At 55.0% G+C, this 140,342-nt stretch overlaps 3 protein-coding genes across 4 annotated transcripts; 1 reads left to right on the forward strand and 2 right to left on the reverse strand.

The window, feature by feature from the left end:
• The first annotated feature begins 8,077 nt into the window (after positions 1-8,077).
• ABCG1 (ATP binding cassette subfamily G member 1) lies at positions 8,078-63,143 on the forward strand. Of its 2 annotated transcripts, none has more exons than XM_055313436.1 (15): positions 8,078-8,291; positions 15,257-15,500; positions 44,281-44,398; positions 45,371-45,503; positions 48,139-48,189; positions 52,678-52,823; positions 53,100-53,223; positions 54,211-54,325; positions 56,927-57,111; positions 57,251-57,352; positions 58,274-58,442; positions 59,235-59,335; positions 59,432-59,590; positions 60,727-60,845; positions 62,235-63,143. In XM_055313436.1, exons 1-15 carry the CDS (start codon positions 8,250-8,252, stop codon positions 62,461-62,463), a joined length of 2,037 nt encoding a protein of 678 aa, XP_055169411.1. In that variant the 5' UTR covers positions 8,078-8,249; the 3' UTR covers positions 62,464-63,143. The 2 variants fall into 2 exon arrangements, with proteins under 2 accessions (XP_055169411.1, XP_055169412.1); XM_055313437.1 differs by having other exon boundaries at positions 56,927-57,075.
• A 17,477-nt stretch (positions 63,144-80,620) lies between these two features.
• On the reverse strand, positions 80,621-83,893 carry LOC129502244 (trefoil factor 3). The gene is made up of 3 exons (XM_055313789.1): positions 83,737-83,893; positions 82,241-82,387; positions 80,621-80,977 (listed from the first exon to the last, which is right to left on the reverse strand). Exons 1-3 carry the CDS (start codon positions 83,882-83,884, stop codon positions 80,964-80,966), a joined length of 309 nt encoding a protein of 102 aa, XP_055169764.1. The 5' UTR covers positions 83,885-83,893; the 3' UTR covers positions 80,621-80,963.
• Positions 83,894-108,008: 24,115 nt separating this feature from the next.
• Positions 108,009-128,287, reverse strand: TFF2 (trefoil factor 2). Its single transcript, XM_055313374.1, has 8 exons — positions 128,212-128,287; positions 125,585-125,737; positions 124,660-124,814; positions 124,320-124,364; positions 111,348-111,450; positions 110,507-110,656; positions 109,503-109,649; positions 108,009-108,100 (listed from the first exon to the last, which is right to left on the reverse strand). The coding sequence occupies exons 1-8, from the start codon at positions 128,285-128,287 to the stop codon at positions 108,009-108,011; spliced, it is 921 nt and encodes a 306-aa protein (XP_055169349.1).
• Positions 128,288-140,342: the final 12,055 nt, after the last annotated feature.

Raw genomic sequence — 140,342 nt, forward strand, 5'->3', positions numbered from 1 at the left:
CCCACACCTCCCTGGCTGAAGGAGGCAGGAGACCTCATTATTGCTCCTGACATGATCTCCACTGGCATGACTTGGGGGGAGTGTAGTGTCTTTGTTAACAGTGTGTGGTGGTAAAAGTCCTGAGTCTACTGGATCTCTTCTGCCTCCATCCCAGTGAGGAAAGGAGTGACTTCTCATTACTGCCTGGTTCCTGCCTCTGTATATGCCATTCTCTGACACCATTTTGACTCAGGATGGGGGCAGTTTGGATGCTTCATTAGAGCCTGAGGAGGGTGGAAACCTAGTTCCCAACTCATCTTTATTGGTGTAGGTGGGTGTGGGACCATAATTTATTATCTGGTACTAGACTGGAGTAGAGCGATCATCTAAAAATTTTCTATATTTCTAGGTTGCCCTTTTACTGTTCTTTTGGCTACAGTGAGTAGCCTTTCATCGGGGCTTGTTTTGTTTGTGCCCTTGAGCATTTCTAGGTTGTCGGTTTCTTCAAATGAAAGTCTGGGATATATGAGGCAGAAACAAAACTGAGGGATCTCACTACAGTGTTGTTCTTTGGGTCCCAAGGTTCCATCTTGGGCCATCTGCTTCATGCTCTGCACCTGTTTATGTGCTTTGTATAGTTCAGAGTTTTTAGTTGTGCCTATGTAAGGGGAATAGAGAAAAGTATATTTGCTCCATGTCCCCACTAGCCTGCCTGTGATTTTTAACAGATTGAATGTGAGCTTCTTCAGCTCTCTGTCCCTATTTGAAAGAGTCATGATGCTCAAGTGCAAGAAGTACTCAGCAGGAGTCCTGGGGCTTTTCAAACCTCATGCAACCTCAATCTCCTTATTTCCCAGTGGCAGGATCATTTACTGAGATAATTTCTGAGGCTAATTTCCTTGCTTTAGCTAATTTTCCCTTCCCTCCCTCAAAAAGTAGCCAAGTTTTTTTTTTTTTCTTTTAATTAAATTGTTTTTCTTTTGCCTTGGGGACTTTTGAGTTGCAGGGCCCTGCCCAGAAGTTTCCAGGCATGCAGAAGATAGTCACCCCCAACCAAATTTTTGCTTTCAAAAGCCCAAGTTCAAATAGGTGATTGCCCAGGTCTTCCTAGGAGGTAGCAGAAGGGGGTTGGGGACCTGGAGGAGAGAAATCCTGTTCTTCTGGAGGCAGGAAGAACATTTCAGGCCTGGGGAGGGGTGGGGTAGGGTCTCTAAATCACAGGAGAGCTCAGGTGTCCCTGGGAGGCAAAAGGCACTGAGCATACAGGACTTGAGCTGTTGTCTTTGGAGCTAAGAGGGTAGATCTGTGCCCAAGTTGACATGGCATGGAGGCATTGCCTTCTGGGGGCCAGAAGCAGATTATTTGACTGCTAAGGAAAGTAAAATGTGGCCTGCCCTGTACCTGGGGGTGGGGTGTCAGATTCATCTGTGCTCCAGTGATGGCATCTGCCCTCCTAGCCTGCAGGGGCATCTTGAGCATCCCATGGGATAATGCACGTTACAGTACTTTCCAAAACACTGGAGGCTGTTCAACGTAACTCATGATTTTTATCAAGCACCTACTCTGACTAGATGCTATGCCAAGAATGATGTTGACGACAAAGAGACTTTGGGATTTATGATCTCCTGGAGGAGAAAAGTCAAGTGCCCAAGTGAACAGGAACTAAGGCAATACAGGATTGTGAGGTTGACCTAGAAACTATTTGTAAGGATTTCCCCCATAAACTGGCTTACGGGCCCCCGGACTTTAAATAGCCTGTTTGTCTTAATCAGGACTTTTAGGCTGCAAGTGAACTGAAACCTACTTTATGCTGGTTCAGGGTCAGAGGGAGAGTCCTGGTTCTCATAAAGAGGATGACCAATATTTATGGATAAGACACACACTATGAGTCAGATGTGATTATCAAAAATTTGACTCATGTAACCCTCCCAACGATCCTGAGGTGAGCATGACTATCACTTTGTGGCTGCAGTCACAGGGGCATCCAGAGGCGTGAACGTGTGTTCTAGGTGCCCAGTGCCTCCCACCATGTCTTGCAGCCTCTGTGCCTCCTTGGTTTCCCTTCCCAGCTGGTCACTCCCTGCAGACAGAGAAGATGGCCACCGTAGGGGGCTGTCAACCCCCATAAAGCAAGAAACCCTCTCCTTCTCAGGGCCCTGGCAAGTCCCAGGGAGAACTCTTATGAACCCCCCCGCCCCCCGCCCCGGGCTGGTCAATCCTTTACAAAGCTAACACAGCGACCTTAGGGATGGAATGTTCTGACTGGTGCCAGGTGGGGGGTGCATTCTAGGATTGCTTACATGCAGTTAGGGTAGAGCAGGTCTGCAGAGGAAAAGTGGGTTGCACCCCACGGGCTACCAGATGTTTCCCAGCTGGGCCCTTGACTGGGGGCGGTGGGAGGCTTTTATTTCTGTGTGGGAGGAGGCCTCCAGCAATTGTCCGGTGTCTGTCTTGGAGACCTCTGTCCTGATCTTCAGCTTTGAAGGTCATTTCATTGCCAGATGTTACTCCCTCTTTCTTCATTTGTGGAAATTGTTTCCTAGAACTTTCCTGCCACTCTCTGTTCTGTGCTAATGGAAGAAAACAGGAATAGTCTGCAACGCTTACTTCTTCCTAACTTAGCTTATGGATTTTTGCTTGCATTTTTCTGTTCCCAAAAGCATCCCTCATTAACCTCATCTTTCCATCTTCCCACCTCCCAGGCGCTCTCCCTCTTCCTACCTCCACCCCACATGCACCTGGGGCCCATCCCCTGCCCCCATTTCCTGGGGAGGGGTGGTGAGGAGGGAGGAGCTCCCTTTGGAGCTGTGCCAGAGGGTGCAAGGTGGGGACATCTGGACATTGGAGCAGGACATGACAGGAGGCGGGAGGGAATCCAGCAAATCATGGAGGTGAAAATGATGTTTCTTTAAAATGAATGAGCCTGCCCTAAAGAGTCATCAGATAATAATGAGGAGCAGCAGGCCAGCTGAGGTTCTTATCTAGCCTGGGTGTGTTTTAACTCTAAAATGAAACAGGCAGTTCCCATTTGGTTCTTGGTCCGGCCTTAGGCAGCCACCCTCCCGGATGTGCTGTTTGCGTCTGCTGCCCCTTCCCGTCCCTGCCCACAAGGGCTGGGGCATGGTTTTCCTCTGCACTTGCTCCTACCTCCTAATAGTCTTTCTTTCTCCCTTCCCCTTCCCAGCCATCCTGCCTTCTCTCTCGCTCACCCAAATTCTTCTTTTTCTCTCTCTCTCTCATTCTTTCTGTCTCTTCCTTTTTTAAAGTGCAGGCATTGGCTTTTATGTAAACGGAGGTAGAAAAGGTCCAACACCCTAATTTCTCTGTTAACATGATAAGGAAAGGATCAGAGAAGCCAACAAGTCAGGGCGTGAGCAGAGGGAGGTTTCAATGCGGTGGGGGTACAACGGGGGTGGGATTCATCCCTGCTGACCCAGCTCCAGGAGGCCCCATCACATTTCCTGCCACAGTCTGCCAAGAGAAGGGATGAGCCCCCTTCCCCACTGGCTGTTGCAGCACCAGCCTTTTGCTTTTATTGGTTTGAAAACATTTACCTTCAGAGCCGGAGCTTTGGGTTGTAAAAAGCAATCACGCAACTGAGCAAACACCTCCCTACACCATGCCCTCCCAAATCGAGTTTCCTGGAGGCTTTGCAGCAAGACATCTCACAAAGCCTCGCACGTTGGCACGGTGCAGCCCTTGAAGAGGACCTGGGGATGGGGCAGGGAGACCACCTTCTTTAGTTTTTTGTTTTCCTCCGTGACATGGTGAGATGTCCAATGAGGGGATGTTCCCCTGGTGGGATATGGGCGGGGCCGGCACTTTCCTACCCTGGGGGTTCCTCTCCCACGCTGGAACTAGCCTGGAGGGTGGGCTCCAGAAGGGGCACGGCTCCCGGAGACCAGGAGGCCCATGTGTCCCCACTTTGCCTCTCCCCTAAACCACACAGTGGGAGCTCCTATAGCTTCAGGTAAGGAATGGCCCCAGAGTATGTTAAGCTCACAGAACAAGTTAAAAACATACCCAGGCTAGACAAGAACCTCAGCTGTCCCATCTCTCCTCATTACCGTCTGACGACTCTTTTTATTTTATTTTATTTTATTTTTTTATTTATGATAGTCACACACACACACAGAGAGAGAGGCAGAGACATAGGCAGAGGGAGAAGCAGGCTCCATGCACTGGGAGTCCAACGCAGGACTCGATCCCGGGTCTCCAGGATCGCACCCTGGGCCAAAGGCAGGTGCTAAACCGCTGTGCCACCCAGGGATCCCCCGTCTGATGACTCTTCAGGGCAGGATTTTCTCTGTTTTGTGCTCCATCACCCTCACCCCGTGTTCCAATGCAGAGATCAGCTCCTAGCAGAGCAGGCCATTTTTAAAAAATGATTTATTTATTTATATGAGAGAGAGAGATGGAGGAGGGAAAGGAGTCAGAATCCCAAGCAGACCCCCACTGAGGGCAGAGCCCAACTCCAGGCTCCAACCCGGGACCCTGAGACCCTGACCTGAGCCGAAAGCAAGACTCGGGTCCTCAACCAACGGACGGCAGGCGCCCCCGGAGCAGGCGATCTCTGAGTGTGTGCTGAGCGTGGGGCTAAAGTTGTAGGTCCTGGAAAATGAAGTTCAGGCAGGTGTAGCTCTGCGGTTGAGCAGCAGCAGGTCAGTCAATGGGGGCCACTTAGGTTGATTCAGAGCTGGGCACTGTGTAATCAAAGAAGGCTCAAGGTCATAATTGTTGAAAGCCGAATCACCAAAATATGAAGAAGACTGTATTAATAAAGAATATATTCATTGGATTTCTTCCTCGCCGGCTGGCAGCAGGGGGCTGAGAAGCCACAGGATGTCCCTGAAGGTTTCTCTTGGAGGGATCTTGTGTTTGGGAGCTGCAGGGGTGGGGCAATTCACCATGCCGAGCCAGGCTCACCCCCTTGCCACTGGCTCCCTGCAGGAGTTCACTCGCGTCAGTCCCCAGGCCCTCGGTGAGCCCATCTCAATGTCTGACCTACCCGCACCCCCCTTTTCACCCCCCTTCACTGGATGCCAAGAGCAGAACCTCTGCACCAGAGACCGAGTGCTCAGAGTGCCCCCGTCTCCCCACCATGTCCCAGCTCAGTAGCTGGATGTCTGGCAGAGATAAATTGAATGGTCCTTAAAAAGGAATTTGGGGGATAATGTGCAAAGCAGGTGACTGAAATGACAGAATTATGAGGAAAGTGAATTCAGTCCCTGGTGGTGGAGGCCACTCACCTGCTTGTCCCTAGGATACCCGGTAGCCAGTTCTGTGGCAGGGAAGCTTGTCCTTACCAGCAGTCTGAGTGGAGCCTGGGGACGCTGGATCCTCAGCAAGAGGAGGGAGTGTCTTGAATAGATGGTCAATGGTATGCCCCAAATTTCACAAGGGACACCGATTAAATGGAACCCATGCAGAGAAAGGTAAGCAGGAAGAAGGGGCATGGTCTAGGAAGCAAGTTTTGGGGATGGGCAGGGATGTCTGGCCCAGAGAAGCGAAGGCCTAGAGAGAAATATGGCACCTTGGTTGAATAACTCAAGACCTACTTGGGGAGGAGGGCTGCCTGCCTCTGTGGCTTGATGTCTTATGAGCAGAAATCCCTATTGGGTTTGGGATCTGTACTGGACAGTCCTGTGTGAGCCCTCTTGTATTTACCTGCTTGGCACACACACTTGTGTTCAGAGTGCCCCAAAACGGCCTCGTGAAGCACCCATGGCCCTATCTTTCTGCGTAGTTCCCCTGGGGCTGCTCTTCCCATTGGCCTATTTGGCCCCACTAATCAGTGTTTGGCACCTCCCACCCCACCCTCATCCCCACCCCTGGGGACAGTGACTAGCTGCCTGCTGATAAGATGCAAGCCTGGAGACAGTGGGGGGCCTTGCAGAGACAGCCTCACTGAGCAGAAGCCAGCAGATGGAAAACAGAGGCATGGAAAGAGCTAGAGACCAAAAGCCAAGGGTAGAGTATGGGTCCTTGGCCTTGACAGGCTTGAAACCAGCACACCCTGACCTCTTCTGCTACCTAAGACAATGCATCATTACCTTTAGCATAAGCCGGTCAGGGGTGGGTTTCTGTTACTTACAACCAAGAGTCCTGACACGAATATCATAGATCTGGCTTAGTCTACTGTTTATTCCTTAATCTGGCCCAAGAGCGACAATACCAGTAAGGATTGGGAATGGCTTGCTTGCTGGGTGCCACACATGGCAGAAAGTGCTTGACATGCACCATTTCCCACGTGGCTGAGAGTCTTATTAGCCACTGTACAGATGTGCACGCGAGGACTCTCTCAGCACCTGTAATGGAAAAGCCAGCAGCTCAAGCTGTGCCAACAAGGATCCACTCACCCACTGTCTTCCCTCTCTGGCTTCATACTCAGGCTCTACACACTGTCCCCTTGGCCGTCCCCAGAAGCCCAGCAACCATTGCCTTACATCTCTAGTTCCTGACCAACCATTGCTATAAATTACGTGATATAGAACAGGGAGTGGGTAGAGTAGGGAGGTTTCCAGGGGGGAAATTCTGCACACATCCCTACGACTGAGGAGAGTGGATAGTGGACAGAGAATGGAGGCCAGCACAACAGGACTATAATGTCACATTGCTTGCCCTGGCCACATAACTGGATAGTGTCCAGCCTGACATTCATGGAAAAACCCTCCGCTGCTGTGTTCCATGTCCTTCCATTCCTGCTTTATGTCCTGTCTGTCCCTGGAGCAGGTGGTGGGCTGCAGGGCCAGCCCTGTCTCTGCCTTTTGGTCTCATCTCTCCCCAAGAAGTTTGCGGATTTGAATTCTCTTCCCAGAACATTTGGAGTTTCTCGGCTTCTCTGTTCAGTACATTTACGGCACCACACAGCCTGATAGGCCGGGCGTGCAGAGTGACACCTGAAAATACAGTGGTCATATTTCCTTCCTCTTAGCAAAGATAGAATAAAGGTAATGCATTGAGCTTCATGCAAAACTATTCAGATAAAAGCCAGGTTGTCCTCCTTCTGAACTCTACATCCTACCCCCTTCCCCTCCTTTGACTTGGGAGGAGAATTTGGCTGTGGTTGTCAGACCTCTGCGTGTGAAGTCCACCTGCCTGCCTGAAACCTGTGCCTTCTTTCTAGGTGAGCAGAAAGACAGGGGCTTCGCTCATTTGAGGTGAGGCGGGAGGGGTGAGCCAGGTGTGCTGGAGGTGAGGAGAGACGCATTCCTACCTGCGTCCCAGCATGCAAACCGCTGAACAAAAAGCATTAGCCTCTGAGTTGGGAGTAAGGAAGTCTTGTCACCATGATTACTGGGAAACAGTCCCACTTCTATATAATAAGGGCATTAGCAGAAGCCAGGCCATCTGATATTCCAGTCTGGGGCCAAATGAGAGGGTGTCTGAAGGGTCAGTCTTTATGCAGTTACCTGAACACGGTGGTGGGCCGAGGACTGAGCCAGGCACCGGAAACGAGCCCTTTCTTTTTTTAATTGGGGTGGGACGGGGCCTTTTTGTCACCCAGCACGTAGTCCTGCAACTGGCCACAACAGTGGTGTAGGAATGAGTGTTTGCACGGTCTCAGTGTGTGTGTGTGGGGCGGTCACCCCAGGTACGGAGCTGGACTAGGGGGGTGTTGGAGAGCCCATGTCGTGTTGAGTCCTCACGCCCCTAGAAAGGTGCCCAATAAGGAGAAAAGAAAAGGCAAGTCGCTGTTCCCTTCCAGCCTCCCTGACCGCCCCCCTTGGCCCATGCACACAGCCGCGCTGGCTGGGAGGCTGCGGTCCCGGAGGGAGACCCCGCTGTCCGGCGGGCGCCCAGGGCCGCTGGCCGGTCCTGCTCGAACTTCTGGCCGCGGGGGCTCCGGGGCTGGGGCGGGGGGGGGCGGCACCTGCCAGGCCGCGGGCTCGGGAGGGAGGGAGGCCGGGGCTGCGGGACTCGCCCTTCGCGGGAGCAAAACAAGAGCACGCGCACCTGCCGGCCCCGCCCCGCCCCGCGCGCCGGCCAATCACGGGGCTGGGCGGGGACGGGGGCGTGGCCGTGGGCGTGGCCAGGGGCGGGGCGTGGCCGGAGCCCCAGCCGCAGCCGGAGCCGGAGCCGGAGCGGGAGCGGGAGCCCGAGCCCGAGCCCGAGCCCGAGCCCGAGCCCGAGCCCGAGCGCGGCGCAGCGACCCAGCCTGGAGCGAGCGCAGCCTCGTGCCCGCCGCCCGTGCCCGCCGCCGCCGCCGCCGCCGCCGCCGCCGCCGCCCGTGCCCGCCGTGCGCTGCCCGAGCCCGCCGCCCCCGGGGCATGGCCTGTCTGATGGCCGCTTTCTCGGTCGGCACCGCCTTGGTGAGTGAGCGCATCCTTCGCCCCCGGGGCTCGCTTCAGTTTTCCAGCGGAGCGAGAAGCGCACAAAGACCCGCACCCCCCACCCCCACCCCCGACAGCCGTCCCTGGGTCCCCGGGGAGAGGCCCGGCCCCCACTGCCCCCCCCGTCCCCGCCCCGGCCACCTGGCGCCCCGGGATGCTCCTTGCACCCGCCGGGGCCGCGGGGCCATCCGAGGGGCCAGCAGCCCCACGAGCACCCCTCCGGGCAGGGGCCTGGGGCCTGGGCTCCCGAGCGAGCGCACTGGGGGCGGTGGCAGCCTGGGCCCCAGGAAGGGGTGGGGGCGGGGTCCTCCCTCCCTGCCAGTGCGCGCACCGGGGCTCGGGGAGCCTGCACTTCTCGCGCCCCCTCCGGAGCGCCGGGCACGGTCTGGGGGAACAAAAGAGGGAGCTGCTCCCCGGGACCCGAGATGCGCTGATGCGCTCCCCGGACCTGCTCGGGAGGGGGCGGCGGATTCCCGGGAGGCAGCCGAGGGGCGAGCCCGGGCGCCTGCAGGCCACCTTCTCTGCACCCCGGCAGACACCAGGGTGGGGACAGGGACGCAGATTTCCCGTTCCCGAGGGCGCCAGCCCCGTAGGGGACCCCCGGGTGCCGCTAGAGTCAGTGCTAGACAGTGAATCAAGTGCTATTCCCAGGGGTGGTCCAAAGTCTCCTCTCGCTCTTTTGTAAGAGCTCCATAAACTCATATTAGGGGCGAGGGAAAAACCCCAAACAAACAACAAGCCAACCATGGACCAGTCCATCCGAGGGCCTTTCATTCTTATGCCTAGCACAGCGACATTGCAGTTAGGTACTTACAGGCTAGGTTTCAGGTCATCTAAAGTACAAATGGAAAGTGTTCCCTATTCCAACCCACCTCGCCCTCCCTATCCATCCCTCTCTATCCTCTGTCTGTGGATTTACTATCCTGCTAATTAGTCTCCATAGGCTGTAAGCCCACAGTGCACAGCACGCACAGGGGTTTCACCCCCACCCCCTCGCCTTATTTCATTTTTAGCATCCTGTGTTTGAAGTCAGCAGGGCTCAGCAGGATTTGACCGACAGTTACCTCTTGCCTTGAGCCCAAGGAAAAAAAAAAAAAAAAAAAAAGCAAAGCATAGCTGGCTGCGCATGCTCTGTCTCACGACTGCATCCTATGCCTCCAAACAGGTTACTGTAGAACACATACCGAGCGTCGCCAGCTCATTATATAATGATTTTGTGTAAACCGATAGAATGGGGCCGCAGACCTGTTTAGGAGGTTGGTGGAGCAGGGGCCGGTGGCAGGGGGCCTCGATGACCAGGTCCACTCTCCGCCGGTGCCCTGCCTTCATTACTTGGCTTCTCATGTAAGAGGGGAAATGGAAACAGAAAAGGCAGCCCCTCCTCGTGACATTTGCTTTGATCTGATTGAATGTTTGGGTAACACTTGGCAATTCTTCCTTTGACGTTTGTCCATCTCTTTGGGATTCCTAAATTATGCTGATAACGGAAAACTCAGGAGATTAGTATTGTTAGCTGTCGGTAAGGAATGCTTCAGATCTTTTAGATGCCAGGTGACTCCCCAAGTCCTTTCAAAGCTGCAAAAGGGGCTTGTACATGTGGGAAAATAACGAATCAGAATGTTTTAAAGTATAGATGTTTGTACGTCAGGATTTAAAAAAAATTTTAGGTCATAGTTTGATACAGACCCAGCACTCGTTAGCGTTCAGTACTCATGTGGAGACACCGATGGCTGGGCTTCTTTTTTTTTTTTTTTTTTCAGGGAACATTGTTTTGTTTGAAAAATCATGCTCCTCCCAGAAAATCTTGTACTTTTTTTTTTTTAATTTAAAAAATTCTACCCAAGTCGTAAACAAAGAGCCCTTGAGAGAGCCCCAGGATCCTGAGCTCTTTCCTCGCCCCCTGCTCTGGGGTCCCACCTGGGACTGACTGCCAGCTGTGAATCTGGAGAAGCTGACTTAGAGGATGGGCAATGCACCTGTCCCTGAGCAGGACTGGGAGGGGCAGGCACGAGGGCCCAATGGGATGGTGGTATTTGGGGGTGTTTGAAGTGGGGTGTGGTGATGGTGAGGTCAACAGTCTCAGTGACCACACAAGTGGCACCTGCCTTTTGCTTAGTTAGGGGTGTGACATTTGGATTGTTTTCCCCAGGGCAGTGACCTCGAGGACTCTTGGCTAGTGTTTTCCCCTTATCTGTCCAGGGTACCCGGGAGGGACCTGCCCTCCGATCAAAGGGTCCACTGGTCTAGGTGGGCACCAAGCCTGGCAGTGACACATGGGGGAGAGAATTGAGAGAGAAGTTTGTGCCAATGCCTGGTGCCTGCGCCTCCCTCTTCCTTTTCCTCCCTTCCCCATGGGCTGTGGGAAGACGTTTCTCTTTCCTCTCTCACTGTGTGTCCCTGGGTAAATAGCCTGAACCAACCTCACAGTGGCCTGGGGGACTGTTAGAGACCCTCCCCAGCTAAACCGGCATCTCTGTATGTTTGCATTTCAGTTGAAATCAGCACCCGAGAAAATATTCTCAGGTATGGCAGGTGGCAACAATCCAAACAGGGTCTCTTCGGCATTCAACACCCAAGAATGGACTTACTATTATTTATCATTTATTATGCAGCACAAATTGAGTGTAGATGGAGAGGTCAAAGACAATGCTTGGACAGGATAGAGTAGCATGCAACGAAAGGGAACAAATGGGGAGGGAAGATGTATTTGTTTCATTTTTAATGAGCTCAGGAGGCTAAGGACAGGCTAGCTGTAACCTACATTGCCGGCCGCTCTCATCTGAGGATGTTTCCAGAGAGCTGGTCTATTTCAGAATGACAGCCACTGCCTCCCATCATACAACGTTTCATGATTTTATTAATTGGGCAAGGTCATTGGATGCCCGTGGAAGAAAGGTGGGTGATGGCACGCACCGCTTGGGTGTCAAGTTTTTTTGTGGGGGCAGGATTATATGGTTTCCTCAGTTTCTTGTGGGTTTTCCTCCCATGGGCAGGGGCCGGGATGACCCAAGGTCACTTACAACCTGCCTCGAGAGAGCTAAGCAACGCTGGAGTGCTGTTAAGGACACCGGTTGGGACAACGGGGCGCAGAGCAGCCACACAGAGCTGCCTTGGCTTGGCTACTCATTAACGGCGGGTCTTGGGCAGGAGGCAGTCTCTGTGCCTTAGAGCCCAACTCTGGATGAGGGGGAGACGGTGATCCCCCCTTTCGTGCAGAGATAGTAAGAGGCATCCTGGCTGCAGCCTGGAGTTTATTGGGCACACGTAATCGCTGAATCAATAGCCTCTGTTGTTTATGACCACTTATCTGGCAGGCAGGAGGCAACATTTAATACTTCAGTCTGCCCCTCTCTCCTTCCCCTCTCTCTGTCCCAGATGAGTTTTGTCACCCAGCTTTGTCCCATTGGCCTGTCCACTTGCACAGCCACTGGCTGGGGAAGGCCACTGTCACCCTCCTATCTGCAGGTTGCTGAAGGAAATGGTTTTTGGTGACACTTTCTGGTCCGTTACCCCCATTTCAGATAAAGTGCAAAACCCTTCATGGGGTTTGCAAGCGCTTCACGCGCAGACCCCGTGTGCGTCTCCAGTTTCATCTGATCCTCCCTTCCTCGCCAGTCACCCCGGAATTGGAGCTCCAGCCTCTGAATTTGTCTCGGATCTCCAGATCTTCCTCTCCCTTGCAGGCCGCCTGCAGAGTGAGCCAGCACCCTCCTCCTCCCCCACCTGGCGAGTCTTAGTAGAGACTTGATTTCCTCAGAAAAACTTTGTGCTGAGTGCCCCCCGGCCCCCGCCTTGCACCGCACCCCAGGGTCCGTGTTGCTTTGGAGGTGCCTCTGATTGTCTGGAGAGGTGTCGGTCTAGCTCTTGCCTCGGGGCATTGTGACTGCCCGCATTCTTGCCTGGGGCCCAACCTTGACTGGGAGCTTGCTGAGGCCACAGGCCTGGCTGCCTGCCGAGCCCCGGGGCTTTGCTGGGGGCTCTCATTCCTGAATGAGTGAGCCAGTGAGCAGGAGAAGAGATAAGCTTGGAGTCGAGAGGGGAAGTCAGACCCGCGTCCTGACACGGGCTGGGCATCTGCGTCAGTCGGCCCGTGAGTGGAGTCCTGGCTGCTCGTCCCTTATATCCCTGTGGGTTTCATCAGAGGAGAGCCGCCACTGGTCCCTGGCCTTCCTCGGGGGTGACCCGTGTGGTGGGTGCCAGGGAGAGGGTGCGGTCTGGATGCGCCGTGGCAGCCCGGATGCCAGGCGGGAGAGGAGCTGCGGGATGCTCCTGCTCCCGGCTGAACACACGGTCCCTGGGGAGCCCCAGGGTTGGAGGCGAGTCTGCCCGCAGGATGTGGGTTTGGAACCCGACATTTAGCCTTCCCAGGGAAGTGGCAGCTGGAGGGAGAATGGGCTTTGGGGACCAGGCCCGGAGCTCGCTGTCTTCCCCACTAACCCCCCGCGCACCTACGGTGTCAAAGTCGGCTGAGAAAATGGAACAGCAGCAGGTATCCCAGCAGCTCAGGATGGGTGGGCAAAGGGGTGCCCCTTGGTGCTACCGCAGGTGCTGCAGTGGCACCGCACATGTTTTCCCAGCGGCCAAAGCCAAGAGTGCGCCGAGCTAGGGCAGGCTGTGCCATCGTTCCTTCGAGAGGCACCAGCCACGGAAGGCACTGGGCAAGCCCACGGCAGAGGCGGGGTCCCGCAGTCCCTCCGGGGATCCGGAGCGGCCCATTCTCACGTCAAGGCTCGGGGTCGTCCATGGCCAGACAGACACAAGCCTTCCCTGCCTCTGCATCGGGAATGTAGGAACCTACTTATGTTTGCATGTGAAATGTTTCACATGCTCGGTGCCAGCAGCAAACCAAGCTTAATTTTCTCAGTTTTACTTTGCACTTTAATTTTTATCCACAGAATGTCATAGTCAGTGAGCTCAGTTTTGATTTGGTTAAGCTTTTCAGAGGTAGGAGATGCCTGGGAGGACTGTGTGTGTTTGTCTTTTACTGAAGCAGCAAAGCAACATTTTCAAACATCAGGAGAACTAGAAATCCACATCTCTCCTTGCCTTGTGTATGCTTCAAATATTCAAAACCTTCAATATTTTATTTTATTTTTAAAAAGACTTTATTTATTCATGAGAGACACACACACACACACACACTGAGAGAGAGAGAGAGAGAGAGAGAGAGAGAGAGAGAGAGAGAGAGAGGCAGGGCCACATGCAGAGGGAGAAGCAGGCTCCATGCAGGGAGCCCGATGTGGGACTCGATCCCGGGTCTCCAGGATCAGGCCCTGGACTGAAGGTGGTGCTAAACCGCTGAGCCACCCGGGCTGCCAAGCCCTCCAAGATTTTAAAAAAATATTTATTATTGTGAGGTGGGGGGGCAGAGGCAGAGAGGGAGAGAGAGGGGGGCGGGAATCTCAAGCAGACTCCCCACCAACTGTGGGTCCAATGTGGGGCTCGATCCCACCACCCTGATATCATGATCTGAGCTGAAATCAAGAGTCTGTCACTCAAACAACGGAGCCACTCAGGTGCCCCAGTCCTCTGAGGTTTTTGAGCCTTTCAATACCTTGATGGAAAAAAAACCAGCTCTTCAGTGGTACAGTGACGGACCCCAGAGAGGGCACTCTAACGGGGGAAAAAGCCTTGTTTGGGCCACTAGAATTGCTAGGGTTTGTGGGTATATTTATGGATGATCCACTTTCTGGTTTTGTTTTGGGTTTTTGATTGGACATACTAGTGATCAAGAAGCTATCAACGCTAAAGGAACACCTAGCAAACCTATGGAAAAATAACAGCATGGTTGTTCCGCCTCAGAACAAATGATGACGTGGCAGTGTGTCTCTCCAGTCCCATGGCAGGGAGAAGGGCCTGCATCATCAGAGATGGTTATCGATGGGCTCTCGCAATCAGGCAGGCGGTCCTCCACTGTATGGAGGAGAGGTGCCAAAGGCCCACACTTTTGGCACCGTGGAATGTTCTCTTTGGATTCAAGAGACAGCCAGGAAAAGCACAGCATAAAATTTGTCCACCCCAGGATTCTTCTGCGTTTTAGAGGTACCTGAAGCACATCGATCGGTTCTGCATTGCCAAACCATTAGATATTCCTTTCTTTGCATAAATACTTTTGGTTCTTGGCGTATCTGTATAACAGTTCGGTGGACTCCCAGTGGAAGCTTCATAAGCCAGTGTAGCTACAAAATATCAGGTCCTCTTGGTGTTGCAGGGAGAGGAACACCTCTTCTCTTGAGGACTCAGTTTGGATCAGTTTGGCCCCTCACCTGGTTGTAGGGCTCGGAGCAAGCTCCCTAGACTGTCTGTGTCTCCATCTGTATCTTACAGAGAGAGAGAGAAAAAAAAATCAAACTTCCCAGCTTTCCGGGGCTATTATAAAGAGACAGTGAGAGAGAGAGAGAGAGAGTTGGAAGTGAATTGGAAAATTCACAAAGAGGACACAAGGCTGACTCCCACGAAACCCAGCAGTTCTAGTGGAGTCATGGCTCTTGGGAAATGTTTATGAGCTTCCACAGGAAGGCACTAAAACAGCTCATTTTTAAGTAAACCTCCTTCAATTATGCATTTCTTAGAGACCCCGTGCATCTTCACTGGGTCTTTTAATGAGTGTACTTGCTGTAAATAGGTCTTTTACAGTGGCCAGTGTTTGACTCTTTGAGTCAAGGGATTTGTTTTTCATAGTTTTGTGAGTCGATTTTGTGATTCCAAAGTGAGACTTTGGTAGAACAGTTTAATATCCTATCTTAAGCATATATATATATTTTTAATAGAAGAAGCAGGGAGATGGCTAGAGATGACAAATCCCTCCGGGTAAGCACCCCTCAGTAAGGCAACAAGTGTTGCCACGGATAATAGATGACCCGCAGCCCGACAGCCAGTCCCTGGTGCCCTTCCCTTCGCGGGGCTCCTAAGCTTTCTTGGTGCTTCCTCCCCGATTTTTCTAGAATGCCAGCAGCTATTCCACAGCGATGACGGAGCCCAAGTCCGTGTGTGTCTCCGTGGATGAGGTGGTCTCCAGCAACATGGAAGCTACTGAGACGGATCTGCTGAATGGACACCTGAAAAAGGTGGATAACAACCTCACAGAGGCCCAGCGCTTCTCGTCCCTGCCCCGCAGGGCGGCCGTGAACATTGAGTTCAAGGACCTCTCCTACTCAGTCCCCGAAGGACCCTGGTGGAGAAAGAAAGGTAGGGAGGGCTGCTGTGTGTGCTGGGGGTGGGCGGAGCCTGCGAGGGAGGCCACCTGTCCATGGGTCTATCGTCTGGGACCATCGGGGTCTGGAAGTGGGGAGACGGGGAGTTTCCTATTTCATCGTTGTGGTCAGCTGCTGCAACCAAGTTCTTTAAAGGCTTGATGCCCTGACTTCTCTTCACCTCTAATACAAACAGTCTGGATTAGAAGACTCTAGATTTATGGTGGCTCTTCAATTCTGATACGATCACAAAGGCCGGCCAGTGTCCTTGGGTGCTGGTTTCCTATGGGTGCTTGGCCTTCCTCGCTGGAGGCCCTTCACGAGAGCCTTTCGGGAGGGGACTATTTCTTACTGTTTGGGAGGCAAAAGGAAGGCAGGTGGCTCCCTTCCAAGTCTGAAGTGGTCCAAGGCAGCTGGTGGTGACCTAGAGTGGCCTCGTTGGCAACCAGTCATCTATATTATAGGGGTACGGGTGGGGCTATAAATAAACTGTTGTCAACTGAGCCACAGAAATAAAAATAGAAGAGAGAGAGGGGGACTCAGAGGCTCTGGAGTGTGCCACGGCTTGTTGCACGTTAAGGAGATTCGGTGACCAGTGAGGGATTTTGAGTTTTCTTAGTGACCTAGGTGCTCCGGTGCTAGCTCTAGATTTTCAACGTGTGTAGAGTTAATGCTTCCCTGGGTTGGTGTTTCTTTTTCCAGCCTGACCTATTTCTTCCCGTGGAACTTATTCCGCATGTCACTGTGCACCGTGGGCTCATCCCGCACCCCTCGTTCAGGCGGGTGGGGGGGCCAGTTGGGAGAGGACATGCCCCACGTCACCCAGGAACAAGAGCCCGTGGCTTCTAATGAGCCATTTACAATGACGTGGAAATCTGTGAGGAATCTGGAACAATGACAGGGACTCAGGTACCACTAGATTATTGTATTTTAGGACTCTCAACCGAAGTCCACAGTCAACCCTTCCTTCTTTTTGAGGAAGATCCACCAAGACTTTTCTGGCTTTCATTTTCCTGTCTTTCCTCGCTATTTCCTTGAAGCCAAACTGTTGAGATTGTTGGTGTGGACACTCTGGGCTTCCTTGTGACCACAGTGTTGGACCCTTGACTGACTGGCCCCTGGGACCCCAGACACCACGTTGGTCGCTGGATGACTTTGTATCTGTTTGTACAACTAGGAACCCATCCTGAGCCTTATCACTGGCCGACTGTACATTGCTATTTGATACTTAACATTATCAGAGTTTGCCAGCCAGTGTTGGAAAGAAAGTCTATGGCAGGCTCGCCGTTGGGTCCATTCCTGTGAGCCCATTGAGATTTCAACACAGGGTTACAACCTTTTCCTTCTTACTGGGGAAACAACAACAACTTTAGGGGAAAACTCGCCGACCCCCAGGAGGGTCTTGTTGTCTTGGCTTGATTGGTCTATAGAGACAAACTGTGGCAAACCTGTGAGTGGCAGAGGTCGATTTCGGTACGTCTGTTATGTGTGGCCGCGGAAACGTCATGATGCTTGGATGGGTGTCTTGTGAAGGTGGCTTGTGGTGCAGACCTGCAAACCTGTGCAAACGGTGGCAGAACCTTGGTTTGTCAGCCAACACAGCAAGTGTTCAACGTCTGCAAGTGAAGAACGGCATTTCCTGTTTAGGTAAGGGGCTCGTTAGTCCTGTATTCTCTACATGTTAGGACCGGTCACCCTAATTGTCCACGTTAGCCAGTGGTGATGGCTCCTTAATTAGTGAGGGAGGGGCCCCCACTGCCCATTCCCAGCGGCCTCCTCAGAAGCTCCGCCCAGGTGGCCTCCAGACAGACACTTGCCCTACAGTAACCTGTGTGGGCTCCGGAGGGGAGGGGCAGGAAGTGTGCCCCATGGGACCTGTGGGTGAGTCAGAGATGGTTAGGGCCAGGAGCGAAGATGGGCATGATCAGTCTGGTGTGTCCCAGTTGCTGGCTTCTCTCTGTCAGGCTTCCTCCCCCGCCCCCCTCGGAGGCACCTGTTTCCGCTCCCCCAGCCCAGCGCCCCGCTGTGCGCCCCATCATTTCCTTTGTTTTTGGCATACCTTACCACCCAGAATTTAGATGGCTTTCCAGTCCCCATAAATTTAGGGTGGGAAATACTTGTTGAACAGAAAGGAAACTGAGTGGTTAAGGGGCTTGCCCAGGAACCTGAGGCAGTTTCTCACTGTGTAGCCCACCCGGGTGCCCAGGGCCTTGCCTGGTGCAGGGCCTGAGGGGTGCCCCAGTGTAGCCATGTGGAAGCAGGGCTGCTCCTCCAGGCGTGCTGCCCACAGCGCCTCACTGCTGCGGCTTGGCGGGGTTGGCTGCCCCATTAGGCTGCAAGCTGCAGCCAGGGAAACCCAGAGCTTCCAGAACGAGGGAAGTGAGCACTCGCTGCGTCATCACCAACAGGCTTTTGAGCCCCAAGTGGGCTCAGAACTTGGGGACACTATCTCCCCAACTAAGAGACCCCCAGGACAAATCATAAAAGTAGGCATTAGGGGATCCCTGGGCAGCTCAGCGATTTAGTGCCTGCCTCTGGCCCGGGCGTGATCTTGGAGTCCCGGGATGAAGTCCCACACTGGGCTCCCTGCATGGAGCCTGCTTCTCCCTCTGCCTGTGTCTCTGCCTCTCTCTCTCTGTGTCTCTCATGAATAAACGGGTAAAATCTTAAAAAAAAAAAAAGTAGGCATTAGATCTGGAATCAGGCATCAAGGCTGCCCTAGGGCAGATCCCTGGGCTGGTACCCCTGAATCTGCCTGTACCTTTCCCACATCCTCATCGGCGAGCCCCCTCCTTCCTGGGGTCCCTCCCCTTTGCCCTCAGTGTGGGATCCTGCCTTTCCTGCTTTTGCCTCTGATGGCTGGCGATTGCCTCAGCCCCAAGCCATGAGTAAGCTAAGCTGAAAAGTCAACGTGGGGCTCTATCTCATGACCCTCAGATCACGACCTGAGCCAAAACCAAGTCAGACTCTTAAGCAACACCAGGCGCCCCTGCGGACTGTTGTTAATTGTTTAAAATTGAGCGCTCCGTGTTGAGCTGCCTGCAGCCATCACACTGGGCCGGGACGCCCCGTGTGCTGGGACACGACTCGACACGGAATGCCGTAGCAAAGCTTGGCGGTGGGATTAGACTATATTCTAAACTCCTACGTGACCGTTTTAAAGCAAGACAGCATCCTCATCCTTGGAAGAGAGGCGGCAGGTGAATCAGTGACATCGATCGTAAGCTGTCAGGCGCTGGTTCTTTAAAATCCTTGAGCGTGAGATTGCCAAGCGTCGAACACGGTGTTTAACAAACACCTCTACATTTTCAATTGTAGTAACGTTTTCACCATATGATTAATGATGTCTTTGGAGGAAAAACTAGATCATGTAATAGATTCCTAGTAGAGAACATAATTGTGAAAGGAAGTGTTCTCGGGAGAACAGAGTACACCCCAAGGATAATCTCGCCGGCTTCTGATGCAGTAATTACTCTCCCCCAAGGAATTCACTTGCGTAGCACCAGTTGGTGGGACAACTGATTTGGAGGAGCGTGGACGTTGGCACCCACCGTCACACACGCCACTGTGTCGGGGATGCGTCGGGACCGTGTGGTCCAGCGGTCCTCATTCACCCTCAGGCTGACTTACTTTGAAAGTGGCTTTGGTTCCCGTAAAGAAGTGTGGGGAGTATTTAGGACCCAATGGAGAACAGAATCCACATCATGAAATTTTTAGGTGAACAGGCCACCCGAGTTGGGGCGGGGGGGGGGTTGTGTGGGACATGGCATGTCACAGTTAATAGCACTTCCTGGCTCACACAGGTGCCTCTCATCAGGATGTGACCCGTCACAATGAACAAGAGGAGTACTTTGGGTACGGGGTAATGCTGCTCCCCAAGGACACCAGGGGAGTTTCCGTTTGTAGAAGGAAGGCAGTGTCCGGGGCCAATTCTCCCCTTTCTCCTCGTGGGCTACGGAGGTTCAGAGACAGGGCCGGGTCCAGGAGCACAGAAGATGGCAATGGAAAGCAGGTCTGTACGATTTGAGGCCGAGACCCAATGAGGCATATGGTGAACTCCTGGTCCCAAGGTGGCCTGATGTGCTGCATCCCGTTTGATGAAACCATGAGGCGCTGTCTTGCCCCCCCCTTTTTAAGATTTTATTTATTTATTCATGATAGTCAAAGAGAGAGAGGCAGAGACACAGGCAGAGGGAGGAGCAGGCTCCATGCGGGGAGCCCGACGTGGGACTCCATCCCGGGACCCCAGGACCACACCCTGGGCCGAGGGCAGTGCTAAACCGCTGGGCCACCCAGCCTGCCCTGCCTTGCCCCTTAACGCCAATATAGTTCCCTTTCCACTGATCAGTGGGGATGTCGGTCCCCTTTGCCATACATGAGGACCCATAAAGGATCTCCTAGGCCTTGGGAGAGGCTCCAGCTGTCCTGTCTCTTCACCAGGGAGGTGAGCTGATGTGTATGGCATGCTGTCACACAAACAGGTGACACGATTCTGAGAAATTAGATACACCTCCATGATTACCTGGTGACAAAGTGCAGGTTGAGAACGAAAGTAATCATATCTGCGGCTTTAGAGAGTTTTCTTGACCACTCTTCAGCCCGGCACTTGTCTCAGCATGGTGACCCCGATGGAATGGAATAGCATGGCCTCCTCTGAAACCCTCCCTCCCAGCCTCGGCCTTGCTAAACAGCAGGAAGGAATTAAAACTTTCTGGGCGGATCCACATCAGATTATCTGTCCTGGTTTGCACCTAAGCTTCAAAAATGCACTTCTCAAATTAAAGTTTGCTTTCTCTTAATTTCCAAAGCTACCTCCCAGGGCCTGCAACGACAGGCTGGCTGAAATGAGTGGAATGTGCCACGAATAAATCCCTTTCAGGAATTCCATTAAGGGAAGACTGGATTCCAACCAAGGACTGGCTGGCTCGCTGTAGCCCACAGGAGCAGGGATGGGGAGGCAAGGCCTCGAGAGGAGGACCGTGGGGATCCCACGGCAGCTGTGGGTTTGCAGGAGGGGTGGGCTGCTCAGGTGCAAAAGGGTTTATATTCCCCAGCATAAATGCATGACTTCTGTGCTTCTTGGGAACCATCAAGCGAGGGTGGATTTTCTTTTGGGTACGAAAGAAAATTGTTTTTGATACTCTGCCTTTGTTTTTGTTTTTAATTCATGAGAGACACAGAGAAAGAGAGGGACAGAGACACAGCAGAGGGAGAAGCAGGCTCCCTGTGGGGAGCCTGATGCGGGACTTGATCTCAGGACCCCGGGATCTTGACTTGAGCCAAAGGCAGACGCTCAACCGCTGAGCCACCAAGGTGCCCTAATACTCTGCCTTTTGTCTTTGAGGCCATAATAGTCCTCTAGTGCAATGTGGTGAACCGAAGCCTTGCTCACCAGGGCTCCTCGCTCGAGGCTGGGGCGTTTACAAAGGAAGCCCCATGGCCCTCTGTTGCCGAGGTGAGCCCAGACACCCGAGAGCTCCTCCCTTCCCCTCTGGGGCCAGTTCTTAGGTCCTCAGTACTCGCTGGCTCCCTGGGGCAGGCAGGCAGGCCACCCACTCAGGCCCTTTGGTGATGAGGTCTTCTGGAACAGTTTTGATCCTCTGTTTCATAGGCTTTGAAAGAGGCTTTGAAATCGTGTTGAGGATGGGCCGGCTCTCACGCAGAATCATGACAGATGACTGTGTAGTGACCATGCCCGAACCAGAGGGCTTGCCCGTTTACAAGGAGAACGTTTAACGTCCAGGCGTCTGGATGCTCCCCTTCTCCAGCCAACACATCCTCTCCCTTTGAGCACCCTGCAGGGAAGCCAAAGCATCCTCAGCTGGGACCTGGAATCAGGGGTGCACAATGCAAAGGGACTGATGACCCCTGCAGACAAGGCCAGCCAACACTGGCCTTGAGGCTTCCTTTTCTCCTTGAGGTTTCCATATCTGGCCACCCGGTCACCTTCCCTTGTGCAGGTTCTTTATTCGGGCACGCTAACCTTTTGTCATTTTCCCAGAGTCTGCTTGTTCTTGAGCCATCTGGTCTCTTCGATGAGACTTTGCCGGGCTGTGCTCTGCTCAGCGGGGCGCTGGTGTCCTTGTCTCACTTCCTGAAGACATTCTTGCCCCCCTTGTTTTCACCTGCCGAGTGGGTGCCCTCCTGCCTCCCTCTAACACCCCAAATACGCTCGTATCTTGAGAACTTCACATTCCTGAACTAACGTCCTCTGTTATAAACCAGAACCTGATCTGCCAGGGCAAAGAAATCACCCAAGGTGACATTGCGCTGAACACAAAACCATTTCTGTTGTTTATAAACTGGCAGAAAACAATGTTTAGTAACCATACACCTGCTCTTCTGAGTTCAGTTCTGGAATCAACAGATTTGCTTATTGAAGGAACAAAGGGAACCACGTGGTGAGAGTAAATCTGACCTGTCCCATCCGGGGCTTTGTAGAGTGGAGGTGCGTTCCCTATCAAATCCGTGCTGACGGGCTTCCAAAACCTCTGTAGGAAAGCTTACCTTCAGATGAAATATATCTAATACTGAGCATTTTGCTCACAGTATGAGAAAAGGCATCAAGAGGAGCCCTCCGAGTGGAGGGCGGAGGCTGACGGGCCTGCAGAGAGCCGGGCTGGCCCGGCCATTAGCTTCACTTCTCACTCTTCAGCTGTGTTGCCAGCCACCTGGTCCTCTGTGGGGCAAGTGGCGTTCCATGTCAAAATCAAGACACACCAGAGTGACTTCAGGACTTATTATGTCCAACTGAGACCTATATTTAGAGTCCGAATCTTGGAGGCCCAGAGGGGCCTCAAAACTCCTTTCGTCTGACCTCCCACTGGTGGAGCAACTCTTCTGGTTGCATCCCCACCACTGGGCGGCCAGCCTCCGTCTGAACACTTGCAGCATCCAGGGGCTGCCATCCCCCCCCCCCCCCGCCCCGGGGTGGCCGGGTCCTTGCTTGCACAACGTAATTCTTAGAAAAGGCATCTGTCTGCAATTGAGCTGGAACCCACATTTGCATTCATCTGTTGATCCAAGTTCTGCTTTTTGGAACTTTGCAGAACACGCACACTTTTGGTCTTGAAATGAGCTCACGATTTGGGAACAGAAAAGCCTAACCAAGCACAAAAAAAAAAATAACCAATGCATCAAGACCAAGGGTGACCTGAGAAGGCAGGAACTGAAGCATGTGGGCCCTGGAGGAAACGAGGCTCCCGTCTCGCTCTGGGTGTGGGCAGCAGGGCGGCGGCGCTGCGGGCAGGGCTGTGAGCAGAGCAGGAGCTCTTGCTCCTAAACTGATGAGTGGAGCCTCACAGACGAGGAGAATGTGAGGCCGTCTTTCTGTTTCTTTTATTGTCATAAGGCAAGCTGGTATGCTCCTACGAAAAGTCCCTCGCCTTCATAGCTCAGTAGCCTATGTTGAACTGAATCTTTTTTTTTTTTTTGAAACTGAATCTTTTTACCAGGAGTTTTACGGGATTTCTCAGTTTTTATTTCTGCCCTCCCACTTTTTTTTTGGGGGGGGGGGAGAAGTGTTTATTTTTTTATCTTTTTTAAATTTTTTTATTTTTATTTATTTATTTATTTATTTATTTATTTATTTATTTATTTATTTATTTTAATAAATTAATTTTTATTGGTGTTCAATTTACCAACATACAGAATAACACCCAGTGCTCATCCCGTCAAGTGTCCCCCTCAGTGCCCGTCACCCATTCACCCCCACCCCCCGCCCTCCTCCCCTTCCACCACCCCTAGTTCGTTTCCCAGAGTTAGGAGTCTTCATGTTCTGTGTCCCTTCCTGATATATAAAATAACTTCACTAAGCAAACGCTGTTGGCTTTAGCTCACAGCATCCTGAGGGGATCACGGCGGGGGGGGGGGGGGGCGTCACAGGGACCTATCAGTTGGGACATCTCACCCAGGAAGTAAAGGAGGTTTCCAGGGAGGCAGATGTTGGATTCCCGCTTAAACCTCAAGTCTTAACTACCTGCCTGTCAACACGCCCCGCTGAGAACTCACCTCCTTTTGTCATGTCCTAGGCCGTGTTAAGCATTCTTTGCCTGTGACATACACAACCCCAGGCCCTGGGGGCAGCTGAGGTGCCAGGGAAGGCCTTCCCGCCTCCCTGGGGAGGGGGCTCCCAGATTTCCTACATGGGCTAGGCTGGGAATGGGGCGGGGGCAATTTCTTTCTCTGTCCTGTGTAGGATCTCGGTGGGGCCCACCTGACTGAGGGTGTGCTGAGCACCTCTGCCTGCCCTCACTGTCCAGGATGGGGGTACTCAGGGCCCCTGCCCTCCACTGGCACTGAACGGACTCATTCTGGCCAATTTTCACCTGCACGTTCTCGGGGAAGCAAGGTTCTGGCCAAGGGCCTAGCAGAGGCTCTGCAGCCGGCTTTAAATACGGAATGAAAACCCGTCCCTCTCCCGGGCTGTGCTGGGCCTGCACCCCCCCCCGCCCCCGGGGGGCCAGGTCCCCTCCAGGAAGCCCGGAGGCACCTGCTCCCACCTGCAGATCTGGAAACGGGTTGGGTGGAGGCTGCCCCGAGGATTTTCGTGTTCCTCGGGAGCCCTAAATTCTGCACCGCCGCTAGAGCAGCGCGGCCCGGGTCCCTAACAGGCGCGGGCGCGCGCGGATGCGGGCTGGGCAGGTGCGCGCCGCCGCGCGTGCGCAGTGGCCGCCCCGCCGCCACCGACGCCGCCCGCGCCGGGGTTACTCGCGGTCAACGCTCGCGGGTAACCTCGGCGGCGCCGCGCGATTGGCTGCGCGCGGGGCGCTGTTGCCAAGCGCGGGCGGAGGGGGCGCGGGTGGGATGCTGCGGCCCTGGGGCGCCCGGGGCTCCCTGCACCCCACCCCGGCCCGGCGGCTGGTGCTCCCGGGACCCCGGGGCTGGCTCCCCCTGCACCCGGGCAGCGCGCGCTCCTGCCCGGGAGCCTGGTTTTACTCCGGAGCCAAAATGCACCAAAATGCACCTGGTGAATGCAGAGAATCTTTACCCGATGATTATGATTTTGGTGCCCGGCTAAGCATAACCGGGCGGCTTCTCCGGAGTGGGGACAGCACAGGGACCTTCAGGAAGGCCGTCCACAGGGAACCCGCGGGCGTCCCGCGTCCTGTCTGCGCCCTTGTGAGCTTTCATCAGCCTGGCCAGGGCTCACGAATTTTCCAGACTTCTATTTAAAGTGGAAGGTGGCGCCAGGAGGTCGTCCCCTTGGAGACAACAGACTTCTGAATCCCTATAAAAGGTTCTCGGGCTCCTTTTGTTTGAGGCTCACCTGCGGGGTGAAGTGCTCAGGGTGGGGCCCAGCAGGTTGGGCGAGGAAGCACCCAGCCCCAGCCCTGACACCCTGGCGCCCTCCCTACGTCAGTCAGCGTTTAAAAATGACCAGGGCGGCCTTTGGAATCCTGGAATTCCCCCTTAGGAATCCGAAGACGTGGGGATGCAGTAAGCCGGCGGGAATCCCGAGGGCCAGGCTGCCAGGCGGCTGCTGCCCTGCTGAGTCACTTCCATCCCCGGCGTGTCACTGAGGCAAGGAGAAAATAGCCCAAGTGGCCGTGTGTTTTCTGGGGCATCTAGTGCCTGCTTTTTGGTGACCCCACAAATGTGATGATAGACCTAACTTCCACAGGTGGCCCTGGGAACGCCCCGGTGGAACTGGGCGCCGGGCTTCACCCTCCCCGGGGACCGGGGCCTCCTCCAGACGTGTGCTGCTCTGGTTCCTTCGGGCTTCATTTCCGTGTGTTATGAACCACTAAACACCATCACTTGATGCTTTAGTCAACCTTTTGGGTTGGAGGCCAAGGATTCACGATTTTCTTCACAGTCTTGGGTTTTACCAGGTCGCTTGTTTGGTTTTGTGACACTGGCGTTGACATTTTTGTAAACTTGCATAGAGACCTCCAGAGTTGCCAAGTCTCCCAGGTTCTCTGAGCTGAAGGTGGAATACAGGAAGTAAGAGGCGGTGGTGGGGAAGTTTCATTACCCTAGTTTCCCCTCTTCTTGAGGATTTGCAAACAGAAGCAAGGTGCACATTCATGATTACTGGGACGTGCCGTTATTACGAACAGGAGCAACGCGTGTTGGGGACGTAAGATCACACCGTACACAAACGTCTGCTTGGAAGGTGGGGAGCCCACACATCAGAACCCCCATTGTCCTTGCAGAGGCAGTTTGCGGGTTTCCTCTTTCTGAGACCTGCATAGCGGACGGTCCAGAAAGTGGTTACGTCGTCAGTGGTGCCAGCAGTGAGCCGTCTAACCACGGGCGTCTGATCCTGCTTCCCTCAAGGTTTTGGGAATGCCCCATGTGCCCTGCGCGCATCCCAACTTTTCGGGCCTCTCATCTCTATCTGGCTCGGAGAGGAGGACGATCACCATCATCTTGTCTCTTTCTCTCTTCATGGGAATGTTCTGTGCTTCTCGATTTGGGTATTGGGTAGGCCCCGAAAGGGCTCTCCCTGGGCCCCCTCCTGCTTGTCTCCAGCCTCTTTCCTCTGAAGCCACAGGCACAGAACTGCTCACGGTGTTTGCGTGGTCTTTTCCTGCACCGTGCGCCCTGCCAGGACCCCAGGGCGTGAAGAGGCGTTCCTTCTTCACCCATCCTTACCTCTGCGGCTCGCGTCTCCATACCCATCTGCCCCCATGGTCTGGCACTCAGCGCATGACTTTGTGGTTTTCTTTTTCTCAGCTTCTGGACAGGAGCTATGTCGTTACCCCTTATCCCTGTGGTCCTGCCCGGGGCCTGGCACACTGGGCACCCACTGCCAATTGAATGAATGAAAGGGCAAAAAAAGCCCAGGTCACAGTAGAGGAGCGTGCGTTCACCCTGGAAGAGATCTCAGGAAGGCAGGAGCCTCGAGGAGATGGAAAACTTGGATCTTCCCTTGCCATGCGGAGCCCATGAGCCACCTCTGGCTGACCCACCCTGGAGGAGGGGCTGCCTGTCGTTTCCTTGGGTCAGCCCAGCCCCAGGCCTCACACAATAGCATCCCAGATGGGGAGTCTGGCAGGTGGTGGAGGACTCGGTGGTGGTAAGTCTGGATTCTGGGGTGGGAAGCCTGCCCTTGGACCCTGGCTCCACCCCTTATGAGCCTGTGGCTCTGGGCCTCAGTTTGCACATCTGCAGAATGGGCTGAGGGGCGTACCATCCTCAGGAGGTTGGAGTAGGGGGTGGCTGAGGCTCGCCCCACGCCAGGAGCGGCACCCAGTAGGGCAGAGTGCATTTCTTTTTTTTTTAATTTTTTTTATTTATTTATGATAGTCACACACACAGAGAGAGACACAGGCAGAGAGAGAAGCAGGCTCCATGCACCGGGAGCCCGACGTGGGATTCGATCCCGGGTCTCCAGGATCGCGCCCGGGGCCAAAGGCAGGCGCTAAACCGCTGCGCCACCCAGGGATCCCCCAGAGTGCATTTCATGCTGTGGGTCAGGCTTTGCCCGGGCGCTGGCTTTTGCGTTCTTGGCTTCCTGGAGGATGTTACTCAGACATGGGAACAGGGATACCAGCGTGTTGTCTTCCCAGCATCCACACGGGAAGCTCTCCTTACCGTTCTCTTGTGGCTTGGAGCGGCAAGGTCCCCTGGCCCGGCAGCAGAGAGTGCCCTCCCTTCCCCGGGGACCCACGATCTCGTGTCCCGACGCCCTGGACTCTGCCCTGTCTGTCCAAGGAAGACGGTTGACAAGCATCCCGGAGTTGTGCTCCCAGGGAATTTATACTGTTCCTTCTCTAAGGTGTCCCGGGCTTCCTGCTCATCGTTACTAGCAGGACTGACCCCACCATTTCAGGGATGTGGATAAATAGCTTGTTTAATTAAGCTTGTGCGCTTCCATGGATGAGATAGGCAGAGGTTCCACTATTTCTGGGGTTGGAGGGGGAGTCTTTCAAGAACTTTCAGCTCGCCGGCTGATGCGCATTGCCTCGCTGAGACTGTTGACATCAAAGCGTCTACACTGTAGTGACTGGATGGAAATTTCCACCGTAGGAACCATGTTCCCAGCAACATTACACTTCAGAATTTGGCTCAGGAGCGAGGTTCATGTGGGTTATCTTAGGAGAGTATGAGATGCTATCAGGCGCTGTGCGTGTTAGTCTGTGCCTAGGTTTTCATGGCTGCAAATTAAGGACGTCGTGCCCACTGCTTGCACACAGGCAGCTGTGGCGGGCCGGCGGCCTCTCAGGCTGGTGATGGGCCAGGGTCTCAGCGTGGCGGTTACATCACCAGCATGTGGATCTTGTTCTTGGATTTGTGGATATTAAATGTGAAATCCTGTCACGTTGGTTTTGTAAAAAAAAAAAAATATGCATATTCTTTCCTTTGAGTCATAAGGGAACGTGTAACAAGGCGAAGGTTAAGATGAATTGAATTATACATGGGGCTTAGTTAGAATCTTCTTTCATTCTCTTTCTCTTTCTTTTAATAAAAGGACTGCAGATCCAGCACCTTCTAGCCACACGCACTCTGTGGAGGAGGATGGGCTTGGGAATGCAGACTCCAGAATAAGCAAGTGTGTGTCTGAGGCCGGGCTCTGCTCCCTGCCGCCTGGGCAGCTGGGCGACTTACTTGGCTTCTCCGTAAAAGGCCGTCATTACCACCACCATCGTCATATCCATCTCATTGGATCCAATAACTTTATGTATAGGAAGCGCTGTGCCCAACAGGCAGTGTTTTTTTTTTTTTTTTTTAAGATTTTTTTTTATTGGGGGGGAGGGGTGAGAGAATCCCAAGCAGACTCCCCGCTGAGCACAGAGCCCCACACTGGGCTCGATCCCATGACCCTGAGATCGTGACCTGAGCTGAAACCGAGTCGGATGTGTGACTGGTTGAGTCCCCTCAGGTACCCCTGCAAACATGCAATGTTCAATAAATAGCTACGATCTTTACAAATTTTTTTTAAGATTTTATTTATTTATTCATAAGAGACACACACACACAGAGAGAGAGAGGCAGGGAGACAGGCAGAGGGAGAAGCAGGCTCCATGCAGGGAGCCCGATGTAGGACTCGATCCCGGGTCCCCAGGATCATGCCCTGGGCCAAAGGCAGCACTAAACCGCTGAGCCACCCGGGCTGCCCTACAAATGGTTTTTTATGTGATATAATAAAATAATCATAGTAGCCTAGAATCCGTAGGATGGATCAAAGCCATTTGGTTATCATTCTACAAGTAAGTTTGGGGTAAAATCTTAGGCTTTAAAATAAGAGCGGGAGAACTGGTTCGTGGTCACGGTACATGACATGTCACACCCGCGAGCTCGGGAGAGGGGAGGGGAGCCGCGGGAGACAGCGGGGTCACAGGGTGTAGGTCTTGTCTCAGAGGGAGGCTGGGAGCGCTGTGTACCCCCCTTGGGCGGTGAGGCAGCCGGTGTGGGTACAACAGGAGGGTGGTGGCAGGATCTGCCTTGCCATGTCCCCAATACCACGTGGGGCACCGAGTCCACGTTCTCTCAATGCTCTGGCGGGGACCACTGAGACCCCGGCATCAAGGCCAGCCTGACTGACCCCCATGCTCCTCCTCTTCACCCTTCATCACGTGAAGCAGATCCTGCGACCGCCCAGGCCCACGGCCATGGCCATGTTTCGCCAGCTCTCTACATCCAAATGTTCACCTCCCCCACACCTGTGCCCTAAAGCCCTGTTTTCAGGGTGCAACCTGGACATTCTTCGTTCTCACCTCAGTGAGCTTGTTTGTTACCCGAAGAGGGAGGACGTGTCGGGCCTGTGTTTCTGGTGGGGCTTTGAAAATCTGTAGGGCTTCCGTCACGGTGCCCTGTTTCTTAGGAAATCCCGCTGCATTAAGAATGCCCCGTGGTGCTCGGTTACGGGTTTCCCTGGCTCACCTGTGGTTGGAAGCCCAGAAGGATGAGATGAATTTCTAAGAAACACGGGGCCAGTGTGGAGGCAGACGCGGGTGCATTTCCTTTTAAGCAAAATGATCAAAGCGTGTGCTGGTCTTACTACTCTATTTTGACTTTCTGGGTTTCCATTAGGGCATGTTGGCTTTTTAAAAGCTGCAGTGCAAGAGGCAGGGTGTGTGGTGGGTAAGAGCATGGATGTCTGCCTCCCAGGACCGGGCGGGGGAACTAAGGATGCACATAAACGGGGTGTGGGGGGTGCTGTGAGAACACCGACCTTTCGGGGCTTCTTCCTTTTCTCCAGCTCTTTTTTTCTTTTCCTTTTTGGCCATTAAAATCTTTATTTTTCTTTTTATAAAGAATGCCCCCATCTGGGGTTTCTCTAGCTCTTTTGTTATCCACACGGCCCACAGCACAGAGCTGACGGACGGGGCAGCCTGTGTTTGTTCACGTCTCCAGGAGCTGATGTGACGTGAGGCCGTCAGAGCAGGGGCCCTAAACCTGAGTGAGCACCAGAGTGTCCCCAGGCTCAGGGAACGCAGGTGGCCCATCCCCATCCGGAGAGAATGATGCAATGTGGTGGCAGGCAAGAACTGACATGTCCCGTGAATGTGGGTGATGCCGATAACTGCTGACCCAGGGACCTCACTTTGAGAACCGTTGAATTAAAACACAGAGGAGCCGTTTGCCGCTGGAGAACCACACTGACCTGTGAGGCGGGCACAGGGAATGGCCTTGGCCACACTAAGGCCCAAGGAGGTGGGGGAGGCCGAGGGGGCCAGGCTCAGGGGCTGTCAGGACCTCAGCAGCTCCAGAGCACCCGCTCGGCCTCCCTGGGGACCTAGGAGGGTGGGAGGTGTGCAGGTGTAGGCACCCAGGCTTCTGGGCCCCATGTGGCCTGAGGGAGCCTGTCCGTCCCCTCCCTTCCACTGGGGAGTAAAACTCGCCGTCCTCCCAGACATCTCTGCAGGCACAGCAGGCTTCTGGATGCCAGGTGACAGGGCAGGAATGCCTGGATTCAGCAATTTTTATTTTTTCTACTTAAGAGAATGCACGCTGTGTTTTTAATCTCCATCTGATCCAGAGAACGATAGTTTAGATACCGTGTGTGCCACCCGTGCAAGTGCGCAAGTGCACACGTGCTCGCTGTGTGAGATAAAGAAGAGTTTTGTCCTGCTTATTTGTAAAATCTGTTCAAGCCCCCAGATAAGGCTGTTTCGATCTCTATCACTGTTGGATTTCTCCACGGGGCCAATTCCACCGTGAAATCTGGGAAGAGGGCCGCGCGAAGGGACCTGGGACCTGGGTCTGCCGCAGGATCTCAGGCCCTGGCCCGAGGCGGTGGGAGAGCCCAGAGGAGCACGCTTCCAACCTGCCCGTTCTCTTTCTTTGTCTGTAAATCTGCTTTATCCTTGACTCATGAAAAAATTGCCTTTTTTTTTTTGGATTTTATTTTTTATTTTTTTTTTGCATTTTTTTCAAAATTTAAATTCAATTTGCCAACATATAGTATAACCCCCGGTGGAAAAATTTGTTCTCTTCTGGCTAAAACATCCCTGTGAGCAGCAAAATCGTTTGCAGCAGCTGGAGCCTGAGCTTGGCCTGCTTGGGAGAAGCGAGGCCAGAGTAGATATGGGGGGTTGGTGGGTCTACAGGATGGGCCATGGGACCCCAAGCGGCTCCTTACCCCCCACCCCTTGCAGGGCTCCAACACCAGGCTACCTGAGCCATTTGTCGGTATTTGGTAATACTCGATCAGAATAAGGTCACATTTCCAAAATCCTCCGCACCAGCTCTAGGGACCCGAGAAGAAACACGGCTGCTACCGTCATTGCTTTGCCAATAAATCGGCGCATCTACAAGCCGTCCAAACCTTGTTCTCGTCTGCACTGCATTCCCCGTAGACTGCTGCCTTACTCTGCAATCCCCGCTCCCTTTTTGGCAAAGAACCCGAGCGTCTTCCTCGTCTCACAGATGGTGGATTCTGAATCGCAGGATTGTAATTCGTGAATTTTAAAAATTATCCTTGGAACACGGAAGTGGTCCTAATGGTTGGAGCGTGAGCGGGGCGATCCCAAGGCTTCTTGCCTCTGTGGTGAAGGGCAGGGGCTGTTTACATGGCAGCTGCTTCCCTGCCACAGAATAGTTGATGCCGCAACCAAAGTATCTCCGTTGGAAAAAACTTGCAGAGAGCTGGCCGTGACCGTTAGCACCGGGGAAGCACCGTTGCACACAGGGAGACGGTAGCCAGAGAAAACCCCAGGCCTCCTGGCAGCCCTGGAGGTTCAGAGAGGGTGGTTGACCTGGGGAGAGTCAGCAGGAGGGACGAGTAGAAACTTGTGTGAGTTCCCTCACTTCCCAACTGCGGTGACTTCGAAGTGAGAAGACCTGTGCCCGGCGGGGTCCTGGGTCTCCCCAATCTTTGGTCCAGCTCCCCCCACCCAGATGTAAGTGGGACTTGTCCTAGGAGCTGTGTTTGTTGAACAAACACAGGGCTGCGTCCCTAGGGCTGCCTCTGGAGCCTCCTCTAGTCCATTCTGGACACCCCATGCTTTGGACACCCCGTGCTCTATGCCAGAGTATGTAGGATGGAGCAAACCTTTAGGACCCGAAGACTTTCGGAAGACTTTTCGTAGATGGAAGAACCAAAGGAAATGGGATTTACATGAAAACTTGAGCCTTTCCGTTGGCTTGTGGATAAGCTTGACTTATAAAGAAGCTGTTGCATTGGGGTTTTAAAATCCTAAGGATTAGAAGGGAGTGGGAAGTTGTGGTCTTCTCCAGCTGCCTCTAGGCATTCTGTGTAGATAAAGGGATTACCAAGGGGGGAAGACAGAACTTAACTCTAGTTTGCTTCTCCATTCTGCCTACGAGAGCTCTCTCATGGACAGTGGGGCTTGCCTTGTCTCCCACAACATGGCACAGACGAGAGGCCAACCAGGGCACCGGAGGAGGTCAGGGCAGATGACAGAGCCCAAACAAAGGCTGTGGGGGAGGCATGAAGAGGCCCACGTGGCTGGCAGGTGCATGGAGGCCTCACTAGAGGCAGAGAAGAGGGAGCAGCTCAAGGCTGGGATGAGGCCAGGCCAGGTGGGCCAACATGTGGGGAAAACCAGATAATTCAAGCGTTTTCCTACCTGTTCCTGGGCTCACCCCCATGGCAAGTGTCCTGGTGAAACTCAGATGCACATCACAAGGGGAGATCCATGGCCACACCTTTTCTCCCTGGGAACATTCTGGAAGTTGGTCAGGAAGGGTGGTCCTGGCAGGAGACCCCACAGAGCCCCAGGCAGGCTGGGGAGGCAGCAGACTGGAAGTGAGGGGGGTGGGGATAGGTCACTGCTCCATTCACAAGGACTCTGACACCTGAGGGCATTGCAGGTGTCAGCTTTGAGCTGTGACTGGCCATCCACGCACTTCAAAGGATTAAATACGGGAGATTTTTACAGAGTCTGTAGTATAAGGCAGTTCCTTAGGAGCCTTCAATAGATATAAAATAGCTTTTAAAAGGATTTATTGCTCTTGAGACTGTTTTCACTCTTGATACTGGCAAAACAATAAAGCCGCGCTAATGAATTACCCGTTAATGAATATTTTCATGAAGTAACCTCAGTTCCCTGCAAAAAAGCATACACAGAGCTGTGGGGTCAGGAGAAGATGGTCACTCACGGCGTAAACTCCCTGACGTAAAGGAATGAACTGTCCCATGAGGTTTTTTTCAGTTTCTTTTTTGTAATTTTGCCTTACAGAAAGTAAGAGATGTCATTTCAAGACCCAGTGGCACGCGGTGGCATTCGTGCTGGTGTATGTAACACGTACATAGATGGTTGTGTTTGTCTGTGTTTCCTCTTAAGCCAGGGGAAAGATCTGTGAAGATTCGCAGAATCCAGTCTTCTAGAAAACCAAGGCCTGGGCTGGCACAGCTTGATTAAAGATAAATCAGCCTTTGAGATCAAACACTATCCCTGCCACATCTGTATTTATATCTCTGTTCTGAGTGAGAAAGTGAGACATCATTGACTCTACTTTCAGCACCAAAGCCTCATGTAACGAGCTTAGGATAAGAAAAAAAAATTTTTTTTCAAATAATAAATAAGCAAAAGTCTAGGGTTGCAAGATGGGGAACTTGACCATGATTTTTTTAAAAAAATATTAATTATCTGTTCATGAGAGACACAGGCAGAGGGAGAAGCAGCCTCCCTGCGGGGAACCTGATGCGGGACTCGATCCCAGGACCCCGGGGTCACGCCCTGAGCCAAAGGCAGATGCTCAACCACTGAGCCACTCAGGTGTCCCTTGACCATGATTTTTAAACTACATGAGGTTGTCGGGCTCCCTGCATGGAGCCTGCTTCTCCCTCTGCCTGTGTCTCTGTGCCTCTCTCTCTCTGTGTGTCTCTCATGCATAAATGAATAAAATCTAAAAATATATATATATATATATTTAAACTACACGAGGAAAACCCTGTTCTACCTCAAATTAGACAGGAATGTCCACAGGAAGAAATGTGAAGTGTTATACACTCTCGAGAAACAATTTCTGGCCAACGCTTTTTCTGCTTCTTGATGAGTTTGCTTCTTTCCCCATCTGAGTAATTTTCAGGGTAGAAAATGCGTGAATTTCCCCCCCCCCCATTTTCATGATGGGGGGATAAAGCATCTACTCATCACTGAACAAATTTCTTGTTAATGATCTGTTATGAGCAAACTATTTTTGCTAAGTCTTGGGGAGGAAAAAAGTAAATAAAGCATGGTCCTGGAGGAGTTTACATTGACCCAGGGCAGGGGGTCGTGGGAGGCAGGAGTGATGTGCAGGAAGGGTTCTGGGAACCGGGAGCACAGCGGGGTGGGCATCTGTACCAGATGAAGAAGCAGGGGTGGAGGACAGATGTGTAATGAGGCCAGATCCCCAGAAAAGAAAGGGGTCGGAGCCGCCTGGACAGCCCCCTGAGCTCCCACAGTGTTTAGATCTCGGGGTAGCGGGGTGGATGTGGCCCCACAGAGAGTGTGGGGGCACCAGGCAGGCCGGGGGTACGGCTGGCACTGTGCTTGTTTCCTCGGCTGGGGGGGTGGGTGCACGTGTATTTATTTCTCTGTCCTCCCAGCACCTCACAAATGCGCCATCTGCATTGGGGAGTGAGGGCAGCATCCTGGGTGGACTCTGGACCAGGCTGCGTGCGTGGTTTAAGCTCTGGCTTCCCCCCGGCTGGCTGTGGGGCCCAGGGCAAGTCATTTAGCTCTCCCCGGCTCAATTTTCTCATCCATGAAATGGGGGCTTTAAAGCACGTCCCATGCCGGGTGGTGTGGGAATCAGGTTAAGTTAGTACGGGTGGGAGGGTAGCAGGGTGCGGGGCCCAGCAGGCCCGTGTAAGCGCGGGCCATTGCCGTGAGCACCGTCCTCACCACCGCCGCCCCTTCATGGGCCTCGAGAGGGCCTTTCTTCGGGGCTTTGAGGTTCATCACGTGGGTCTTAACCCACTTTGGGGAAGGGCCTGGGAAGTCATTTGGAGGGAAGCCCTCTTCCCCATGTCATCCGAGGCGGGGGGTGGTGGCAGCCAGCGAGGTTCAGAGGCTGGGAATCCGCTATTTGGTGGGGCCATGCAAGGAAGAACTTTGCATGAGTTTGCTTCTTTCCCCATCTGAGTGATTTTCGTAATTACGTTCCCCATCCTGAGTAATTCACGGTGGGCTGCCCCATGATGCTCCATCTCCCGCAGTCCCTGCATGCCCGCGTGCAGCAGCGTCACACAGGGATGGATGGAGCAGGGGCTTCAGGATGCGGTTGGGGCATCTAAAGTCCGGGTCCCAGCCTTAGGGAGGCTGGTCCCCAGGGAGTGCATCCACTCTGCCCTGAGTCAAGGGCCGGTCGCTACTCCCATGGGAGACGCTGGGGTCAGAAGTGGGGCCTGTCGGCAGAGAATGTGGGTGCTATAAAGCTGTAGAGACCCGGGCCAACACCCTTGGTGCGATGACTGGCTTCCAGGGCAGGACAGGAAACTGGCATTTTAGCGACTCTGCAGAGCGGCCCCAGATGCTCTGCTTCCTCTGAGGCTGCAGAATCACTCAGCTTTGAGGGGCCGGCAGGGACCCTGCGTTGTGCAGGAATGTTTCAAGAGGATGGGCTTGCCACCTGCCTTACTGATGGGGCAGGAGACCGGGGGAGTGAGGAGGGTGATGGCATGTGATCCCCCGGGGTGCTTGCGGGACACTGAGCACCGTCTCCCATGGAATTTGCTGGCATCGCAGTTTCAAATACTTAGGCCCAAGCAGGCAGAAAGAATGAGAAGACGGGGAGAGGGGGCACCCGGGAGGGCCCGGGGCTGGGGTGGCAGACGGACAGACGTGGACTGTGAGGGAGACCACAGAACCCAGATGATGATGCAGAGAGGCCCTAAGGAAGAAAGGGTGGAGAGGCATCCTGAACTGTGGCCTGGCGACCCTTGGAGCCCATTCAAGTGGCACCCAGGGGCCAGGCCTCCGCAAGCTTTGGCTGCTATCGCTCGCGAGACGGTTGTGAGTCCGGTGTTGGTGTTAGATGGTCCTAGTCCAGTGGAACACAGGTCGCAGTGCTGTTCTGAAGTGGAACTGGACCTGCTGCCCCAGCACTCACGGGGGTGGCAGAGGGGGTGACGTGCCGCTTGCATGGTTTAGGGACACGTGGTCACGTCCTCATTTTATGAGGGGCTCTTGCTCGTCTCCCTTGTTCCTATTACTAAGCCCAGCTGCCTGGCCCGGCCCCTGCTCCTGCTCTCAACTCAAAAGCCCCCTTAGTGTTTCCAAAGGTGCACAAAAAAGAGGAAAGAGGTCTGATCTGTGGGTGTGGCTTTGCCACTTAATAAGGAAAACTGAGTCGTGGGTGTGAAGGCCCTTGGGATTGAGGGAAGAAGCAGGTAGGGTAGAAATGACGTGGCCGGATGTGTAGGAATATGGACTTTTGTCCTTTTTGCCTTGAGGTTACTCTTGGAGGTAGAAGAGGAAGGGGTCTGGAGAGTGAGAGTCAGTTTTCAAGAAGAGGTGCTTTTAGCTCTGGGGCCAAGAGTAGTTGTGGGGAGAAGGGGGAGAGAGGTGGGGAAGGGGAGGAGGGGACGGGTGGGAAAGGAAGGGGAAGGGGGAGAGGAGGAGGGAAGGGGAGGGAGAGGAAGAGGGAGGGAGAGAGGAGAGGAGGGAGGAGGGAGAGGAAAGGGGAGGGAGAGGGAGAGAAAGAGGGAGAGGAAGGGGTAGGGGAGCAGGTAGGGGAGGAGGGAAGGAGAGGAGGGAGAGGAAGTGGAGGGGGAGGGAGGGAGAGGGGGAGGGAGGTAGGGAGAGGGAGGAGGGAGAGGAGGGGAGGGGGAGGAGGGAAGAGGGGAGAGGGGAGGAGGAGGAGGGATGTGTGCAGCAGGGATTATCGTACAAACATCGTCCTCCAGAGAGAAGTTACGACGTGGGTGCAGAAACCAGGTACCGCTGTGTTTTCAGCGGAGCATGATGTGACACTTGGAGATTATTTGGCACCGTTACTGGCACTTTTGGCATCTGAATAATCAGAAGGGTTTTTTTTCCCTTCATTGTTCTAGCCAGGTTTAGAAGCGTGTGAAAAAGACCAGTTCTGCTTTTAGAAGTATAAAAATAACATGGTGACAAAAACTGCTTCAGGCCTGACAGGCAGATGTAAATGACTCCCAGCTATGTTTTTAGTCCCTGCGCTGGGGCAGGGCTGCTGTGCTGCCAGCGGTCTAATTAACTGGCTGGCGTGGGTGCGGAGTGTGTGAGTGTGCAGTGTGTACGTGGTGGGATGTGCGTGTGCATGTGTGTGTGTGTGGTGGGCCTTGGGGCATGTGTATGTGTGGTGTGCACACGTGAGTACATGATGCATGAATGGATAGTGTGTGTGTGTACACGGTGTGTGCATGCATGGTGTGTGCGTGTGTGTATAGTGTATGCATGCGTGGTGTGTGTGTACATGGTGCGTGCATGCGTGGTGTGTGTGTACATGGTGCGTGCATGCGTGGTGTGTGTGTACATGGTGCGTGCATGCGTGGTGTGTGTGTACATGGTGCGTGCATGCGTGGTGTGTGTGTACACGGTGTGTGCATGCATGGTGTGTGCGTGTGTGTACAAAGTGTGTGCATGCATGGTGTGTGTGTACATGATATGTGCGTGTATGGTGCACGTGCCTGCAGGGTGCGTGCCCAGCGTGCGTGGCAGGTCCTCGTGTGAGGGCTCTTGCCGATGGGAATTACGGGGACGGTAGAGAGGGCCCAGGAAGTTGAGCCGGGGTCAGAATTGCTGTGTGAGCCCCTGTGCCCCCCACCCAGCGCCGGGGTCTCACAGGAGACCCAGGGGACCCTCAGGGGCTCTGGCCTCTGTTCCTGTTTGTCCTGTGCTGTTCTTTCCTTCTGATCGCGGCTCGAGCTCCTCCCCGCTTTGGGGAGGGGGTGGCCCCGCTTTCACCTAAAAGCCTCCACGTTCCCCCAATTCCTGCTCTTCAGCGTCACAGAAACGGTGCTTCCCACTGGTCTCCTCCTTGCGTGCTGCGTCCGTAGCCTGACTGATTCTGCAGAGGATTTGAGGGAAGGATCACAGTCAGTCTTTGAGAACTTTGGTCATATGGCAAGTTTGTCCTCTGACCCGTGTGCCGCGGTCCCCAAGGTGCACTGGCTGGGACCTGGGCGCCCGGGTGCCCCCTGCCCCTCCGGAGAGGTAGCAACCCTGGGGGATGGGCTGGCCCTGACCTGGCCCGGGTGTGGACGCTTCCTCCCTGGGTGTCCTGGGCGAGTCCCTCGGCCTGTGCCAGGACCTCCCTCCCAGGGCTGCTGTGGCCACCGAGGCAGACTCGGTGACGTGCAGAGGGCTTAGCCCCCAAACGGCCCGTGGCAGCTACATGGAAAGATGCTGACAGTGTTGCTGGCAGGACAGGGTCTCCCCCTCCGGGCCAGTGGGGTCTTCAGCTGCTGGGCGCGAGTCCACAGAGGACGGCGGGTCAGCATCCCGGAGAACCCCGAGGGGATGCTAACTCTGACACCACTTCCCATCACCCAGGTCATGCGGGTCACCCAGGGCCACCAGCGCCTGTAGCCAGCACTACCCGGCAGGGCGCTCCACCGCTCTGACGCTGACCTCATGGGGATGGGTTTAAATTCGGGGCAAAGGAGACTTGCATATACTTTAGGATGTGCCAGGTCCAGAGGTGCGTCCCCGCCGAGGGGGGCCAAGCCCCGGCCACCGTGCTACCCAAGGAGTCATTCTTGAGACTAGAGCTTCGTCCTGAGGCCGCCCACGGGCGAAACCGGCTCCGTGCAGACCGGATAAAAATGCACAGCATCGGCGTGCACGGGGGACATTGACGCACGGGGTGACGGGAGCACTCAGAACACGGGACCCACACCTGAGCCACGGAAGCCACATGACCGCTCCGTGCCCCCCCCCCCCCCCCCGCTCCCCGCACCTCTCCACTGACATGCTGTTCCTTATTTCCAAACATCGAGAAGGATCTGGAGCGTCTCGGTGCTCACCAGCTCACACGGTCTTCTGATCGGGTCCTTTTCGTGTTCCGGGAATCGGCGCTGGTCTTCGTCAGGGGGTGGGAGCTTCTGACCGCCTTTCTGCCTCGTGGCAGAGAAGACCAAGTGTCCCCGGAGCGCCGTTCCGCGTGATGGGGGATCGCGTGGCGTGTGGCCCGAGGGGCCGTGCATCAGGGCTCCCCCAGCCCTGCCTCGCAGAGCGGGAAAACGTGCCCCCAGCTCTAGGATCCCGTGGGTTAGCTGCGCAAAACGTCACCCCGGGAAATAGAGTAAAATCACGTGTATTTCAAAATAGTCCTCTGCTTAATGACCTGGCTCTTTGATTTGCTTGGGGCAGAGAACGTCTGTGTGAAATGAGACCCCCGCTCAGCTTGAGGGAAGATGCTGCGTCAGGCCCTGCACCATGGTGACCTGGGTCTGGCGCAGTAGCAGACACCCCACCCCCACCCCCACCCCGGGGCGCATGGTGGGTGCATAGGGGGCCCCTGCCTCGGGGGCCCGGGGCCGCGTCAGCGGGAACTGCGCGCGAGCCTCAGCTGCCATCGGGTGGTGCAGCGGAAGGAAGAAAGCTGCGTGCGACTCCCATCCAGAGGATTCTGGGCCGGAGGGAGGTTTCGTCCTGGGGAAACTGAGGCCAGAATAGTGGGCGGCCTGTCCGCGGCTGCTCCCCAGCGGTGAGCGCAGCGGGATGAGGCCCTGGGCTGCCCCCTGGCGCCTCGCTCTGCCCTCTCCTCTCCTCGTCTCCCTGTTTGCATTTGATGGCGCAGCGTTTAATCTGCTCCTTCGACCTCGCTGCGAAGAGTCTACACCGGGGGCGTGGGCTAACCAGGCTTCGTGCCACGCCGACTACCCACGAAAGTCAGAATGGCTTCCTCCGGGAGAGTCGCCAGACGGCCGTGGTCGTCTCTTCTGGAACAGCCCGGGGCTTCCTTCTCACCCTGCAGGCCGCCGCCAAGCTGCCCCTCGCGAGGCCCGCTGGCGTTTCCATCACAGCACCGACAGGGAGTCCCGCCATCCCCCCGTCATCCCCCCGCCCCCATCGTCCAGGAACCTGCCCCCCCAGGGAGCACCCCGGCACAGGTGGGGCGCGAGCTGGGGTGAGCAGGGCCGGGCTGAGTGTAGGGGTGTCCCTGCTACAGACTCGGGGGCTCCAGACAACACACCCGGATTGTCTTCAAGTTTGGGGTGTCAGGAGTCCCCAAGTCACAGCTGCGTTCCTTCTGGAGGCTTCACGGAAGACTCTTTTCCTGGCCTTTCCCAGCTTCCAGTGCCTGCGCTCCTTGCCTCTGGCTCCTTCCCGCTTCGTTACCGCCAGCAGCGCCGCATCCCCGGATTTCTCTCTCTCCCCCACCTCTGCATGCCTGCGCCCCACCCCGCATCCCTGCGCCACCCACTCCTGCATTCCTGCGCCCCCCCCACATCCCTAAGCTGCCCACCTCTGCATCCCTGTGCCCCACCTCTGCATCCCTGTGCCCCACCTCTGCATCCCTGTGCCCCCACCTCTGCATCCCTGTGCCCCCACCTCTGTATCCCTGCGCCCCCACCTCTGCATCGCTGCGCCCCCCTGCATCCCTAAGCTGCCCACCTCTGCATCCCTGTGCCCCCACCTCTGCATCTCTGTGTCCCCACCTCTGCATCCCTGTGCCCCCACCTCTGCATCCCTGCGTCCCCACCTCTGCATCGCTGCGCCCCCCCCTGCATCCCTAAGCTGCCCACTTCTGCATCCCTGTGCCCCCACCTCTGTATCCCTGCGCCCCCACCTCTGCATCGCTGCGCCCCCCCTGCATCCCTAAGCCACCCACCTCTGCATCCCTGTGCCCCACCTCTGCATCCCTGTGCCCCACCTCTGCATCTCTGGGCCGCCCACCTCTGCATCCCTGTGCCCCCCACCTCTGCATCCCTGCGCCCCCACCTCTACATCCCTGCGCCCCCCACCTCTGCATCCCTGCGCCCCCCACCTCTGCATCCCTGTGCCCCACCTCTGCATCCCTGCGCCACCCACTTCTGCATCCCTGCGCCCCCCACATCCCTAAACCGCCCACCTCTGCATCCCTGTGCCCCACCTCTGCATCCCTGTGCCCCCACCTCTGCATCCCTGCGCCCCCACCTCTGCATCCCTGAGCCCCACCTCTGCATCCCTGTGCCACCTCTGCCCCGCCTGCTCACCCTCTTTCCCTTAGAGAGACCCCTGTGATTGTTTGAGCCTGGCTGGATAATCCAGGATTGTGTCTCCCTCTCAAGATCCTTAACTTAATCCCGTCTGCAAGGTAACACAGAGTCTACAGAGTCTAAGGATTAGGACGGGGACATCTTTGGGGGCTGGTATTTTGTTCACTGCAGAGGTAGAGCGCAAACCCCCTGGTCCCTCCCTCCCACCCCCTCCACCCTAGATCTCCTTCCTCCACACCTCCATCCTTGCCTCCCTCCCTCCCATCCCCTCACCCCATCCCCCCATCCCTCCATCCCTGCCTCCCTCTATACTCCCCTCCCATCCCCCACCGCTGCTGCCACTCAACTGAAGTTAGGCTGCTGTGTGTCCCCTGAACCTTGTAGGTGGTGACAGACACCATATGTGTCCCTAAAGCACTGTTGGCTAACCTGGGTCACAGCGACAGAGCCTGCCAACATCCTCTGAGATGGGAGGGCTCAGTGTCTGAGCAGGTTCCACCCCGTGATGGAGCGACCTGGGGCACTGTCCTCTCTGTCTGTCTCTCCTCCCTTCTCTTGTCTGGGTTTTGATTTGGCTTCTGACCTGGCTGTTGTAGAGACGGCTGCCCGCACCCCACAGGGCTGCTGACGGGCCTTGCGGGGCCCTGCCTCCCTGTGGTTTCCGTGCTTGGGACCCCCCACCCCTGCCCCCGCGAGCATCACCACCCCGACCGGCAGGAGCAGGACAAGCACCCACGTGACCACGTGCCCAGGACACCCAAAGGAGGAAAGAGGCAGCCCCTCCGTGATGCCACCAACTGGGCTGGGCGAGCTCATGAGCAGGAAGTAGGGCGGGGGGTGGGGACGCCGCACCTCCTTTTCGGATTTCTAGAACGGGACAAGCCCAAGGCTCTGCTGCCAAGGACGATTTTGTTACATAAACGGGGAGTCGTGCACGTGTGGGACGCCCACGAAACCCACTGTAACGGGTCCGAGTCCCCCAGGCCACATCCAGCACCCCACTGCCGAGTATGCACTTGGACCTCTCCAGGTCCAGAAGTGGGACAGACAGGTGACTTGTTTCCGCCGTCACTTTTGTGATCCTTCTATCCCAAATGCGTGTTTGCTGTTTCTAAAGAAAAACAGGCCTCTGATATTAGAAGGCACAGCCCCGAGCCGGGTCTTGGGCCTTCTCTGTCCGCTGCCCGACCCCACACACAGGCCCCGCATGGGAGGTCCTCCCTCCCCCTTCCACCGCCCCCCCCCCCCCCCCGGCCAGCCCACCGCGTGCCACCTGTCCTTTCAGGTTATGCTGGGAGCCCGCGTCCCTCCCTGGGACACGAGTCCTGAGCCTCACAATCCTCGCCGGACCTCATGGTGCTTCCGTGCGGCCAGCACGGGGGTTCATGGGCAGATGCACAGTCCCAGCCGCTGGCTCTACACCCCCCCGGGGGCCCACCGTCCCCCTTGAAAGGGCTCGATGCCCCCACCACTCCCAGATGCCTGATGCACACCCTGGTGTGCTGGCCCTGGGCATCACAGCCTGTGTGAGGAGCCGTGTGCACCCCAACACCAGGGGACAGGCCAGGTGCTGTCAGGGGATGCCCCGAGGCGCTGCCCAGAGAGGAAACAGCCTCTCAGAACCCGGGGGTGCAGGGCCACCCCAGGCCAGCGGACTGCTCTCGGCCTCCAGGTGGCCGGTGGTCATCTTGTGGTCATCCCAGGGACCCACCCACGTCCTCAGGCGGTTCCTGGTTCTCAGGAGAACAGCCTGAGGGAGGGTTTGCTCGGGAGCAACCCCAATCCTGACCTGAGCCTCCAGGAGGCCAGGAGCAAATGCCCGCCCAGCATTAGCGCTCCCTCGGTGATGTCATGCGGGTCCCGGGGGCCCTGACGACAGCCCTCGCACCGGGAGCTTGAGCTTGCAAAGAAGCCTCTGCCGTTCCCTAACTTGCCCGTGTGTCTGTCCCCCACGGGGCAGACCCAGATGCTGTCGTTTAGGGTCCCAACCCCCCATGCACTGGTCTCCCTAGGCTCTGGTGCATGTTTGCTGACCTAAGTCACCCGCGTCCCAGGGGTAGGAACGTGAGCTCCTCCTCCAGACCTCGTGCGTGCTTTGCTCCTCTGCCCCTTCCCACCCGGTGACAGTCAGCCCTCCCCAGGCGACGGCTGCGCTCCGCTCTCCGTGATGAGGCAGATCCCGGGGCCACAGGCTTCCTGCCTTTTGCTTCCGCTGCTCTCTGTCTGATGAAATGCATCCTCCGGGACTCCCTGTCCCAATCGAGGTGGCGCCTGGTCCAGGTGGGGCGTGGAGGCGGCCCATCTGTGAGAGACGCATCGACGGCGTGGCAAGAACGCCCCAGGGCCCTGCAGGTTTGGGGGTGCTGGGAGCATGCAGCCAGCCCCCCCGGGGAGGAAGGCCAGAGCCAGGGGTCCGCAGAGTGCTTCTCGGGCCCCTCTAACCACTGGCTGCGGGAGGTAAGAAGCTTCATTTGCGTGGTTGTGATCGTTGAAGGGTCTGCTCTGAGGATGTTTCTCAGGAAGGGAGAAAATGTTTGCAGACGGGGCGTCTTCCCCTGGGAGTCCAGTCGCTTCTATTCCGTCGTTCACAGCACGTGGAACGGTCCACCTGAAAGACGAAGGTGGCTCTGCGTGCCACGGGGGGTGTTTTCCTTTCATGAAACTCCCGGATGGAGACTTGGCAGGAACTCCGAAGCGACCTGGTGTGGCTGCAAAATGATAAACTCCTCATTATTAATTAATTAATGCTGTTTTACTTAATGACAAGATAATGATTTCTGAATACATTTTACGTGAATAATTTAGATGTATTTACGTTATAAGTAAGTGAAATGATAATCATGCAATTAAGGAAGACATTTGCTTCACCGTCTCGGGGGTGGAGGCAGCGTGGTCAGTGGGTGGCTGCGGGTTAAGATCTGTTCACACTGGTTGTGGGGTCCTGGAGGCGCCCCCCCTCCCCCGCCTCCAGACACCTGGTTCCTCATCCCACAATGGGGTGGGGGATTCCTTGTAGGCCAGAAAACATGCGTGCAAGCACCTCATGCACCCTGCAGGGGCACACGCATGCTGGTGCTGCTGACGGAACCTGGGAGATGACATAGAGGGGCGGACTTCCTCACCCAGAACTCAGCATTTTATGCCCCACATGAGAAGTTTCGGCTGTTGGTTGTATCATCAAGGGTGGGTTTGCCCCTACGGTGTGCGGCCCAGCCCACGGAGCCTGCAAAGGCCGGGAATGAACGTGATTTGCTTTCTGCAGGATACAAGACCCTCCTGAAAGGGATTTCCGGGAAGTTCAACAGCGGGGAGCTGGTGGCCATCATGGGGCCGTCCGGGGCTGGGAAGTCCACGCTCATGAACATTCTGGCTGGATACAGGTGAGTACACCTGCCGCGGAGAACGGGGTTTTTGCCCCATTGTTGGCCTGGGGCAGCGTTCAGAAAAAGTGAGGCCCCCTCCCTCTGTCCTGTCACTTCCGAAGGTTCCATCCAGACACTGGTGAGGCCTTCAGGGTTGAGCAGTAAGAAGCCTTAGGATGGAGGCTCCAGGGTGGCTCAGTCAGTTGAGAACCCAACTCTTGGCTTCGGTTCAGATCATGATCTCAGGGTCCTGAGATCGAGCCCCGTGTCAGGTTCTGTGCTCTTCAGGGGAGTTTGGAGGTTCTCTCTCTCTCCCTCCAGCCATCCTCCCCACTCCTGCTCTCTCTCTCAAAAAAACCCCAAAAGGTTAAAAAAAAAAAAATGAAGACCAGCATCAGGTGGGGCCTAGGGCTCACGGGCTCCAGCCTGGGCCTGTGTTAGCCCTCGACGTCCTGCCTGGGGCAGCCTGGGGCTGCCGACCGCTGCCTGCAGGTGCCTGGGCCCCACGCCTGGGCCCCACGGTGGCTGGGGGATCCCAGCCCATCCCCAGGAGGAAAGAGCCCAAGGTTGCAGGACTGGCCGGGATGAAGTGGGAAACCAGCTGTTAGTTCACTGGTCTCCACAGCCCCTTGGTGTTTCTGCACTCCGTGACGTCCAGGAGGCAGGTCCTTAGGGGGACACCCTGGGCTGGAGGCAGGTCCTCAGGGGGACACCCTGGGCTGAGTGACGTGCTGGCAGGTGGGAACACCCACGCATATCTTCGCTTACTAGCACTTGTTCCTTACTGGTTCCATCCTGAGCACGCTCTCCACACAGCTCCTTTCTGGGAGCCCCGGTGCTGTTCTGGGTCCCCATCCCTTCCTGTCTCTTGACGTCCCTGCCATAATCGATAATCGATAATGGGTTCAACTGGGAAGATACTGGGAGGGGCCTCCTCCCTCCCCGAGGCCCCGGAGGAGGCACTGACCATGCGCTCTCTTGGCTTTGCAGGGAGACCGGCATGAAGGGGGCCGTGCTCATCAACGGCCTGCCCCGGGACCTGCGCTGCTTCCGGAAAGTGTCCTGTTACATCATGCAGGACGACATGCTGCTGCCACACCTCACGGTGCAGGAGGCCATGATGGTGAGCCTCCCGCTGGCCTGTGCCCGCCCCGGGCCGGCCTCCCTTCCGCCCGCGTGCGACCGACCAGTGCCCGGCGTGGGGCTGAGGGCGCTGCGGGTCACCCGAGCACAGTCAGGTGGGGCTCCGACGCCAGGCATGCTGTTAGGACAGCGTCATCGACAACAAACTCCCAAGACCCTTTGTTCTCATAGACTCTGGATGGCAAAATCGTGGTCAAGTGTGTGAGACCTTGTGTGGGCGACTCCTTCGAGGTGGCCGCAGCCCTTCTGCTGTGGGCCATCAGGTGTCCTCGCTTATTTGTGGCTTTGGGCCTGAGTTCTCCGATCTGGCGCCTGGGTTAGGGCCCCGAGGGTCTGGTCTTCGGCACCTCCTGCCGGCTGGGGTCGGTGGGGAGTGGAACCAGCATTGGCTGCACACCCTGCATTCCGGGCCCCGTATGCACAAAGGCCCACGCAGTCACCAAATGTGCAAAGCACAGGAGAAAGGGCACCTCCCAGGGTTAGGCAGTGAGCCCCGGGCGCCTGCACGACGGGGTCTGGAGCAGCCCACACGTTTTTGTGCTTGGGGCTGCTTGCTTCTCTGCCCTCCCCTGGCCCGCTGCAAAGGACGGCGCCCGGCCTCCAGGCCCCCTGGCACGCCGGGGAGCGTTCTCAGCTGCTCCCTCTGGTCGATGAGCGGGTGTTTGCCTTGGTTTTCCTGCCAAGCGAGGTCTTGCCCTGTGCTTCCGACTCGAAGGGGCAACGCTTCCTCTCTGCGGGGCTGGAGATGGAGAGTAGCTGCCTGGCGTTTCATCTGAAGGCCAACTCCAAGGGGTTCTTATCTGGGCAAAGGGAAGCAGCGTAAGATGTCGGATATGCCGTCTGCCCCCTTGACCTGCTCCGCGGGGTGTCCTCATTCACGTCCTCCCTGGTACCGAGTGTCCTGTAGGAGGAGAGCTCTCCGCCGGGCCTGGCACCTGCACTCGGAGCCCCTGGGAGCTTATCCTGCCTCCAAACAGCCATTCTGACGGGGGCACCGGGAGCTTAGGAGGAGTTGCCAATAGAACAGCAAATTTAGAAAATTTGAGCTTGGTGAATTCTTCAGTTGCTACTTCTCCTTCCTCTTGGGTGACCAGAGTTCAGCTTCTGGGCCGCTTGTTGAACTACTCACTGGGTTCCTTGACCGAGAAACTTCCCTTTGACTTCCAGCCCCATCACTGCTTTCTTGTGCAGGCAAGACCAGTGACTGTCCCCAACCTGTCACCAGGCTCCGCTGTCAAATTCCTTTTCAGAGTGAAATTAAATTAGATTCTGACTTTGAGAATTTTTACGAAACCCTTGAAAATCATCCCTCACTTGAGGGAATCATTTTTTTGTTTGTTTGCTTTTTTGTTTTTTACTTCTGAAGGTCCTGCCACAGGCGTAGGGATGACACTGGGCACCTGCCCCCGACTCCAGTCCCGTGTCAGGATGGCTGTGCTTTTCCACGTGCTGCCTCTGATCCTCATGACCACAAGGTGGATGGCCAAGTGACCTTGGGTGTTGGCCTGAGAGCCATCTAGGCCGGGCCTCTTCCCCAGCTCACTGGCTGGGGAAGTGTGCCCATGAGGAAACAGAGTCTCCTTGTGCACCAAGGCCACCCACACAACCAGGCAGGGCAGGACTAAGGCTGATACTGCCACAGGGTTTGGGGCCCCTTACTGCCCGGGTTCTTGGTCGCGCCATATCGAAGAGTGAGGACGTAGACCAGACGAAGGGTGGTGGGCAGCAAAGTGAGGTTTATTGGGTGATAGGACAAAGTTCCCAGAGAGGGAGGGGCCCCGGAGGGTGGCTGTTTTGGCGTTTAAATCTAGGGGTTTTTACGAGCTCTTTCGGGGAACTATCTGAAGCATCCTGAGTGTGGCCCCTGTGGGTTGGCCGCTGAGGTGCACCGATTGAGACTTCGGTCACACACCTGTCTACCTGGTGGGTTATGGTTCATGTGTTGCTGGTGCGTTAGGCTAACAGCTGGAGACTAGCTGCCCCAACTTGTGACAGTGGCCAATGTTTTATGGTTAATTGTGTTGTTTCAGGATGTTTTGCAAATGTCACTCTTGCAGAGGCTGCTAGACAGGAGGCTCTTGTGGTCCTGTCTAAGCTGTCAATCAGGATGCTAGTGTGGTCCTGTCTTCACTGCCCTGCTCCCTGTTTCCCTGTGGGGGACTCTGGCCCTGACCACCTAAGCGTCTGGTTAGCCGGTAACAGTACTGAGTGCTGACGGCTCCTCAGGATCTCACGCAAAACAAAACAGCAACAAACCTGGAGTCCTTATATTTAGCACTGGCCTATTTGTGTGGTGTAAACCCTCCACTGCGGAGCATTTTAATCTGTCGGTGGTTTGACAGATGGCCCGTGAGCTTCCTAGACATACAACAGGGACCTTCAGGCCCCTGAGCCCGGAGCCCCTTGGCCTGTCAGTTGCCCACACCTCCCGTCTGTGGCGGGCGCAGCAGGGAAGCCCTCGGAGATAACAGGAAGCTTCCCAGCTGTGCAGTGCTCTCCTGGGCCCTCCGTTTGTTAAACCAAGGGGGGTGGGCGCCAAGACCTCCGAGGGGTTTCCGGGCTCCCCTCCGTGAGAGTGAGGCTTGCCATCTGTTCTGATTCCTCCCCCTGCACAGGTATCTGCACATCTGAAGCTCCAAGAGAAGGACGAGGGCAGGAGGGAGATGGTAAGTGTGCGCCTGGGCCACAGACAGTCCAGAAAGTTCACGAAATCCATTTGGCAAACGTGTGGGGAGGGACTTCTTGGCACTGGTTCTGTTTGCTGGTTTGTCACCTAGTGTTCGGTGTGGGGGACGGTGACATCTTGGTGTGCGCTCCGGCCTGGCAGCTGGGGGTCCAGGAGTGGCCTCCTTGCCACGAGACGTCCAGATCTCGGTGAGGCCACCAACCAGCAAGGACACGGCAGGAAAGCTTAGGTGGCCAGAGCGCACCAGCCTCAACATTAGAGCAAGTGCCCTGCCCCTTCTGGTGCTCAACATGCTTTACACTCCATTGCTTTTTTATAAAACACAACGAACATGGTTAGTCATTCGCTTAAAAATAACCAGCCTCCACCCACACGCACTCACAAGAAGAAATTAGGTTCTTACCCGTTATTAAGCGGCCTTAAAAAAAAAAATCAAATAAACAAGTTTCAAGTTTCCAGGATGCCAGAGACCTTCTAATCCTCCTCATCCCCCTTTCCCCGCTCCCCCAAAGCCCAGGGCCCAGGGAGGGTGCCAGGGAAGCAGTCCCTGGGAGCCCCTGGGAGCCGGGAAGCCCCACTCAGCAGGTGTGACCAGTTTATGTTTACACATCATCTGGGGGAAACTCAGCTTCCCTCCTCCGCTGCAGGGCTAGCCTGGCGCTGGTGGGGTTTCCATGGAAGAGTAAAATTGGGCCAAATCGCACTTATGCAATACTATCTTGTCTTCTTGGAAGACAATGGTCCAGCAGCGTAATGGGTAGGATCTGCAGGGCGAGCACCGGTGGTGCACCTTGGCTTCACGTTTGTCGTAAACCAGAGTGATGCATCGGACACAGAAAAAAAAATTTGTTTAAAAACGACTTTATTCATGAGAGATGCAGAGAGAGAGGCAGAGGCACAGGCAGAGGGAGAAGCAGGCTCCATGCAGGGAGCCCGATGCGGGACTCGATCCCAGGACCCCAGGATCACGCCCTGGGCCGAAGGCAGACGCTCACCACTGAGCCACCTGGGCGTCCCGGGAAATATTTTAACAGCAATTCTATTTACCGTGCCTGTTCCTTTTGGGTGGTGCATAATAGTTAACGTTACATAAATGTGTCATAAAAACAATGCCGGGCATCACTGGGGCTCATCCTCTCCCCCCCACCCCATGGCCCCCGGCCCAGCCTGCACCCTTTGGAACCCTCAGGATCAGCCCAGGAGCCCGGGGTCAGCCTCCCATGCAGGCGGGAGAAGGACACACGACCCCTGGTGCTGTCGGGGGTGCTTCCTGGGGAGCTTTTATTCTGACTCCAGAGGAACGAAATGATTGCTAGAACCCAGAACGTAGACATGCAAATGTGGGGGTCATGCATGCTGAGTCCCTTTTGGAAGGTGGGGAGGAGGCTGTGACGTTGGTGCAGGTCGAGCGGGGAAAGCCTCAGGACCCTAGTCCCTCCCAAGCAGCCACCTTGACCCCGGGGTGGTGGGGCTGGGGTGGGGGTGGGGTGGGAGGAAGCAGCCACAACAGCAACGGGAACACCCCTCGCAGCAATGGGGGCTGAGTTAGGGTCCCACTCCCAGCTGCACAATTCGGTGCTGAGTGCATGAGGCAGGCCGAGGGTCTTGCTGACACAGAGAAGCGGAGGGATGTCCACCGGGGAGCCCCACCAGGCCTGGCCCTGGGACCCGCTGGGTAACCTCGGGCCGCTGTCTGCAGCGCTCTGGACCTCTGGCCATAGCAAGGGCTGAGAGGCCAGGCCGCACCTGCCCTCCGGGGCGCAGTGAAGCTTAGATAATGACCCCGCAGAACAGACATGGGGTGATTTTCCTGCAGCGTGACCCGCGTGGACCGTCCTTCCCACGTGGAAGGGGAACACAGACGTAGCTCTCACTGAAGGGCTCGGAGGGCAACGCGTGCTGTAGTGACAGACACAGGCAGCCAGGCCTTTCGCCTCCTGCGCCAGCTTTGCCTGTTACATCACGGGGCCCCCATCGCCGCTCAGGGTCTTGGGGGAGCCCCACGGCGGCCCACTCCTGCTATAGCAGAAGGGATGGGGCAAGGCGACCTTCTCAGTAGGGCGAGGAGGCATCTCCCGGCCGGCCATGCCCGTGTGCACGTCCTCCGAATGCCTGGCCTAAGTCAAGGACATGAGGACAGCCACATGCCGTTCTCAGCTGGCTTTACAGGAGCAACGACGTCAAGTCAGCGAGGGCTTCACTGCCATCTGTGTGGCCGAGTCCTCCCGAAGGAGCCGGAGCCTTGCCTCCCTCTTTAGATTCGTCCCCTGCTGGGTGGAGAAGGCGGTGAGCCCTCCCTGTGGGGCTTAGCGCTGGTCTTGGGTCCTGTGCATGCTGCTTACCGGAAGCCCCCATTCTGGTCCTCAGCCAAGTGTAGGTCCTGCCTCCCCCCAGAAAGCATCCGCAGGATTGAGCGGTTATTTCAAGGATGAAACAGTGGCCGAGTGCCTGCCCTGACTCATTTCCCTCCAACCCAGGCTTCGGTTGTTTGTGTCTCATGGAAACAATAGAATGGAATGTTCTAGTAGGTAATGGAATGTGGTCCACAGCCTGCCTCGGTTCCCAGAAAAGCGGCCCCTGCCCTTGAGGGTCCCCAGCAAGGGGCTTGCTTAGGAGCGACATCTCCCAGGGCTGGGACGTTGTTCTTTCTGACTAGTTTTAAAACAGAACCAACCTGCAGAGCATCACTTTTGAGAGAACATTGGAGAAATGGGCTGGACGGGGCAGCAGAAGGGCTGGTGCCGACATTTACCTCCACCTCCTGCATCCTGTCCATGGGGGCCGAGGGCATGTGGGGCAGGGCACCCCCAGCCACAAAGAGGGGCCCTGTGAGGACAGATGGTGGAAAGGAGCGGGCATGTGCCGTGCTGAGCCGCGGGGGGCCCCCAAAGGCAAGCCTGAAATGAGCGGAGTGACCCTTCATTCTGCAAGTTCGGCCTGTGGTTCCAGAAGAACCTGGGGTTCGGCCTGTGGTTCCGCGCAAGCTTGGTGGTTCTGGGAAGACCAACAGATGCTGTCAGCAGGGGAGGGAAGGTGTGCCAAGAGCCCTCCCCACCTGCCCCGCCGTGGTGGCCCTTCCCGGGGAACCTCTCTGACCTTCTTTCCCGGTTGGGATCTCTCAAATGCAGTGCATTCCAGAAGGGCAGAGCGTTGGGTTTACAGATCAATAAGAAAGAAGCCTAGTGGGATTTGGACCTGGGTCCGTCTGACCCGACTCCTGGCCTGCGGAGCAGTAGTGTCCTGGCTCATCCTGTCACCGGGGCTGCATTTTGTCCCGACCATACATCAGTAACTCAAGAGCTTGAGTGGAAATTTTCTTCCCTGTGAGTTCCTTCTCCTCTTGGATGACCTCATCTCCCCAGAGAAGCCACTGGCCTGGGGTCCGCCACCAGAGGCCGAGATGGGGACTGGGCACGTTCTCGTGGGACCTCCAGGAGGGCTGGCCCTGGGAGGTGAGCCTGGGGTGGAGGCAGGGCGGGTGGCCACCCACCCCCAGCGCCCCGAGGGCTGCCTCCAGGAAGACACCTGACCGCTGCGCTCGAGTCTGCTGACTTTCTGTTCCCCGAGTCAATACGAGGCCGATAATCTGGAGCGGACACGGAAGCTTAGTCACAGAGGACTGTTTGTATCCCGGTGCCCGGGGTGGGGACAGGCATCGGCAGGGCCCGTGCAGGCAGTGACTGCTTCAAGCCCTTTCCTGGCCTTGCTGCCACCTCAGAGACCTGGCTCTGCCATGACAGGTGCCAACGGGGCGGCTTTCCTTCTTCCCGAGAGGCCTGTGTGGTGTGTGCGTGCAGGAGCTCCCGGGCCCTCAGCGGCTGCTGTGGATTACACTGGTGCCTCCGTGCCAAGCGCTGCGCTGGCTGTTTTCACTGCGTCTCCCATTGCACCACCACGATGGCCCTCCCCTCTGTGCTGTCAGAAGCCTGATGGCCCAGTGGTTGAGCGTCTTCCTCCGGCTCAGGTGTGACCCCGAGGTCCTGGGATCGAGTCCCACATCGGGCTCCCCGCAGGGAGCCTGCTTCTCCCTCTGCCTGTGTCTCTGCCTCTCTCTGTGTGTCTCTCATGAATAAATAAAATCTTAAAAAAAAAAAAAGACGATGCTTGATCATCCTGTCTGTGTGTCTGTCAATCCCGCCACTCTACACATGGCGACCGAGCGCCTTCCGAGAACCCTGGCCTTGAGCGGGGCTTACAAGGGAGGAAGCCTGGAGCGTCACCAGCAGGAGGCTGACCTGGGACTCCAGCACCCCTTCCCAGCCCCGGGGCCCAAACCAGGACCTCGGACTTGGAAAGACACCTGCCCACTTGGCAGCGGGCAGCCTGCGAAGGGCCCTGATATGCAATCCCATCTATGTGTGTCCACGAGCACGTTGGGGGCGGCGGCAGGTGTTTCCGCGTGAGCCTGGAGGTGGTGAGGTGTGGCAGGCAGTCCCTGACGGCCACTCTGGCTCTGCTGCTCCCGCAGGTCAAGGAGATCCTGACGGCTCTGGGCTTGTTGTCTTGCGCCAACACGCGGACCGGAAGCCTCTCTGGCGGCCAGCGGAAGCGCCTGGCCATCGCCCTGGAGCTGGTGAACAACCCTCCCGTCATGTTCTTCGATGAGCCCACCAGGTACTCAAGGGCAGTGGAGGGAAGAGCCCTGCGCTCTCCGCCAGGGTTCTTATAGGGGCCCCTTGAGTCGCCCCAGGAGGGGGAGGCACAAGCTCTGCCTGCCCCTTTTTGTCCTATCCCTGGTCCCACCTGACTCCCCTCCCTCTCTCCCTTTCTGACTCTAGAAGACATGACGGCTCAAGCAGCAGGATAGACCTCCTCCTCCCTGTGCTTTGAATGTGGGCTACAGTTTGGGGGGGGTCCCACAGGCATCTCACGGTGCCCCTTGTCTTGCAGTGGCCTGGACAGCGCGTCCTGCTTCCAGGTGGTCTCCCTGATGAAAGGACTGGCTCAAGGAGGGAGGTCCATCATCTGCACCATCCACCAGCCCAGCGCCAAGCTCTTCGAACTCTTTGACCAGGTACGTGTGGTGACAGCCCAAGTGACACCAAATCCCAGGGACTCACAGCTTCTTGTAAGTTCCCAGGGGTGTCTTCATTTCTGAGTGGCCTTAAATATTATGTTTCAGAAGACTTTAGAGTCATAAGCAGCTAAGGCGGCAGGGCGGTAGTGGGTAGAAAGAGCTGGCCAGTGTTCTCCCTCTGGGGCTGATATCCGGCCACAGGGTCAGACATTGCTAAAGCTTCATTTTCCCTGCCCTTGTAACAATGGGGGACACCTGTTTTACAGAATTAAATGATAGGTTATCCTATGTGTACAACATCGTTTCTTCTATTATGAATCTTAGGTTTTGATATTGTAAGCAAAACACACACACACACACACACACACACACACACAGGCCCAGGGATGAAATGTGTATAGTTTCAAAATCTTTCCTAGCAGGTGGTTAGTGTGAGGGGGAAGAAAAGCAATATAATAAAGTAATGCCTGTCCATTTGATATCTTCCCTAACTTAAAGTTCCCGTTGAACTTTAACATTTTGGGGACGTAATGGAAAGCTCTCCTGAAAGTGAGAGAAATTGGCTGATGGATGAGTGGGTGGGTGAGTGGGTGGATGGATGTAGGATGGGTAGATGGATAGTTGAGTGGGTGGTAGATGAATGGGTAGATAAGTAGGTGGGTGGATGGATGAATGGGTGGATGGATGGATGGATGGATGGATGGATGGAAGGCTGAATGGGTAAAGGATGGGTGGGTGGGTGGGTGGATGGATGGATGGAAGCTGGAATGGGTGGTGGATGGATGGGTAGATGGATAGATTAATGAGTAGATAGGTAGTTGGATAGAAGGTTGAATGGGTAATGGATGGGTGGGTGGGTGGATAAATGAAAGGGTGGATGGATGGGTGGAGGTTGAATGGGCAGTGGATTGAGGGGTATATGGATTGACGGCTCCTGTTGCTTTACAAGGTGGGACAAGGTCGATGTTCTCTCTTTTTTTCCAGCTTTATGTCCTTAGTCAAGGACAATGTGTGTACCGGGGAAAAGTCTCAAATCTTGTACCGTACTTGAGGGATTTAGGTCTGAACTGCCCAACCTATCACAACCCAGCTGATTTTGGTAAGTAGAGCCTTGACCAGCTGGAGGGGAAAGAAGGAAGCTCTTTTCCACGCTCAGTGGGTTTCTACTTTTACCTGAAGCCCCCAAATCAGAAATTCCTTTCATATTCCACACATGGTTCGACCGCTGTCCTGTGGCAGAGCTTTTAAGAACAGTGAAGAGGTTTTCCTTCCTCCAGAGAAGATATCTGGGCACTAGAACAAGGATGCTGTTGTTAGGAGCTGGTTTTCCTGATGCTTTGCTGTGTTAGGTTTCTGATTTAAACGAAGTTATTTCTGAAAATAAATAACATTTAAAAATTTAAAAAACGACCCTTTTACATTGATTCACCAAGTTGTTAAAATGCTGATTTAGATTTCTACCAAACATAACAAAAAGGTGATGCTCAGAGTCCAGAGACCAAGAGACCAAGCTGATGGTCCGAGTTCCTTCTCCCGAGCTTGGCAGCCAAGTGTGCCGTGTCTTGGGCCTTGAAATGTAGGAGCCTGCACGCTGGCGTTGCTTCCAGGTGCCTCCCCTGGCTTCTCCTCTCAGCCGTGTGCTCCAGGGCCATGACGCCCCTGCCGGTCATCACATTTCCCCTACTGGGTCTCTGGGCCCAGCACCCTTCCTGCACACCATGCCCCACACATCTGTCAGCAAACCCCACAGCCTCTCCAGGCCGCATCTCCAAAACCAAGTCTTCCCCCACCATCCCACTCTGCAAGCCAGAGAGCCTGGCATCCCTCTTGCCTTCCTTTTCTCCCGAGCCTCGTATTTACTAGGCTGCCGAGTGCTTGACACTCCCTACTCAGTCCCGTTCCCCCACCTTGGTCCCTGTGTTGGGGTCTAGTCTTTGCAGGTATATCCTGCCCATGGCTTTTGCAAGGAAGCCCCACAGACTGGGTGGCCTGAAAAGCAGAAACTCATCCTCTTGCAGTTCTGGGCTGAAAGTCAAGGTGTGGGCAGGGCTATGCTGGCTCAGAAGGCTCAGAGGAGAGTCCTTCCTGCCTCTTCCAGCTCCTGCAGGCCCCAGCGTTCCTGGGTTGTGGCTGGGTCACTCCATACTCTACCTTTGCCCTCACATGGCTTTTTCCTCTGTGTCTCTGGGTGTCCTCTCCTACTCTTATAAGGACTCCAGTCATGAGACTCAGGGCTCACCCTAAATCCAGGATGATTTCATCTCAAGATCCATAACTAATTACATCTGCAAAGAGCACTTTCCAAATAAAGCCACATTCTGAGGTTCCAGGTGAATGTGAATTTGGTGTGTGAGGAAGGATGTTCTCAACCTGGTGACCCTCCTTCTCTGTCCCAGCCGTCAGCCTTTCCCATCCAGATGTTTTCCCCCACAGCACTGCTAGGATTCCATATCTCTACAACGTCATCCCCCAAATTGTGTTCCATGAGACATGGTTCCCAGGCCAAGCTTCTGTCTTCTGAGAAGTGGGCTGTGATGGAAGGGGCTGGGGGGGAGGGGAGCTTCACCTGAATGGAGGCTTCAGTGTGTTGTGAAGGTAGTGGCCGGTGCCCATGACCATCACACCCCTGTTCCCCGGAGAGAGAAGGCAGGTGGGGACAGGGGCCACGGAGCAGGGGCAGAGTGGGGAGGTCCAGTATCTGCAAAGAGGAGAGGACCTAGGGTGTAGGAAATTGGGCACATGGAACTGTGGGAAAGGTCTTGGGAAGGTGAAAGCATTCTCTTCTGGCAGCTTCTGTTCCCTCTGCGTCACCAGAGAGAGGATGGAAGGAGGGGAGAGTGGCAATCTGGAGCATGGCGAGTGTGAGTGGCGACGTGAGCCGGCCGTGCTGGGTTCATGTGGCGTCACTGATGATGACATTCTCTTGTGGCAACATGTCCTGGTTTATGATAGGATCTAAGAGGGCTTGGCTGCCCTGGTTCAGGCTCAGGGAAAGCAGATAGCTGGTGTGGCCAGAGGGCGGGGGCCAAAAGATGAAGGCCGGGGACTTTGGGCTTCCTCAAGGACGTCAGTGAGGGAAGGGGCCATGGGAAGGCAGCATGGGAGACCGCAGGTCACAAGTGGGAAGGAGCAGCCCTTGTGTGGGGTGTGGAACCAGGGGCCACAGAGAGGCCGTGGGAGTGAGGGGCAGGGGCAGTGGAGGACACAGTCCTCGGGGACCAGGAGGGGGGGCCGAGGGGCCCAAGCAGGCTGGTGGGCCTGAAGGGCTGTCCGTGGTGCTGAAGGACAGTCAGTGCTCCCGTCCCTCCCACCTGAGCCCGTAGTGAGCCCCCTTCCACACATCTCCTGGCTCCAGTCCCGGGGCTTGAATGCCTGAGGCAGGCACCCAATAAACATCAGTGGGTGAATAAGTTAGTAGACGCATGAGCTGGTTACCTCTCAGGCTCCCTGGCGTCACCGTCTGAATTTGCATTTCTAGGATCCTGATGTGATAAATGCCCTCTCTGGGGGCCCTAGAGCTGAAGAAATACTGGTGGTGGAATGATCTTATCCTATCATGCGACATCCCCATAACCCGCTAAAAGTACTCCCGCGAGGCTCGAGGCTGTGTTGTCGCAAAATGAACAAGGCCCGGGTTCACGTTAGCAACACGGGGGCTCCTCTCCGGAGCCCGGGGCTCACCCGTCTGTGTCTCCCGCAGTCATGGAGGTCGCATCCGGCGAATACGGCGACCAGAACAGCCGCCTGGTGAGAGCCGTCCGGGAGGGCATGTGTGACTCTGAGCACAGGAGAGAGCCTGGGGGGGATGCCGAGGTGAACCCTTTTCTTTGGCACCGGCCCTCTGAAGAGGTAAAGCAGACAAAACGATTGCAGGGGTTGAGAAAGGTAATGCAAACCCCCGGCCCCCCGCGGGACAGCTGCATGCTGCATCTTGCGCCCTGCTGCATGGGGGCTTTCTCTTAGCCAAGGGGAGATGCGGCCAGGGCTGGCGGCTCACCTCGCCCCTTCCCGTGTGCGCCCGCAGGACTCCACCTCCATGGAGGGCTGCCACAGCTTCTCGGCCAGCTGCCTCACCCAGTTCTGCATCCTCTTCAAAAGGACTTTCCTCAGTATCATGAGGGATTCGGTAAGGCTGTTTGCAAGCACTTTTTCATGGCAAAAGAAGCTGTGGGATCATTTTCTGGTTTATTCATCCCGACGGAACTTTCAGGCTGTTTTCCCTGCATTTGCATTGGTCAGCCTTCCGTCCTCGGTGCTGCTGCAACAAACACTCCCCAAGCGCCGGTGGCTATGACAGTAAATACGTACGTTGCACTGGTGCTGTGTGTTGGCAGCTGTGGCTTGTGGCCCTGCCCCACACGTCTCATCCTGGGACCCAGCATGGAGACACAGCTCCTTTCCTGGAACATGGCAGGGGCCAGCCTGTAAAACCTCCTGCTGGAGGCGGCAAACGTCTCCTGTGCTTGCATTCCTCTGGCCAAGCCCAAGTGGGAGTGTGCTCGTCACTCTGGGAGGCTCTGAGGGCACAGGGGCCCAGAGCGTGGTCGAGTAGGAGGTGGCCAGTGACCAGGAGCTGTGATCACATCCACCTGTCACAGCAGACAACCTGGCAGGCTACCTGGCGGGAAGGGCTGAGTGTGCCCAGTGGGGCCTCTGGGACCTACTTTGAAAGTTGGAGGGCTTGAGGCTGGCCGGGCCAGAGCCGTCCGAGGAGGGGCCAGGATGTATCCATCCCCCCGGTCCCCCCAGCACTGTTTCACCTGCTCCCTCCTCTGAAGGCAGACTGCCCTTCGTGCCATTTGTGAAGGGGATTGGACAGAGGATGCCAATTGCTTCTGTTTGAACAGCAGTAAACGTGCTGTGTGCATGTGTGCGTGTGTGTGTGTGTGCATGTGTGTGTGTGTGTGAGAGAGAGAGAGAGAGTTGGCTTAGGGTTGGGGTTTATTCTTCGGGAGGAGAAATCGGGGACCGATGCCTCGGAAGGCCTCGGCCCCGCGGTCTTTGCCCGACCCCAACGCACATCAGCGAGAACCGTGTGTGCCCCCAGGTCCTGACGCACCTGCGGATCACGTCTCACATTGGCATCGGCCTCCTCATCGGCCTGCTGTACCTGGGGATTGGGAACGAGGCCAAGAAGGTCTTGAGTAACTCCGGCTTCCTCTTCTTCTCCATGCTCTTCCTCATGTTTGCGGCCCTCATGCCCACCGTTCTCACGTGTGAGTGCCTGGCCCTGCACACCCTCCCACCAATGGGGCACTGAGGTCCTGGCTCAGCCAATAATAGATGAGCTTTCTGACACATAACATCTTGGTTTCTCGAAACATCATTTTCTTTGTGGACAGGTACTGTCGTGTTTTCTCTTAGATGAGAAAATGCATTCCATGTCTAAGCTAAAGGAATTAATCACTAATGGAAGACCTGTGAGCATTGCGGAAGGCCGAAGGTTTTCTAATCAGAAATCCCTCGTGTCTTGTTGTTTAAATGTCACCTCATTGGCTTAGTAAGCCAGCCTGCCGTGGCTGAATTTGTGAGTAGATAAAGCTGTTTCTAGATGGATGTCCATGGGGTTCCAGATGGTTTGCAGAGCACGCTGCCCTTGCTCACTTCCAGCTGACAGTGAACTCCAGCATTAAACTCCCCCGGCACTGCCACCCTAAATGGCCCTGAATTCTCAGGACCGACTTGGGGGCTCTTGCCCATGGAAGGAATCACACTGGTTAGTGTTGAGGTTGGCAGGAAATAGTTGTGCGAGTCGCTGAAACAATGCCCAGGACCCATGTCGGCGTTCTCCACTGATTTTCCACTTGGCGACTCTTTGGGTCATAAGAATGGTCGGCGGGTGTCCCCCCGGCTGGTAAATCATCTCCTGTGTTTTAGCTCAATCTCCCGAGTGCTGCACGCTCTGCAGGTGCACACCGCGTTCTCAGCTCAGCCCGAGGTGTCCTGGGCAAATATCCGGCTCCCTGGGTGTGTCAGCCTGACCCCTTCTCCCTCTTTCTGTCTCCTAGTTCCCCTGGAGATGGGAGTATTTCTTCGGGAACACCTGAATTACTGGTACAGCCTGAAGGCCTACTACCTAGCCAAGACCATGGCCGACGTGCCCTTCCAGGTGTGTTAGCAAAGGGGCACGAATTCTCCACCGTTCCCCGTAGACGGGGTGGGAAACACGCATTTCCACGAGGGCTGACGGACCCTGTGTTTCCAGATCATGTTCCCCGTGGCCTACTGCAGCATCGTGTACTGGATGACGTCACAGCCGTCTGACGCCGTGAGGTTTGTCCTGTTCGCCGCGCTGGGCACCATGACGTCCCTGGTGGCGCAGTCCCTGGGGCTGCTGATCGGAGCTGCATCCACGTCCCTGCAGGTACCAGCTGAGGACACAGCACGGGAGGGTGTCCTTCTCTACCCGAGGGTCGCCGGGGCCCCTCCTCCCTAAAACGCCTCCTCCTAGCTCTGCCCCGACTTCCCAGATTGGCTTCACCAGATCCATCCCCTGGGAAGGAATCGTGTCGTCGTGGCTAGTCGGGGTTGGTGCACTGACAGTGCCCATGGGTGGCACCTCCTGCCCACCAGATGCTTTCCCAGGGATTTCCACGTCTTAATTCACTGACCCCCTAGGCACACCCACCAGCCCAGCGTGGTGCTATCCCCATTTCATAGTGGGGGAGACTGAGGCCCAGAGAGGCAGCATGACCTGGTCGGGATCATGCCACTGGCTGGGAGTCCAAGCTCTCGATGCCTATGTCTTGTTGCCTCTGGGGGATCCACTCCGCCATCCCTTGGCCCCCCAAATGCAGACCGTGCCCGTACACTGCCCTGGGGCTTCACGTGTCTTGCCCCCAGCCTGCCAAACCTGTGTGCTTTTGCAGCTTCTGCACCTCGGGATGCTTAGGTCAGTTCTGTCCCCTGAAAGCAAAGCCACAGAGCTGGTGTGCACCCCAGGCCTTCCAACACACACACCCCTCCCCAGCCGCTGGATATGATGGACTCCCCATTTCCGTCTCCAGAGCCCTCTGCCAGTGACTGCTTAGCCTCCGGGCGGTCCCCTCATCCGTGGATAGGCGCAGCGAGGGTGTCCATCCGATCGCCGTGGAAAGCGCGCGGCCCTGCCTGCCTCTCTGAGCACCTGGGGGATGGTGTTCATGGCCCCTTCCTCCCTTGGACACAGCAACAGCACCTGGCTGTCTGCCCCTCCAGAGGCTGCGCTGCAGCCTCATATCCGGGCATCTTGGTCCCTGCCTCCTGCGAGAGGGGCTCTCTCTTCACCTTCCGTCCCCTATGCTGGGGCCCGCTGACCTCTGAGCACAACGTCCCCCCCCCCCCTGCACGGGGACAGGCTGCGTCCTGGCCTGGGGTGACCCGCCTGCAGCCCTGGCCTGTTCCCAGCTGCTGGGGACTCTCCCCAGACACGTGGGATACAGCCTCCGGGGGCCACGTGAGGAAACCGGGCTGGACTTCCCGCTTGCTGCCCCTGAGCAAGTCCCGTGTGTGTCCCCCCAGGTGGCAACATTCGTGGGACCTGTGACGGCCATCCCCGTCCTCCTCTTCTCAGGGTTCTTCGTCAGCTTCGACACCATTCCGACTTACCTGCAGTGGATGTCATATATCTCCTACGTCAGGTAGTGTGCATGGAGGCTTTTGTGGCTCGGGAGCTCTATGTGGACAGGAGGGAAGGGAAAGAAGCCACTTCTTAGCCACTAGCTGAATGCCAGCATGTGGCTTGCATCATGAGTCCAGGACTATTGGTGCTTTTCATTTTTTCCTAAGTCTGGAGTGTCCCCACCCTCACAAACACCCACATGCACACATGCTCACATGCACACACATGCACACACATGCACCCAAGCATAGAATAAGTACTAGTGGTTTGTGCCTGGAAGAAACTGCAATGAACCCCCACATTCTGCATGTTGTGGAGGGCTGCATGGGGAGGCGTGTTCCCATCTCACGAACCTCATTCCTCTCTGGAGTGAATGGTGCTCCCGCCAAGGTTCTGACTATAAATCCAGTGGAAACCCAGTCGTGCTTTAAACATCCTAATAGGGATCCCTGGGTGGCGCAGCGGTTTGGCACCTGCCTTTGGCCCAGGGCACGATCCTGGAGACCCGGGATCGAATCCCACGTCGGGCTCCCGGTGCATGGAGCCTGCTTCTCCCTCTGCCTGTGTCTCTGCCTCTTTCTCTCTCTCTGTGTGTGACTATCATAAAATAAATAAAAATTAAAAAAAAATAAATAAACATCCTAATATCCTTGAACAAGACCATCCAAGCCCCTTGGGGCCTCAGCGCATCCTCTTGGCCCCAGGTCCTGGCACGTGGGCCTGACTGGGCAGCGCCTGTCTTCAAGAGCTCTTCGCTCCCAGCTGTAGCCGACCCATGTGACACATAAAATCCAAAGTTAGGAACAAGCTTCCTTTTTCTAGAATGTCAGCTCAGACCCAGATGTATTGTTCAGGAAAACAAGATCAAAACAAAGCACTCGTACAGAGTTTCAACAATCCGTGCGCGTTCCAAGGGCCAGAAAATCAGACACCCATGTCTTTCTTCTCAAAATTGGTGTTTTTGTTCTGACACCGTAGGGCTGGAGCAGAATGAGACATGGGATGGCGCAGAAGGGTTTTATTTAAATGCCCTGGAGTCCTTTGAAGGCTCTCAGGCCCTTTATTATATCTGTTTAAAAAAAATAAATATGTTCTATCAGAGGATCAAAGAGCTTTCTTTCCGATTCGCTTCCCCACTGAACAAATACCTTCTATTTGTTGTTCAGTTTGGCTTGGTGGCTAGAGGCTCTGGAGGAAACAAAAATTGGGAAAACCTTAGCCAGGCCGTTGAATGCGCTTGTCTTGAGAGGCTGTTGGGAGTCTGGGAAGTGTTTCCGTGAAGACAGGTCTTGGGGAGGCAAGGCGGGGGACCCCGTTTCCCTCGGTAGATGGAGGCCGGTGCGAGGGCGCAGGGTCCGCTGGCCGCCGGGAGGGCCTTGCTCACCACGCCCGGTGCCTTCCTCCGCAGGTACGGCTTCGAAGGGGTCATCCTGTCCATCTACGGCCTGGATCGAGAGGACCTGCACTGTGGCATCGATGAGACGTGCCACTTCCAGAAGTCGGAAGCCATCCTGAGGGAGCTGGACGTGGAGGATGCCAAGCTCTACCTGGACTTCATCGTTCTGGGGATTTTCTTCATCTCCCTGCGCCTCATCGCCTATTTCGTCCTGAGATACAAAATCCGGGCGGAGAGGTAAAACACCCGAGTGCCAGGAGACATGAACATAGACATCGCGGCCCAGGGCCACTTGTAGAGCCACAGGGACCCCTGCCACCCAGCCCCCGGCCGCGCGCTCCGTCCGCGGGTGTCGTGCTGCCCGTCCGCGCCCAGCCGGCTGGGGTCCTGTCTCCATCTCCCTTTCCGGCTTCACCTGGGAAGAAGGTGTAGAAAGATGTCGTGTCCTCGTTGCAGAATTGAACGCCGCGGCGGCCAGGCAGGCGGGGGCCGGCGGCAGAGCGGAGGCCGGGCGGCCGGGGAGGAAGGCCCACGCCGGTGGCAGCCTGGCCTCCTAACGGTTTGCCTCCTTCTCCGGGGAGAAGTCGTTTTCCAAGCCAAAAGCCGATAACTCTCATTCATTTTAAGAAACTGTATCTTTTTAGTACCTGTTAAAGGAAATTATTCAGGGTAAATAACACACTTTGCTTAGAGATACGAGGGGTGTAACTAAGCCGCGGAGCTGGTCTCGTGTTCAGGCAGGACTTGTGACAGATGCAGGCGGGGTCCCCAGCAGAGAGGGGGCTCTGGGGCTGCACGCGTTTCCGAAAGTACAGAAAGCTGGAGGGTGCCATCGGCCAGCCTTCCCAAAGCCTTTTCTCCCCCCTGCACCCGCCCCGTGCCGCTTATTTTAAGCAAAAATATATCGTTTATTTCTTCCTAACTTTCTGAACACCTGAATTTTGCTAAAAAATGTCTAGAAGATTAGCCTTGTTGATTTTTTTACACACCTGTCCCTCTGCTCGCGTATCACATCAACTACCTCCGCGGGAGCTGGGAAGTTGAATGGGTGGCAAAGCCGGGAGCGGCCCACGGAGGGCGGCAGGGGTGCAGTGGGGAAGGGAGCCCACTGCGGTGGGGGAGGCAGGTGGAAGGCATCTGAGGCCTCAGGAGCAACCGGCATAGACCGCGTGGCCCCGGTGCCCGCGGCTTGGTCAGACAGGGCGCAGGGTCCTGGGCGGTGCCACGTCCCGGGTCCTGTGTCCATGACATCTCCTCCTTGTTGGCGCTGCGCTCATGTCGATGTCATAGACCAGAAGGTCCTTCTTCCCGGTGATGGAATCACAGAAGCAAAATCCCTGCGGGGCAGCGGTGGCAGGTGCAGCTGCGAGGTCGGCGGCCCCTGGCTTGCTGACTGGCGCCTGTGTGCCTGCCAGCTGTCAGAGGCGACCGTAGGGAGAGGTAGGGAAGGCCAAGGAGGGAACAGCTGCTTCCCGCTTGGAAACTCACCCCCCGGGGGGCTGGGGTCTCCTGGCGATGGACTGTTTCCTGGGCACGCTGTCTCCTCCCTGAGTCTCCGTCTCCTCCTCTGAACAGCCCGCTTTCAGCTCTACGAGGCTCTTCGACTCCTTGGTTTTGTTCCCAAAGCTCCTATTTTCCACTTTAAGAGAAGGGAAAGAGTTCGAATTTTACTCACATCCAGACCTGACTGGCAAATGCTTAGCGATCCCTCCTTCACCCTTCGATCCTCTGTGGTGAACACGCTCGCGCATATTAAAATGTAACTTTTGAGTTTCAGTGTTCTGCGCAAATGCGGCATTACCTTCCAGATTAAGTCATCTACCCGGGATCTAACTTAGGGGGTATAAAGAGCTTTCATTTAATTGCACAATAGATTTGCTTGCAAGATGTCACAGGTAGGGAGACCCGTCTAGGAACAACCTGGTGAAATGGGGAGGGGGACGCAGGGGGAAGGCGGCGACCACCCTCCACGTCACAGCAGGTACGGTCAGGACCTCCATCCCTCCGGGTGGGCCCGTGGGCTGCAGGTCCGTGGCCTGCAAGGAGGGAAGAGCCTGGAGCGGCGCCGCCATCCCCGCCAACAGGCAGCTCGCCCCCCGCACCGAGCCCGCCGTGTCCCGTCTCAGCCATTTCAGAAGCAAACAGTGAGATGGCTCGAGATGGCAGATCTGGTTTCCAACTCTACCTGCGCCCTCAGAAGGAATCATTTCCCTAGGAGTTCGTGCCTCTCGCATTTCAATTTTCCGCGGTTGATAAATCGCATTCGTCCCTTTTAATAGATGAACTAAGCGGGGACGTGAGGCTGTCGGCTGCTTCAAGGGAAACGCACATGCGAAGTAACAGGGTGGCCTTTGAAGGGCGCTGACTGGTGTGTGGCGAGTATGCCCCTGTCGCCAGGCAGGAGGATTTGCTTAGAAAAACGGTCCAGGTGCTCAGGTGTGGAGCGAGCCTGTGTCAGCTCTGGGATGCCCCCTCTTCCCTCTTCATGGGCAAGTGCCCCTTGCTGTCACCTTCTCTTACAAACCCTCGGCGGCGGCCGCACTGATGCAAAGGTGTGTGGTTTGCATCCCCAGGGAGTCAGATAAAACATCTCGTTCCAATGGCCTAGGGTGACGTCCAAACACCCTACTGATTTGTTGTTTTAAATCGCCGTGGCGAAGAGGTAGGTGGCCGCGCGCTGTCTTTCATGCACAGGGACGGAAAGCAGGCCGCCCGCCGGGTTTCTGAACGTGACGCCCCAACATATTCCTTTCATCCCTGCTGGCGGTTCTTGGTTTAGAAGGAAGAATGAAATCTTGCATGAACGACGAGCAGCCTCTCCCGTGTTTGTTAGCGGAGGCGGGAGTGAGGCCGAAGGATATCACTTTTAAGTGAAGTTTGTCGGGAGAGAAGGGGGAGCAGCCCGGACGCCGGCCACTGCTCCCACTCCTGCTCCTGCTCCAGCCGCAGGGCCGGGGCTCTGGGACCTGCCGCCTGCGTCCACACTCAGAGCACGTTTTGCCACCCTTGCTCCTGCCCTCGCTGAGTATGAGCCAGAGAGGCCAGCTCTTCAAAGGGTCCTGCGTGGGTGCCGTGGGAAGCAACCCGGGGAAACATCTTACATAGAAGATGCTGGAATCTGCCAAAGTCGTCTTGGGTGAGGGGCCTTCCGGGCCAGCAAGCAGAACCGAAGCTTTTAGGTAAAAGCTCCTCCTAGAGCCCCACAGAGAGGCCATGGCCCCACCCTGAGAAGGGCGCTACCAGGAGGTCAGGGACAGGTGTGGTGTTTCCCCACCAGGTGTGGTCAGGGACAGGTGTGGTGTTTCCCCACCAGGTGTCCCGGGCCCTGCATCCAGGGCCACCCCAGTCCTTTGCTCATCCGCTCACTCTGCAAACACAGTGGTTGATGCTCCGCACATGCGTGGTGCTGTCCCAGGCCCCGGGGACCCAGAGGAGGAAACCCAGACGTGGCCTGGCCTCCGGTGCCACAGGCAGGAGGGGATGTACTCATTCTAGGGGTGCAGAACCCAGGGCTGCGGGAGAGCAGGTGAGGTCCCAGGTCCCACCCCAGGGAAGAGCGCAGCTGGAATTTCAGCCATGGTCTGACCCCAGAGCCTTTTTTTTTTTTTTCGCTTTGCCTTATTGCCTCCTGTTTGTAACGTCCAATACACATGAAAATATTTTGTAAAGCATAGAGTGCAATACTAGCTTAGTGGCTACTCATCACGGACTTGCTGTCACCAAGCAGAAGGCTGAGCTGGGAGGGTGGCCCGTGCCCCTAGCCCCCAGTCACCTGGCATGGGGTGTCCCTACCGGCCTGGAGGCTGAGCTGACTCCCGTCTTGCAGAAAGGTGCTTCCCTCTGCCTTTGCCTAGTCTTGGCTTCTTAACGCAGCATGCCTGAGGACTCGCTCGGGCTGGGGCGGGCTGCGGTGTGTGTGCGTGTGCGTGCGTGCACACACACGTGCGGGCTTGCTCCAGGTGTGGGTCTCAGTGTTTCTCTGCAGTGTTTGCTTCGCCTCTAAATTCTCGGTCACCCTTTACTCCCAGAAGAAGAAATCCCCTCACTTTGTGCCTGCCGAGCAGATGGTTACGAGTGTAGTTAAAACCCGCTGAGGCTTTCGTCACGTCCCCGAACGCCCAAGGCGGGGAGGTGCAGGGTGTGTGAATGTGAAGTTAGATGCTTTTAAGAAAGCAAGACTGCTAATAAAATATTTTATATAAAACGTTTTACTTGTGTTCGGTGTTAAATGCTTCAAATTCAAAATGACCTGCTTCAATGTAACTCAGCAAAATAGGTTTTTAGGTTGCATTTTGAATGTATCTGTGGCATGCCCAGTAAGAGGTCTGCTTTATCACTTGGGGTGCTGGTCTAGCTCCCCCTCCCCCCCGATTGTAAACAGTCACCTTTCTCTCTCGGACACCTTCATGTTTTATGTGGGACTGTCTTCAAATTGTGTGCTTTCCCTCTGTTCTCGCAGATTCCCCTCCACCCACGTCCTCCTGCCCCCTTAATGTTGGCCACAACCTCAAAAATTTGCCAAGACCCCCACGTGCTGAGGCCTGAGTCTTCCCTTCCCGGCCCCTCCCGGCCCTCTCTGCCTTAGAGTGGTCTCGGGGGACACGGAAGCTGGCGGTGATTCCTCAGAGGGACATCCCTTGCTCCTTGCCCCCCCCCGCGTTCTAGAAGCCCACCTCTCTGGCCCGGCCTCTGTAGAGGCAGCTGCGAGCGGGAGAGCACATCTTCCCCAGGTTTGGCTCCCAGAGTGGACGTGGGCAGGACCCCGAAGGCTGCCTGTGTTATGCACCGTCTGAGCCTCCCCGGAGCCAGGATGTCCAAGGGCGGTGGTGCTTACGGCCTGGCCTTCAAACTGGTCTTCCCTCCCACCTCTGGTACACAGAGCAGAGGGCCGGGCTGGGCAAAGTCCCAGAACGGATGGTCCCAGGAGTCTCCCGAAGTGACAGGCCTGCAAAACCGGAGGGCCCCCCGCATGTGGGGCCCAATTGTAATGGCGCTGCGTGCCCAGCGGCTCCCCTGCTTCTCCTTCTGCACCTACCTGCCTCTGCAGACCAGCCAGCTGTCCTCGGCCCAGCCGACATTCACCCCGCAGTCCTTCGGGGTCTCTGTCCTCTGCCTCTCAGGTCGGGGAGATTCCTCTGGGGTAATCGGCCTCTGCAGTGCCCGTGTCCCGGGCCTCCCCGGGGCCAGCGGCAGCCAAAGGCCGGCAAGAAAGCCCACGGCGCGCTTGCAAGCTCAGCTCAGCCTGTAACATCCTAGCCTCCGGGGCAGGAGGGCGGCGTGGGGAGGGCCCTCGAGTCCACCCTTCTGCTGGTACACGTAGCTGGATTTGCGGAGAACTAACACACACTTTTCCGGTTCCTCTTTCTCACCTTTGTACAAACAGGATGGTTGAATGAACCTTAGCCCAGTTTAGTATCTTACCTCTGAACGTGCCAACTTGGAATCATTCCTCCAACAGACGTTTCTGTGGCCTCGTTGTGCACACGAGGCCAACTGAGGAAGCCCCTTTTGCATTCATATAAAGCTGGTCTGTATACGGGGCGCCTGTGAGCGTGGGTCAGGCTCAGGGCCCTTGCAGCCTCCCTCATTTCCAAAACAGGTCCCTGGTGTCAAAAAGGAGAAAACAACCTTGCCCGCTAGGTGCACGTTCTGGCCGGGCCAAAGGAGTGCCATCGGTGGGAGCAGGGCTTAGGGGCTTTTTGGTGGCATAATGACCCTTGTGAAGCTGGAGAGCCAAGAGCAGGGGCATAAAAGTGTCCTTGTTGATCACCAGCCTGGGGACGGGAGGGGGGAGCCTGCTGGCTCTGCTTTCTGAGGCTGCGGGAAGGAGCACTCACAGCCACCCGGGTCCCTCCACAGCTGGTGGCCTGGGCCTCCCCGATCTGCCCCCGCTTCCCGGGAGGCTCCCCATGACCCCACGACCACCCCCACCTGGCTTTCTGCCCAAGCCGAGGACGTGACCACTGGCACATGTGCCTTGCTCAGGGGGCTTGTGGTTTCAGAGCTAGTCTTTCAGCCTTGAAGCAGGAACACCGAACGCTGGGACCAGCACGCACCCCGGGGCCACATGACTAAGAAGCAGCAAAACTCAAAATCATGACATCTGGCTCAAGTTTTCCCAGCAGAGCGGCTCTTCCCTCTGTTTTGGAGCCGACAGTGTAAAGGGAAGAGGGAGTCCCGCTGGTCACCTTCGGGTGGCTTTGACCTACACCTTGACCGTGAATGTCAGCATGGCCCTGGTTTTGTGTCCAGGTAGATGGTTTTTCCTTCTGTTCGCTGTAGGCCACCTGCTGTTACTTGTGCTCGCGGGAGCCGCTCCCCATGCGCCGCAGGGCCGGGCCAGCTGGGTGGGATGCTGAAGGGAGGCCCCAGCAGGTGGGCGTCGGAGTGCTGAGGGTGATGCTCCCTGCTGGCCCGCCGGGTCCTGTTCTCGAGGCCCCCAGACCAGTCTCCCCTGGACAGAGGCTGCTGAAGGTCTTGCTGCCCCTACATGGGTGTGCACTTTACCTCCCACCTCCCCCACCCAGAGGGCCACCCAGCAGCAGTTCCTAGCCCAGCCGTGGGTCCTAGCCCAGCATGGGGAGCTTGCAGGAACAGTGCTTGCCCATTTCTGCAGGACAAGTTACCCAAACAACCTCCCCTCCTGGGGGGGCCTGGAAGGGGCCCTCTCCTGCTGGACCAATCAGGCCTAAGGGAGATGTGAGTCATGGGGACCGCAGGGTTAAGGTCGAGAGCCGTATACTCATAGGTTCCTGGGGGACCCCAGGCTGCAACCCAACCCGAACAGTGCCATGGGTCTCAGTTTTTCTGAAAGTATCTCGATGGTCACAATAGCTCTTTGGTTCTTATAGTTTTCCTTTTTTTTTTTTTTTTTAATTCCATCATCGTGTACCCCAGGGCTCTCTCCTCTGTGACGTTTGGAATACAGGCTGCCTGGGCTTAATCATAAACATCTCATTTTTTAAAGTTCTGGGCCAATTAAAAATGATAGAAAAGATCCTATCCTCCAAATTGCTAGTAAAACGGGCCACCAAAGCCACGCGGTGGGGGCTTCCCATTTTTAGAGTCTCACGATCCCTGGAGAGGGGGGTGAAAGGTAAGTTGCTCAACAGAACATGTATGTTTGAGAAGTTACTCCGTGTAGCCAACCCTTTTACCCCTCGTTTGTTTGTATCGCCCGCGTAGCCAGGTGGGTGCGAGAGCTGAATCTGGTGTGAACTGTTGTTGCCTTTTATTAGATGAGCAGCTCCTCAGTGTTACCCCTTGGTTATTCCAAAGCAAGAGTCAATGCAAGTAACATTTTCAAGCAGCGCGCAATCTCGTGCACACACCTGCGTATCTGATCTGTGATTGTAGACGCCCCGTTTTTTAAGACACCGTGTGGATGACTCCACAGTGATCCTGCTGTGTCACTTAGGGATACGCTGCTTGCACTCTGCGAGAGGTTCGCACCGTCGTAGATGAACACAGCATACGTATATACGTACATGCATACCTATATTTAAAAATATTTAAAAATAACGTCGGCCCTCTCGGGTACCTGTTCCAAGAGCTGTCCCACTCTCCCCAGAACAGAGACCCGAGCGGACCCTAGAATGTGAGCTTTCTAACCCTACCTTACAGGCCGTGGTCCTGTTGTGTACATTTTCTGTAGACCTGACTCCTTAGAAGATTTGTATGTGCGTTTTTTGCAGACTTGAACCTTGTTTTCTGAAATTAGATGCCACTTACGAAAATGGGACATAAATCGAATAAAGCGTTGCTATTTTCAGACTTCTGGTTTCTCGCTCTTCCTTGCTTTCCAGTAAAGCCAGGTCTCACATTTGCCGGGAGGACTTGGCCTGGGGTTTGATGGAGACTCACTTTTAATTTTTTTTTTAAGATTTTATTTATTTATTTATTTATTTATTTGAGAGAGAGAGAGAGAGAGCAAGAGATTTTATTTATTTGGGAGGGGCAACGGGAGACAGGGGGAGAATCCGAAGCAGGCTCTGAGCTGAGCCCAGAGCCCGACCTGGGGCTCGATCCCACGACCCCGAGATCACAACCTGAGCTGAAACCAAGAACTGGATGCCTAACCGACTGAGCCACCCAGGCGCCCGAGAGCCTCACTCTTAATGGAGCAGTCCCGTCGGTCGGCAATATAACAGATTTGGATTAAGTGGGGAAGAAAAGAGTGACAGTGGTGTTGTGCCAGCCCCCGCTTGTTCTGTGGGAGCACAGGGTCAAGTGCGGTTTCACGGACCATCTCATTTAAACGCCCTCCCGGGGCGGGGCCGGAGAGCCACAGCCAGACCACTTGCCTGGCACGAGGGGTGGAGGCCGAACTCCGAAGGCGACAGCCTGGCAGGGCAGCCAGGGCTCTCCATCCCTTCAGCACCCTCCCGCCGTGGGAAGAAGACACTTTGGGACCCCTGTACTAAGGAGGAGAATCCTTATGGTCACAGGAAGTGGCCGGGGAAATCCCTCCCCCATGACCAGAGGGAGTTTCTCCCAGGGACAAGATGATGGGCGGGTGACCCCAGGAGTCATCTCCGAGGGCCCCGCATAGGTCAGCGCTGGGGTTCAGGCTGGGCCTGGGTGCAGGTGTCACTCTGGGATCATCACCTGGCCGCGACTGTGAAGGGGAGGACCGGGTTACCTTTGTAGGTGTGGAGGAGGCTGTGCACGTCCAGTCCCCTCGTCCTGCCACAGCTTCTCCGTCCTCGGACGCTCCCAAACCACTTACCACCTTCCCAAAATCCCCACTCCTTCCGCACTTTTTCCTAAGTCATCTTTACTGGGATCTTTAAGTCACAAAAATTCTACGTACTCATTTTAACGAAAAATACCCAAGTGGATGATCTTGCCCGCAGCCCACCCCAGGCGCATGAGGTGCCCAGAGTCGACAGCGGAGAGCGGTGGTGCACCCACAGGGAGAGGCCACGGCACCCCGTGCCTCCAGCCCGGATATCAGTTGTGGAAAACAACTGATATCCTTACAACCTACAACTCAAATCACAGAGGCCCTTCTGGAAATACATGCACGGGGAAAGAGATCCAAAATGTGCCACAGGTCCATAGAGAGGAGGTGGGGACCTGCAGGCCCCACGCGTGCCCTCCCAACCCCCACAGGGCCCTGGGTGAGCTTTTAGGACCGTCCCACGTGGCCGGCACTCTGTCTCTTGCCCTGTGGCCTCCCGTCACACCTGGACATGGCGACTCTTGGGGCTGCAGGTGTGCGGGGGACAGGAAACCCCCACGAAGCTGCCGCAGGCCTCGGTGATGCAGTCTGGAAAGATTTTTCCAAGAGGGTCCCACCCCACCCACGGGTGCTAGTCTTCGCTGGCCCCATCGCCGTGGCCTTGGCAGTCAAAGTGAGCGCTCCTGTGGGCAGCCTTGTGCTATAGAGAGACGATGACACAAGAAATAGAGATAAAACCCTCTAAATAGAGGGACGGTCAGCCTGACGGACCTTCAGCTCCACGGATCGGCTGACGCCCCCCAGCTGTTCCCTCTCCTCTCTGCTCGCGTGCTGTGCCAGCAGCTAGCTGCGAGGCTCTGTGCTCGGGGCCCACACCCCGGGGGGTGCTAACCCGGCGGCCTGGCCTGTCCCATTGTCACCCGGGAACTGGTCCCATTTCTCCTGACCTCCCCATGCGGTTGTCAACTTTGAGAGCAGGTGGCAGAAGGATAAGGGATCCTTGCACATCCCTGGGTTGGTGAGAACCGAGGCAGGGGTGGGACGGTAGCTGTGGGTGCCCGAGGGCTCCCTCTAGCGGGCGCTGGGCTCTGGGGCTGTGCCCGCGGGCTCCTGAGCCACCTCGCCCTCCTGGAGGACAGAGCACCAGGGAGGCAGGAGTGCAGGGTGGGGGTGGGAAGAGGGGAGGAGGAGGGGCAGAGGAGGGGCGGAGGGAGCTCCAGCACCCCACAAAACCAAGGAGAGAAGGGCTGCAGTGACCAGGCCAACAGGTGCAAAGGCAGCGGCCCGGTGAGAACTGGCTCATAATTCTGGGGCCCTGAGCGTCAGAAGGCGGAGGTGTGTCCACCTGGACGGGGACAAGCCCCGGGCTCATTTAATGTGCAAATGTGCCCTAAGTGCACAATTCACTGCTTTCCAGGGTCTCACAGAATCCTGCCCCTGCTACCGCTCTCCGGTTCCAGAACATTCTCGGGGGCCCCAAGACAAGCCCATCAGCAGCAACGCCCCTCCACCGCCACCCCCAGCCCCCCAGCTGTCACTACCCTACCCCGCCCCCCGCCCGCCTCCGTGGCTGTGCCTGTTCTGGGCGTGTCATGCAGATGCAATCACCCAGGTGTCGCCTTCCCTCTGCAGAAAGCACACGTCGCTTTCCAAAGCAACACACAAGATACAAGAAGGATCACCACCGTGCAGAAGGGTGGGGACCCCCTCCCACCACGGCCCCGAAGTCTTCAGGCCGACCCCGGGGTGCTGGCTCTGACCTCCCGGGTTTCCCCGAGCCTGCATCTTGCTGGCACCACCATTAAACACCCTCTGATGAAGCCATGGCCGTTGTCCTCAGTTTGGCCACAGGGACGTCGAGGATCAGGGGGTGCCTGACTCTTTGCAGAGCATGACCGCACCTCTCTAACCCTGAAGCCCAGAGGTCTGAGGGGGAGAATGTCCAGCCCCCGAAGGGCCTCAGAGCAAGCACACAGTGAGGGAGAAGTTTCCGGAACGACTGCTGTGCCACGCGCCCACCCTCGAGTCCATCCCCAGAATCTGGCGGAACCAGAGGCCACACGGCTGACCGCCGACCCCAGCTCTGCCCCTCGGGGTCCAGCATGACTCCCGTGCCGGGCTGCTCTTGCCCCAGAAGGGACTGGTCTAAGGGGCTCCCGGGGCTGCCCCAGGCCTCCTCCGAGCTTGGCGCGTCCACCCCCCTCCGCTGCGCTCCAGGCGCCAGGCACCCCGCGGTCTTGACACTCCCCGCTCCCCTCATCTCTCGCCCACCCCCTCCTGGGCTTCCCCCTTGGGTCCGTTGCCAGCCGGACCCTGGGGGCTGAGCGTGAAGCAAAAACCCTCCTCTTTATGCCTTTGAAAGTTGAAGGGTTCTTCGAACAAGGGATGAATCCCCCCATTCGGGGACAACAGAGCCACGCGGTCTACGCAGGAGCCGCAGCCGGACAAGGAACGTCGGGGCCACACTTTTAATGCCCCGCCGGACTCGAGAGTGGGGGACGGGGGTGGGGAGGCACCTACACATCACAGGAAGGAATATGAGGTTTGATGGCCCCAGCGCGTGTGCGACGGGGGCGGAGAGCCCAGCATTTACCCCCCCCCCCCCCCCGGTCGCAGCAGCAGCAAATCAACGTCCTCATTCCGTGGCTTCTGGGAGGTTCTCCGTACGTGTACCCCGTGCACATCAGTGAGGAAGTTATTCGACCTCGAGATGATCCTGGGTCCCGTGGGACCCCATTCATTACGCGAATTCACTCAGGGCCACGGATGGCTGCGTAATTGAGAGGCGCTCTGACCAGCAGGTGGAAGCGGAGTGGGCGCCGTCTGGGGCCCCCCCACCCTGGGGTCAGCTGAGCGGCCAGGGTGCCCGATGGCGCCACGGGGGGCTCGTGCTGCCCGAGGCCCCACAAATGCACCCCGGCAAGGCTGTGTCCTTGGGCAAATTTCTCTCAGCTTCGTCCCTGGTAAAGGGAGAATAATATTCGATTTCTCGGTGCAGTTTGGGGAAAAGGGACAGAGAGTCTCCAGTCCACGCTGTCGCACTTCGTAGCCCCCGCCACCACCCGTTTTAAAACTGGTTAACTCTCCCTTGTGTGTTCTATGAACCTCGGCTGTCCCCAGCCAGGAACACTGTTTAAAAATCCCAAGAAAGGGCAGCCCCGGTGGCCCAGTGGTTCAGCACCGCCTGCAGCCCAGGGCTTGATCCTGGAGACCCGGGATCGAGTCCCGCGTCGGGCTCCCTGCGTAGAGCCTGCTTCTCCCTCTGCCTGTGTCTCTGCCTCTCTCTGTGCCTCTCATGAATAAATAAATAAAATCTTTGAAAAAAAATTTTTTAAATCCTAAGAAAGACTCCGCACCCCCTTGGAGACCCGCGACCCCGGTCCCGCAGACCGCAGGGGGCAGAGCTGGGCTCTGGGGGGGCTTTCGGCTTCTGGCAAGTTGAGTAATCAGAAGTAATCGCTGGAGCCGAGCTTGTCTGCATTTCAGCTCGTGCTTTTAAACCTCGCGGGTTATTCCCGGACCTTTACACAAGGTTGAGTTTGGAACACAGCAGGTGCGTGACTCCCTCCGGCGTCCGCTGCGGCCGGGAACGGGAAGCAGACGGGGTGGCCCGGCTGTGGCAGGCGCCCTAACCCAACCTCGCTCTTCCAGAAGGGTTCGGGCCCTGCACGGCCTCACGGGCCAGCCTTGCCGGCTGCAAATTCCCGACCGAGATACTACGAGATACTACGTGGCTGTTTCCTCCTCCAGAAGTGGGGGTGGTAACCAATCCCCCCCACCCCCCGATTCTGCGGGCTCCTCGAGGAGCGTTCGGAGAGTTAGCAAATGCCAGGTGCTCGGTCGGGGTCTGACACCTGCCGGGATGTCCCTGCCAGGTGCTCAGTCAGTCGTGCCTCTACCCGCCTCACTGGGCACCTGCCGCGGTGCCCCTGGCAGGCGGCACCACCATGAGAGGGTCGTACGGGGGTGGGGTGAGGGGAGCCCAACACCACACCCCTGCAGCCCAACCCACCCTGCCCTGCCCTGCCCTGCCGCAGGGAGCCCCGTCCCTCTCCAGATCCCTCCTGCTGCCCTTGGGATCTCTATTGTTGAACTTGCAGCCTCCCCCTCGCAGGCCCCTGAAGGTAAATTGGGACCAGGGTATCCAGTCCCGTGAGCTGAGGGCTTGCCAGGGTCCTGGCTTCCACCAGGGGGTGGGTCCTCTTGGCTAGCCCTGCGGGGGGGGCTTCTCAGTGGGTCCCAGATGGCAGGGGTGGGTGGTGTGGACTTCTGCAAGCCTCCTCCAAACACCTGCTCATCTTGTCCCTCTGGCTTCCCCTGGGGGCTCCCAGGACATTTGGGGTGCCCTCTAGAACCTTCTGCAGCCTGCAGGTTAGGTGGAGCTGCCTCTAGCTGTCTCTGGAGGATGCAAAGCAGCCACAGCTACTTACTGAGGGCCCTGGAGCCACCTGCCTCTTTCCCTGCTTCCCCCAGAGGCTGCCCCACCCAGGAAGGAACGTGCTCCTCTAGCCTGAGAGCTGGGGAGTGTGTGCAGACCCTGGAGCCAGACTCTGGGCTCCTGTCCCCCTCTCTGCTGTGACCTTGGGCGCTGGGCCTCCCCTTCTCACTTATGATCCATACCTCAAAGGGCTGCCTTGGGGCTCCGTGGGGTGCAACGTGTGGATCAGGGCGGCCCCACAGCACTGAGCCTTCCTTAAAGGAGCGCCAGCTGCTCTCTTATCACTTGTTGGGGGCAGGGCACCCTGTGCTCCCCAAGACCCTCCTTCCCCGCAGTCTGGTTCTTTCCCCCGGCACAGAGGACACCTCTGGGGGTTGGGACATGGAGGGCATGGGTTCGGCTCAAACACGGGAAAAGGAGAATGAGGAAGAACTTTGACATTTGGCAAACATGAAGTGTCCCCTTCAGGGACAGAGACTGGAGGTGGGTTTGTAAACGCAGCGGTGAGGGAGAGCTGCCGACACCTGCGGGGATCATGGTCCTCGGGCCGCACCTTGACACCCGGGTCAGGTCTTGGAACGAGCCCTGTGGTAGGCACAGTAGTGGTGTTAGTGGGGAGAGAAGGAGGACGGGGAGAGGGAGGGATCACAGTGCTTTAGGGCTTTCCCCCGGCTCCATCCCAGCTCTGGGGTGGGAGCCGGGGGGAGGGGGAGTGGGGGGGGTGGGGGGGGTGGAGGCACAGACCCAGCTTCAGACCCCACCTTCCCAGGCGCCTGCCTCTGGGTCCTCCAGCAGGGTGCTTGGGTGGGCTCAGGCTCGGCAGGGTGGGCCGGGGGCACATGACACCAGGGTTTTCCCCACTGGGGCTCAGCAGCTGTGGGGATACTGGGGAGAAATGGATTGTTTGGGGGAAGAGGGAACAGAGCCCCTGAACGGGAAGCACAGGTGCAGAGTGATGGGGCCGGTGCGAGCCAAGGTCATGTTATCCCGGCTTCTGTGAGCCTGGGGACCCTCCCTCCTCTGAACTGGGGAGGGGAGGAGGGGGCTTTAGGGAGGTTGTGCAAGGGGAGCCAGAGAATTTGCACGCCTTTGGGATTTTATGAGTTCAAAAACCGTGCTCCAGGTTTAAGACAGAAAGGATGGGAACAAACAGAGGCCAGAGAGGCAGGGGTCTCCTGGGGCTGCTCTGCTGGGGACTGGGCAAGAGGAGGCAAGAGGCGTCCCAGGGAGGTGAGGCTCATCCCAGCAGAGGCCACCTCTTCGTATCAAGGACTTCAAGGATCTCCTGGAGGGAGGTTATACTTCATAACTTAATACTTCGTAACATGCGTAAACACAAAGTTTTGAAAAAATAAATATGCGTCATGCCCTATAAACTAGAAGTGAAGGGAGAGTAATGATGGAGGGAGCGACCCTACGTGTTTCTGGGACGGCGCGGGAGGAGGTGCGGGGGTGGCTCGCCCCGCACAGAGCCGCCCTCGGCGGCGAGTGCTCCCCTAGGAAGGCAGGCAGCCCCCCACCCACCCCGGCGGACAACGCACAAGCCATGAGGGCCCCGTCCCTGGTGGTGACGTGTTTGAGATGATTCCTCTTGGCCAAAGTTCCAAACTCCGCGAAGCCTTCCCTCGGGTCGCATGATGCTGCATCCTGGGAGATCCTGGTATCTCCAAACTTCGCAAAACCCCAAACCACAACTTGGCGTTTGGATTGAAGCAGAAGAAGTTTCTAGGGTCAAAGTCATTGTAAATAGATCTGTGGCTGCCCTGAGTATCCAGCAGGGAGTCCATAGGTGACCCTGGCACCCTGCAGCCCCCTGCCCTGTGTGGCTCTCAGCCCACTGGATGCCAATAGTGTCCCCCTCTCATCCGATACCCGGAAACATGCCACAGATTTCCAAACATCCCCGACAGTGTGAGGGCCCCACTGAGGACCACTGGTCAAGACCATGTGTCGCTGGGCCCCCATCAGCCCACCAAGCCTTCATCCTGTGTCTTGGTGATCCCCTCCTGCCAAAGACCACAGGAACTTGGTGAGCCAAGGGACACCGTGCATCCCGGGGCATCTATGTAAGACGATGTTAGAAAGGACGAACTCTAGGACTTGGGTGTGTGTCATGTGATTCGGGAGATGCTCAAGGACACGGGTGCTGGTGGGAGGCAGAGGTAGCTGAGAGATTGAGTATCTTAATATATCTTATCTAGAAGGGGGTGGGACGAAGCCAGGCAGGAGCCAGCAGAAGGGGCTGGTGGGCCCTGGGTTCGGGTCAGGTCATCCAGGCTGGGGTAGTGACTGGGGGTGTCTCCCTCCTTCAAGACCAGTGGTCTGGCCAGGACTTGTTTGCAAGAACACCACAGCCCCCCGACCATGGGCTCCGGACAGGGCTAGGTGAGGCCTGAAATTGAAGGGGGTCCCTGAATCTCAGCAATCAGGATAAACAGTGTTTTCGTGGAGTATTTTTTTTAAGTGGCTTGCAGAGTCCCCAGATGTCCATGGTATTTATGGGGACAAGTGAGCCACAGGTTTTGCTTGCTCCTCTGGTTCTTGACACCGGCTGGAGAAGAGTCACAGTCTTTAAGTCGGGGTCAGGATCTGCCTCTTGAACTTGGAGACCCCGTCCTTCCCGACCACCCGCTTTGTGTCCATTGTGGGGTGTCTGCACTGCACAGGTGGAGGTGCCCGGCTCCTCTGCCTGGCTGGAAGGGGCCAGGGCCGGAGCCGGGACCTACCCGAGGACTGAGGTTTGCCAGGCCTCTGAGGCTTTTGGAAGCTCCCCAGATGACTGTAACATCCACGTTCATTCCTCGAGGTATTTTTGAGGCTACTAGCTTGGGGTGGGGGAGTGCAAGCATTCACGCTGCTTGGAACCCCCGGAGCATGAACTTGCAGGAGGACCCTCTGTGTTCCCTGCAGGAACCACAGAAAGAGAGGTCTGGGGAGAGAACTTTGAGTCCCAGGATGAGACAATTAAGCATCACCCCCAACCCAGATGATTCCCCTGAGCAGGGAGGTCATGGGAAGGAGGCCCCTGTGCTGGGGGGTGAAGGTTGTTTCCCCCTCCGAGTCTGGCCTGGGGTCTTCCCAAGTTGGCTGGGAAGAGCCCTCAAGACCTGAGCGCCCAACAATGGGATAGAAGACATCGCTTGGGGGTGGGGGTCGTGGGCAGGGCCGCCCCCCCCTTGGTGGTGCCTGCAGTCAGGCGGAGAAGGGTGGCTCTGATCTGGCCACCGAGTGAGGCATTGACAGCGGTGTCTGACGGGCGACGGAGGCTCGGTGGCTCTCCTGGGCGGCAGGCTGCATCCAGGAAGGGTGGGGTGCAGAGGCCTGGGGACCCTCGGGCCTCCACGGGGTCAGCGGCTGTCCCTGTCACCGGCCAGGCCTCGACACCCCCCGCCCCCCACTCAGCAGGTATGCGGCCAGGCCTGGCAGCCACAGGGCTCCGGGGGCCCTTGTGGTCACCGGGAGGTGAGCCTCTTCTGAGGGCCTGCCAGCCGCAGGGCGAGAGGACCCAGCAGCTCCTGGTCACCCAGAGTGCTCCCTGGGATGCCCGGCCTTTGGGATACTGGTTCCTCAGCTGTAGGTCATGGGCCTGGGTCATCCTCCATGAAGCCAGGACCCAGGGGTGCCCAGGGACATGGGAACACGCGCTGAGAGCCGCAAGCAGGGAGGTGGCCCTGCGGTCGTCTATGGACACCCGGAGTGGGTCCGGGGGAGCCACGGAGCACAGACACTGACTCAGGACTGTTGGAGAGGAAAGACAAGGGAGGGGACCCCTCACTGGGAGGACGTGGTATGGCCGGCGCATGGTGACCAGCAGCTGGGGGACGGTGCCAGCCAGGCCCAGGCATGAGGACTTGCCCTGGGGGAGAAAATGCTCTCCCACCGGGGCCTCAAGCGACACATCTGCCCACCCGATACTTTTCCACTGATGGTAGAAACCTGACCCAGCACACACAGGGCGGCGAGGGCCAAGGTGACCTATCTGGAACATGCAGGAAGCATTGCTGTAACTGAGGAAGGGACGGGGGAGGAAGGTGGGCTCCCTGCTGAAGATTCTGGGGGGACCCTGTCCCTCCGGTGGCCCTGCTGGGGCAGGTGGGAGGACGGTGGAAGGAGGAGTCTGGATCAGGGTAATTCTGGGAGGTACAGGGTGGGGGGGCTGTCACCGTTGCTGAGGCCGAGGTGCAGGAGGGCAACAGAGCCCCCCGCCCTGGAGGGAGGGCGCGGGGTGGGTATCAAGGGGGACGGTGACAGCACAGCACAGTCCCCTGGCCTCAGCTAAGATCGGGCCTGGCCTCAAAGGCTGGGCTTGGTCTGTGAGGAGAAGGGGACACAGAGGCAGAAAGAGGGGGGCACGTCCAGGTGAACGCTGCTCGGGGTAGCAGCATGCCCAGGGGAGGGAGGAGGCTGTGCTTTGCATGCACCAAGTGGTCTGAGATGTTTCCAGAAACGTTCACTCCCTGGGCCTGGGCATGAGAAGGAACACACAGGGCTTTGGATTCAGAGGCCAGGGCGTCCTGCCGTGGCCCCCGCACCGCAGACCCCATTGCACGGGCCTTTTCGAGTCTTTCTCCTTATGGTTCCTCATCCGTGAGGCCGGGGTCATAATATCTCACTTCCAGGGACATGCTCAGCTCCGGGAACCCGGCCCCAGGGGCTCCAGAAACGCAGCCTGTGGTTCTGATGGGAGCTGGTGCCTGTTTTTCGGTAGGAGGAGGCCTCCGACCAAGAAGCCCCGCTTCCGTCGGGCTCGGAGGAGCACGCGGGGAATCTCCGGCCGCGAGAGGCCGGCAGCACAGGCAGCTCTCGGGACTCCCCGCAGGCCGGTGCGTGGGGAGCTACGCGGCCCAGAAAGTCAGCGACGGGCGCAGCAGCCTGCATCTAGGGGGTCGTGAGGCCTCCGCGAGAACCCGAGACAGAATCCTCGCGGTGAGACTAGCTCATTTCTTCACAAAGCCACATCCGTTTTCAGAGGAAAAAAAGTAAAAGGAGGCCACCAAGGGGTCACCGGTGCTAGACTTGATTTGCAAATAAATCCGGAAAAAGTGCCAGTTGGAAACATGGCTTTATTGGTTTGCTCTCTCCGCGAAGGAAGACATGAATCCTCTTTTTTTTTTTTTTTTTTTTTGGAAACTTACATTTGAAATGCCTTTTCGGAATTCGCAGGGGGCGGTTGGCCTACTGAAGAGGCTGCTCGGCCTCCCTGCCTCCCTCCGCAGGGCTTGGTCTGAGGCCTCTGACAGCCTCACGCAAACGATGCAGCTATTTAGGGATCACCTCGCAGTTCCGAGGCCCCCCCAGGAGGGAGGCCCTGGGCTGGAGGTGGAGGTGTTCCTACCCCCTCCAGCCACCCCCAGGTGGCAGAGGCTGAGAAAGGAGGTGAGGCTGAGAAAGGAGAGCCGCTTGGGAGAAATAAAACACAAGAGCATCGAGTCTCAGGAAGGAGGAACTGCCCTCGTGCTGAGTACGGGGATCTTTATTCATTCAGACATCAGGCCCCAGGAGCTAGCTTTGGCCAGGAGCAGGGTGAGAGAGAAGCAGGGATGAGCCAGGGGACAAGGTGGGGCATCCCGGAGAGGGGGAGGTCGCTTCCCAGGGTGTCCAGGGCCGAGGGCGCGTTGCTTCAAAATCTGCATTCTGGAAACAAAGCACAGGCTTGCATCCCCACGACCTGCCTCGGCTCCACCCACCGGGTGCCTGGCTTCTCAAGGTCAAGACAGGCTCCAAGGTCAGGGCCTGGGGCTGCATTCACCCAGAGTCCAACCTTGTCCGGGAAAAGTGTTTGAGTGTCCAACCTTCCGAAGAAGAGCCCACCGGAACCTAGGGGCTCGGGCAGGTGATAGGAGAGATGGGCCTCAGCAGGGCGGCTGCCAGCCCCCGAAGGAGAAGGGGTAGGACCCTCAGCCCCCACCCCACACGGAGGGGCCCCAAGGAATGAGGAGAGCCAGCAAAGAGGCAATGGACAACCCCTTCCTGGTCCCAAAACCTTATCTGGGCCTCTGCCTGGATTTGCCAGGAAGGGGTAGGAGGCCCGGGGCACTGGGCCAGGGGGCGGGCATCATCGATGGAGATTCGGGGGGTGGCTCGCATTGGCTGCAAGGCGGCCCCATTCCCTTATCACCCTGGGACAAAGGGCGGGTACTGACTCCAGGAAGGGACCTACTTCCAAGTAGGGGCCTGTGTCCTTAGAAGGCATTTGGACTGCCAGGTGGCTTATAGCAGGCCTCACCCCCGAGATGTTGGGGCGGGGGGTGCTGACGGAGCCAGGGTGGCACCCACCCGCATGCGCCGACACCTGCTCACGGCGGACAGGGGGTGTCCTGCCCCCGCTGCACCACTGAGGCACTGGGGTCTGGGATCAAGTCCCGCATCAGGCTCCTTACGGAAGCCTGAATGTCTCTGCCTCTCTCTCGCTGTCTCTCTCATGAATAAATTAAATCTTTAAAAAAAAAAGAACAGGGCGCCTGTGCCACTCGGTGGAGGCGGGGCGGGGGGAGACGGTGGGGTGTGGACGGGCACCCGGCTCCGTGCCCGCTGCTGCACCGTCGGCCCTGCCAGGACCACGTCACAAGGGCAGGGGTGTGTTTGCTGAATGCGGCTGCAGGCATTGGCCCGGCCTCCCAGGCCTGGGCATTTTCCATTTCCCTCCAGGACAGTCTTTTAACTAGTTCCCTCGACGTTGTGCCTTGACTTTGAACATCTTTTTGGAACAGCTGCTATTAGATTGGGCACAAACCTCTCCGCAGAGGGACAGCTGGGACCGCCACGGGCCGCCGACTGCCCTGGGCACGACTCCTCTGACCGAGGCCTCCACCGCCGGACAAGCCGCGGCGCTGGGTGTCCCACCCGGGCGTGCGTGGCTTCCTGGGGACCTGGGGGCTCCCCCCTGGGGCCGCTTACCTGTGTCCTGCAACGGCTTGAAGCACCAGGGCACCCCATGGATGCTGGAGTCGAAGCAGCAGCCCCGATTGACGCACTGCTCGGAGGTGATCTCGGGGTAGCCGCAGTCCACCCTGTCCTTGGGCGGCACCTCGCACAGGTTCGTCGCTGTCCCAAACGACACCCGGTCAGCACCCGCAGCCCTTGCCGGCCTGGGTCGGTCTGCTGACTTCATCTTGTGAGCACGCAGCCTCCCCCAGCATCTGGGGTGGAGGCACAGGACCCCGGTCCCACCCCGGCATCTGCTTGAGGACGACCCTCGCCCATGGACGGTTTCACATGCTCGGGGGGAGCTCTGGCCTCTGCCAGGGCGCCCCTCGCACTCGTGTGCCCCCAGGGCCCCGTCGGGGAGCCCACGGGGCTGCGGTTCCCTCCAGCTGGCAGGAACCCCTGGAAATCTGGGGGCCCCTGAACCCAGAAACAGAGTTCCCCTTCACTGATCAATAAAAAACTGTCCCCTTAAAAAAATGAATAGTATAATAGGCGACACCCTCAAAACAGAAGACCACAATGCGAGCTATTTTTTGCCTCTTTTCTGTGTCCCCCTGTCCCCCATTTACTCGGTTTGTCACACCTTCCCAGCACATCCTTCCATCCTCAACTCTTGTGTCTCAAGCAAGCCTATGTTGGCTCCAGTTCTGCAACGTCTGCCTCGTTGCCTGACGGGATTTTTCTTAGGAAAACAGAAACCGCAGGAGATCCCCGAAATCCTCTCCTATCTCTGCTACCCGGAAAATTCTCGTTCCAGCGGCTCCGAACGTCGCTCCCACTGGGACCCCCGAGACGGTGTGGCGTGGTGGGGGCATCCCGGGCTACAGCAGGTGCACGGCTCCCCAGGTGACCCGGGGGGCACCCTGGCTGGGAACCACTGCCTCTGGCACCTGATAAGAGCCGCACCCTAATTTCTTCAAACTTGGGTCGATGGGATAGTCACGCCCCCACCCCCACCTGCAGGCACAGTGCCCGCGCTGAGTGAAAACTGCCTGCGTGTACCGAAAATGTTCTGGAAGAAACTGCTTCCACCGGTCTTTCTGTTCCATAAACGTGCCAGCACAGCGCACAAAGACCTCTATGGTAATTCAGAAATCTGAGGCCGAGGGCGATGGGGCAATAGGGTCGGCAGCGGCTGCCAACAGGCCGGTCAGACCTGGGTTCTAACCCGGTTCCAGCCCTGCCCGGGAGGGCTGCCCACAACCAGTCACTCGCTTTCTGAGCCTCAGTTTGCTTGTCTGTAAAATGGAAACAGCAAGATCCAGTTTGTGGTGCTATTGAGAGGGACCGTGTGCATCCAGTGAATGGCAGTTACTAACGGACGAGGGGGCTTGGTCACCTTGCCCCGAGCCCCCACGAGGCCCCCCGAGCCTGGGCCCTGTGCCCCTGCCCTGCTCCTCTGTCCCCACTCTGCCACCAGCCCCCTCCTTCCCACGGAGTGGAGAGGAAGTCCGAGCAGTACTCACCCAGGCCCTGGTAAGCCACTGCCAATCTGGAGGACCCCAAGACCAGGACCACCACCAGCAGCCAGAGCACTCTGGCCTCCATGGTCACGGGTGGGCTCTGGGGACCCGACCGCTCAGAGATCGTGCCGCGTCGGCCCAGAAGACGCATTTATACCCTTGTGTTTGCCCAGGTCCTCTGGCTTCTGTTTGTCTGGGGACGGCCCTTCCCTCTGGCTCTGGCCGCACCTACTTCTCCCGGCGCAGGGCCCTACAGCCCCCAGCGGCTCGTCTTCCTGAAGGCAAGAGGCAGTCCGACCCCACGGCGGTAGCAAGCAGCGGTGGGGCCAGACTCCAGTCTCTGGGTTCACTCCTCTCCGGGGAGCAGGGCTGTGGGTCCAGGCTCGGCCAGCCTCGGGGAGAGGATGAAGTCTCAGTTCAGGGCCGGACAGTGGCCAGCAGCCCAGGCAGGAGCAGTCCAGGAGGCTCCCTCCTCACTGAGCACAGCGCCCGGAGTCCCAGACCGGCCTTGGGGACTTGAAAAGTCGGGTCCCGCCGGCGAGTCAGGCACACCGCACACCCGGAACTCGTTTCCTCCTCGAAATTCTTAAAAATCCCGTCCTTTCTGTTTTTATTGTTGACAGCAAGATTTATTTTTAGCATTAAGTACACTTTCATAAACGTCTTCAGTAAACTTACTCAATATTTTAATGAAATTCAATTTAATAAATTGTAATATTTTGATAACAAGAGGATGAAGGCAGTGGGTTTTGAAAAAATCAGACAATACCAAATAAAGCCCTCCCCTGTCTAGAGATACCTGTGTTTAACACTTCTTTCTTTCTTTCTTTTTTAAGATTTTATTTATTTATTCATCAGAGACACACACAGAGAGGCAGAGACACAGGCAGAGGGAGCAGCAGGCTCCCTGCGGGGAGCCCGATGCAGGACTCGATCCCAGGACCCCAGGATCACAACTTGAGCCGAAGGCAGATGCTCAACCACTGGGCTACCCAGGCAGCCCTGTGTAACACTTTCTTAGGTGTTTTTCCAGAAAAGTTTTCTCCAGATCCAAGCACGTTTTCTTTTTCTCTTTTTCTTTATCTTTTCCAAGCACATTTTTAACCCGAATGAGAACTTACGAGACACATTTGCTCATCCGCCTTTTTTTTTTAAATGAAGGGCATATCCTGGAAATTATTTTATCACAACCTATCAAAACGAGATGGGAATAATTATGCTCATGGTCCAGAGAAATGAACTGAGGCTCACAATCTAAGGTGCCGTTGGGGCTTCCTCTCATGGACCAGGCGGAGCTAGGATCTGGAAGCAGGTGCACCTGGCTGGTCACCTCAGCACCCAGGTAGGGGGTGCGGGGTTGGGGGGGACCTGAAGCACCCCAGAGTTTGTCCACAGAGCTGTCCTCCACGCGGTGACTGAGGGGCCTGGCTGTGCTCGCGTTGGCAACGGGGGTTGGGTCCCACCTTGTGACAGCCCAGGCCTAGCCCGTGAGGACCCAACCCTCTCCACCTGGTTTGCACCCCTCTTGCAAGACAAGTGCAGGCTGACGGCAGAGCTCTGTCTGTGTTGTCTTAAGGCCTGGCTTTGCGCCCCGCAGGAGAGCGTGCACTGACCTCACAGATGACAGGAGCTGCGTTATTAAAAGATCATTGTAGAGAAAATCCCCGGGAGCCTCTTCTGGATGGACCTCTGCCTTCCCACTCCCCACAACATCCTCGGGCCCGGCAGGGTCATGGAGCTGAGTCAGGTCCCAGGAAAGTGGAAACACCCCAGAATTGGGCTCAGAAGGGACAGCTGTTTGAAGCTGCTGGAGTGCCCCAGTCTCCACCCAACCGCACTTGGGATCCTCTGGGGAGAAGGAACCGTATGGGCGCTGTCCCTCCCGGAATCTTCCCTGAATCCTCCCGGAGTCTTCCTTGAATCCTCCCCGAATCTTCCCCGAATTCTCCCCGAATCCTCCCCGGCAGCCAGCGCCCAGCCACCACCGCAGAGAAAAACCACCCGGCCTTTCGCTTCCGTGAACTCAGTTGATGTCAACTGAGCCTGGGGCTTGGAGGGCTGAGGTGATAAACCCCTGCCCTTGGAGAGCCCCCCGTGGGGAGACAGGGTCGTGTGGGACTTCCGATGGGAAGCTGACAGGTTTGGTCCCAAGTCACTTTACCGCCTGGGCCCCAGTCTGCTGTCCTGTCACACACACCCCGCTCCCAGGGCTGCATGAGGGGGACACGCAGAGTGAGTCGGGCACCTGGGGACATCCGTCCGTCCATCACCTGCCGGGTGACCTGGACCCTCGGGTTTGATGGATGGGCAGCCGAGGCACCGGGGGCAGCAGGGCTTGAGCTGGGCTGCCAGCCGGGGACAGCACAGACCTCTCGGCGGCCAGCGGGCCCGAGCTGGCCCGTGGGGACTAGAGCGTTGGGGAAGTGTTTGTGGGGGGAAGGTCCTGTGTGTTTGTCTCCTCTGTTCCAGCAAACTCTCCAGCCAGGGGCAGAGGATGGGGTCTCAAGGCCCCACTGTGCCTTCCAGAGCTCACAGGTCTGTAGCCTTCTCCAGCCTCCCTGCTGACCCTGGGGGGTTGGGGAGCTCATCTTCCAGGAATGAATGAAAACCAGGGCCAGAGCTGCAAGCCCAAGGACTGTCACCAGCCCCACCCTGACTAGTGGGTGCCTGTGCGCCCCTAACTCCTCCTCTCAAGCCTTCCCTCTGCCACAGTCTCTCTGGCCATGTGTCTGGACTGTCCTGGGACCTGCCCCTCCGAATCCCTCCCACCCTGAGCTTTGTGTGCTGGTGTCCCAGGGAAGGTGTGGTTCTCCCGGAAGCTCCGAGCAGCGGGTGGTCTGGCCCTAAGCACTGGGGCTGCACAACCTCCCACCCGCAGAGTGCATGGCCGATGGCATGTCTGTGTCACAAGGAGGGACTGAGCGTGGATGCAGGGCAAGTGCTCAGTCTTCTAATGTTGGACCCTAAGGACCAAGCAGAGCCCCCCGACCCCAGAGCCCACAGGCCAGTGAGGCAGAGTAAGGCTTGACATGGGGATCGCGAGGCAGCGTAGTAAGGCTTCTCTTTGCGAGTGCAGTCTGAACTGGGTCTTGAGGGGTGAAGAGGAGTTCCCAGGTGGGTGAGGGTCAGAGGGTGTTCTGGGCAGGAACAGCTAACACTCAAACACAAGAGTCGGCGTGACCTACACAGGCTTACATATTCTGTGCTGCCTCTCGGCTCCCTGAGACTGTCACTTTTGGTGATTCAAGGCAGCAAAGAGCCAGATGGAGGGAAAAGATACACAGCCCGGTTAATCGGCACACCTAGGTTAGCCCTGGGATCACACACCTCCCTGGGGAACCTCCTATTGACCTGCTGTCACGCCGTTCTGCAGCTGCCCTGGGTGTGGGCACCTCCCTCTGTGCTCTTGCACAGAACTTCCTCCTGCTTTCTGGAGAGGGGCTTTCAGACACTTCCTGGAGGCTCCTGTCTTTGGTGTGGATAAATGGAGGGGTAGCTGGGGGGCACTGTGCAGTTGGCTCCCCCACCAACCCTGGAAGAGGGGACGGTAGAGGACAGAGGGCCCTGGTGAGTCAGAACACAGGCCCTGAGCCCCAGGACCCCCCTCACGGGCCTTGTGCCTCCCGCCCCCAGCACTGGGCCAGTGGCTGTCCTACTATATACGGGCGCATGTGACAGCCCCTGGGTTTCAGAGGAGCCAATGTTTAGACCAAAGCCTACTGCTGGTGGTTTCTTTTCTTTTCTTTTTTTTTTTTTTTTTAAGATTTTTATTTATTTATTCATGAGAAACACACAGAGGGAGAGAGGAACAGACAGAGGTACAGGGAGAGGGAGAAGCAGGCTCCATGCAGGGAGCCTGACGTGGGACTTGATCCCAGGTCCCCAGGATCACACCCTGGGCCGAAGGGAGTGCTAAACCCCTGAGCCACCCGGGCTGCCCCTGCTGGTGGTTTCACCATAGTTGGCCCGACTCCAGAGCTCCTTTGGGTTTGGGGGCTGTTGCATCAGCCCCAGCTGCTGTGACAACCAGGAAAGTTTCCCAGGAATGAGTGAGCTGGTGACCAGGACACCAAAGGAAGAGCGATAAGTTAGAAATAAACAGAGCTAATAGCCAGGGAGCAGATGTGCCTGGGGGCGCCAGGCCCCTCATTGACAGCCCCGCCTTGCAGACCCGGATGGGCCTTTCTTGAGCAGCTGGACCAGCTCCAACAGGAAGCCCGGGCTCTGGCAGTGCATTGACACGGGGCATGGGACATGGAGATGCCCCCGACCTGCACCTGTTGCATGCCGGCCCTTGGCACTGCGCTGAGCCGTGTCCCAGGAGGACAGCCAGGGAAGGCGGAAGATGGTCCTCTGCCAGCTGCGCTGGGCAGCCCCTGTGCTCTCGGGTTTCAGATTTCTTCCCTGTGAATCAAGCCATTGTCACCAAGTGACTTCCCAGTGTGCTGGAGTGGAGACTGTCCTCCCAAAATCCATATCCTCCCTGGAACCGCCGGGCATGGCCTATTTGAAACTGGGTTGTTGCAAGTGTAAGTACTTAAATTAAAATGAGGTCAGACAGGAGTGTGGTGGCCCTTAGTCCAATATGGTTGGTGTCCCCAGAAGGACAGAAACACAGACATGCAGGGGGACAGCATGTGATGATGGAGGGCCCGGTGGGCGAGATGCAGCGAAGAGCTGAGGAGCCCCCCAGGACTGCCTGCAGCTGTGGGAGGTGGAAGAGGCAGGAAGGACCTTCCTCCAGCGCCCTGGCGGGAGCACAGCTTGTACCTTCATTTCAGACTTTGTGGCCCCCGCACTGTGAGGGAGGGGCTCTCTCTGCGGGAACCACTAGTCCGATGACCTTTGCTATGGCAGCCCCAGTGCACACGAGGCGCATTTAGCCCAAGAGCTACCTTCACTTGGGTTTTCTCGCAAAGGTGGCGGTGGGGGAAGCACCCAGGGAGAGACCCGGAGAGCTGGGGCCCCGGGGACCTTCCCCTTTCCCACCCTGACCGAGCTTCCCATGGCCTCTTCCTGGTGCTCAGGGCCCTGCCCCCCCAGCCCCGTCCGCTGTGCCAACCACACGCCCACGCTTCCATCCCCACCCTAGGCCTACACTTGCCCTCCCTGTGCGCCTTCAATCGCTGGTCTCTACAAATCGCTGGTCATGTGAAATCAATCCCCAGTGTTTGTAGAACCCTTCCCTGCACTCCCATAGGTCACCCAAATCATCCCCAGGGAGTCTTTTGTTCCAATTTCCTTGTCTCAGGGGAGGCTGAGACAACATAGGCTTCTGGGGAATGGTGAGACTCTGGTATCCTGGTCAAATCTGGGCCAGGCTCCACCCCCCAGGCCAGGGGAGGCCCATTAGGGAGGTGACCGTGTCCTGAGTTGTCCAAACTGGAACACTTCTCAGAGCATACAGGGCACTAGTAATGATTACACCAGGAGCAGAAGTGTGAACGGGGATCATCCTAAGCCAACGGGCCTCCCTCCAGGCCCCCAGTCTGTGTGTGACTCCGATGAAACACAGGCACAGATAGTGTTCAAAGCTCTGGAAACACAAGCCATGTAATCACACATGAGTGTGTCATGCTCCGTCATGTTCTGACATACGTGTTGTGTAGTGATGGAAAACCTGCAAGTGGATATGAGCGTGTGTGTCTGGCCCCTACTGTGCTCAGGCTGCTGTCACAGCAGACCATGGACGGGGTGGCTCATCTGCAGCAGTTATTTCTCAGAGCTCTGGAGGCTCGAAGGCCGGGATCACGATGCCAGCACGGTCGCCTTCTGGGGAGAGCTCTCTTCTTGCTCACAGGCGGAAGAGCTCTCTTCCAAAAGAGAAGAAGAGCTCCACCAAAGAGCTCTCTTCTTTGCCTCACATGGTGGAAGCACAGAAATGGTGAAAATGGTGAAAAACAAAGTTTCTAGGACCTGTGAGACAGTATCACAAGGACTAACAGAAGTGGGGGGGGGGGAGGAAAAGATTGTCAATACTGGATCTTTGAAAAGAGAAAAAAAAGAAACAATCGATATGTTTCTAACTAGACCCATCAAGAAAACAATGAAAGAACACACATATTACCAATATCAGAAATGAAAGATGGGCTACCGTTGTAGCCCTACGGACATTCGAAAGGAAAATCGGGTGATAGGCAGAATAATACCAATATTTATACCCACAAATCTGATGACTCAGATGAAATGGAGAAATCCCTTGAAAAATACAATTTACCAGATGGACAGAAGAAGAAATAGAAAATCTAGATATCCCTATTTCTATGGAAAATTTTGTAGTTACTAGCAAAAGTCTTCCTGCAGAGTAAATTTCACATTCAGGTGGTTTCTGAAATTCTGTCAAAGAGCTCCCCTCTCACACCAACTACTATAAGGAAAAAAAAGGTGGGGGGGGGCGGGAAACAATGAAGAAGGATTGCTCCCCAGCTCATTTTATGGGGCCAGCATAAATCTAATACCAAAACCTGGCAAATACATTATGAATTACGAAACACCACCACGAATGTAGATTCAGAAATACTTAAAATACTGGCAAGCTGAATCCAAGAACATACAAAACCAGTAACACATCATGGATGAGAAGGGTTTGTCTAATGAAAAAAAGGTAGGTTTGGGACACCTGGGTGGCTCAGTCGGTGAAGCATCTGCCTTCGGCTCAGGTCATGATCTCAGGGTCCTGGGAGTGAGTCCTGCATCAGGCTCCCTGCTCAGCAAGGAGCCTGCTTCTCCCTCTCCCTCTGCCTCCTGCTCACTCTGCTTGTCCTCTCTGTGTGCCAAATAAATAAATAAAATAAAATAAAATAAAATAAAATAAAAACAAGGAAGGTTTAACATCAGATAATCAATCAATGCAATTCACCACATTAACAGAAAAAGTGAAAAAAAAAAAAAAACACGGTCATTTCAACAAATGCATTGAAAGCATTAAACCAAGTTCATACTCACACATGGTGAAGACTCTCAAACAATTAGGAATAGAGAGGAACTTTCAGCAGCTGATAAAGAGTATCTACCAAAAAAAACACCACAGCACCATTCTTTGTGGTAAAACGTGAGCATTCTTCCCTTAAGACTGGTAACAAGGCAAGGATGCTTGCCCTCATTTCTATTTAACATTGTCAGGGTGGTTCTAATAGGTGTAGTAAGGCAAGAGGGGAAAAGGGCATAAAGATCACAGAGGAGGAAGTAAAATTTCCCTTATTCACAGATGATAATTTTACTTCCAATGGTTTGCTGTGAATACGTAAAAACGCAATTCATTTTTATATGACTTTGTATCCTATACTTTTGTGGTTTGAAAGATTTCTTTGGATTTTATAAAATTGCACACATTGTGAAGGTACAGTCGATAGGTCTGACTCAATTAAAATCCAAGGGATCTCTTCAGCCAGACATGACAGATGCATAAAAAGCCAAGCCAGGGGATCCCTGGGGGGCTCAGCTGTTTGGCATCTGCCTTTGGCCCAGGGCGCAATCCTGGAGACCCGGGATCGAGTCCCACATCAGGCTTCTTGCATGGAGCCTGCTTCTCCCTCTGCCTGTGTCCCTGCCTCTCTCTCTCTCTCTCTCTCTCTCTCTCTCTCTGTGTCTCTCATGAATAAATTAATAAAATATTTTTAAAAAAGAAAGAAAAGCCAAGCCACAGGGATGCCTGGGTGGCTCAGAGGTTGAGCGTCTGCCTTCAGTTCAGAGCATGACCCCGGGGTCCTGGGATCGAGTCCCCCATCAGGCTCCCCACAGGGAGCCTGCTTCTCCCTCTGCCTGTGTCTCTGCCTCTCCCTCTGTGTCTCTCACGAATAAATAAATAAAATCTTAAAAAAAAAAAGCCAAGTCACAAACTAGGAAAAGATACTTGAAACCTATGTAATGGACAAAGGATCACTATCAAGAACACAAAGAATTCCTTTTTTTTTAATTGGAGTTCAATTTGCCAACATATAGCATAACACCCAGTGCTCATCCCACCAAGTGCCCCCCTCAGTGCCCATCACCCAGTCACCCCGACCCCCCGCCCACCTCCCCTTCCCACCACCCCTTGTTCATTTCCCAGAGTCAGGAGTCTCTCATGTTCTGTCTCCCTCTCTGATATTTCCCACTCATTTTCTCTCCTTTCCCCTTTAATCCCTTTCACTATTTTTTATATTCCCCAAATGAATGAGACCATATAATGTTTGAAGGACACAAAGAATTTCTACAAACCAGTGAGAAAAAGACAAACATGGTTTTTAAAATACACATACAGGTAATTCATGGTAAAGGATGGAAAGGGGCCCAACATCACTCACAGTGGGGAACGATACAATCACCTAACATTTACACACCACTTCGACCACATGGATTGTACCCACCTCACAAAATACTGACAAGGGTACAGAGAAAGAGGAACTCTTCCTCAAAGTTATCGAGTGTAATTAATGCATCTACTTGGACAAGCCTTTGGACACTACCTAGTAAATGGAACGAGTGCATATTGTTTTGATAGTAAGAAATTGGAAATAATATACATAATTGCTTATCAATAGGGCAATGCATTCCACATTAAAATGAATGAATCAGGCCTATTTTTGTCAATAGGAATACGTTTCAGAAGTTAAATGTAAAATATAAGATCAAAGCCTGTATATCATAATATCACTTCTGTTATTTAAAAACAACAACAACAAAAAACCATCACATACTGTTGATGGATATGCATGGGAATAATGTATAGTGATTTCAGAATGGCGGTTATCTCCAGGAAGGGAGGGAAGAGAATGGGTAAAAGTGGTACTTTCACTGTTTTATTTCTTTTTATAAAAAGAGAGGTATCCAGGCAAATAGAAAGAAAGTCCAACATGGGTAAGTCTGGGTAGTGTGTAGGGATGCCTGGGTGGCTCAGTGGTTGAGCATCTGCCTTCAGCTCAGGGCGTGATCCTGGGGTCCTGGGATCGAGTCCCTGCATCGTGCTCCCCGCAGGAAGCCTGCTTCTCCCTCTGCCTGTGTCTCTGCCTCTCTCTCTCTCTGAGTCTCTCATGAATATCTCTGCTTCTTTGGCTGGTTGTGCTAGGTGAAACTGAAGGTGCTCTATGCTAGAAAATGTTAGTACAAACCATCAAGTTTACTGGACAGGATCTTACCATCATGTAACTTCTCAAATATTTCATTCAAAGATAGTTAAGGCACATTTAATTTAGTCGCACATTTTAAACTACAAAAGAAATGACATTAAAATTTTGCCATTAAAATAATTACAAAATGTATACTTTTATTCAAGGACTAGATTACATTTAGGACAAAAAGTTTTTCCTATTTAAAATTCCTACCTTGTAAATTTTAATTTGTATATTCATGAGTAGCTCTGGACATTTATACTGTTTTCTTTCCTTGTTATAAACTTTCAGGTTGTTGGTTTATTGACTGTAAGAGTTTTATGTTATGATTGAAAGAAAAAGATTACTGGGGAGAATAATTGTTTCGGAATGGTGCCCGTTACTGTGATGTCAATGAAGGATTTGTCCGGAGTTTTAAATATAAACCAGTATTTTATGGAGGTTTTCTCAGCCACCAGTAGTCTATCCTGGCTGAAATTGAGTACATCAGATTTAACATAGGTGCGGAATTCTACATAACACTGTGAAATGTAATCTTTTTTTTTTTTTAAAGATTTTATTTATTTATTCATGATAGTCACACAGAGAGAGACAGAGAGGCAGAGACACAGGCAGAGGGAGAAGCAGGCTCCATGTACCGGGAGCCCGATGTGGGATTCGATCCCAGGTCCCCAGGATCGCGCCCTGGGCCAAAGGCAGGCGCCAAACCGCTGCGCCACCCAGGGATCCCTGTGAAATGTAATCTTAACTGCCCTCAAGTACCTTATCAAACTCTTACTCTGAACCCAGTGTAAAAAAAAAAAAATTAAAGATAAATCTTTAAAAAAATAAAATAAATAAAAATAAAAATCCAGATAACATAACGTGGTTTGTGAAGCTGAGAGTGACCAAACCTGAGAGAAGCCAGCTCTCAGACTCGGGATCTGGTCCAGGATGAGGGAGGGACCTCTCTGAAATTCCATCCAGGGTCTGTCTTAATGGCAAATAAAGTCTCCAGTCATTTCAAATTTTCTGATTTTGATTCCTAGGTCTCCTGTAGCGCAATCTCAACTTTCTATCCATATTAGTCACTTTACCAAATCTGCTAGATATGAAGACCTGACTATGTCCTGGGTTGGGGAGGAAGAGCGTGCATGAGTGTCCACTTGGTATCCCAGTGGGAAAATGCGAAGTAAGCGATCATGGGTTCATACTACTAATCTCCGACGCAAATGCGCCATGGGTGTGTCCCCATGCTGTACACCATCTCATCCTTTACCTCAAAGTCCGTCAGAATAAACAACAGATCATGATTCGGACTTTCTAGAAATGAGCACTAATCCATCAGAGGAGGATAAGTGGTTTATCAGATTTTTCACTAATGGGATGAGCACTGGGTATTATATTATATGTTGGTAAATCAAACTTAAGTAAAAACAAATGTAAAAAGAGAAATAAAAATAATAAATTAAAAAAAAGATTTTTTCACTAAAAGGTAGAATAAGAATGATCAGAATTGAAAGTATCTTACATCTCATAAAATGCAACCCTCTATCATACCTGGTTCTTCCCACCGCATCACAGAGAAATTTTAGCTCAACTACAGTAGTTTTTAGGGAACTCAAAAGAAATGGAAAGCAGATCCCATCCTTAAGTGATGCATTATTTGCCAAAAGCAAAAAACATAGCATCAAAGCTGCAAAGAGAATGCACAAGACGACCTGGGCCAGAATTTCCACATGCTTCCTTGCACCTGTCTATGCGGGAATGGGAGGTTTCTCTGTGCGGGGCTGGGGCGAGATTCCCCATAACCAGCCGCCTCCCCAGGGCTGCTGCTCACAGGGATTCTGGGTGGTTTGTGTTACAGGTGCCACGTGGGCATTTGTCGGATTTGAAGTCAGTATCCCTCTCACGGTGACCCTGTCGGTACTCACCATCACCTCAATGTTTCAAAGAATGCTTTGGCCCTGCCATCAGGTATGCACCCTGTTAAGTCTGAAATCCATCAGGGAATTGAAAGCAAAAGTGTGAGACTACAAAGAAAGGCAAACCCCACAGGCAAGAGCCGGCCTCAGTGGCCAATGCCTCTCTGTAGTTTTTACTTATAAAGGTGCCCACCTGGTCTCAAGACTCATGATGGCCCTGTTTTGCATATCAAGTGGCAAGAAGCTAAATACTGTGGTTCACTAGTAGATTATTCATACATACATCTCGTTTTGGACGTCTTGAGAGGTTTTACCAAAGCATTAATATTTGTCGAGCTCCTATAGGTGGATAAGTTATTGAACAAAGGACAATCGGTCAATATTTACCAAACATCCTTTGTGTGCCCGGGCTTCAGCCCAGGTACTGTGGGAGGTCATAAAGGAAGAGGATGACGTGGTCACCATTGATAAGAAAACTGCTGTCATGAGGGGGCATTATAAAGTCAAAGACCACATTGTGGGATCCTGGCCACCTGCGCACCACTGTAGTGACTGCCCTCCAGTGGCTCAGCACACTGAGAAGGATCCAGCAGATGAATATGTTAACTTCAAAAATGAGGTCACCAACACACACGCAGGCTGCAGGAGGGAAGATGTGTGGGCGTTGGGTATCAACGTTAGCGCATCTCTCTTCTAATGGAGATGGTGATAGAGGAAGAGGATACTCTGTACTGGGCTGTGAAAGGCAGGAGGGATGTCATCGAGTCAATGGGGATGTGTTGTTCAAATATGAAGAAGATGCAGCAAGAAGGCACCTCTTTCCAGGACATCAGAGCAGAGTGAGACATCCTGAGACTTGAATATGTGGTGGAAGACACGTTGGGTACGCAGGGAGCAGAAGGGTCCCTGGTGCTTGGCTTCCAGATGGCAAGAACCAAGCACAGTGGTCATGGCCTGGGTCCTTCATCTTCATCTTTGATGTGAGGTGGGAAGGCTGAGAGAGGATGGCCCTGATGGGTCTAGAGACAGAGACTGGGATTCAAGCTTCTTTGGTGTCCCTGGACACCTGAACTGTGGTTTCCTGACGGATGACCATGACATCTTCCAAGACGGTGTGAGTCAAGCAGCAATGGGCAGCACAATGCAACAGGTAACGTGCCATTGGCTTGCCAGCAGCGGGAGTTGGTGACAGAGACCCATACAGTGACTGCTTTGTTACTATTGGGATGATCTGGGGGGCCATCCTTGGTCCTTCATGACTCTGTTCCATGGGGTTTGGTCTAACTCTCTAACCAGACTCCTGAGTTTTATGCCCAGAGCTGCTGACTGTTCCTGGAGCACATGTCTGGCTTCAGCTGACCTTCCCACTCTTCTGAGATGGAAGCTGCTTGTTGCTCAGCTCCCACCTGTGGGAGGATGGAAGTCCCCGCTTTTGGGAACCTGTGGCTGCAGGATGGATCAGAGAAGGGAATAAGACAGGTTGACCCTGGCCAGGGGCTGAGGGTGAGGGACCCTGTAACACAAATGCTGCACCCCGAGGCCAGAAGTTAGTTTTAGCAAATTGTATTGCTCCAGGTAAGTGCCCAGTGGTTACTCCGTGAATGGGAAGCAGAGGCTGAGCATTTGCTCATCATCACAGTTTTCTGGACCCTTGATAAAACAAACCGAGAGCAGGCCGACCGGAACCCTACGTGGGATTCCAGTGTAATTCAATACACTTGGTGCGCCAAGTTATGTTTTGCAGGACAATGTAACCACACAACAGAAAAGTTCAGATTCTAGAGCTAATAAATAACCCATGAGTTATTGTGAAGATCAAGAGTGGTAGGCGGTGTAAAAGCAGACATTGAGCAATGCTTCCCAACCCTTCCATCTGTGGACAGTTCTCAGAGAAAGCAAGGCCAAAAACCCTTTTGTAGGAATTACAAAAAATAATCAGCAGTAACTTTGTAGGGTATATGGTAAAGTGAATCTATATACAAATATTTTACTTCTGAAAAGTGTTTCATTAAGAACGTAATCGTGTATATTCTGGTAATTTCCTTCTTTTTAACATTGTTTTTACTTTCTGGAGAAATGTGGATTCTCACGACAAGATTTTGAGGTCAATCCACGGACTGGATAACTTATCTGGAGAAGATCTGAAGATCCGAAGATGGATTTTCTTTTCTTTTCTTTTTTTTTTTGAAGATGGATTTTCATTGTAATTATTTGTATTATTCTCTCATTCACTTCCTGTACTTCTCGACCGGGATTCCATATACTCTCTGCTTTTAACCAATAGCCATCATGATTATAAATTACAGGGGCGCCTGGGTGACTCAGTCAGTTGAGCATCTGCCTGTAGCTCAGGTCATGATCCCTGGATCCTGGGATTCTGCCCAATATCGGGCTCCCCGCTCAGCGAGAGTCTGCTTCTCCCTCTCCCTCTGCCCTACGCTCGTGTTCTCTGTCTCAAATAAAATAAAAAAAATCTTTGAAAATGATAATGGTTGGAATTTATCAATATAATGCGAAGAACGTACAACTTTAAAACACTCATGGTGAGAAGCGATTCATCTAGCAGGACAGTGAGTGCGGAGGAGATGCCCTCTTAATAATCAGACAAAATAGAATTCAGGCTGAAGCACCTACACGGGACAAAGAAGGACACTTTACAGGCCACAAACCACCATGAGGATATGACGGTTACAAACATGTTTGTACCAACAAAAGGCGAGGCAAAGGTATTCATTCTGCTTACAAACTGGCAAGGATGGGTCGTGCAGGCAGGTATGGATAAAAAAAACAGAACTGATGCATTTTGGGGACCCCATGCCAGGCCTAAGACAAGTCACGCGAGCCAAAAAATGGCTTTTCTTTCTTTCTAAGTAAGAAAATAGAGACTCCAGCAATGTAATCAGTAAGGTAGGTCTTAGGGACGCATGTACCTCAGGCTTTAAGTCCTGACAACACAACTTCTTAAGTGCCCACTGTAAAGACCCGCAAAGCTTCATCATATGCGTGCTCACAAAGAAAACATGAGGACGTTGCACAGAGTAGAAGCCCCAACATCAGTCTGTGATCAAAGGCAACAGAACTAGAGACTCAGGACATTTTTTTAAGGTTTTTGCGCATGGATATTTAAATAAATATAAAGTAAACGCTCTTGGCTAAAAGATAAACTACAAACCAGAATTACAGAATTAAAATAAATCATAATAAAAATACCATATTTCTGGATTTATGAAGGATGTTTAAAATATTGATTGCAGTAAAATGTATAGCTTTAAATACATACCAAGGATAAGTGGATTAAATTTCCAGTAAGTAATAGCGAGAGCCCAAATAAAACAATTGATGAAGGAATGAAGAGAAAAAGCTTACAATTAAGCAAATCAAAATCTCTGCTCTAAAAAACAAAACAAACCTAAAAGTTCAAAACAGCAGCTAACCTAATCACGGAGGGAAATGAGAGAAACCTCCCAATGTCCAAAATAAGGATTGACAAAGGGGAAATAACCTATTAAAACATATAATTTAAAATTACATGAAGCTGCTGTACACAACGTTATGCGACTCTGTGCAAGTTGAAAAATCCAGATGAGGTGGATAAGTCCCTAGGAAAAAGCACAGCTCACCACAGTTGCTCCGGTAGAGACAGGGAGCTCAAATACACCGCAGGAGACTAGGAAATCTGTGAAATTCTTCATGCCCAGAGGCCTCATAGGGAAATTCTTTTTTTTTATAAATTTATTTTTTATTGGTGTTCAATTTGCCAACATACAGAGTAACACCCAGTGCTCATCCCATCAAGTGCCCCCCTCAGTGCCCGTCACCCAGTCACCCCCACCCCCCACCCACCTCCCTTTCTACCACCCCTAGTTCGTTTCCCAGAGTTAGGAGTCTCTCATGTTCTGTCTCCCTTTCTGATATTTCCCACTCATTTTTTCTCCTTTCCCCTTTATTCCCTTTCACTATTTTTTTAATTCCCCAAATGAATGAGACCGTATAATGTTTGTCCTTCTCCGATTGACTTACTTCACTCAGCATAATACCCTCCAGTTCCATCCACATCGAAGCAAATGGTGGGTATTTGTCGTTTCTAATGGCTGAGGAATGTTCCACCGTATACAGAGACCACATCTTCTTTATCCATCATCTGTCGATGGACACCGAGGCTCCTTGCACAGTTGGCTATTGTGGACGTGGCTGCTAGAAACATCAGGGTGCAGGTGTCCCGGCGTTTCACTGCATCTGAATCTTTGGGCTAAATCTCCAGCAGTGCAATTGCTGGGTCGTAGGGCAGGTCTATTTTTAACTCTTTGAGGAACCTCCACACAGTTTTCCAAAGTGGCTGCACCAGTTCACATTCCCACCAACAGTGTAAGAGGGTTCCCTTTTCTCCGCATCCTCTCCAACATTTGTTGTTTCCTGCCTTGTTAATTTTCCCCATTCTCACTGGGGTGAGGTGGTATCTCATTGTGGTTCTGATTTGTATTTCCCTGAGGCAAGCGATGAGGAGCATTTTCTCATGTCCCTGTTGGCCATGTCTATGTCTTCCTCTGTGGGATTTCTCTTCATGTCTTTTGCCCATTTCATGATTGGATTGTTTGTTTCTTTGCTGTTGAGTTTAATAAGTTCTTTATAGATCTTGGAAACTAGTCCTTTATCTGATATGTTATTTGCAAATATCTTCTCCCATTCTGTAGGTTGTCTTTGAGTTTTGTTGACTGTATCCTTTGCTGTGCAAAAGCTTCTTATCTTGATGAAGTCCCAATAGTTCATTTTTGCTTTTGTTTCTTTTGCCTTCGTGGATGTATCTTGCAAGAAATTACCGTGGCCAAGTTCAAAAAGGGTGTTGCCTGTGTTCTCCTCTAGGATTTTGATGGAATCTTGTCTCACATTTAGATTTTTCACCCATTTTGAGTTTATCTTTGTGTCTGGTGCAAGAGAGTGGTCTAGTTTCATTCTTCTGCATGTGGATGTCCAATTTTCCCAGCACCATTTATTGAAGAGACTGTCTTTCTTCCAGTGGATCGTCTTTCCTCCTTTATCGAATATTAGTTGACCATAAAGTTCAGGGTCCACTTCTGGGTTCTCTATTCTGTTCCATTGATCTATGTGTCTGTTTTTGTGCCAGTACCACACTGTCTTGATGACCACAGCTTTGTAGTACAACCTGAAATCTGGCATTGTGATGCCCCCAGCTATGGTTTTCTTTTTTAATATCCCCCTGGCTATTTGGGGTCTTTTCTGATTCCACACAAATCTTAAGATGATTTGTTCCAACTCTCTGAAGAAAGTCCATGGTATTTTGATAGGGATTGCATTAAATGTGTAAATTGCCCTGGGTAACATTGACATTTTCACAATATTAATTCTTCCAATCCATGAGCATGGAATATTTTTCCATCTCTTTGTGTCTTCCTCAATTTCTTTCAGAAGTGTTCTATAGTTTTTAGGGTATAGATCCTTTACCTCTTTGGTTAGGTTTATTCCTAGGTATCTTATGCTTTTGGGTACAATTGTAAATGGGATTGACTCCTTAATTTCTTTCTTCAGTCTCATTATTAGTGTATAGAAATGCCACTGACTTCTGGGCATTGATTTTGTATCCTGCCACACTACCAAATTGCTGTATGAGTTCTAGCAATCTTGGGGTGGAGGCTTTTGGGTTTTCTACGAAAAGTATCATGTCATCGGCAAAGAGGGAGAGTTTGACTTCTTCTTTGCCAATTTCAATGCCTTTTATTCATTTTTGTTGTCTGATTGCTGAGGCTAGGACTTCCAGTACTATGTTGAATAGCAGTGGTGAGAGAGGACATTCCTGTCGTGTTCCTGATCTTAGGGGAAAGGCTCCCAGTGCTTCCCCATTGAGAATGATATTTGCTGTGGGCTTTTCGTAGATGGCTTTTAAGATGTCGAGGAAAGTTCCCTCTATCCCTACACTCTGAAGAGTTTTGATCAGGAATGGATGCTGTATTTTGTCAAATGCTTTCTCTGCATCTAATGAGAGGATCATATGGTTCTTGGTTTTTCTCTTGCTGATATGATGAATCACATTGATTGTTTTACGAGTGTTGAACCAGCCTTGTGTCCCGGGGATAAATCCTACTTGGTCATGGTGAATAATTTTCTTAATGTATTGTTGTATCCTATTGGCTAGTATCTTGTTGAGAATTTTTGCATCCATGTTCATCAGGGATATTGGTCTATAATTCTCCTTTTTGGTGGGCTCTTTGTCTGGTTTTGGAATTAAGGTGCTGCTGGCCTCATAGAACGAGTTTGGAAATATTCCATCTCTTTCTATCTTTCCGAACTTAAAGGATCTATCCAAGAAGAGGACTCAACAATCATCAATATATATGCCCCAAATGTGGGAGCTGCCAAATATATCAATCAATTAATAAGCAAAGTTAAGACATACTTAGATAATAATACACTTATACTTGGTGACTTCAATGTAGCGCTTTCTATAATCGATAGGTCTTCTAAGCACAACATCTCCAAAGAAACAAGAGCTTTAAATGATGCTCTGGACCAGATGGATTTCACAGATAGCTACAGAACTTTACATCCAAACACAACTGAATACACATTCTTCTCAAGTGCACATGGAACTTTCTCCAGAATAGACCACATACTGGGTCACAAATCAGGTCTTAACTGATACCAAAAGATTGGGATCATCCCCTGCATATTCTCAGACCATAATGCCTTGAAATTAGAAGTAAATCACAGAATAAGTTTGGAAGGATTTCAAGCACATGGAGGTTAAGGACCATCCTGCTAAAAGATGAAAGGGTCAACCAGGAAATTAAGGAAGAATTAAAAAGATTCATGGAAACTAATGAGAAGGAAGATACAACCGTTCAAAATCTTTGGGATGCAGCAAAAGCAGTCCTGAGGGGGAAATACATCGCAATACAAGCATCCCTCCAAAAACTGGAAAGAACTCAAATACAAAAGCTAACCTTACACCTAAAGGAGCTAGAGAAAAAACAGCAAATAGATCCTACACCCAGCAGAAGAAGAGAGTTAATAGAGATTTGAGCAGGACTCAATGAAATAAAGACCAGAAGAACTGTGGAACAGATCGACAAAACCAGGTGTTGGTTCTTTGAAAGAATTAATAAGATACATAAACCATTAGCCAGCCTTATTAACAAGAAGAGAGAGAAGACTCAAATTAATAAAATCATGAGTGAGAAAGGAGAGATCACTACCAACACCAAGGAAATACAAACGATCTTAAAAACATATTATGAACAGCTATACCCCAATAAATTAGGCAATCTAGAAGAAATGGATGCATTTCTGGAAAGCCACAAATTACCAAAACTGGAACAGGAAGAAATAGAAAACCTGAACAGGCCAATAATCAGGGAGGAAATAGAAGCAGTCATCAAAAACCTCCCAAGACACAAGAGTCCAGGGCCAGATGGCTTCCCTGGGGAATTCTATCAAACGTTTAAAGAAGAAACCATACCTATTCTACTAAAGCTGCTCATAGGGAAATTCTAAAGAAGCTGCAAACAGAAAATGGTCCCCTTGCTGCAGATTACCTCCAAGAATAAAAGACAAAGGAGAATGTCCTAATTTATACTGGAAAATTAACTTGAAAACTGTCGTAAATCCCAAATGGCAAGTGCTGAAATTATAAGACTTCTAGAAGAATATATAGTAGAAAAATCTTTGTGGCCTCGGATTAGGCAGATTTTTTTTTTTAAGCGAGGGACACAGAAAGTGTGAGTCACAAAGAAGGTGGGCTTCAGCAAAATGAAACACACCTGCTCTTTGAAAGGTACTGCTAAGGGGCACGTGGCTGGCCCAGCGCATGACCCCGGGGTCCCAGGATCGAGTTCTGTGTCAGACTCCCTGTAGGGAGCCTGCTTCTCCCTCTGCCTGTGTCTCTGCCTCTCTCTGGGTCTCTCATGAATAAATAAATAAATCTCTAAAAAAAAAAAAAGAAATTGTTTGCAGAATAGATGAAGAGCCCTGACGGCTCAGTATGAAAAAGAGAAAGGCCCTGAGTAAAATGATATAAAAATTGGGGCAGAGGCTCTAGCAGAGAAGACGTAAGGAGAAGAGAAGCCCAGGAAAAGATAGAGAAGCCCAGGAAAAGATACTCCCTATCACTAGCTGCTAGGGAAATAGAAATTAAAATTAAAATGAAATACAGTATCGCATACACTAGCCTGGCTACAGTTGAAAAACGAAGGACAAACAGTGTATGTTCTCATTCATTTGGGGATTATGAATAATAGTGAAAGGGAATATAAGGGAAGGGAGAAGAAATGTGTGGGAAATATCAGAAAGGGAGACAGAACATGAAGACTCCTAACTCTGGGAAATGAGCTAGGGGTGGTGGAAGGGGAGGAGGGCGGGGGTGGGGGTGAATGGGTGACGGGCACGGAGGGGGACACTTGACGGGATGAGCACTGGGTGTTATTCTGTATGTTGGTAAATTGAACACCAATAAAAATTAATTTATTAAAAAAACAAAACAAAACAAAACAAATGAAGGCAGCCCGGGTAGCTCAGTGGTTTAGCGCCACCTTCAGCCCACGGCCTGATCCTGCAGACCCGGGATCCAGTCCCAAGTCGGGGTCCCTGTACGGAGCCTGCTCCTCCCTCTGCCTGTGGCTCTGCCTCTCTGTGTGTCTCTCATGAATAAAATCTTTAAAAAGAAAAGAAAAGAAAAACAAATGATACCGAGGGCAGGAGGGGATACAAAACACCTGCAATCCTCATCCTCGTATGTTGCTGGGGAGGCAACACGGGAGGATTATTCTGGAGAACGGTTTGTCAGATTCTTACAGAGTGAAGCATGACACCTCCATGCACCCAGACATCTCACCCACCGACCTTTACGGTGAGGGAAGATATTTACCCGAAGACCTGGGTAATTATTCGTATTAGGGTATTATACATATTATGAATACGTAATTATTCATCACGACTTGGTTCACACCAAACAACTGGGAACCTGGCGGGCCGTCCATCAGCTGGTGGGCCTTGTGGGTGTCAGATGTTCCTGCATGGAGGAGGGGGAGAGAGGGGGTACAGGTGCAGGGGGGATACGGGGGGGATGGGGGGACAGAGAGGGTGCAGGTGCAGGGGAGGGGCGGGGCGGTCAAGGATGCAGGGGAGCCCCCCTTGCACGCACAGACCTGGTGCATCTCGGGAGCCCGGTGCTGAGTGAAAGAAGCCAGGCCCACGCTGTTGGATTAACTGGCATGAAATTCCGGAAGAGTCATAAACTGTAGTGACAGAAAGCGGATCACCGGGCTCTGGGGGCTGGAGGTGGGAGGAGGGCGCTGGTGGCAGGACAGAAGGTCTGCTTCTTCCTTGGGGTCCTGTTTCCGTGACTGCAGACTTTTCTCAAGACTCAACGAACCAATGCACTTAAAGCAGGAAAATTTTATTATATTGAATTTTACCTCAATAGAGCTAAGTTAAAAAAAATTAAAAACCTTCAAGATTTTAACTGTGACCATTACCAGTGTTACTAGTTAGTGTGCAAAGGTGGTGAGCTGATTCCTGATGCTGAGGTACGACCCCCGAGTCCACATGCAGAAGCCATGACCCTCGGGTTGATGGTATTTGGAGACGGGGTGGAGGGGTGGGGCGTGCAGGGGGTGGGGGGTGCAGGGGGCAGGTGGGTGGGGGCATGAGGGGGGGCCTCTACAGGTGTAATTTTTTTTTATTTATTTATGATAGTCACAGAGAGAGAGAGAGAGAGAGGCAGAGACACAGGCAGAGGGAGAAGCAGGCTCCATGCACCGGGAGCCCGACGTGGGATTCGATCCCGGGTCTCCAGGATCGCGCCCTGGGCCAAAGGCAGGCGCCAAACCGCTGTGCCACCCAGGGATCCCTCTACAGGTGTAATTAAGCTTAAATAAGGTCATACATGTAGGACCCTGATCTGATGGGATTACTGTCAATAGGAGAGAGTGGATCTCTGTCCTGCCCCCCTCTCCCTGCCCTCTTCTTCCTTCCCTCCCTCTCCCCCCACCTCTGTTTGCACACAGAAGAAAGGCCACGTGAGGCACACGCTGTCTTCTAGCCACAAGGGAGCTGCATCGCTGAATGCAAAGTGTCCACGTCGCGACAAGCCCGCGTCGGTGCATCTGGCCCCGTCTGATTCCGGTGATAAGTTTAGTAACTTGCAATCGTTGTTGAACTGACTCTGTTGACTTTGGAGGGCTGAGGGGGCTAAGTAGAGTCAGGCACTGCGTCCCTGCTGCCCTGGGGGGCACCCACCGACACCCCGGGCGCCCGGCAGGTGAAGGCTGGGCAAGGCTGCGCCCAGACCGCCAGCAGAGGGCGCGGGAGGGCCGGGCATCCTCGGGGCAGGTGCTCACACCCCTTAGCCACCTGGCCCAGAAGGACGTACAGAACCGTTGGTGCTTCCCTCGAAGCCACATTTCTCACTGAATCAGATGAAGGTGGAGCACTTAGGGAACTCTGTGCTGTCTTTGGATTACAGGCCACCACGGGACCTTGTGGAAAGCTGGTCACCCGGCCCGGCCCGGGAGCCCTGGTGTCAGCACACCCGTGTCTGAGCTGCCCAGGGAGCCTGGCTGGGCCGGAGCAGGGATCAGGCTCCTTCAGGGGCTGTGGACCACAGTCCATCTGGGCTCAGGCACGCTCAGGAAAGTCCCCGGAGTGCCCCGGAAGCCTCCCACAACTCTTCACACTGATGCAGACAAGCCTTGGGCAAGGGGCAGGTGGCTGTGCAAAGGGGAGGACGGTGGGCTGACACAGTCCCCTTTCACTAGGACGCTTCTGGCCAGGGCCTTCCTGAGGAGGTGGCAGCAGCAGCCTGCCAGCCCGAGACAGGAGCACAGCCCACTGGGACCACCGCGCCGCAGCCAGAGTCAGAGGAGGAGCCCTGGGGAGGGGACTCGGCAGGGCCTGGCCTTCCTGCATCAGCAGCTAGGATCCTGGAGGGTCTGAGAACTGTGTCGTGAGACGGCGGGGACACTTCCATGTCCCCGGGAGCACTGGCTGCATGCTCACCAAGCACCCGCTGTGTGCCTGACCCTGTCGACGGCCCGTCTCATTAATTAACTCATTGAATACCCACGACGGGCCTCTAAAGAAACGATGCTGTGAATACCCCCACTTCGCACATGGGTAAAATTAGGCACAGAACATATAAGTAACCTGCTCAAGGTCACACAGCTGGGAAGTGAGCTCCGTGCAGAGATCTAGAACGTAAGCGCAGTGTCTGTATTTTGGAGATCCGATGCATATGCTCTTACGGCAACACCCCGGCTCCAGGTGACCCGCGGAGGTTCAGATTGTGCTGTGGTCGCTCAGAGGGGCTGGGCCCCTGGACCCCAAAGCGACAGCTGGGGGTATTTGTGTGTATGTATCACACTGTCTCCAAAACACATTAATGAATACGCAACACCTACGATGAATATACAACCGATCCTCATTACTCGTGGATCCCTATTTGCAAATCCACCTAAATCCGCGCTAGAATTTTTTTTTTTAAAGATTTTGTTTATTTATTCATGGGAGACCAAGAGAGAGAGGCAGAGACATAGGCAGAGGGAGAAGCAGGCTCCCTCCAGAGCAGGGAGCCCCGATGCTGGGCTCCATCCCAGGACCCTGAGGTCATGACCTGAGCCGAAGGCAGTTGCTTCACCCACTGAGCCCCCCAGGTGCCCCCAAGGTCATGTATTGAACATTGAATATTTGGTAGGAGGCACTCGGGCACCTGACCGTGTGTTTCTCCCAGCCTCAATGGCTCAGGGTTTGCTGATTCAGTGCCAATGACTTTATAGAACATAACTACCTTGAGTGGAGGATTGAGTGTCCCCGTGTTCAGTATACAGGGTGTCGGGCGTATAAGGAGTAAGCACGTGCTCGTCAGGCTCCGCTCACACTCTGGACGCAGCCAGGCTGCTCCGCACCACGGAGGGGGCTTTTTGACACGACCCCGCTTGGTCTTGTTAGCACAAGACAGCAGAGAGTCACCTCTGTCCAGACTCTCCCGGAGGATGAAGATCAGCTTTCAGTCCCAGGACAACACGGCTAGGGATGTAATTAGTACCTATATTTTACAAACAGAAAGGCTGAAAGTCTGAGAGATCAGAGAACCTCCCTGAGGTCACCCTGGGATGTCAACCCACACGTGCACTGTGACATGTCCTGTTGTTTTCTCTGCCGAAACGCTGGCCGGTCCCTTGTCCTGAACCATCCAGACAAGGGCCCGTCTGATCCCGAGGAGCCAGGAGGCCAGGACGGTGGGATTGAGGGGCAGAGCTGGCCTTTGCCTTCTCCTGCTGGACCCTCTGCACCAGCCTCCCTGCTCCCCACCGGGGGGGGGTGCCCACTGGAGGAGATCAAACAGAGGGACAGGGAAGTAGACACCCCAGAGGGCACCAAGGAATTACTTTATTGTGGGAAGAGGATGGAAGGTTGTTTTTCCTGATGTGGTGGGTTTGAATGTCACCAGCTGTTGCTCCAGGGGCAATGAGGACCCTCGGATGGCCCATGAATGGAAGAGGAGGACGTGGGGGGCAGTACGATCCCAGCCGCGATGGGGGCCACACAGTGACCTGTAAGCAGCGGTGGTGGAGTGAGCAGGGGACAGAGTATCTGAAATGGAGTAGATCTGCTGAGCCCCCGGGCCGTGGGGAAGGCCTTGCAGCTCCTCAAGATTCCTCCCTCATTTATCAGGAAGGCAACGTAGGATCGACTCAGAAGCTAGGGCGCACCGTACCGGGGAGACCCCTGCCCAGGGCCCCCACAGCCTGAAGGCAGGGCCCGCGGACCAGAATATGCCCAAAGAGGCCACGAAACCAGGAGTTTCCACGCAGCCCAGCATGCAGGACGGCTGTGGCACCCGTCCTGGGGTTCCTCCAAACTCTCAGTCCAGGGGTGTTGGGACGAACAAGTCACGTGTCCCGGAAGGTGTGTGTCAAAGACCCTCTCCACGGGCCGCGCTCACTGGGAACTACACGGCCAGGGACAGGATGCTCTGTGGAGAATAGCATCACGGGGGCCAGAGTCCGTCTCCACTGGCCGTCTGTCCGGCCTCGGAGACCCCGAGTCCAACGAGAGCCCTCGTTTCATTGAGCTTATGAGTGTGTTGTGAGCCAGACAAAGACACGACAGTGACTTGACTCAAAACAAGAGTCCTGAGAGCCGATGTGGGCCGAGTCCTTCCTTGAAGGATGCACTTCGGAATCGAATGCAGAGCCAGTTGGCAACTCCCCACCCTGGCAGGGGAGCCCTTGGGTTTTCAAGGTGGCAGGTGGGCCATTGGGTGACACCCTGGCTAAGCCAGGGGGCTCAGGCTGGAGGTGGTGTCAGGAAGGAGGGAGAAGCCACAGAAAGTCTGGCCTGGCTCCTCCCCCTGCACCCCCAGCCCTGACGGAAGAATGCCAGCACCCCTTCGCGGGGGTTTTGTGCCAAGACCCTCCCACGGGCTGGCCTGGCCTCGGTGGAGGCCCTGGAGCCGGCCCGGCCCGCCCCACCCACGGGAGGCTAGATGGCGGGTCCCCTGCACTCCGTGCAAAAGCCGTGGCCTGGGCTGCACGTGGTAAAAGTGAAGCGATTTAGTAATTGCAATCTGAAATCAGATGCGACTCCGAGAGGTTTTCGGGGCAAAGGTGGTTTGAGTTCTTACACCAATGATGGGGGATGGGACTGATCGTGGAATCTGAATCCCCCCCCTTGCTGCTGGCGTGGCCTGCGTGTGCGAGGGGAGTCGTCCCCCCACGCACACTCACGTCTGTATGCACACACACTCCCTGCCTGTCTCTCCGCGTCTGTGTCAATGGAGCCAAGAGGAAATTTAGCAAGGTTTTCTTTATTTGAGGGAATTGTTTGTTGAACCAGTGACAAGGATAAAAAGCAAATTAAGGAAAGCCCAGCACTCGGGGGACCTGAGATGTGACGGTGAGCGGTCTTCATTTCCAAACACCCAGGGAGGCTGGTGGGTTCTCCGAAGGGACTCCTCTTAATAATGACAATCTGGAAACATGAAATGCCAGGGGGTGGGTGACAGCATCAGGGGACCAAGGGACCCCGCCCTGACAGCCTCCTGGGGCTCCTGTCAACAGGCCCTTGGCCAGACTTCCTGCCCAAGGAGCTCGCTCCTGGAGGAGGGAAGGAGGACACTTCTCGGGGGTCCATCCCCTCCCCCAGTAACTGGCAATTGTCCAGAGAGACCTTTAGGTCACATAAAAAATCACTCGGGAGTGTCCCCGGGAAGGCTGCGCTCTTTGGCTCGCCCTGATGTTCTGAAACAGGGAAAGAAAAGCATCTAGATGGGTAAGCGCACGGCGCCCACTTTGAGGGACGTGTTGCCAAACTCAGGTCAGGAGACACCCTGTATGTTAGGGGGAGGGGGTGGCTGGAGCCTCCCAGGGTGGCCCTGAGCAGGCCTCCGTGAGCCCAACTGGTCCATCGTGCTCTCACGTGAGCGAACAGCAAGGCCCACATCCTCCTCCCCGGCACCTGGCACAGCGCATGGCACTTAGTGGCCATGCAAACCAGGGGCTGCGTGACAGTCGCCTGGGCAGCACCGGCAGCTGGGCCGGGACCCAGGGGCGTGGCTGAGGTGACTTGCTGTCTGCAGCTGTCACACAAGCCCCAGTGGGAACCCTGGTGGCTTTCAGCTCATCCCAAAGCTGCTGTCACTGTGGAGAGTCACCCTTGGAGCTGCTTTCTCCTGAAACGATCCCCGCTGCGCTCGGGGGTCTGGCCTGGAGTCGGCCGGGCCCGGCTCCCAACCCCCCCACCCCACCCCGTCTTGCACGGACGTTACCTTGATTGAGGATTGGGAAGAAGCACCAGGGCACGTTGCGGATGGTGTCGGAGAAGCAGCAGTTGCGAGACGCACACTCCTGGGGGCTGATGCCCGGGTACCCACAGTTCTTGCGGGCCGCCACTTCCATGACACACTGCTCCAACTCTGGCCACGCGTCCCCAGGCACCAGGAAAGGAGCAACAGGGAAACTCAGTTAGCGCAGCTCGGGAATTGGCACCTCTATTCCTGTCCTCGCACGCGGGTGCCACCGAGCTGCAGCCTCAGCGTGTTGCGAGGTGCCACTGTATACCACCTCCAAGGACTGTCTAAAGGTCCTTAGCCAGCGGCTGGCCACCCTTGGATCTGCACAGATGCCACAGGCCAGAGGCTCCGGGGCCTTGGGAAAATCAGCTCTCTGGACCCGATATTCCCGTCTGTAAAATGGGGTGACCCCCATACCCTGCTGAGCACAGGCCGGTGAGCATCCTTTAAACAGGTGATGCATTTTGCTAGAGCCCTGGAAGCCAGCAATGCCTCCACCAGAGAAGAAGCCCTGCCTCGTAACCACCCGTCTGTCTCGTCCCCTTCGGAGCCCCGGGAGCCTGTGACCCACAGTCACTGGCGGGCGTGGACGGGCGGCCGTGGGCGCTGAGTTCCGTAGGCGCCGCGTGCTCTGCACATGCAACTTCCTTCCCCGCGCACCTCGCGACGAACGCCCTTCTATCTGGCTGGGGTGCGCCGCCGTGAAACTCGTTCTCGGAAGAAAACCCTGGAAGCCCTAAGTGGGTCTCCTACCATTGGAGGCTGGTGGGCAGTTGGGTGGATAATGTCCCAGGGACTGCCTTCCTGTCCCCCAGCAGCTCCCCAGCAGCCAGGAGAGGCCCGGGAGCTGTCCTTCCTTCTAACAGTAAAACTGACGGGTTCTCGCAAGTGTGCGCAGGAGGGGGGGCAGGTAGGGCTGGCCCTGGGGGGGCTCCAGGGGTGGACAGGGGGGCCCTTCGGGCGGGCCGGGCGCCGGTTACCTTGCTTCGGGAGGGGATGGAAACACCAGGGGACGTTGGGGACTCTGGAGTCGAAGCAGCACCCCGTGTTGAAGCACTCGGCGGCGCTGATGCCCGGGAAGCCACAGTTCTTCCTGTGGGAGGCCTCGATCCGCGAGCACTGGCAGGCGGCTGGGGAGAGAGCCCTGGTCAGCCCGTCCCCACTCGCGCTCCCCACTTGCTCCCGGGGCCATGTCCGGACATCTCCCCGGGCCCTGCGGCCATGCCGGGAAACGGCAAAGTCTCCTCTTGCCCGGATTTGAACTATGCAATGTCCTGAGGAGCGAACAGGGCTTCCCAGAAATGACTACTTAAAATAATAATAATAATAATAATAATAATAATAAATAAATAAGGGAAAAACTTTAGGAAAGGCAGTGGGCCTAAGAAGAGTCAAGATGAAAGGTGACCAAGGTGGGCTCCAGGTGCCCTGGGGGCCTCCTTCCTCAGCCCCCCCTACCCAGCTGGCCCCCAGCACCTGTGGCTGCTTTGACCTTTGCCAGGAAGGAGGCCTCTCCCAGCCCTGGGGACGCCCCCCACAAAAGGCAGGGAAGGGGGCACCAATGCCCCTCAGCACACATCACAGGTGTCAGGATGCCTTTTGAGCTGCTTCTGCTCTCAGGTGAACCCATCATTCCGCCCTGTGACTCTGAGGAAGGCAAACAAGAGCCGAGACCCACGCAGGGCCAGGGGGGCACCGTAGAAAGCCAGGGACCCGCGTACCCCACTGCGTTTGCGGTTTCCCTGGGCTCGTGGGCCCGTTGTCCTGTTGCTGGGTCAAGGACGCTGAGCCGCATGGGGCGACTCACGGGGGCTCACTTACAAGGTTTCTGGGCCCCCGCCGGGGCACACAGCCCCAGGGCGAGGAGCACCGCCAGCAGCTGGATGCCTCGAGGTCCCATGTCCATGCTGCGCGCCAGGGCCGCCTGCAGAAGGTGCACTGCCCACTGCCATCGGGCGTTTTATAATGTCCTCTCTGTTTGCTCAGCAAACGCAAATAACTTTTCTGTGTCCCCTGTGGCACCAACCCCTCGGGTCCTTTGTTAGGAAAAGGAGCCGAGATAGGCCGATGGGCAGGGGACAGAGCGGCCGTACCTGCAGGCGAGGCTTCCGGCAGGGGCTGCCTTGCTGCCAGGCCTCCCCCTGCCCCCCGGGGCCGCGAGCCAGGTCACGCCAGGATGCCGACGTGGAAAACCGGCCACATGCACTTCTGGCACTGGGCACCCTCAGGGTCACACCCAGGAAGGGATAAGCTATGTATGTCTCCTGATAAAGTACATGGTTATCGCATGATTTTTTTTTTTTAAATATTAGGTCCAAGATTACTGGGGAAAATGAGGGAGCCAGCCGGAGGCCTAGGGAAGAGCCCACCTCGAGGGCAGCACGATGCCTCTGCCAGCCTCTGGTCTTCTGTCTCCTTGTCTCCTGCTTGGGCAGGGGCTGCTCCCCATGGACGAGAGGCTGGTGTGTAAAAATCACCAGCTGTTTTCGGCACCCCTGAAATGCCTATTTTTCTTCCGTGGGAGCTCTGTGTGTTTCCTAGAGACATAAGCCTGCCCCTGTGCAGGGGTCCCGTGCTCCAGGGAAGAGAGTCCGTGGGTGGGACCGAGGGAGAGGGGAGAAGGGAGACGGAGGCACCCCAAGGGACAAGATTTGGAGCAAAGGGAGGCCACGAGCCCCCACTGGCTGAGGCCTTGTAGGAGGGCACCCATCTGGGAATCGTGGGTTGAGCAGCCAGGGACCCAGAGACACACAGAATCCAAATCCCAGAGTTCTTAGGGTTCAGAAGGCGGGCCTTGTGCTCCAGGGTTTCTGCTTGACCCCTTCCAGTCCCTCCAGACCAGGCCCCTGACCCACCACCGGGCAACCACCAGATTCCTCGAAACCTCGCAAACTCAGCTTTCCCCGTCCCATGTCCCCACCACCCTTGATCACCAGCAAGACATAAGGGCCCCGAGGGACCATCATGTCCCCACTCTGCTTTGTCTCCCTGAACCGCTACCCACTTCTTCCCACTGCCCCCATCTCGGCCCTTCCAGGAGACCTGCAGAACTTGCCCATCCAGGCCAAGCCCTTCCATCTCTCACCGTCCCCGGTACTGGCAGAAGCCAGCGCCTTCCTGGACTCGCTTCCCTTGTGCTCATCCCAGGAGAGGTGCTCAGCTCCCCCACTCCCTTCTCCGCCCACATGGTGCTTTTGTACAAGTTAGAAAATGGCTCATTTGCTTCAAGACAAGTTACTTGGCGCTGAGGGGAGATCATGATAATAGATACAATATGTCCAGGATCAGCGGCGCCCTACCTGAGTGGGGAGCTGTGCATAGCACAACCTCCGTGACTTGCGTCACGTGGGCTCAGGCCAGGGGGCTGGACGCTGGCCTCACACCCCCGTGTCTCCACGTGCATGCCAAAACCATGCTCCTCGGAGATGCGGGCTGTGTGAACTGCACCACTTCCCGCGGCCCTGCCCTACTGTCCCTACTGTCATCTCCTGACCTTCAGCCTGTCACTTCTGTTCAGGATTTTAGCACTGGGTTCTCTGTGTCCCTTGTCACCCCAAGACTTAGCAACATCCTGCTGGCTTCTGCATTCCAGTGGACAGCTCACCCAAATGCCTAGTCACCTGGGTTTTCGTTTCCTCCTCATCTATAGAAACATCACACCCTATTCCAGGTCTGCTACACGTCCTCCATGACCACACTCAGAAATAAGACATGCTAACATCCTTTCTGTTCAGGACTTCCTAAGCTTCTTTATAAATATTTTATTTATTTATTCATGAGAAACACACAGAGAGAAGCAGAGACTCAGGCAGAGGGAGAAGCAGGCTCCCTGTGGGGAGCCCGACATGGGACTCGATCACAGGACCCTAGGATCACAACCCAAGCTGAAGGCAGACGCTCAACCACTGAGCCACCCAGGTGCCCCAGGATGTCCTAAAGTTCTAAGATTTTCTCTGTTCCTCCCACCACACCTGTTCTTCAAATCCCAAGGCCCTTCACTCCCTCCATCCCTCTCTTTCCCTGTGTGAGCACCGTGATGCCCCCCCTCCCTCCCTCCCTCCCTCCCTCCTTCCCAGGCAGGTCCCCACCATCCCCACTCTATCTGCTCCATCCATTGTCCTGGTGCCCAGCACTGCACCCATATGCTTACTGTCTCCAGGCCCTCTCTTCCAGCTGAGCTCCCTGGACTCATGCTGCCGATTGTGGCCCCTGTCCACGCAGGATCTCAGATGGATCCTGGCACTCACTGGCATTGCAATTTTTCTTCGAAGCTACCCTTCTCCACCCCCTCTCACTTCCATTCTGCATCTGGGGGTGATATTGTCTATCAGTTCACAGAGAAAACAGAAAGCAACAAAATGGGAACTTCCTTAGATATCACCACCCGCCTGGACCTCTGCTTCTGACTATAATGGAGAAACTGGTACCAGACTATCCCTCCCAAAGGTCCCACCTCCAAATACAATCATATTCCGTGTTAGGATCTTCACAGACCAATTTTAGGGGTACACAAACTTTCAGTTCACAGTATGCCATAAAAGTAGGCTTGATCAAGTCCCAGAGGGAAGGCACCGCATGCCTATTTTGGCAGAACTTCAAACAGGCCTTAAAAGAATCAGATCTACCTGGTGAGTAAATTAACTGCCCAGCAGAACAAAGCTCAGCATTTTATTAAGGCTGACAATAAAACCCAGACACACGACGTTGCATCCACGATGTGTTCAAAACAACACATCACTGGATGTGTGAAGAAGCAAGAAAACATGACCCATCATCATAAGAAAGACCAGTGAATGGAAGTAGACCTAGGAGCTGCATTAAAATTTAAAATCTGAATGGTGAATAGAAACTAGAAATGAGGGACCCCTGGGTGGCTCAGCAGTTGAGCATCTGCCTTCAGCCCAGGGCATGATCCTGAGGTCCCTGGATCAAGTCCTGCATTGGGCTCCCTGCATGGAGCCTGTTTCTCCCTCTGCCTGTGTATGTCTCTGCCTCTTTCTCTGTGGCTCTCATGAATGAATAAATAAAATATTTTTTTAAAAAAGAAACTAGAAATGAACAATATGAAATTCCAGACATAAAATAAAAACACGCACAAAAAAGTTTTCCAGAAAAAAATTTTATTTATTTATTTATTTATTTATTTATTTATTTATTTATTTATTTATTTTTACTGGAAGAAACAGCTAATTTATCTGAAGCCATCGAAATATAAATTCTCCAGACTGAAGCAGAGTGAGAAAGGGGGATGAAAATAAATGAGCAGAACCTCAGTGGCTGCGGAGACTGCATCAAGGGGTCTAACAGACATGCAATTGGCGTGCCAGCCGGAGAGGAGAGAAAAAGTATTTGAAGAAACAATGGACAATTTTGTGGGGAAACTTGATGAAAAACATAAACCCATAGATCTTAGAGGCTCAAAAAACTCCAAGCAAGATAAATACAAAGAGAACCACATCCAGGCAAAGCACGATCACATTGTTGAAAACAAGCAATCGGAAGAAGTCTTACCGCAGCTGGAGTCACCGTGGATGGGGCAACACAGCTGACTTCTTGCTGCAATGGTGCACGCTGGAAGGAACAGAGAGACGATTTTTAGGTTCTGAAAGAAATTATAAAGTCAGAATTCTATACTCAGCGAGAGTATCCCTCAATGATAGAGGCAGAAACCTCTTTTAAAACATGGACTTGGGGACACCTGGGGGCTCAGTGGTTTAGCATCTGCCTTTGGCTCAGGTCATGATCCCGGGATCCCGGGATCCTGGGATTGAGTCCCACGTCGGGCTCCCTGCAGGGAGCCTGCTTCTCCCTCTGCCTGTGTCTCTGCCTCTCTCTCTGCATCTCTCATGAATAAATAAATAAACTCTTTTTAAAAAATAAAAATAAAACATGGATTTTATTTATTTATGTTTAGAACAGTTCTGGGTTCACAGCAAAATTGAGCAGAAGAAAGCCCAGTGAATTCAAAATCCTTTTTTTTTTCTTTGTAGATAAACAAAAGCCAAGAGAATCAGCCACTTGCAAACCTGTTGTCTGAGGAGATTTCAAGGACGTTCTTCTGGCCGAGGTTGTGGTGGCTCCTAACACAGGGCACAACGCGTCCCCGCAGGGGCTGCAGCCACTTCCCACTTGGCCGGGTTGGTTCAGCCTGGCACCTGTTGGCCTCTGCGCGCATGTGCGTGTGCCACCCGGTCAGGTCCGTGAGGCTTCTCCCTTGCTCTGCAGCAACTGTCTCCCATCTACTGTCTCAGCCACAAAGAGTTTGGGCCCTATCTGGGCAAAAGTTTTCTTCCTTAGTTACCTTTAAAAGGTGGAAATCTGGGATCCCTGGGTGGCACAGCGGTTTGGCGCCTGCCTTTGGCCCAGGGCGCGATCCTGGAGACCCGGGATCGAATCCCACATCGGGCTCCTGGTGCATGGAGCCTGCTTCTCCCTCTGCCTATGTCTCTGCCCTCTCTCTCTCTCTGTGACTATCATAAATAAATAAAAAATAAAAAAAATTTAAAAGGTGGAAATCTATCTACGTCACTCCCCTGCCACTCCGCACTCCCCACAACCTGTAGGGTAGAAACCAAGTACGGTTTCCTGCATGTGAGAAGTAGGACCTGTGGGAACTGGACCCACACGCCCCCACCACCCTCTTGTGCTGCTGGGCCCCTAACAGCGTAAGCAACTCGAGCTTGTTTAGACACACCCCGACCGTTCAACCCGCCCATCCTTCAGCTCCTAACTCAGGAGCCAAGTCTTCGAAGAAGAATTCACTTTCACCCGAGTGAAGACAGGCACCTTTCACCACCCCAACATGCACACCCTTGTTCTCCTAGTTCACAACACCTGCCCACACCTGCATGTGATGTAGATTTTTTTTAAAGATTTTATTTATTTATTTGAGAGAGCGAGAGAGAGCATGTGCGAGTGGGGGGAGTGGCAGAGGGAGAGGGAGAAGCAAACTCTTCACTGAGCAGGGAACCCGATGAGGGACTTAATCCAAGACCTTGAGACCCTCAACCTACTGAGCCACCTCGGCGCCTTGTGAAGTGCATTTTTTTACCTTCTTGGTTCCTTTATGAATAACAGCTAACACTCACTGCAGGCTGGCGTGGGCCAGGGGATCTTCTAAGGATCTTACCTGCTGTATCTCGTTTAATCCCTACAACAATCTCAAGGGAGGGCTAAGATTTCACTCCCATTTCCTGGTCTGTGTAGGTGAAAGGATTTGCCCAAATAACACAGCTAGTACGTGGAGGGTGAGATTGAGACCTCACCTCACTCACACTGTAACCCAGGATCCTGACCTAGGGTGTGCACCTGGCAGCCGTGCTCGGTAAGGGGGTGGACAAGTGGGTCACAACCCGGATGCTGAGGCAGAAACATACCACCTAGTGTTCTCCGTGACCCAAATTATCTTCTGTAATTTATACAACAGTATCTATGCATATATATGAATATATGCAAATAAACCAGACAAGCCTCCTCCTGTCTCCTGATTGGCATCCTCGTCTATGAGAGGAGAGGTGGAATGAGGAATTTTAAACGTTATTCAGGGATGCCTGGATTGCTCAGCAGTTGAGTGTCTGCTTTTGGCTCAGGGTGTGATCCCAGGATCCTGGGATCGAGTCCCACATGGGGCTCCCCGCAGGGAGCCTGCTTCTCCCTCTGTTTGTGTCTCTGCCTCTCCCTCTGTGTCTCTCATGAACAGATAAAATCTTAAAAAAAAAAAAAAGCTTTTCAAAGTCTCACATGTCTTCTAAAACCTGAGTAGTGTGATATCTTGTTTTTACACTATTGTCAGGGGAAAACATATTTTTCTTTTCAGCATGTACTTGCCTAGTCACGCCAAATCCAGAAGGCCAGAGGTCCCCCCCCGCCCCCGCCCCGCCTCTCTCCCCAGCATTGTAAAGTTTCTGGTTTGGTTTCTGCAGTTTGGCTGTGCTGGTCAATAGGGTGGTTAAATAACAGAATCTTTTAAAGCCCATGACTAGATTTATCTACGTAATAAAGAACACGACCAAAACCGGGAGAAGAAATCAGCAAATCAACCATTGCTGATGAGAATTTTGATGCCCAATCTGGGAGGGGATGACATTGGAGATGTCTTGGTAAAGTTATATTTGGGGGATATCACTGGACAGACATAAATTTTAGCACATTTTTCAGTGTGCTGTGCGATGAAATTCCTCCTTGAACTTCTCTGATTTTTACCAAGATTTAAATGACTTTAAGATGTCTGAGTGGTGTCTGAGTGGGTGCTTTGTTTTGTTTTATTTGGCACCATGCTGAGACAAGCCATGATCTGGCCATTCTTTTTTTTTTTTTAAGATTTTATTCATTTACTCATGAGACAGAGATGGAGGCAGAGACACAGGCAGAGGGAGAAGCAGGCTCCCTGGAGGGAATCCGATGTTGGACTCCATCCCAGGACCCCGGGGTCACAACCTGCCCCAAAGGCAGATGCTCAGCCGCTGAGCCACCCAGGCATCTTGACCTGGCCAATCTTAAAACTTAAAAATAAAAAAATAAAATTAAAAAAAATTAGAAATATTTGAACCATTCAGATCAAGGAAAAATAATATGGTATAATAAAAGTCGGCAACCTCTGACCCATAGGTTCACTGCCTGTTTTTTAAAATAAAACTTTATTAAAAGACAGCCATATCCATTCATTATGTATTGTTTATAGCTACTTCCAAGTTACAATAGAAGAGCTGAGTAGTTGCCAAAAAAAAAAAAAAAATCTGCATACCCCTGTAGTGTAGTCTTGAGACTCTCTAACATGAATCTCAAAAATAAAGATGGAGAGAAATATTTCTATTTTATTTTATTTATTAAGAAAATGTTTGGAAACATGCCACCATGTTTTCTTTTGTCTTCTGTAATCTGGTCCTGAAAACAATTCGTTTGGGACACTGGCTGTTGGGAGACAATTCTCCCTGAATCTGTCACATCTGTGCACGTGAATGAGGCATTAACTATCTGCAGGGCATGGGACCTCAGTTAAGGTCAGGGATAAATGCTGCCCTGCATCCGGTGGAATTGGAGGGCTCCGAGTCACCTAACCGCAAATTCCCCTCCCTGCTCTGCTCCCACAGATATGACCCCTTCGCCAAACAACCCTCCTTATCAGGGGACCGGGCACAGTTCCTGCTCACCCCTGAGCAGTGGGTTTCACTCCCCAGCCAGCCACAGAATTATTTAAACAAGCCAACCACATTCTCCTGTGGGAACCTCCTGAGGGCACTCCACCCTCTTGTCCCTACAAAGCCTCGTGTCACAGCCCCGGTGGTTCCCTCTGTTCCCAGGGCACAACCCATGTGGCCCTGCATGGTGTGACGCCTTCCTCCCTGGGCTGTGCGTAGATGGGACTAATCAACCGCTGTTGGCCTCAGCGGTCCAGGGTTTGTGCAGCAAACAACCTGGGAGGGTAGATACGGTGTCCCCCTCGGAGCAAAGGCAGGCAAGGCTTGCTGCCCCTCAAAAGATCTGAGCCTCCGAAGAGATCAGAGCTGCTTTCTCGTACTACAACCTACTGTGTGGGTGTGTCAGCATCCACCTGGACCCACCCACGTCATCCCAGGAGGACTCGGGGGCAAAGGGAACGAACACAAAGATGCTGATGCCCAGGCCACTGGCTGTCCCACGAGTAATAACGCTCTTTGTCTCTGAGCCGGAAGTCTCCTATCCTCTGCCAGTATCAGGCAGTCTGTCAGCTGGCAAGGGACGAAACTCAGCCCTCCCAAGTTCCCCACACTGGCCGAAAGTCCTCCCAACATCTGCCTTTAGAATGCACGTCCCCACCTTATTAGTTCGCTCAACCTCGTTGCACCACACGTGTACGTGGTGATGTGTTTTTGTCCGATTTACTGTGCTACCTCCAGAATGCCCAGCTCAGGGGCAATGTTAAGAGCTGAGAAGAACAATTAAAAAATACCTTTAAAAATAATACTATTTCTGGGGCCCCTGGATGGCTCAGTCGGTTAGGCATCCGACTCTTGATTTTTGGCTCAGGTCATGATCAGGTTGTGAGATCGAGCCCCACATGGGGAGTCTGCTTGAGATTTTCTCTCTCTCTCCCTCCCTCTGCCCCTCCCCCATGCACTCCCTTTTCCCCACCCCAAATAAAATCCTTTAAAAAATAATACTATTTCTTTCTCTTCCTGTGGCTGACTGTAATCTTCCATCTGCTCAGACCCTTAAAAAGGCGACTATGTCCTAAGAGACTTTGATACCTTCCCCTACGTTCCCAAGCTGGATTTGCCAAGTGTGTCTCTCTCTTATTAGCTGATGTTTCCTATCAGGGTCACAGGCATTGAACGTTTCCACCGACCGCCCCTCCCCACACTCACAAAGAAAGGCGAGGGAGTTTTCTTAAACTCACAATAACCTTCCCAGTGACCCTACAAATATGACCTTAAACCACAATTTGGCTTCAAGAACTGGTTCCTGGTCTGATCCTTAGATAACATTTTCTGAACAGAATCCTGTTGTGTGGAAATTATCCAGAAACAATGGCAGCCTCCAAGTATACGACCAGCCATGGAACAGAAAGGCTCAGGGATCAAAGCCACAGGCTATGGTAAGTCGATGTAGAACACGTGTGAAATTCAAGAGGCAGGAAAAGTGGCAGGTAATGCTTTGCATGGGGTGCAGGTGGAGGGGGGAAGGACCACGTACCCGGATCCTGCGTCACGTCCTGTCCTGCTCTCAGCCTTTCCACCAGTGCATGGTGACCACACATTGAGCAAGGGGCTAACACATGGATGCTATGGGGGCCACCATATGCTGGGGCTTTATTGGAGAGGCTCAGGGTAAGCACTGTTGGCCCAGTTGTAGCCCACGGCAGCCCACAGGGCAGCTGTGACATTAGTCTGTGTTTGACAAATGCACCAAATTGGGCCATGACAGGGGTCACTGATGGTACCTGATTTAGGATTGTCAAAGCCGTCAGCCTAGACGTGCACGGTCAGCTTCTCATGGCTTGGCCTTTCCACCCCTGCCTCTCCATGCTAACATCCCTGCTCATTCCTTCCTTTTTGTTATGTCACGTCCTGTAGGTTACCAACTACCTGCATGTCACATATCTTAGGAGCGCCACCCACATCTCACAGGCCACAGGTTTCCCACTGTCTGTACTTGACACATTTTCAGTTTTGCAGATCCCCCTTGTTGGAAGGGGGACCATTATGGAAAAATTGACCAGTCTCCCATGCAGCGGATGATCATGACACCTGCCCTTTGGTGATTTGCAGCAATGAGGGCTCCTTGGTAGCAAGGAACAGACACCAGCTGTCATGGGCTAAGTTGTGTCCCCATCAAATTCGTATGTTGAAGTCTTGACCCCTGGTAGTCAGAACATGACTTTTTTTTTAAAGATTTATTCATTCATGAGAGACACGCAGAGAAAGGCAGAGACACAGGCAGAGGGAGAAGCAGTTTCCCTGTAGGGAGCCCGATGCAGAACTCGATCCCAGGATCCCAGGATCAAGCCCTGAGCCCAAGGCAGATGCTCAACCACTGGACCACCCAGGCGCCCCAGAAGGCCTGTTCCTAAAAACAAAATAGAAAATATAGGGATCCCTGGGTGGCGCAGCAGTTTGGCGCTTGCCTTTGGCCCAGGGCACGATCCTGGAGACCCGGGATCGAATCCCACATCGGGCTCCCGGTGCATGGAGCCTGCTTCTCCCTCTGCCTATGTCTCTGCGCCTCTCTCTCTCTCTCTCTGTGACTATCATAAATAAATTTAAAAAATTTTTTAAAAAAATAGAAAATATAAAAAACTTTCCACTGCCAAGCATTGTACTCAAATATAGAAATTATGAGAGCAGCCTCCTCTCTTCTGAGGGAATCCAGGGGTGTGGGGTGCAGAGGGCTTACCCCCAGTGGCCACCCTCCGCCCAGTTTCCCCAGGGCCTTTTAAGAGCCGAATGTATGTGAGTCTGTGCGTGCTTGCATGCGTGTGTGTGTGCACGCATGTGAGAGACACGTCCTTCCTCGTGCCTTATCAGCAGAACTGTTCCCACGAAGGCGCTTTGTTGTCACAGCTGCCTGCTTCCCACCCTCTCCAGGCACCTCAAGGACTCGAGGGGCCCCAGGCAGCCATGAACTGGCCACCCTGAATTCTCGCTGCTGGGAGAAGGGGGCTGGAGGGTAGCCTAGAAGGTATTGGGAGAGGGCTGGGAAGGGAGCCTGCAGGGGCCAGGAAGGGGGATCTGCAGGGTGCCAGGAGGGGCCCAGGAAGGGAGCCTGCAGGGGGCCAGGAGGGGCCAGGAAGGAGGCCTGCAGGGGCCAGGAAGGAGGCCTGCAGGGGCCAGGAAGGGCCCAGGAAGGGAGGCTGCAGGATGCCAGGGGGGCCAGGAAGGGAGTCTGCAGGGGCCAGGAGGTAGGCCAGGAAGGGGATCTGCAGGGTGCCAGGAGGGGCCCAGGAAGGGAGCCTGCAGGGGCCAGGAGGGGCCAGGAAGGAGGCCTGCAGGGGGCCAGGAAGGAGGCCTGCATGGGGCCAGGAAGGAGGCCTGCAGGGTGCCAGGAAGGGAGTCTGCAGGGTGCCAGGAGGGGGCCAGGAAGGGAGTCTGCAGGGGGCCAGGAGGTAGGCCAGGAAGGGGGATCTGCAGGATGCCAGGAGGGGCCCAGGAAGGGAGTCTGCAGGGGGCCAGGAGGGGGCCAGGAAGGGAGTCTGCAGGGGGCCAGGAGGTAGGCCAGGAAGGGAGATCTGCAGGATGCCAAGAGGGGCCCAGGAAGGGAGCCTGCAGGGGCCAGGAGGGGGCCAGGAAGGAAGTTTGCAGGGTTCCAGGAAGGGAGTCTACAGGGTGCCAGGAGGGTGCCAGGAGGGGGGTGTGCAGGAGGCCAGGAGGAGGCCAGGAAGCAGGTCTGCAGGGTGCCAGGAAGGGAGTCTGCAGGGTGCCGGGAGGGGGCCAGGTAGGAGGCCTGCAGGATGCTAGGAGGGGGCCAAGAAGGGAGTCTGCAGGGTGCCAGGAGGGGGGTCTGCAGCGTGCCAGGAGGGTGCCAGGAGGGGGGCCTGCAGGGTGCCAGGAGGGGCCAGGAAGGGAGTCTACAGGGTGCCTGGAGGGTGCCAGGATGGGGCGTGCAGCAGGCCAGGAGGGTGCCAGGGAGGAGGCCTGGAAGGGAGTCTGCAGGGTGCCAGGAGGGTGCCAGGATGGGGCGTGCAGCAGGCCAGGAGGGTGCCAGGGAGGAGGCCTGGAAGGGAGTCTGCAGGGTGCCAGGAGGGGGCAAGGAGGGGGGCTTGCAGTGGGCCAGGAGGGGCCAGGAGGGGAGCCTGCAGGGTGCCAGGAGGGGAGTCTGCAAGGTGCTGGGAGGGGGCCAGGAAGGAGGCATGGAGGGTGCCAGGAAGGTGCCAGGAGGGGGGCCTGCAGTGGGCCAGGAAGGGGGCAGGAGGGGCCTGGAGGGGAGTCTGTAGGGTGCTGGGAGGGGGCTAGGAAGGTGGCATGGAGGGTGCCAGGAAGGTGCCAGGAGGGGGGCAGGAGGGGCCAGGATGGGAGTCTGTAGGGTGCTGGGAGGGGGCCAGGAGGGTGGCGTGGAGGGTGCCAGGAGGGGGCCAGGAGGGGGGCCTGTAGGGTGCCAGGAGGGGGCCGGGAAGGGGCCAGGAGGGGGGCTGCTGGGTGGCCTGGGGCCCACTGCATGGGCTGCGGTGACTCCTCTGTGTTCCCCGCGCAGAGGACACAGCCCCTCACATCGCCACCGGGCTCCTGTCCTGCCCGGCACCTCCTCTGTCTCCTTGAACCCGAGGAGGAAGGTGCACGTCCCCAGGGCCCCCAGCCCCCTGCCCCCAGCTCTGGCCCCTGCACCCCCTCGTGCAGCCTCAGCCCTCACCCCTCGGGCTCCGCAGCCCACACAGCTTCAGGGAGCTGGGGCCACCCAAGGATGAGGTGCAGGTGCATGGCCATCTGCCCTGAGCATCCCCTGAGGAACTCGGGGTCCCGGAGCTATCGGGGTGCCCCCATCGGCTCTCTGTCAGGCCCCCACACTGGCCACCGACTGTTTTCTCTGCTTCCCCTTGGCTTCAGTCCCGGGGGATTCTTGGGGAGGTTGTGACTTTCCGCAAGGCCGAGTGGCGGAGACCTCTCCCTGTCCCCACCTCCCGGGCAGGGACAGAAGGACGCGTGTCCCCACCCTCCTGAGGTAGGGCCACCCCAGCAGGCGTCCCCGGCTCTGTCTAGGTCTGCGGTCCGGATGGTAGAGCCAAGATCATGCACCCACACACCCTGGACGGTCCATGGTGGACGGTGGACCCGATTTCTCTCCAAGTCCCAGGCTGGGAGGCAAAGCTGAGCTGCTCGCCGGCCCTTGGCTCCCTCCGTCCCGCGGCGGGGACCCACGAAGTCAGTCACCCCGTCACCCGGCCCTGATGGACACCCCAGGCCACAGGAGCACCTTGAGTCACGGGGCCCCTGGTCTATGTGTCATGGGAAGTGTCCCCAAAGCCACAAGGTTCCCTGGGGCGTGAGCTAGAGGGAGACACCTCCCGACCTAATGTCCTGCTGCGTTGGCCCCACTAGAGACCTCACCTATTCGGTGCATGAGGGCACGTGTGACTCATGAAGGAACAACATGGGGGGTTGCTCAGGTGTCCCAGCCTCCCCGCCCCTGTGTCCCCTCCTTGCATCCTTGAGATCCTCAGTAGGCCCGTGATTCAGGAGGGTGGCGGGGCCGGTCGGGAGCGTGTCGGCCCACGTGGCCCCCTTCTCGTCACTTACAGAGCCACGAAGGTCAGGATGAGGTATCACTTGGAAGGGAGTTGGTTTTGAAAACATGAAGATGTGCCTCTTGAGCGTCCCCACACACCTCCCCCTGCTGCTGCTCTCGCCCCATGCGTAGCCCGATGTTCGGCTGAGAGCCCCACGGGGGGCTTAGGGGGAGGTCGGGCTAAGATGCCAGGCATGGAGGAGGGGACGAAGGGACCGGCCCAGGCTGGAGGACTCAGCCGAAGCACCTTCACGCGGGGCCCTGGTGATGTGTTCTCAAGCGACAGAAACCCCAGTAGTGGCGCTTTGACCCATCAGGACCGTTGGGTTTGCTCAACACGAGGTCTCCAGGTGAGTGAGTCACATGCGTCAGGTCACGGGCGTCAGGGCTCTAGGCCTGTGGCTTTTCCTCATGAGCACAGAATGGCTGCCCGAAGCACCGCGTCACACTCTAGACCACGCGGTGTGGGGAGGCAGGCGCAGGCGCTGCCCCCCGGGATGCTCAGCCGCGTGACAGTCTGGCGGCCTTGGGCGCTGCCCCCACTGCCCACACCCGGTCCCCCTGGGCGGCCCTGCGAGCGCCTCATTCCCCCCTCTGGGGCAGGGGGACCCGTGGCAGGAGGCCGCAGGCGGAAACGGCGCACCCCCCTTGCAAAGAAAGGACAGCCGTTTGCAATCTTTAAAAAGGACAGAAAGCACGAGCAACATTCATCTCTTTTAATCTTTAAGCCAATTTTGAGTCCAGGGCTGTGCGCAGTCCGGCGATGCAGCGAGCCGAGGTGCGGATGCACGAGGGGGCCCCCGCGTGCCTGCCGGGGACGGGGACGGGGTGGCGGGGCTCCCGGGCACCCGGCGAGGCCGCCCAGCTCCTGGCGCCGCTCCGCCGCAGGCATCTAGAAGGGGCACTCCTCTGAGGGGCGAGGGGGGGAAGGAGACAAGGCAGTGAGAACCTGGGGTGTGCTCGCTGCGAAATCACCACAGAGATCCCCCCTCGGAGGCCCCAGGGGGAAAATTTCTTAGAAAATGTGCCCCCCCTTCGTGTCTTTGTTGTGACTTTCTGGGCTCCCGCCCAAGGGGGCGGAAAGTGCCAGCAGGACTCTCCACGGGCTTGCGCTCAGCGGCGCGAAGACGAACGGGGACAAACACGGACTCCTCGCCGAGCGGCTCTCTGAGCCTCGTCTTTGGGTCCCCACCCCGACGTCAGCCTGATGCAGGCTGGACCCCACCACCACCACGCTCACACCGGGGCCCCCCTTGTGGGTGCAGACACGGCTGGCCATGCAGACTAAGGGGACCCCTGCGCCCCCATGGGGTTTCCTCCCTGATTCTGCATCCTCAGACCCCACAGAGCCACCGAGGCCATACCTTCGGGAGGGTTGTCCACGGCCACAGGGTGGTAGCACCACGGGACCCCACGAACAGTGTTGTCGAAACAGCAGCCCTTGTCCTTACACTGGGAAGGCGTGATGCCCGGAACGCCACAGTTGTCTCTGTGGTGAGGGGCCACCGTGCACGTCTCTGGAAGGGCGGAGGCAAGAGGCAGGTGAGAACCCATTGGCCCGGACCTTCCTTCTCCAACTGAACCAGCAGGCAGCCAGCTGGCGCCACGGATGGGGACTCGGGGCTCAGAGGACAGGGGGCGTCCTGTCCCCATCTCCGGACATGAAAACCCTTCAGCTCAGGGCAAATGCAAGGTGCCCGGGGTTTGTCGACTTTCCCCCTCCCGACGTACCGTATCCATGCGTTCATTTTTTTTTTTAAAGAATTTTTTTTTTATTTTTTAATTTTTTTTATTTATTTATGATAGTCACAGAGAGAGAGAGAGAGAGAGAGAGAGAGAGAGAGAGGGGAGAGAGAGAAGCAGGCTCCATGCACCGGGAGCCCGACGTGGGATTCGATCCCGGGTCGCCAGGATAGCGCCCTGGGCCAAAGGCAGGCGCCAAACCGCTGCGCCACCCAGGGATCCCATCCACGCGTTCATTTACTTCCACAAACAATACTCTGACGTTACTCAGTCAGGAAATATCTACCAAATGCCGCGCGTGCTCGAAACAGAAATCCGCGCAGCGCAAGTCGACGGCGAGGGTCACCGAGGATCGAGCGCGTGCGGGGCCCTGCGCCAGCTGATGGGGACCCAGAAATCAAAAACAGAGAGGTCGTGGCTAAGACGCTAACCGTCTAATGGAGGAGAAAAGCAAGTAAATGTCCGAAACAGCGCAGGGTGGGCATCCCAGGGCGCTGAGGGCGAGTACGGAAGGGACAAGGACAAGGCTGAACAAAGCAAGGACGGCTTCCTGTGGGAGGAGGTTTACCAGGCGGGGATGGGGCAGTGGGTGTACCCTGCGGCGGGAATAGGTGTTCAAAGGCAGTCGAGAGAGAGAGAGAGAGAGAGAGAGAGAGAGAGAGAGAGGAGAGGAGAGCGCGTGCGCAGGGTGTATTTCAGGGGTGGAGGTCCGTTTGCAGGAAAGATGCGGAGACTAGGGTGTGTGGGTGCCGCAGGCGCTCTGTAGCCCCGACCCCGAGGATGGTGGAGGCCAGCACGGCGGAGGACACGTGGGGCAGACGCACCGGGGAGGCAGGGCTCCCTGAGGTCTACCCAGGAGAACCGAAGGGGCTGAACCCACATCCGTTCCTCTGTTAAACCCAGCAAGGCCTAGTGGAGAAGGCGAGCCCAGGAGGGAGCTGCCCCCAGGGCTTCTGTGCTCTCATCCCCGGGCCGCCTCAAGCCGTCTCTGAAGGAAGGGTCTGTGGCCTCGCGGGAAAGGTCTGGGCCACCTCTCACTGGCGGGGTGGCCTCTGCAGGTGGCATTACCTACCCCCAGGGCGCTTGTGAAGTCAGGAGGAGCTGTGTGTGTGCTTGTACGCATGTGTGCATACATACATACATATGTGTGTGTGCATTTGTGTGTGCATGTGTGTACGTGTGTGCATGTTTGTATGTGTGCCTGTATGCATGTGTGCATGTGCATATGTTTGCATGTATGCCTTATGCATGTGTGCCTGGGTGTATGCGCATGTGTGCCTTGTGTCTGTGTGCATGTGCACGTGTGTGCATGTGTGCCTGTATACCTGTGTGCCTGTATGCCTATATGCACGTGTGCATGTGTGTGCCTGTGTGCATGCACATGTGTGTGCATGTGTGTATGTGCACATATGTGCATGTGTACATGTGCATGTGTACATGTGCACATATGTGTGTGCGTGTGTGTGCATACATGTGTGTACCCCATTGTTTGTCATTCTCCATCAGGTCCTCAGAAGGCACCCCAAGGTGCACCATAGTTTCCTCTCCCTCTCCTCAAACCTCTACGGAAACCCTTGTCTGGAAATCCTGGGAAACCTTTGGCCATGGCACCTGCCGAGAATGAGTAGCACTTACCGAGCACAGTGGAGCTGGCAAAGTGCTCTCCAGAGCCCTCGTCACCCCCCACCCTGTGCCCCCGTGGCCAACGCCCCACTCCGGGGTCCGGGAGCTGAGACAGTAGCTTAAGGGGCAGAGCACTCCGTGGCTTGTGGCACCACAGAGATGCACCCCGTGCATCGAACACCAATAAAAAATAAATTTATTATTAAAAAAATAAAATAAAATAAAATATTTAGAGACCACCGGGGTCCTCAGGGGACATTCATCCGCGGAATGTGCACTTGGGCATCTGGGTGGCTTTGACCAGCGTCCGGTTTGGACATGTGGGGGAGTAGTTGTTCTCACACACCCCCCCCTCCAAGACCTCTCTTCAAGGTCCTGTGCTGGGAGTGGTGGGTGCTGGACGCAGCAAGCCGTGACCAGGGCTCCTGCATCCCCACAGCAGCGCTCGGAGCTCCAGTGGCCATCGCCCTGCTGGTGCTCTCTGCCCACCTTCACCCCCTAAAATCCTCCCAGGGCCCAGAAGAGCGCTTGGTTCAAATGCATGGATGGTGGCCCAGGGTCCCCCGGGGGTGGGGGGCTGACCAGGGCCTGGTGACCACTGGGAGGTGGGAGGAGGGCCACTTACCCTGCTGGCCCTGGGCCAGGGAGCTGAGGGTCAGCGCACAGACCAACACCAGGACGTAGATCACCCTGTGCTCCATGGTGGCGCGAGCGTCCTCTCTGCTCCAGGGGAGACCACGAGTCGGGGATGGGACCGTGGGAAGGCCCTTGGTTTTATGCGCAGGCTCTGTTTGCCCAGAGTGTTGGGTAACGTTTGCCTAAGGAGGGTCCCACAGTCCTCCGCTCCAGGTAATCTCCACTGATTAAAACGGGTTTGCTGATACGGGCAAGTGCCGAGGCGCGCCGTCATCCTGGCCGAGGGACCTGAGATTCAGAACGTCCCTCCTGCCCCCTGGGCCTGACCCGATCGCGCTCCTAACTGCCGTGGGGGCCCTCCTGCGAATGTCAACACCACACTCACGGAAGGGTGAGTCATGTGAGAGCTGGCCCAGAGAGGCACAGTCATGTCAACGGTGGCTCAGGGGGTTGCCTCTGGGGCGGTCGGACCTTGGGGGAGGGGGTGCAGGCAGCAGAAGGAGCAAGAGCCCAGCCCGCCAGGCCATCCCCTCCAGGTCGGCATGCCAGTGACCTCCAACGACCCCCAGGGCTGGGGGGAGCCGAGGCTGCGCACGAGCGGCGGGAAAGGAGGAGGCCTGCACCCCCGGCCCCCCACCCCCAGGGCCCTCGGTCTGCAGACTTCATCTTTCCCTGGAGTTCTGTCTGTGGAGCGTTCCCAGGGCCAGGTCCTAGGGCAGCAGAGCTCCATTGGGTCCCTCACGGGGGAAACCTGGCTCGTGCAGAGGGGCCTCCCGCCAGGCGGCCTGACATTGAGAATGGGGGTGCCACATCCATTGAGCATCTGACGCTTGCTTTTGGCCCAGGTTGTGATCTTAGGGTCGTGAGATCGAGCCCCGCATCGATCGGGGCGTCTGCTTGAGGTTCTCTCTCCCTCCGCTCCTCCCCACTGCCCCCTAAAAAAAAGAAAATTTGAGAGTGTCTAACATCCAACTCAGAGGAACTGTGTATTTTAACTTGTTTACCTAAATTAACTTTTTGCTTTTCTTTTTCCTCTACAGCAGAGTCCTTTTAAAAATGGAACTGGAGGTATTATGCTGAGTGAAGTAAGTCAATCGGAGAAGGACAAACAGTGTATGTTCTCACTCATTTGGGGAATATGAATAATAGTGAAAGGGAATATAAGGGAAGGGAGAAGAAATGGGTAGGAAATATCAGAAAGGGAGACAGAACATGGAAGACTCCTAACTCTGGGAAAGGAACTAGGGGTGGTGGAAGGGGAAGAGGGCGGGGGTGGGGGTGAATGGGTGATGGGCACTGAGGGGGGCACTTGACGGGATGAGCACTGGGTGTTATTCTGTATGTCGGCAAATTGAACACCGATAAAAAATAAATTTATTATTAAAAAAATAAAATAAAATAATATTTTTTGAAAAATGATGCTGTGTCCAGAGGAGCAGACATCTGAACTGACCGAGCAGTGGTGGGGACCCCTCTCCCCCTCACAGGCCCCCAGTAAAGGTCCCCTTGACTTCCTGCTCCAAGGGCAACCTCCGCCGGCCCTGCCCTGGCCCCGCCTGGTCGGGTTCTGGGCTCCCGGAGCCCTGCTGTGCCCGGTGTGCAGGGCGGGCTGCTGCCACACTGCGGGGAGTGTGCACTGCCCCCGGGGGACGGAAGGGACTGAGGGCTGGGGGCTTCGACTGCTCTGTACCTCCAGGTGCCCCTGCACCTCCAGGCCTTCTTATTCAATGAACATCCATCGAAGAATGAATGATGCGATGAATGAATGAATCAGTGAGCAATAGGAGAAATATTTTTTTTCCTCAGGGAAGCCCCGGTCAGAACTGGGGATGCCACCTTCTTGGTACCCTGCACCCTGAACCCAGCCCCCTCCCCCCGGGCTGCGCAGCAGGGTCTCCAGGAGGGGCTTCATGTTCAGGACCCGGGGTGGGGGGTGGATCTGCAGGGCACAGAGTCCTCCGTGGTGTGGGGGGTAGTTTGCCAAAGACGGTGTGTCGGGGGGGGGTGGATCTGCAGTGATGCTCCTGATCATGTAAAACCACCACTAATTTCTCAGAGCGGCACAGGAACTGGAGCTCTCAGACACGGAAACGCAAATTGCACAACTTGGAAGAAGAGGGTGTGGCTTTCATTGGGGTTGATGCTACACAGACTTACAGGCCAGCAATTCCGGCGGCTCTGGGCCTGCTGTGTCCCCAGATAAATCCCCACACCTAGGCAGAAGGAAACGGAGGCAAGGATGATCTCTGCAGCATTGCCTCTAATACCTCCGTTTTTAAGTTATTTATTTATTTATTTATTTATTTATTTATTTATTTATTTATTTTATGAGAGACCGAGAGAGAGAGAGAGAGAGAGAGAGAGAGAGAGAGAGGCCGAGACCCAGGCAGAGGGAGAAGCAGTCTCCCTGTGGAGAGCCTGATGTGGGACTCGATCCCAGGACCCTGGGATCACGCCCTGAGCCAAAGGCAGGAGCTAAACCACTGAGCTACCCAGGTGTCCCTGTAATACCTTTTTTTAAAAAGGAAGAAGAAATGGAGAAGCTGGGGAAAAAAGGAAGAAAGAGAAAGAAAATAAGGAGGGAAAGAAAGGAGGGAAAAGGAAGAAAGGAGGGAGGGAGGAAGGAAGGAAGGAAGGAAGGAAGGAAGGAAGGAGGGAAGGGAGGAAGGAGGGAAGGAAGGAAGGAAGGAAGGAAGGAAGGAAGGAAGGAAGGAAGGAAGGAAGGGGGAGGGAGGGAGGAGGGAGGGAGGAGTATAATGATCATCAGTGCCTGTGATGAGGGAGAGGGGGAAGAGTGTAGCACACACGTGTGCATCACATCCCTGCAGAAGATGGAAATGAAGAAATGAATGAATGAGTGAATGAGTGAGGGAACGGAAATGAATGACCATAGGAAGGGGAGCTGGCGGGGAAGCGCGGGAAGGGCGCTCAGCCCAACGTCCCGCAGCTGTGTTTCGGGAGCTGAGGCTGCCTGGTGGCACAGGGGGAGGCTGCTGCCCCCGGGTAAGGGCACATCTGGGAAGTGGGGACAGCGACATGCGATCAGTGCCACCGACGTGGGAAAGGAAATCTGAAGGAAGTGAGGTGGGAAGGTGGGCGTCCACTCACTAGGGAGGAAGACGCAGATTGGCGGGTGTCCATCCTGTTGTCGTGTGTGTTTGCAGTGACCTCCTGCTCCTGGGGACGGCTGGGTGGGGGGGGCGTGTGTGGCCTCATCCCCCGCGCTGAGGGCGGGGTGCTGTGACCGCTGCGGTGTGGCGGCCGTGCTCTCTGCATAAGGCCGGGACTCCTGGCGGGAATAACACCAGGTCACAGGATTACCCTATACGCCTGGGCTGGCTGGTCGGCTTTATTGTTGCGTAGAGGGGATCCCTGGGTGGCGCAGCGGTTTGGCGCCTGCCTTTGGCCCAGGGCGCGATCCTGGAGCTCCGGGATCGAGTCCCACGTCGGGCTCCCGGTGCATGGAGCCTGCGTTTCCCTCTGCCTGTGTCTCTGCCTCTCTCTCTCTGTGTGACTATCATAAATTTAAAAAAAAAAAATATATATATATATATATATATATATTGTTGCGTAGACTCCACGCCCAGCAGGGAGCCCAACGCGGGGCTTGAACTCAGGACCCTGAGACTGAGACTTGAGCTGAGATCAAGAGGCCGAGGCCTAACCACCTGAGCCACCCAGGCGCCCCCGGGGTTGTTTGTCATAAATGACGGTTTAGTGGAGCGGAAGGCACAGCGGGTTGAGAGCCGCCCACGAACGAGTCACCCGCGTCACATCGTGCAAGAATCTGAAAAATGAAGCGCCTGACCCCGCGATGGCCCTGATCTAACGCGCTGCTCTCTGCTCGGGCTCCACAGCCAGGGCGGGACCCTCGTGGAGGCCCCTCTCCCCAGTGTCACGCCGTGCCTTTGGCAGACCTCCGTCTTCAGCGCAGGGGTGAGTGTGCGAGGCAGGGGCTGGGTGCCCCCATGGGCCTTCGCCCTCTCTGTGCCCTGCGGGGGAGCCGCGTGGGCCCTGTCCCCCGCCGCCTGCTCTCTGTGGCCTCTGGCTGCTGTGAGTGGTACTCGGGAGGAGGGGAGCTCGGGTTTTACGTCCTGGTCCCTCCCTGCACGGTCACCACGCACAACCGCATCCCTGCGCCCGTGAGGGCCCCTGTCCACGCTCCTCCAGGCTGGGGGTGCACTCTGCGGTCTCTGCCTTCCACCTTCCTGGAGTTACCTGGCCTGAGAGCAACAGGCCTGCTTCCCGCCAGGCCTCTGCGTGACCCAGAAATCGCTACCCCGCTGACCCCGCTCACACAGCATCGAAATGAACCCCTGCCTTGGCCCCTCGAGAGCGTCTGCTGGTGGGGAATCAGGCACTGGTGGCCATGGCAGGGGGCAGTATCACGCGTCTCAGCCTAACAGGGAGGTGACATGTGAAGTGAGGTCGCACTTAAAGATTTGGGGTCAGCCCTACACGGTACGGAAAAGGAGAGGTCGAGGTGGGTCCTGGAGCCACAGGGCAGGCGGGGGCCTCTCCTGTCCTGGTGGCAGCAGCTACCCGTCAGCCCCTCCAGCTCCCTGGCAGCCAAGAGCAAAGAGTCAAACCCCGGGACATGCAGCTGGGACCTCTGGGGGCAGGAACGTGAGGCTGGGAGCCCTGGACTTTCTCCAGCAGCAGAGGCAACCCCTGGGCCTCTGTGGGAGGCGGGCAGCTCTCCTACCCACGGAGCTTCAGCTCACAGAGGGCAGCACGGGTGCCACTGTCCTCAGGACCATTCCACTCCTGACGCCGCTCCCAGGTGCACCAGGGTTAGACCCCTCACGGCTCACGGCCTGCTGGGAGGACAGCCTGCGCCCTGGAGGAGCTCCAGACCTGCATCGGGGGGTGTCAAGAGTCAGGCGGAGTCACCACCTGGAGGATGAAGGGCCCAGCTCCCAGGAGCTCCAGACCTGCATCGGGGGGTGTCGAGAGTCAGGCGGAGTCACACCTGGAGGATGAAGGGCCCAGCGCCGAGGACTGCGGTCGTCACCCCCCACCCGGCACGCAGGACAGGTGCACCAGCGCAAGCACACGGGAGGCTGTGACCATCTCGAGGGTGGGACGGAGCCCTGTGCTTGGCGGTGGCCAACAGCCCATGCAGTGGACATGCCGGAGCGTCCCAACGCATGGCAGCCCTGCTACTCAAGGTGGTCTGCTCCCTCACAGACTTCACAAAGTCAAAATGCATTCTAGAAAGTTCCCAGGTGGGATCCCTGGGTGGCGCAGAGGTTTGGCGCCTGCCTTTGGCCCAGGGCATGATCCTGGAGACCCGGGATCGAATCCCACATCAGGCTCCCGGTGCATGGAGCCTGCTTCTCCCTCTGCCTGTGTCTCTGCCTCTCTCTCTCTCTCTCTCTCTCTCTGTCTGTGTGACTATCATAAGTAAATAAAAATTAAAAAAAAAAAGTTCCCAGGTGCATCATGTGCACAGAAGGTGTGGGAAGCCCGGTGCTCCGGCAGGGGATGGGGTCTCAGGCTGGAGGAGGCTTCAGGTGCGCGAGTGGATCTATCGCGTGCACCCTTCTCAGCCACATCGGGAATGCCCCGAGTGTGCTCCCGTCACTCAGGGGTTCAGAAATGCCTTGGCGAGGGACCACCAGCAGCCTTCACGAGAGCCATGGCCCCCCAGCCTTGTAGGCCAGACCTGATGGGGGAGGCAGTCCCTCAACAGGAATGGAGACCGGGTTCCCTTGAGGAAGGACCTCACAGGCCACAAATGATGGCCTACGACGAACCTTCCCCGAGCCTTCCCCAGAGCCATCTGAGCCACTGATCGGTGCTATGGGTTCAACTGTGTCCCCACCAAAAGACGTTGAAGACCCAAACCCCCTGTACCCATGAGGGGGACCTTGTTTGGAAATAAGATCTTCGTAGATGGCCAGATTACCATGAGGCCATTAGTGAGGACCCTCACCCGGTATGACTGGCGTCCTATGAAAGGGGACATTGGGACACAGACGTGCCCAGGAGGAGGTGATGTAAACACACGGGGAGAATGCCACCTACAAGCCACGGAGTGCCTGGGGCTCCAGAAGCCAGGTAAGGGACCCGGGACAGAGTCACTCTCGGAAGCAACTAACCCTGGTGGCGCCTTGACTTCAGTCCTCTAGCCTCCAGACGGTGCAACAATAAGTTTCTGTCGTAAATTCAATTTGTGGTACTTTATTCACTACAGCTGCCCCGGACAAACAAACACGCCCAGGGTGACTGGGTACCAGGGAAAGGAATGTATTTAGACTTTCTGATGGTTGTTAAATATTAGCTCGGAACTGACACTAATCCTGAGGCCCAAAGCCCACGTGGGCCACCAAAGAGGGAGCCTGTGGGCTCCAGGTACGAGATGGAGCCTTGGTCCAAGTGTGTCTCATTGTGGGTCCCGTGTGGACTTCCCCCGGCCCCGCACACGACGCAGGAATAGATTTCGTAGCTACATTGCCTCTGTCCTTGGGGTGAGGATAATATGGCAGGAATCCCTCGCCAAGACTGAACCAATTCTGGCGTGGCAGTGAGCAGGGAACTGCAGAAATCCGAGCCACCCCCAAGGACTTGGAAGACCCTGGGGGTGGTCACCACCTACACCTGTTGACCCGGCCTCTCCGGCCGGCACTAAAGCCCTCGAGGAAGACTGGGGCAAGGCCTGTAGCTTTCTTTGTAAAGGGCCAGACAGGAACGACATCAGGCTCCGTGGGCCACCTGTGGTCTCGGCCACGTATCTTTATTATTTTATTTTCACGACCCTTTAAACCTACAGAACCCAGTCTTACTTTGCAGGTACATGCACGATTTGGCCCACAGACTTTGTGAGGCCCAGTGGAGACAGTGCCATGAATTTAACTGCCGCTGAGGTTCTAGACGGGGTATGGTTCCTGGAGTAGCTATGGAATGTTCCAGCAGCCTGGAAGGTCTCTGCTCGTCCCCCATTCCCCCTAGATAAGACCATCAGCAGGAGTTTGCTGTTGCATGGCACGGGGCTGCAATATACCTTCACGGTGCAGAGGGCGGGGTCCTGGCGGCTCTCCTGCTCTCCCACAACGCTGCGGGGAGACCTTGGACGTCGTTCAACACCCTGCTGGCCGGTTACATTCATGACACGAGCTTAGGGTACGCGGATCTGGAATATGGGATGCAAGAAAATAGGTGTAAGATGCACACGTGTGTCGGAGGGTTCAGGGCGCCCCCCGGCCCGGTTGGTGAGGTGTTTAGGAGGCGTGGGCCGTGGAAATATTCTCTCCAAAGGGGGAGCGACGTCTCTGCACCTCGTACTGCTCACCCCAATAAATGCTCGTGGTAAAATACACTAGCTTTGAACACACTGTTCTGGCCCATTTGCCGGGCTGCCACTCTGCAGTTTCGAGGGGTGTTCAGGATAGCAAGTGCCTCTCGGGAGTGGGTTCTGGGCTATGACCCTGGCACATGCGCCCAGAGGCCGGATGGCCGGAGGAACACGGATGGCGGGTGCGGATACTGTACAGCGTCTTTGGGGAATCCTAGTGAGAGAAACGGCACCGATCCGTGTTCGTTCTCAGTTGCCACGTGACAAATGACCCCAAAGCTCAGTGGTTGGAAACTAAACACTGACTATCTCAGTCTCTGTGGGTCAGATATTTGGGCTCGGGGTCTCCACGGTCCATTTGGGCAGTGGAATCAAAAAATCTCGTGAATGTGGGCAGCCCGGGTAGCCCAGTGGTTTAGCGCTGCCTGCAGCCCAGGATGTGATCCTGGAGACCCGGGATCGAGTCCCACGTCGGGCTCCCTGCATGGAGCCTGCTTCTCCCTCTGCCTGTGTCTCTGCCTCTTTCTCTGTGTGTCTCATGAATAAAAATAAAATCTTAAAAAAAAAAAAAGCTCGTGAATGTGAACCCTCGCTTTTCCTTCCCTGCCCGGGGACAGCAGTGACGAGCGCAGGATCCATACCTCGAGCTTCCCCTCGCTGCAGCTGACACCGCTTCGGAGTCCCCATCCTGCCTACGCATGAGGCTGGTGGCACCCGGCAACCCGATGCCAAGCTGATTCCACCCGTGACGAAGGGACAGACTCACACGGTCTGGGGCTGACGTGCCTTCCCCCTGAGCCCGCAGCTACTGGCCGCGCCAGGCTTGCGAACTTACAGAACACATGCTCCACCGCGTGGGATACCTCACGATGCATTTTAGGGCGAGGAAATGTAACAACGGGCAAGGAATTCAGTGGTGCTGCCACATGGCCAGGAGCAGTTGGCTTGACAGATTGTAGAATCACGTGCTCAGCAGCCAGCAGGTGGCCTGCGCTTCGCCGAGTGCCTTAAACCAGAGCAGTACGTGGTTCCTTTATTTTTTTTAGTTTTCTTCCCCCAGATGTATATTTAATTTTTTTTACATATTTTTTTAATTGGAGTTCAATTTGCCAAAGTATAGCATAACACCCAGTGCTCATCCCATCAAGTGCCAAGATTTTATTTATTTATTCAGGAAAGACACAGAGAGAAGGACAGACACAGGCAGAGGGAGAAGCAGGCTTCCTGCAAGGATTCGATCCCAGGGACCCCAGGATCACGCCCTGAGCCAAAGGCAGATGCTCAACCACTGGGCCACCCGGGTGCCCCTACATGGCTCCTTCTCGACTGAAGTGCCCATGCCCAGCCTCCAAGCAATGGCAGTAGGGGTGGCTTTTCTTATGACTAAAGGATGTCATCCTGGAAGCAATTTTGCTTCCCATCCGCATGACCGTGGCCTTCGTGGGCGGGCGTGCTGCTGCCCATGACAGGCTGGCTTCCACTCGGAAACGTGCTCGTGACTGGCCGTGGGGGCTGCTGGCCTTGGGCCTCTTCCCGCCCCGCAACCAGCAGGCAGAGGAAGAGGAGGAGCGACAGGAGGGACTGGTCCTGATCGCCAAGGGAGACGGTGCCTCTGCCGCACGGTGGGGTCCGGGGAGGCACAGGGCTTCCTACTTTGTCACCCCGGGCTTCCTCAAGGGAAAAGGGAAGCACCCCAGTTCATGCAAGACCGCTTTCGAACTCGGACCCGTATCCTATAGATGTTTACGATGTGAGTCACCATATCAGGTGAACAACCATATCCAGCTGCAGTGAGAGCCGGTAACAAAGGAAAAGGAAGTGGGAAGGAAGCTATGACCACCAATCTTGACCTCCTGACCCACAATCAAAGCAGCTACTCAGTGGCTACCTCTTGTGTAAATTAAAGAAAATGTCGGTAAATACTTAAACCAATTTCTGGAAGGTTCAGGTATTCCAAAGCCTCGAAACCTCGTAACAAGAAATCATCTAAATGTATATAACGTATGTGGGTTGAGAACGAATTTGGCAATGGAAAATATTTTTAATTTTGGATATAAAAATATTCTAAGAACACAGAGTTTATAGTACAAAGGATGAACAAAGGCTTGGGGACGTCACGGCCTAAGCTGAATTTTAAAACCCTGGAGCTCCGCTACGTAGAGAAGCAAAGAACACAAACACAAAATTCTTAGCAGGCAAGATGTAAGGGCCTAAAAATTATAGGAAAGATGCGAAAAATAGTAAGTAATCAAAGAAAGAATTTAAAATGACTGTAATGTTTTAATTCCCAGGAGGCCACGGTTGGGGCTGGATACTGGTGTTGGGAGCCCTGATCTGGGGAAGGGGGTGCTGCTCTGGGGCGCTTGGTCTCTGAGAGCAGGGCGGTGGCAGGTGGAGTGGGGCCACAGCCGGGAGGACAGCGTGCACAGGCTCCCTGTTCTCACCCTTTCTGTTCCTTTCACTGGCAGGCCTGTGTCTCCCTGGCATGCACTGCATGAGCCCCTGGGACTTAGGGGGTGGGACGAGGACGCAGTGGACGGGAATGGGTGGCTTCGCACCGTGAGGCCATTGAAATCTGCGAGATAACAGACACCTCACACCAGCCCCGGATCTGTGTTTGACTTCAGGGAAGGTGCGAGGACGTAGGTGTCAGGGCAAACATGTGGGGGTGTGGCCCGCAGGGAACCCTCCAAGGTCAAACATCCACCCACCCCCACCCCCGCATGACTGGGGGGCGGGTAGAGGAGCACTCCCCTTTCTTTTGGGGGAGAGCAAAAATCATTACAGCTTACTAATAAAAATACAGTGTTTTTTTATTATAGTTGGTGACACTCATTATACACACACTTCAGGGGCGCCCGGGGGCTCAGTTGTTTAAGCATCTGATTCTTCACTGTGGCTCAGGTCATGATCTCGGGCTCCTCCCTGAACTTGGAGAGTCTGCTTGAGACGCTCCCTCTCCTGCTGCCCTCCTCCCTCTGCTCGTGCTCTCTCTCTCTCTTTCAAATTAAAAAATATATATTTAAAAAAAAATCAGGGTTGCCTGGGTGGCTCCATGGTTGAGCATCTGTCTTTGGCTCAGGTCATGATCCGAGGGTCACGGGATCGAGTCCCGCGTCGGGCTCCCAGCATGGAGCCTGTTTCTCCTTCTGCCTGTGTCTCTGCCTCTCTCTGTCTCTCATGAATAAATAAATAAATAAAAATTTTTAAAGTCCAATGGCTAGGAAAGAATCCCAGGAAACGATGAGACTTACCCTTTTACCACTCAATAATCCGCACTGCCGTTTTCCTTTTTTCTTCTTTTTTGCTGTTGAGTTGCTCACAAACCTTTTTATCTTGTTCTTTTTGGTTTAGCACCACAGCATGAAGATTCTCCGTGTTGTTCCAAAATCCATAAAATAAACTAGTGACGGCCGCATGTTACATCGCGCAGCTACGTTGCACGTTACATCCACGCTTTGTTAATGATTTTTACACCTTGGGTAATCTGGGTTGTTTACAATTTTTCATGCTTACTAGGATCTCTTTCATGAATATCTTCGTGCAAAATGACCTTCGTGTGCCAAGGATTTTTTTCTTTGGGGCATCCTCTAAGGTAGATTTACCAGGTCTGAGAGTGTTCCCTTTCTGAGTTTTTTTTTTTTTTAAGATTTTTTATGTATTCATGAGAGACATGGGAGAGAGAGAGAGAGAGAGAGAGAGAGAGAGAGGCAGAAGGATAAGCAGGCTCCCCGCGGGGAACCTGACATGGGACTCGATCCTAGGACTCCAGGATCACACCCTGGGCTAAAGGCAGGCACCAAACCCCTGAGCCACCCAGTGTCCCTCTTTCTGAGGTTCTTGATGCAAAGTACCATGTTGACTTCCACAAAAGTGATACCCATTTCCACTCACTCTGGACCTAGGTGTCCATTCACCCAACCACCAGCAGCATTGCATTTTCTGATTAAAACTGAATTTTGACAATGTGACCGGCTTGACCACTGGCACTCCCTGCCAAGGCCCCACTCCTGCTGTCACCATCCTGCTCTCAGAGACCAAGCACCAGGGAAGGAAGCACCCCCTTACATAGATCAGGGCTCCGAGCGCCAATATTCAGCCCCAACCACGGCCTCCTAGGAATTTAAAACTAGCAGTGAGAGATGGGGAAGCTGATGCAGGGTCCGTCACATCCAAGCCACCCCTTCCAGCCTCCCAACACAGCCAAGCTACACGTGAACCTCCCACATGCAGCTCAGCACCAATCAGACCTGAACAAAGCCCTGCTCCTCCCAGCAGGTGAGTCTGGAATTCATCTGGTGGTTCCTCTGCCAGGTTCCAGGGAGCGTGGGGGGAAGTGGGCGCACTGGGCATTCCACCATTCATCTGCAGCTCAGTTCCTTTGGTGAGTAGACGGGGCCAGCTCCTCCTGCAGTGCTGACTGCACCCCTTCCTTCCTCCTGCAGGCCCCACTGGACTCCACCTCTCCAGGCCTCGGTGTCTCTGTGACCGTGAGTGCTGGTTGGTCCCACTCCCGCCATCCACCATGTGACGCCCTGCATCCTCCCACCAGCCCCCGACGGAGCCCTGTGTGACACAGCCCTCCCATCAGTTTCAATCCATGCCTACCCCAGACTCAGGTGTGTGGGCGCATTTTTTATTTCATACATGAGGATTTTCTATCTGGCCTGGACTGCTAGTGTCCACTCTTGCTGAGCAAGGAATGAGAGGGCTACGTGTGACTCACGCTAGTGGAGCTTCCCAAGGATGGCTGGTCCCTGCTTTGCTCTGAGACCATTGCTCTATGCTATTTATAGTTGTTTTTTTTTTTTAAGATTTTATTG

This window comes from Nyctereutes procyonoides, unplaced genomic scaffold (genome assembly GCF_905146905.1).
Source record: "Nyctereutes procyonoides isolate TBG_1078 unplaced genomic scaffold, NYPRO_anot_genome, whole genome shotgun sequence".
In the NCBI taxonomy this organism is placed as follows: Eukaryota; Metazoa; Chordata; class Mammalia; order Carnivora; family Canidae; genus Nyctereutes; species Nyctereutes procyonoides.

Bases quoted from the DNA above. Each gene is read 5' to 3' on its own strand.
- TFF2 (XM_055313374.1), bottom strand. From the start codon at position 128,287: ATGGAGCACAGGGTGATCTACGTCCTGGTGTTGGTCTGTGCGCTGACC. The intron at 124,365-124,659 runs GTGCTTCGGGCA...TGGGGCTCTCAG, and splicing joins GTGGTCTAGAGTGTGACGCG to CCGAACATCGGGCTACGCAT. The intron at 108,101-109,502 runs GTAACGTCCGTG...TTCTTCCGTCAG, and splicing joins CTTCCCAATCCTCAATCAAG to GGCTGGGGGTGCAGGGGGAG.
- ABCG1 (XM_055313436.1), top strand. From the start codon at position 8,250: ATGGCCTGTCTGATGGCCGCTTTCTCGGTCGGCACCGCCTTG. The intron at 52,824-53,099 runs GTACTCAAGGGC...CTTGTCTTGCAG, and splicing joins TTCTTCGATGAGCCCACCAG to TGGCCTGGACAGCGCGTCCT. The intron at 59,591-60,726 runs GTACCAGCTGAG...GTGTCCCCCCAG, and splicing joins CTGCATCCACGTCCCTGCAG to GTGGCAACATTCGTGGGACC.
- LOC129502244 (XM_055313789.1), bottom strand. From the start codon at position 83,884: ATGCGTCTTCTGGGCCGACGCGGCACGATCTCTGAGCGGTCGGGTCCC. The intron at 82,388-83,736 runs GTGAGTACTGCT...CGTTTGGGACAG, and splicing joins AGTGGCTTACCAGGGCCTGG to CGACGAACCTGTGCGAGGTG.